Raw genomic sequence first — 144179 nt, forward strand, 5'->3', positions numbered from 1 at the left:
GCCCTCAGCCACAGACGCTGGCGGTCGACGGAGGACAGCGAGAAGCTCCGCCACGCGTGGGCGTTGGCGCCGACCCACACCATGTCGCGCCGCGCTTCGGTGGATGTCGCGCACCCCATCGCCGGATCACGTCACGACGACGCGGGCGCGCGCGCTAGCCTGCCGCCTGCGTCGTCCATGCTCGCGTGCACATGCACGCGTGGCTCGATCAACGGCACCACAAATCCACAATGCAGTTGCAACCAAAGGATCTAGAGCTCTCGAGCCTGGATAATGGCGGCTCTCTGCTTATTTGCACGCCCCAAAGCAGGCTCACGCGCGGCTCACGTACGCTTGCACCACGCTGTCCACGCCACGTCGGCCAAAACCTTGTTCCCATGAGTTATGGACCTAAGTGGCATACTTAAACAACATTAATGTGCCAGAAGTACGATTTAAGAGTTTGTAGACCTAAGTGGCACCCCAAGACAAGTTCAAGGGCCTACAATGCATATTACTCAATAAATAATATATATTCAATTATAAATATATAGGTAGAGTATATTCAGTAGCCAGCTACAAAATAAGTTATTCCGTAGCCACCTCCATTTACAATAATTTTATATACTAATTTACGATAATGTCAATACATATTTACGATAGTTGGGTTACTATAACACATGGAGATATTTACCATAACATTATAGTAAACCATGAGTTACTATAATCTCGTAAATTAATATAGTAATTATTGTAACTCAAAGTGGCTATAGAATATATATATATATATATATATATATATATATATATATATATATATATATATATATATATATATATATATATATCAGTTTAAAACATACAGTATCAAATATGGAACCTAGCTTTGTATATCTTGAGGCATGGAACACAGCTAGCAGTGCAAACTTATTTAAAAACAGACACCTGAGGAGTGAGTAATGCTCATTTATTTAGAGAAAAAAAATGTAACCATTTTCCCACTGACACCAGAAAGGACACGTGGTAGAAAACTGTTAACTGTAGACGGTTGGAGCAGGATGGGCTGTCGTCGGCGGGTCGCCCGCTCGCTTCTCGTAGGACCCATCAATCAGTGATGCCACGGCTGGCGAGGGTCGTAACTGCTACCCGACGGGCGGTTATGGCCGATAGTGTCAGAGTGGGTGTCGGAGGACCGGTTCCCGGGGGACAATCTGCGTTAACAAAAGATGGCGCAACAATCTTTTTAATTAAACTACTCATATATAATACTATACATTCCTTTTTTCTGTGGATGTGCTATAAGCAAGTTAAAAATATTCCTTTTCTAACTATATATGTAGTTTCTTATTAAATACCTCTTGCTTCCTTAATGTACGTTACAATTTATATGACTAAGTATATTTTGTTAATCCGCCACGTACTATACATGGATTAAGAGACAGTCCTTCGAGTTTAATAAAGATATATAGCAGCAGACACAGTTGTCATCGTTGAAATAAACATATAATCGTCTAGTCTAACTCATTATTAGTTTAATTTAATTCTTTAAGGTTTGCCATTGAAAGAATTATATAATTATGAAATTTCCATGGGCGCTACCTAGTAACTCCTATAGGTAGCCAAAGAATGAAGTCGATGAGGGCCGGGCTTTTGATTTACTATAATGAAAATATTTTCCTACAAAAATGCAGCAACGAACTAATGCAAATAGTTATACCGGCACCCGCACCATGTGTGCATGGGTAATGGATGTTGCCCTGATTTGGGTGGCCGTGGACACTCTGGCCGCTGCTTCCGCTGCTTCCTGATTTGCCTCCGGTAGCCGTTGGCAGCAGGAAGACGAGGCCGCCGCCTCTGCCGTCGTCGCTGCAGACCACAAGAAGCAGCAGCAAAACTACACCAAGGATAACGGGCGACCTCGTCCAAGTATGGTAGTTGCTGCTGGTCGACATGCTGTATCCCTCCAAGAGCTATATTTCGATCGAGAAAAATACTAGTAGTACTACAGATGATCGCACGATTTGCTAGCAGCATGGCTCCGCGGCCTTAAATTAGCAGACGAGAGTGGGCGACTATGACCGCACTTTTTTGTGTGCCCGATAATATGCTTATGGATGGAAATGGGTCGGGTCGATCCGACCCATAAAAATATGGACAAACTGAAGGTTTCCCTCCCACCCATATCCTGAAACCCTAGCCTCTCACCGCCACTACAACAGAAATGATTTCTAGGGACAGCTGGTGAGGCTTTGTAGAGGCGGCTCGACCAGCCGCCCCTAACATACCGTCTCTACAAATCATGCATTTGTAGGGGCGGTTCCCAGACCGCCCAAATCGATTTGTAGAGGCGGCTGGTGTTATCAGCCGCTCCTACAAATCGATTTGTAGGGGCAGCTGTAGTACCGGCCGTCCCTATAATACCTGTTTGTAGGGGCGGTTCAGTCTAGAACTGCCCCTATAGTACTTTTTTTCCCTAAAAAAATTCAAATTTATAATTCAAATTCGACCAGAAAACACACACACACACATATATATATATATATATAGATAGAGAGAGAGAGTATATTCAGTAGCCAGCTACAAAATAAGTTATTGTGTAGCCATATCCATTTACAATAATTTTATATATTAATTTACGATAATGTCAATACACATTTATGATAGTTGGGTTACTATAACACATGGGGATATTTACGATAACGTTATAGTAAACCACTTAGTAAGGAGTTACTATAATCTCGTAAATTAACATAGTAATTATCGCAACTTAAAGTGGCTATAGAATAAGTTATTTTGTAGCCAGCTACAGGGCAGTAGTTCTAATATATATATGTATATATATATATATATATATATATATATATATATATATATATATATATATATATATATATATATATATATATATATATATATATAAAGAACTGAATATACATGCTAGATGGTTGAGTTTAACAGAGATTTGTAGTATTTTGAAAGAGGGGTGCTATGTTGTAAACCAATATCATGAAAATTTGTAACATTCTGTAATGACCAATGTATTTAAAATAAGACTACAGCAAGTACATCTGAGTACATAAATCAACACAGAGCCAGAGAAAAAAAGAAGAGAAACTTGGAGGTCAATTGCAGCATCCATGTAGTACGCAAAGCCAATGTAACCATGTCAGATTAGACTAAATAGTCTTTGACTCTTTGTCGTCTAAGTTTAGAAAAAAAAATCCTTCAATTTTGATGTTGTTGCTATAATCGGCAGAAAGCTTATGGCTTGCAAGATGTGCCTCAATATTATTCTTTTTTTAATTACCAATGAAACATCAGTATACAAGATTCGTCTATCTAAATATATTGGACATTATTTTTTTAATTCTTTAACTCCAATTAAAACATTGTGCCGGCAAGTGTGTCTGCTATTGATCTAGTGCTACTGTCAACACACATGCAACTGAGTGTGCCAGCTATTGATCTAGTGCTACTGTCAACTAAACCTGGTTGACCCAATTGAGTTAGGTTTGGCTGTTCGAGCTCACCAGAGTGGATGTATGGACGCCGAGGATGGGGCTCGCCGTGGATGTAGCCGCCGGGGAGGAGCTCCCTCGCCGCCATCAGACTTCATTGCAGCATATGTGTTCAATGTGCTAGCCTTCTCAGAGCCAAACGTATATCCCTACGTGACCACAAAGTGAATGAAGTTATAGAACACGGCTGCAAGATAATTTAAATTTAGTGATGGTCAAAGTTAACTTGAAATAAAATAGGTTTAAAAAATCACATCTGTAACGAAAGAAATTAGGACATGAATGACAACAAACTGAACTCATATTCATTTTTTTCTGCCTCTAACCGGACACAAGGAACTCATACACAAGAAACACACACGAGCACAAGTGGTTTTTGGTGGCTGGAATGACTTTGCCTTTTCTGTTCTCTTCTACTTAGCCAAACGTGAGCTACAAATCAGGCTATGATAGCCTCCTAACTAATGCAGAATATTACCCAATTATATATAATCAGCCTATTCCTCCTATTACTCCATGCTGAAATTTAACTAAAGTAAATGCTATGTACCTAGACATTAGCATGCACCTAGACACACAGGATTATTTCCAACATCTTTAATCCCTAGCCCCCCTTGTCTGAATGGTACAGAAACCTTAATAGGTTCCTTGTAACGAGATAAAAACAATCAAACACTAGAACACTAGAGCAACATTGTTGCCCTCCCTCAGACAAATGCCTTGATTGTCCTCCATGGTATAATGGAATGCATTAAATCGGACTCGTCACCTGTTTGCTCATCACAGAGAACACCACATATTCTAATTCTTCACATAGTGTTAAGATTCGATGTTAAGCACCATCTGAATCTAAAGGTCATTCAATTAAGTACAACAAATTACAACAATAGTAGGAGATGATTTGATTGTATTAGCAACTCAACTTATTTGCACTGTCCTATCAATCAACAGAACTGTTCGATTGGAAACTAGGGAAACTTTAAAATAATCATTACATACATGGACAGAATGTTGGCATTCAGATTGAGAAATTTCTTATCCAGTAATTCATCCGGTGAAATATATGCAACACTACAGAAACATTGTTGTGTTCTCTCAGACAAATGCCTCAATTGTCCTCATGGTATAATGGAATGGATTAAATCGGACTCGTCATCTGTTTACTCATCACAGAGAATGAGAGAACACAACATAATCTAATTCTTCGCATCTGGATATAAGGTTGATGTTCAGCCCTCATCTAAAGGTTATTCAATCAAGTCTGTTTCCCCACACCCACGTATCGCTGGCTGGCCCAGCACAAGCAAGTGCGTGGCAACACCGCGCTTGTTTTCTAGTTTCGTCGGATTTCTGAACTTCACTCAAAAACCTAACCTGAACCCATCACGAGATCTTAGCGATTACCTTCATGATGCCGCCAGAGGAGCCGCGCCCCGCATCGATCCGGGCTCCAGGCCCCGCGCCGCCACCAGAGGAACCCCGCGTCGCTACGCCGCCGCTGAAGGGACACGCTCCACGTCCATCCGGGCTATGCGCCGCCGCCCTGCCGCCCTAGGCTACGCGCCGCCGCGCCGCTGCCAGAGGGGCGTGCCCTCACGCGCCATCAAAGGGGGCCCCGTGCTCGATATGCGCATGCGCTCGAGAGAGAGAGAGTTGTGCTGTCGACCGAGGGAGGGAGGGTGGACGTGGGTGGCTGAGAGAGGGTAGGAGGTTAGGGTTTGGAAGGGATGAAGATGTGCTTATATACTTGTGTTTTCGATCCAATGGCTCTAATTCATCAGGGGTTCATGCAACGGCTGGAATACATCGGGACGCATAGTGCCGGTTAAAAAACCGTTGAATGGGCTGAATTATACATCGGCCGTCTCTACATACCAGCCGCCCCTACAAATTGACGCATTTGTAGGGGCGGCTCGTATTACCAGCCGCCCCTACTATGCCATTTGTAGGGGCGGCTGCTGTGTTGGAGCCCGAGCACGCCACTGTAGGGGCTGCTCCAATGCCAGCCGCTCTTTAAAAAAATAGCCCCGTTGCTACAAACTATTTTTCACATAGTGGGCCGCCCTCAACTTGCCGTGAACAGACACCAACGCAAGCAGATGTTAATTGCCTCCACTACGCCAGATTTGCACATCACTATCGGCATCATCACTACTGGATTTGTGAGAACCGGCAGTGATGTACCTTCACTGCCGGTTATGAGCTTGAAAATGAAAAAATGACTGGGGCTGGGCAAAAATCGGCAGTGAAGGACCACATCACTGCCGGTTTGTGGCTTAAACGGGCAGTGTTTTGGCGGCCACACATCACTCCCGGTTTAAGCCAAGAGCCGATAGTGATTGGGCACTATCACTGTCGGTTCTAGCCAAGAACCATCGGTGTTAAGCTTACAACACAAAAAGGCTGCAGCCGTCCTCTCCTTCCTCCTCTCTTCCATCCCGAGAATAGAGGCGCGCATTTGGACCCTTCCCTCCATTGTTGCAGCTGCTCTTCACCATGAAGCTAGTGCTTGGATTTTGAAGAATGGCTTGATCTTTTTGCTTTAAGGTTAGTAACAAACATCCACTCCTTTGATTTTGTTGCTTAATTAGCTTCGTTTTGATGGCTACATTGTTTGATTCTCATTCTAGTTCTTTCTCCATTCTAGAGAGCACTTTTCCAATTGGACATTTGTGCAAGGCTCAAATTGTGGTGAATCCGTCATCCAAACGGTTGGTGTCTATGAACACATTTAAATTCCTAGCTAATTATTCCATTGTGGTCAAGATTATCATTGTTAGTATGTGATGCTATAATTAGTTCTTAGAAGTAGAGTTGAATAGATGTTCTTCATTATTGCGCAATAATTGTTTTTACTACGATTTTCAATTTACAGGGCTAGGGCTACCAATTTTAATTTTCCAATAATTAGTGTACAATAATGTTTTCCAAAAATGGTACTTTCGAGCTACAATTGTTGTTCATGAAGCTTGATTTCTTATTAATTCTTTGTAATTACTGTCTCAGTATTTTTTGTGCAGAGATGGATCGAGAGTGGATGCATCTGTCCCGAACGGACAAGCGGTACATGCATGGCGTCAACCAGTTTATCACCGATGCCAAAGCCCATGCTGGGAATAGGAAACCTTGTCTTCTGCCCATGCAAAGATTGCAAGAATCATAGGAACTTTCATCAAATTGAGTCTATACGATCGCACTTGATTACCAGGGGGTTCATGCCAAACTATACGATATGGACTATGCATGGTGAGGTTGGTGTGAATGTTCTGCAGGAAAATGATGATGATGTGGACATGCCTGACGTAGCCATCCATGATGCTGATGAGGAACCCGGTGTCAATATGAAACCTATGGCCACAGTTAATAATGTGTTTAGGAACACGCTTGCTGACGACACCGAAGATAACGATGGCATTTCTTAGCTGCTACGTAATGTAGAGACCAGATGTCTTAGTGAAAGACAGCTGAGAAAGCTAGAGAAAATGAGACAAGATGGCAAAACACCATTGTATAGGAATTGTCCAATGAGCAAACTGGAAGCCGACATCATGCTGTTAGAGTTCAAATCGACAAACGTATTGAGCGATAAAGGCTTCGATCAGTTGTTAGGTATAATAAGGAAAATGCTCCTAGAAAAAAAACGAGTTGCCAGAAAAGACATACTTGGCCAAGCAAATGATCTGCCCCATCGGCCTCGAGGTTGAAAAAATCCATGCGTGTTCCAATGATTGCATATTGTACTGTGGAGAAAAATACAAAGACTTGGACAAGTGCCCCAAGTGTGAAGCCCCACGGTACAAGGAAGGGCCATCAGATGAGGGTACCAAGGCCAGAGGAGGTCCCGTAAAGGTCGTTTGGTATTTCCCTATAGCTCCACGGGTGCATAGGCTGTTTGCATGTGCAAAATCAGCCAAGCTGTTGCACTAGCATGGCAAAGAGCGTTAGAAAGATACAATGATGAGGCACCCCGCAGATGGGCATGACTGGAGGACTATCAATACTATGTTCTATAAGGACATCGGTGGAGAGGTAAGGCACCTTTGGTTTGCTTTGAGCACAGATGGGATGAATCCTTTCAACTAGGTTAGAAGCAAGCATAGCACCTGGCCAGTGACGCTCTGTATATACAACCTACCACCTTGGGTCTGTATAAAGCGGTCGTACATCTAGATGCCACTACTGATCCAAGGGCCAAGACAACCTAGGAATGACATCGATGTGTTTCTAGAACCAGTGATCGATGAACTAGTGGAGATGTTTGAAAAGGGTGTGCCGGATGTTTGGGATGAGTACAAAAAGGAACATATCACGATCAAGGGAGTACTTATCACTACAATCACCGACCTACCAGGTCGAGGTTTGTTGTTTGGAGAGAATACAAAAGGCTATACTAGATGTGTCGAGTGCTTGGACAACACCGATGCGGTAAATCTACCAAATAACTCAAAGATAGTTTATATGGGACACTGTATGTTCCTACCTAAGGATCACCCTTACCGCAGGAACAGAAAAGATTTCAATGGTACTATTGAGAAACGCTTAGCTCCAAAATATCGAGACGGGCCTACGATACTTCGATAACTCAACAAACTAGAGGTTGTCCTTGGGAAGGGGGACAATGCAGTAGCAGCGCCTGATGGGAGCGTTTGGAAGAAAAAATCAGTTTTCTGGAAACTACCTTACTGGCCATTTCTGATTGTACGTCACTGTCTTGATCCCATGCACATCACTAAAAACGTGTGCGTTAACACTCTTAACACCTTGATGGACACCAGGGGGGACATCGAAGGATTCACTAGCCACACGCCTAGACATGCAACACTTGGGAATCAGGAAGGAGCTGCATCTCATGGAGCTAGAGAATGGTCAGTTCGAACTTCTGGTTGCGTCATGGACATTGAAGAAGGAAGAAAAGCAAGCGCTTATTTCTTTCTTCAATGAACTCAAAGTCCCGATGGGCTACTGTGCGAACCCGAAGAGGCTAGTGAACATGAGAGAACTCAAGTTCAACTATGGCCCTATGAAGGCCCATGACTGTCATGTCATTATGACTCAGCTGCTCCCTATTGCCCTGCGTGGTATCCTCCCCCCAAAGGTCCGCTCCCCAATCATAAAGCTTTGCTCATTCTTCAACGCGATCTCAAAAAAGGTCATTGATGTGTCCACGCTAGAGCAGCTATAGTGGGACATAGCCGAAACTCTCGTTAGGCTTGAGATGCATTTCCCGCTAACTTACTTTGATATCTCATTGCATCTGCTCATTCATTTTATTGACCAAATTAGAGCCCTTGGCCCAATGTACATGCATCAGATGTTCCCTTTCAAAAGATTGATGAAAGTTTTCAGGAGGTATGTTAAGAACAGATTCAGGCCAGAAGGGGGCATGGTTGAAGGATGGTCAATGGAGGAGGCCATTGAGTTCTGCACATATTATCTGGACATCAAAAGGGTCGGAGTTTTAGAATCTCATCACGAGGGAAGACTACGTAGCAAAGGAATGATTGGGGAGAAATCTGTTATAGTAGACGACCCTGTTTTTTTAGACAGGCACAGTTCGCAGTTCTCCAGCAAGCCGAGGGTGTGATGCCATACATTGACAAGCACAGGCAGTCACTGCAAACTCTATATCCGAGCAGGTCACAGGCTTGGCTGGATAAAAAACATAAGGAGGAATTTGTCAACTAGTTGTGACGTCGCTTGCTTGGAATAAAGTTGGGTAATCAACTGGATTCCTTAGCCAAGGGACCTTCGAGTACATATCTTAAGTACCAAGGGTATGAGATCAATGGATTCACATTTTACACAAAAAAGCAAGATGGAAAGAGCACATACCAAAATTGTGGTGTTCATTTTGATGCTCATGACGAAAACGGCAACGTGCAGGCGACATACTATAGTTTCATAGAGGAGATATGGGAGCTAGCCTATGGTCCGTTGAAGGCAGCTCCTTTTCGCTGCCAGTGGGTCCGGCACGAGGAAATCAACACGGACAGCGAAGGGTTCACTACTGTTGATCTCACTAAGACCGCATACAGAGATGACCCCTTTGTCCTTGCAAGAGATGTTATGCAAGTCTTCTATGCAAGGGACAACAAGACAAAAGGAAGGCTAAAAGTAGTCCTAGAAGGGAAAAGGAAGATTGTCGATGTCGATGGAGTGACGGACGAAGAAGACTACAGGGGCTATCAGGAAATGCCTCCATTCTGGGCGAACATACCCCTACCTATCCTTCCAGAGGGTGACGAACCTGCTTACGTACGGCTTGATCACAATGAGGCCCTCTTGGTTGATGCACGTAAAGATAGTTAGATTATTGTTAACTATGTAATTATTTTGCACATAATCGTGAAGGATGTTTGATCCTGATGAAACTCTCATCTTCTCTCTCCTCCTCATTAATACTCTGCCAACTCAACAAATATGCTGATGTATCATAGCAATTAATGAGAATGAAAGTTATTTAAAACTACCATTGAGATTGACCTTATTACTATTCAAACACTCGATTAGACATCGGACATAACATTTCTAAACTTTACTCTCTGAATTTAAACACTAGCTAAATATAAATATAAATATATATGTCTAGACTTTCGATAGAAGGACATTGGGGCGGCCATTCTCTTTCGAGCTACTACTAGTAGTGAGGGATCCACAGCTCCTCTGCGCCACTGGTCCCCAACCAGTTTGTAGTCCCTGCTCGTAATACTCGAAGGAGCCTAGCCCACAGTCGGCATTGAGCAAAGGTGTAGTAGCTCCATTCCTCCTCCAACCTTCATTGACCATTGATGTATGTGCTCCTGGAGATGTGAATGGGAATGCTTGTGGCTTGTGTGTTGACTGTTGAGTGATCCATTTACTTGATGCGTGTACTGTTCCAGTCTCCAGATCAGCCCGAGATGAAGAGAAACGCTAAGAAGGCCACGAAGAAAGAAGGTGCACAGAGAAAAATCATTTAATAAATTATAAAATAGAACAAAAAAATTTGGGTCGCCTGGGACTCAAACACGGGACTCAGAGCTAAGTTGAGGGGTCTTAACCGTTGCGCCAGTAGGAGGAGTTCAAAAGAAATCTAAAACTTATCCTACTTAACACCTAACTGCTACACCACATCACTGTCGGTTTGGACAATGGCCCGGTAGTGATGTACCCCATCACTATCGGCTTACAATCAAAACCGGCAGTGATGAGCTATTTCCGAAGTAAATTAATAATTTATTAAATAGAACAAAATTTTTTGCCTCCTGGGACTCGAACACGGGTCTCGGGGGCTAAGTTGAGGGGTCTTAACCGTTGCACCAGTAGGAGGAGTTCGAAACAAAACTGAAAAGTTATCCTACTTAACACCTAACTGCTACACCACATCACTGCCGGTTTGGGAAATGAACCGGCAGTGATGTACCCCATTACTATCGGTTTACAAGCAAAACCGGCAGTGATGTACCCCATTCACTATCGATTTTTAAACTAAAACCGACAGTGATGTGTAGATGGTGCCTCACATGCCAACAGTGCTCCCACTAACCACAATAGTTGGAACACTACTCCCACCTACCCCTGACAACTTTAGTTCAGAAATAAAAATGTACCACGACTGCTAGCCCATATAAAATGGCCCTCGGCCAGGAGCTAGCCTCTCCATGTTGGTTTTAGGCTAGGTCTTATCAGCCTATGATACAATGTTTTCCTCTCACAACAAACCACAGATATCGTTATGCATCGTAGTCCACCAAAATGGTGCACACAAGAGGTACTAGAAGAATGCTACTGAAGATAGAGCAACGCCGAAGATTGGAGATGCCACGAGGTTCACAGAGCCATCCACTGTGGTGCACATCTAGAAAAAGGCCATGTACAGATAAGGCGGATTCATCGATGCCACCTTATCATCTCCAACCGGTATAGCTCGTAGACCACCTCGGTGCTGCTGTTTGCCCCTAGTTGGTGCTAGAATGCTACTGAGGTGGTTACATTATAATGTGTTGATACACATTGATTGTAACATTGACCTGTACGTAAATAGGTCTTTGTTATCGTATATGGAATTTTAGTGTAAGGTCTTTGTTATCGTATATGTAATTTATTTCTAATATTTTTGTTATTTTTTGATGTATTTCATTACTATTTAAATAAATATATCGTTGTTGTTAAAACATTCCCACTGTACTATCTAAATAAATATATCCTTTACATATATGCACCTTCACTGTCGGTTCTACTTACAAACCGGCAGTGATATTAACTTTCACTGTCGGTTCTACTTAAAAACCGACAGTGATGTCCATGCCCCCCTTTATAAAACAAACCGTCGGCCACATACATCGATCCCACCCACCCACGAACTCTCACAGTCTCATTTATCACGTTTCACTCTCACTTCTCAAGAAATCCACTCTCTCTACGTGATTTGGTCATGGCTCCTGCATTTTTACAATAGTATTGATATGTTGTCTTCTCCAATATTCTATCTATATTCATTTGATCTATATTTATATTCATGTTTCTTTGCATTCCACATTTATATATATTCTTATTCCTTGCATTCGATCTATATTTAATTATGTTGCCACATTTTACTTGGAAGATTTTTTTGTGCATATATTTTATGTTCATATTTTTTGGCATTTTATCGATCAGGTGGTATGAACAACGGACCTCCCCCACCACAAGAACCAGGTTTCCACCCTGGCGATGAGCCATTCGCTCCTAATGTGGCCATTCCACGGTTCCCTGTTCCAGCTATCGTATGAAATATTTTCCAATATCTTTTGTTTTTTGATGCTAACAAATAAGTGTAATTAGTTTAATATCATTGTTGCATACATATATGTCGCAGACAATATCCCCAATAGATTGGCTGCGACAGCACTTAGCTGGTTCTTTATCTCGGACATCGTCGAGAACACGACATCTAATGCAAGTGGTCAGCTATGGACGTGTGAGCTTAGTTTTTCCATCCCTTTGAGGGGTGCAAATCGTCGAAACCATATCCACAAGACGGGAAGACAGAGCCCGGACATGATAAGCGCCCAAGTCAGTGCCGTGCGCATCTGTTTAGAGGCACTTCGACGTGTTTGCTATGATGTGCCTGATTTCTCGCACTTCAAGGGACTTGCTTTGAATGCTGGTGATATCCCCGTCCCACAAGCAAGCGAATGGTTTGCGAGCTACAACCGTGCAGATGTGGAAAAATGGTCACTTATACCTGAGTCGTGGTTATTTGTTGTTTATTATTGTACTAACATTCTCTAATTTTTTTTCTTTTTCTCTGCATGCAGATTGCGCTCCAGGACCTTACCTATGCTGCATGTGGCTTGTGGGCCGTTCTAGACCAAGCTACGGAGCAACTCGGGTACGATTGGGAATTCTGCAATGGTAACCTCGTCCAGCTCACTCTAGAAGGACGCCAGCACTGCATAAGGATTACTAACAGGGTCAGTGGTCATTCAGTAGGTTACATCTATGGCCAACCATTCTTTCGATATTGTGAGGCATGAGAGAGTGCACTCATACGGGCATTAGACTTCATCTATACAAGCGGATACATAATCCGTGACATCAATTACCATATATGGCTACAGAGGCATGTTAGTGTGCGTGGCCCGATCGAACTCGGCAGTGATTCCGATAGTAATTAATGTTTATTAGGTTGTTTTCAAGGTCGTAGTTTAATTGAGTTCTAATTTTAATTTGTGCGGCTTTGTGTGTTTAATTATTGTCATACATGTAATTCGTGTAACATTTGTTGGGCAACTAGACATATACATTCCGGTGTCATATTGGTCTCCAACTTTTTCTTAGGCTTGCACGTGCCACGTGTGAAGGAAACACCAAGTTTGGGATTTTCTGGAGATGGTTTGCTACTTTCTGATGTTTAATTGAATTTCCATGCGACGGACACCATTTAATTATAGGTTGAACTGAGTCTACCCATGAAAAGATCTCAAATGGTGCCAAACTTTTACACAGGCTCTAATGTGCCCTAGGGATAAGAATTTTGTGGAGGTGGATGACAAAATCTATTAGGTCCAAGATGAAATTCACCCTCTTTGTCTCATTCGGCCGACAGAAAAATATAATAAATAAAAAAACTGATTAGAAAAACCTAAGATCCTGTGTGGGGTCTTAATTTCGGGTGTACATGCTTGCCAAAAAAATTTCAAGCCATTTCGACATAGGCGGAGTATACATGCTTCATAGAGGTACATGTGCCCTTTCATCGAACCATGACTATACACATATGTTATCAAGGTTTCTGTGGTTCATAGGCATTCTGGTGTCGTATTGGTCTCAAACTTTTTCTTAGGCTTGCACGTGCCACGTGTGAAGGAAACACCAAGTTTGGGATTTTCCGGAGATGGTTTGCTACTTTCTGAGGTTTAATTGAATTTCCGCGCGACGAGACCGTTTAATTATAGGTTGAACTGAGTCTACCCACGAAAAGATCCAGAATGGTGCCAAACTTTTACACTAGGCTCTAATGTGCCCTAGGGATAAGAATTTTGTGGAGGTGGATGACAAAATCTATTGGGTCCAAGATGAAATTCACCCTCTTTTGTCTCATTCGGCACACAGAAAAATATAATAAATAAAAAAACTGATAAGAAAAACCTAAGATCCTGTGTGGGGTCTTAATTTGGGTGTACAAGCTTGCCAAAAAAATTTCAAGCCATTTCGACATAGGAATACATATGCTTCTATTTATTCAGTATATAAAAGAAATTTTTTAATATATATAAACATCACTGCTCGGTTTAAAAAACCGGCATTGATGAGAATAAACCGACAGTGATACTTGGTTATCACTAGTCGGTTTATTTTAAAAACCGACAGTGATATTTAAAAAATTAAAAAAAATTGTGCCAGCCCTCGGGTTTGAGCTCGGGTCTAGGGCTAGTAGAGTTCAGAGACTTAACCGCTGCGCTAGTATAGGATGTGTGCTTAGGGTTATTTACTTTTTCCTTTTGACCTTGAGGCCTGCTTAATAAATTATAAAATAGAACAAAAAAATTGGGCCACCTGGGACTCGAACACGGGTCTCGAGGGGTTAAGTTGAGGGGTGTTAACCGCTACGCCAGTAGGAGGAGTTCAAACAAAACAAAAGTTATCCTACTTAACACCTAACTTAACACCTAACTGCTACGCCACATCACTGTCGGTTTGGGGAATGACCTCGGCAGTGATGTACCCCATCACTGTCGGTTTACAATCAAAACCGGTAGTGATGAGCTATTTCCCTAAGTAAATTAATAATTTATAAAAAAACAAAAAAATTTGGGCCACCTAGGACTCGAACACGGGTCTCGGGGGCTTGGTTGAAGGGTCTTAACTGTTGAGACAGTCGGAGGAGTTCAAAACAAAACAAAAATTTATAATACTTAAGACCTAACTGCTAAACCACATCACTGCCGGTTTGGAGAATGACCCGGCAGTGATGTGCACCCATCACTGTCGGTTTGGGGAGGTACCCGGCAGTGATGTACCCCCATCACTGTTGGTTTCGACTTACAACCGGCAGAGATGAGATACTGGTATAAAAGAGGCGCGGGTTGAAATTATCCAAATTCATTTCAACCCCGCGCCAACTCCTCCCCCACGCCGTCGGAGCACCACCCCGCGCTGGAGCACCTCCCCACGCCGTCCACCACCCCATGCCGGAGCACTACCCCAGGAGCACCGCCCCACGCCGTCCACCCCCCAAGCCGGAGCACCGCGCCGTCCGTGCCCTCGTTCGTCATCCACGACACCGACCATGCCCCTCCTCCTTCCCGGTGAGTGCGTTCAGGAGCACTCCCACCGCTGAGGCCTTCAGGAGCGCGCGGACAGTTGCTTTCCCTCCCCCACGGTGAGTGCGTGGCTCACTGCCCGCTGTGTGTTTGATGAAATGCCCCATGGTGTTAGCGCCTCATTGTAGCGCTTCTCCCTCCTGGTTCCTACCTTCCACCACCTATGGCTAGTAACATTGCTGATTTTTTTGTATCACCCACATCACACGTATAATCATGGTCATCTCAACTCCATCTTCCGTGAGTATTAGTGGTCTCCTTAGACCACGTAGGCTCGGATGCCAGGTAAAGGAAAAAAGCAGAGGACCTCGGTGGCTTCGTGGATTGCTAGATAGAGCACGGGATGAGTAAAGTGACCGAGTCACAAGATGGCATAACATGGAGTGGTTGGGACAAGAAGAAAGTGACAAATATACACTGTGTTAGGAAAAATTAGTTCTAATACATCCACTCCTATGTGTATTATAGTTTTTTAAGATAGTTGATAGTGTATGCCCACATTGATGATGCTGTTAGGGTATGTTTGTTTGTTCAGGCAAGAATCCCAGGCATCCGATTTTTAAATGTCTGGAACGAAAAATAAAGAACTACCTTGTGACTTCGGAGAGCATTTGCTGGTTTTTTATGAGCTTTCTAGCATCCTTACTAAGATAGTCTTTTCTAGCAGATTTTAGATGATTACTGATGATGATGTATTGTGTGATCTTGATACAAACACTGTAGCTATGTATTTGATGTTCAAGTACAAATTTGTGTGCTCTCGCCTCTCTGTCAGTCAGGAGAAGAAATGATACATTTCAATGGCACAGACATGCACCAGCATCCCAAAAATGCATCTAGTTGATTTTTTAATTTCCTGGAAGATGTGGTTTTCTATTATTTGTTCATCAACCCTTTTACAAGCAAAAGCCCAATTGACATACTTACAAATATTGTTCATTAGAGCAGTGGTATCCATAGCCTCATGTTTCATGTAGATTTTGATATAACAGTGTGTGGATTACCAATGCATCAATGAGAGGTTTTTTAGATACTAATGGCAATGTAAAACATGACATAGATAGGTGACACCTGAATAAGTGGATTTTATTAAGATATGACTATATAAGTCAATTTCAGCTTCCTCCAAAATTCATAAACCAATCGGTATAATATGACTATTGGGAGCAATGAAGAATTTGGTTATTCATCTTGCACATGAGCAATACTGATAATGTATTGCCGAACAATGTTCTTACTCTTAAGCTTCCCTAGTTCAGTGAGTTACTATTACCACTTACCACATGCCTAATTTACTTAAATGTATAGGCAACCATGGCATGGTATGTAGTGCATGTTGGTCACATGCCTGGGATTTATCGAACCTGGGAAGATTGCTATGCTCAAGTCAATCGCTACCCTGAGTAATTTGCACAAAAAGTACAACACAGAAGCTGAAGCTTTTAGGGCCTACTATAGTCATCCGGCCTACCTTGCAAACCATGGGCAACCGGCCTACTATGGTCCAATGAATGCAAACCATGGCCATCCGCTGGCACTGAGATTGAAGAGAAGCCACCCGCCGGAGATGTGAAGATTAGGAGAATTGCTCCTTGGTCTTGGAAAGATGTCATGCTTTTATTTATGGCTATGGTCATTGCTTTTCTTATTTGGAAGTTGATGTAGGCTTAGTTTCGTAGAACAGTAGGTGGACTTTGTTGTATGTGGTCAATCAAACAATGAATTTGTTCTAGGTGAACATATGCTATTATTTGACTTTGTTGTATGTGGACTTATTATTAGACTTTGCATTAAACATATTATATATATATTATATATATATGAACATATGCTATTAGTAGTTGTCCGCATCCAAAACTAACCACGATCGTGTCACAGCCATGACTCATCGTCGCCTGTTACCCCGTCGCCGAAGAACAGATCGGCAACAAGAAGCGCTGATATCGCTGGGACGGGAGAGCCGCATGATCCGACAAACCGGTGACGGTGTCAATCAGGACGGTGAGAACGAGCAGCCATGGACCCCGTCCGGCCTGCTCGATCTGGGTCAAAATGACCAAGATGGCCAGGTAACTTTGGTATCATGTGACTATGTAGCCACACACGCTAATCAATTGAGAGGGTCATAGCTTACTTGGTGTCTCTAGCAGGAGCCTCCATCGGCCGAGGAGCCAGAGGGTTCGGGTAGCAGGAAGGCCAGATCCAAGCGAGGCAGTGTCAAAGATTCCTGTTGGTAGGAATGCACACTGGCACATTACTGAGTTCGATGAATTCGGGGATCCACTCTCACCAGCCTATAGCTTTGACCAAATACAAGACTATCCTCGGGTTACTTGTTAGGGACTTCATCCCGATTAGGTACAGGAAGTGGATTGGGAAAGATGATGACCCGTGGAGGGTTCCCGAAAAGTGAGAAGGATTACATATGGGATGTCAAGATCCTAGAGTATTTCACTTTCCCAAGGGAGTATGACAGGGAGTTAGTCAAGAAAAAAAGCAAAAGAAATCATGGGGACATGCTTCAAGAATTTCAAGGGGACATTGTACAAGAATTTTGTCCTCCAAAATAAAGAGCCAGATTTCGATGGTGGACAGTTTAGCAAGCAGAAGGACTTCTGGTAGGATTTCAAGGAATATAGGTTATCCGAGGAGTACTTAGAACTGAGCAGGAAGAATAAGGAGAACTCACAGAAAGCGACGAATCCTCATCATCTCGGCTCTCGTGGCTACGCCAAAAAGATGCCAGAATTTGAAGCAGAACTTCAAAAGATGGATCGCCTTGCTGAGGAAGGCGTTCAGGTTGAGACCGCCGATTGGGAGCCCAGATCGATAATATACTGTATGGGAGGAATGTACGGCACGCCGAGGACGGGAGCTTTAGCTCCACAAATGAACCCATGAGCGAACTCATCCAGAGGATCTCCTAGGTAACTGAGGAGGTGAGGCAAGGGACTCGCACTTCTAATAGGGAGAAAGACGTGCTCACCCAAGCACTCGGAACCATAGGAGCACCCTGGTCGCACTAGAGGAACGGTGTTGTTCCTTGGAAACTAGCATTCCCCCAAGAATCTAACACTTACCGAAGCCGCTCGAGGGGTAGAGCGGAACATGAGGCAGAGTATTTGAGGCGACTAAAAGAGATGGAAGACAGAATGGAAGCACAGGATTGAGGCGACTAGTTGAAGCACGAGTCGAGCAAATTTTGCTGTCCAAGGGCTCAGGAGTACCACAAAACCCTACTCCTACTGCCTTTAGCCCACTAGTTTACGGGGTCGCAGCAGCTGCGGATCGACCCCGCTCGACGAAGAAGAGACGAATGTGCCTCATCCGGTGGACGGCATCACTGAACCCGTCAATGTCAAGTTGTACATCCATTCAGGAATGGACAAAGGACAAGGTGGCGCTTGGCCAGGCCTGGCCTGCGGGAGACGGGAAAATTAATGGCCGCCCAATTCCACAGGGGTACGCTCGCATCACCATTGACAGAATACTTGATAAGAAGTATAACAAGATACCCATTGAGTAACCTCGTAGCGGAAGACATGCCAAAACTTGGTCAAAACAAGGGCTCTCAAGTGGCCTGGCGCAAGCGCTTCATTAAGCTTGACCATCAATTGTCCTCTAATGATGAGGACGACTGCGAGTCTTCGCCCACCCGCGATGATCACTCACCATCTCCCAACAGAGATCACTCCCCTCCTCATCCGGAGCCATCACCCTCGAGAAGACAGAGGTCTCCTTCTATTCCTCCTCGTCCGACTCCATCTTCATCAGCCCCGAGAAAAGAGACTCCTCCTCCTCCATCTTCATCAGCGCCGGGAAAACAGAATTCTCGTCGTCATCCTCCTCCTCCTCCACCTCAGCCCAAAACAAGATCAAGGACATCCTCGCTAGTCGCAGAAAAGGTCCTTGGATTCGGTCGCTAATGCTCCCAAAGTGGACCAACAAAAAAGAAAAAGGTCGTTCAGTGGCAGCATTACCACCTTGATGAAAGAAAAATTTACAGCACACATCTCGAAGGAAGATTGTATTAGTTTCTTCAATCTCTGTGCCTCACTGCCTTCATATTTGTTGAAGTCCGAATTCGAAAGGCAAACACAGAATAAATACGCTACAACAAGGGACGAAGAAATACACAATAAAGATTTAAGGAACATACAGAAGTACGTCGAAGACAACCCTAGGATTAACCATGGAAGAGGCCGCGAACATCTATTATGATGTACAAGGGATGGGAACACCGGCAATGAAGTATGAAAGGGGCAATCTTTTGGTTCCCGATGATGAGTATAAAAATTTGACAACATATATGCGCCAGTTGCATGAATATTACATGGCTCAAGCAACAGAGACGGACTGACTTTGGTTTTGAGGTTATTATCCGTTCGCCACATGTTTTCCATTATCCTGAAGAAGAGAAATTCGATGTCGAGTGGGAGTGCTTGTTCTAGCTATACCAGAAACGCTCTCTCAATGTTCAAATGTTGACGCTGTGGACTATCTAAGTACCCTACACGCACGATATTACAATTAACTACTCTCTCGAGACACAAATTGTTAACTTTTGAGCACTTCCCATAATTTTATGTAGGTGTATAGCAAAATTTTGCATTCTAAAAAGCAAATGGGATTACATAGGCTTCTTGGACCCCTTGCGAGTCAATGAGAGGACATGTCTAGGCCTCCATGGATGTGACGTGGAAGACCTGAAATAGAGATTGATTGCTGTTTTCGACTGAATTCACGATGAAGAACAAAACCCACATACTTCTAGCCTACAACTGCTGAGTATGTGTTCTTCGGCTTTTAATTTTATGCTTCTTTTTTCGTTAAGATTATTCGATAATTAGGATTCTGTGATTGCAGCAACCATTTCGTCTTCATTTGTGTCAATCTTGCTAAAAATCTGATCGAGGTGTGGGACTCGAAGAAAAAACCATTTCATCATCTGGATGCACTGGTGGCAGTGCTGAATTAGTAAGCGATCCTAATAACATATTATTTTCTAATCACACATACCACTTTCTAACTGTTTCTCCTTTTAATGTTGCTCAGTGTCCGAAGAAGACATATCGGTGGGACGCAGGTCCTATTCAAGGTTGTCGAAATGGAGGGGAAGTACCTGTCATAGCCGATGGGAAACAATGAATGCGGGTTTTATGTAATGTGGGTAAGGCTTCACTACATCGGCGGGAAATCAGAATAAGCCGATAAGTTGGTGTGTATAATCCCCATTTCATTTATGTCTGTTAATCATTCAACAAAATAATTTACTGATTCCTCTTTGGATATCATCTTTTTTAAACGACAGCGCAAGAAATATAACCATGAAAGGCTTGTTAGACATGGAGATCGTCGCGCTGCAATCGGAAGCTAGGCAAAATTCATCTTAGCCGAGGTATTGGAAAAAGATGGAGTATTTTCTATTGCACAATCCATGAAGTTAATGGACCAATATGGCCCAGAGCGGCTCGTCAGATTAGTGTAACAAGGTCCGAGAAGCATGCTTTATCTTATCGAATAATTTCTTTTTTATTTTGAGGGATCGAGATCTTGAAAAGAACATTTTAACTATAACCATAACATTTGTAATGTTTAATATTGATGGACATGTCGTCTACGTAGCGTATATAAAGTGAAACCCAATTCCATGAAAAAAATATAAATTAAAATAAATTATAAAACAATAAAATGCGAATGGGCCATCACTGTCGGTTAGCAACAAACCGACAGTGTTGTCGTAACCATCACTGCCGATTAGCAACAAACCGGCGTTGTTATCATAAACATCACTGCCGGTTAGCAACAAACCGACAGTGTTGGCTTGCTCAACACTGTCAGCTTGAGCCATGAACCGACAGTGATGGTTACGACAACACTACCGGTTTGAGCTATGAACCGACAGTGTAGGCTTGCTCAACACTGCTAGCTTGAGCCAAGAACCGACACTCTTGAAGAAACCTTCACTGTCGGTTGGGACTACAAACCAGCAGTGTTATTTAACTCGACACTGCCGGGTGGACCCAGGAACCGACACTATTGCCTGTAGATCAGTGTCGGTTTATAAGAAACAAATACAATCATCCGGGTGGTGTAGTGTGCTACTATGTCTCTTGAAAGTGAGGCAACTTTATTACTGTACACAATAATTTGACCACGAATTAGGAGACTATATTTAATTAATTTACATTATTTATATTTACATTTACAGGACAGTCGTCGTCTCGCTGTTTATTTGCTCCTACGTACGACCAGGGGCAGAGCCAGAATTTAAGCCGATAACAATCATACATGATGAAATATATATACAAAGAGAACATAGACAATAACCAAATAAATGTTTATTTTACAATACAAAAGAAGGCTAAAAAACAAAATACTAAATATTATAAAGAAAAAAGGAACAAAATTTAATTAGACCTTGGTGTCTAAGCTTCACTGGTCAATCTAAACCTAGACAAAAAAAGATTTTTTTTTATTTTTAACACTTTTTGTAAACTAATTTTAAATCTAACACTGTTTGATTTTTTTTAAAACTAACACTTTTGGCCACGCCTATTGCCATAGCGCGGCGAAAAGCCTGTGCCAAGCCATGCATGGTGGCGTGGCGAGAGGGGTGACATGGTGATGACCGGTGACGTGGCAGGGTCCACCGCGCCACCGGTCTTGGCGCGACACTGACGTGCCATAGCCCACGGCGCGACACTTATGCGCCGTAGCCCACGGCGCGGCAGGACCTGGACACAGACAGAAGACCTGCCTCAATTGCAATGAACGACGCGTCGCAGCTGAATGGCGCTTGTAGCTCCAACCCCAACGCCTTCGCCTTCCTCGACCCCTCGCCGGTGGGCTTCCACAACGCCTTCTACCATGTGCTCTACTTCGACATGAGGTCACGCAGCACGGTCGACTACTACGCGTCCAACCAGGGTGCCTTCTTCGGCGATTTCGTGGCGGCGATGACCAAGCTCAGGAGGATCGAGGTCAACATGCGCGACCACCGGTGGCAAGATACGCCGGGACTACTGGCTCCCGAACTAGTTGCTAGTTAATCTCGCCGGCAGTGCTATCATGACGCATTGAAACGAATATGAAGCAAATAAATGGAGTCCATGCGCAAGTTGACAAGTTTCGGACATAAGTTCGACATAACCAACTAAGTTTCGGACGACATAAGTTTCGGACCTAACATTTGTTCGACATAAGTTTCGGACGACAATATTTGTTCGACATAACCAACTAAGTCCCTAGGAGTGTAAGGATCCCTCGGATGCCTCTGTCTCTTCGGATTTGTAGGCAACACATTGGGAGTGTAGCCAACGTCGGTGTGGTCGCGTTGCCGGCTCGTACCCTGCAAGTATATGATATGCACGATTACTTATAATCTTTATGATCGTTAGTTCATGGAGCCTACGTATTTAAAGAAACTACCTTTGTTACTACCTTTGAGGCTCCTTGGGTACCAAGCGGGGCACCACCTAGCTGAGACATGTCGATCTCGTCCTACGGCCAATCGTCCTACTGGTGGTGCTGTCTGCGGAAGCCCAGGGGGTCAGTCGTCGTCGTCGTCGTCCTCGTCAGTCCTCGGTTGCAAGGGTCCTTCCCAGCGCTATGATGTGGTGGTGTACGCACTGTGGAAGTGGCACCTGTCACAAGATGAGAAGAGCTGGCTGGTGTCCTCAACGAGCCAGAAGACATGCCATCCCGACCGCGCCGGGGACTGCCGGTTCCTATCCAAGGAGTGTCCATGTAGCTCAGCTTCTAGTGCTAGCTTCCTGTAGCTCTCGCTTCACCTTCTGCATAAATAGACGTTAAAGTTAGTGCATTTCCCAAACGCATATACACTTAAGAAACATTTTTGGAACAGAAAAGTTTATGTTTACCTCCACAAAAGCCTCGAGAACGCCTGGCCCAAGCCCTCTAGACTCGTGAAGCCGAAACACTCCTTCATTGGATAGCCTTGACAATTGTGTTGCCCTGGGTACAGAAATGCGGTTGGTCAGTTTTAGTACACATACTTAATACCAAATGGATAACAAATTGTACCATTCGAGTATCTTACCACGTATATTTGAAGAGGGACTCTCTGTAGTTGTGTGTCATCCCTAGTGGCAACGTCGTACACATCTAAGATCACATCTTCCTCGTCATCCTCGTCAATCGCCTCCTCAGTGTACGGGGGCTTGATATGTGTCCTCGTAGACCTATGAAGCCACCGTAGGTACTCATCGAAGGTGTGCTGGTCGTGTGGGGGACCCGCATCAACCGGCTGCCGGTCCCTATTCTGCCACAACTAGATGTAAGCGTTGTGTGCCATGTGCCATTCCTTGGTCTTGTACCTCTTCCTACGGTCATACCTACAACAAAACGATTGTTAGTTGTACCATACACGCCTCTGAATTATAGCTTTGTTATTAATCGATAACGCACCCATGCAATTCTTGGTTGGTGGAGTAAAGCGGTGGTGGGTAGCCTATCATTCTTCCAAACTACCTACAAACCCTGATGGGCAAGTGAATCTCGACCACGTGGAAGAAAATAAGAGGGACGTTGCAGCGATACTCGTCTGACTCATCCCTAGTGACGGGACTCAGATAGTACTCGAGCTCTGGAGCATCCCAAGGACACCAATGCACCTGAACATTTCGTAATTGAGTTAGGTTGTGATATAGTGTACATCAAACAAGACACATGTATGATAGTAAAGAGAGTGTAACCTGGTGCTTGTGTCAGGACGTCGAGACCGTCCGTGTACTCCCTGTACTTACGCCTCGCATTCCCTCTAACTAACTCTGCTTGCGTCCAGATATACAGAGTTGTCGGGAGTGTATCCTGCCCGTTCCAATGCTGCATTGAACTCGATAATAAATTAGCCATTAATAATTTAATCATATATAACTGTCTCGAAGAATATAGTGAACCGAAGTACTTACTGGTAAACCAGTAGCAAGGGGCCTCCCAACGGTCCATCGTTCCCAACACCAAACCTGGAGTAGGTAGGAGCAATCCCAAGGTTCGCATACCCTGAGGTGCGATGGCAGACAACGCATAGCTGTCGATACATTCATGCCAGGACTGCACTGCCCTAGCTGTACGCCACTATGTTATCCCACAGCCGGCGTAGTATGTCAAGGAAGATCCAGCTGATGGTGTTACCCGAGGCGTCTAGGCAAGAGGAAAGCACCAAGGAAGTGCTAGAGCCACACTCTAGCGAACATGTCGATCTGAGCCTCATCAGCTTGTGGGTCCAAGTAATCAAAGCGCTCTGTGATCCACGACGACGAAACACCGGAACTTTTCCTAAAATTCACCAAAGAAAATGAGACCCGATGGCTGCAGGAAAGCAATGCAAGTATTAAATAGGCTTGAATTGCTCACTTATTTTTCTTTGAAACATCGTCGTTCGGTGGAAGAAAGCTAGTGAACCGAGCCACCAGTTCCCTCCAGTGATCGTTGTCAACTATACTTGTCACTGGAAGTCCTCCCAACCGAAGGCTAAAGATAGCCTTCACGTCCTGCATGGTCAAGGTCATCTCGCCGCAAGGTAGGTGGAACTTGTGGGTCTCAGGCCTCCAACTGTTATAAGAATAGAACGACTGTTAATTAGCCTCAAATTTGTTATATGAATGTTTACGTACAATGAAGGCACTCGCACATGTCTACAAGCTACAGTAAGTAGTGCTGGGTCAAGGGGCAGAAGACCGTAGTTGACAACACGGACAAGCTCGAGGAAGCCGGCACGCCATATGTACTGACGCGTAACGCTCGTCCCACTGGTGCGCCCTGGTGTGGTGTGCGGGGCCTCGAAGGAGGCAAGGGCACCTCTGCGTCGATGTCACTCAAGATGTGTGCTCGGTAGCGGCACGTCGTACTCCACCTTAAGAAGGGGGTACAACGGGTGCTGCGTGGTAGGGGCCATCGTGTTACAAATTGATAAACAAAGGGTTAGAGTATTCAAATTAACATTATGTAGTATTGCAAAATTTAAACTACTTGTTATGCAATAGGAACATAATATGAAAGCATATGTATATATTCAAAGTAACATTAACAGACATATTAAACAACTTCACTAGGAAAATAAGCAACTTCTATGTATGGACGTGCTTGTCCACCAGTGTTTCTTATTAAATTATTACAATAGCTTGTCTGCATCTTCTAGAGCAGCTCATTATAATTTTAACCTAGGGATGAGTAGCCCAGTATAAGATGAATTGATTGAGAACTATCATGTGTGTCATACTTAGTCCTATACTCTATACTAATATGTCTAAAAATACAAGCTGTCTACTTTTTTCGCACAATGCTATGATGGACTCATAGCAGTATGATATCGACGATGTTGTGCATGATTTTGGAGGTTCTAGTGCTTTCAATATATGTTTGAGTAAAATGATCATTTGGATTAATATTTCCATGTAAGAAAACAAGCATATAACAATTTAAATCATAAAAACTCAACCAACCAAATTTGTCGCTATATATATGTATGTCTAGTGCACAAAAAACACATAAATAGATTTATATTTCACTGTGTCTTTTAATTAGACATTTGTTTTCGCTATAATTTATAATACATTGTAAGAAAATTAACAATTAAAGTATATAAATAATAATACAATGTAAGATAAATTAACGGCTAAAGTATATTTTAAAAAAATCTCTCAATCTAATGGCTAACGATTAATATAAATGGGTAGTGAAGGTATGAGGGTTTTGATTATGAAGAAATAGGCACCAAATTTCACCTCAGCGAGGGTTGAACTGCAGTGAGGGCGTCCGTGTCGCGCCAGCGTGCGTCGTGCGGCAGGCACGGCGGTCAGTGTGCAGGCGCTGCGGGCGGCGCCAGGCGCGGCGGGCGGCGAGCAGGCGCGACGGCGGCGGCGCTGAGGGCGTGGCCGCGGCGGCGCTGCGGGCAGGAGGGCAGGTAGGAGGGAGGGTGGGCGGCTCGCGGGCAGGCGGGAGGGATGACAGCCCGCGGGCGTTATTTATCTGGTCCTACCGCGCCGTGGTCTATGGCGCGTCACTGCCGCGCCAAGATCGGTGGCGTGGCAGACCCTGCCACGTCACCGGTCAGCGCCCCGGTGGTCGCCACGTGACCCCTCTCGCCGCGCCCCGCGCCATGGCAATAGGCGTGGCCAAAAGTGTTAGTTTTGAAAAAAAAATTTAAACAGTGTTAGATTTAAAATTAGTTTACAAAAAGTGTTAAAAATAAACACGGTAATAATAAAAACAAAGGAGATGAGATGAGAAGATAAAAAGGAAGAATAATCCTAAATGAAATAGATGTTGTTGAGATAAATGCGGAGGGAGAATAAACAATAAAAACACTGACTATATTTATTAACTAGCTAATTATGCGTGGACCGTGAACCGTGCAGTGTTCCCTTCTTTTGCGTCGTCGCCGTGTATTGACCGGAACATCCGGGTGCGCTCGCCCCCTAGTGCTCTGCTGCTCGAGGCCTCGTCAAGTGGCGCACGCGGGCTCCGTTAGTTGTGCACCACGATCAGTGGCGCTGCCGGCTTGTCAACGTCGGCATTATTTCGTGGAGGACTTGTTTGACTCTGCTGATCCAATCAAGATGACACCACCAGTCCACCACCAGTGTCTTGTTAGCTTCCACGTCCTGGAAAATGGAGATCGCTTTCTATGAACTTTTTGGTTGTTCCAAACAGTTTTGCTTGGCGCCACACTCGCTCCTAGGCATTTTACAAAGGTGGTGCTGCCTTGGCGATCCAAGCATATCCCCTATGGGCTCCTTTGGATCAGTCATTCGCCATGGGGATTGGATGGAATTGAGGGTTCCACATGGGAAATTAAATATAATGGGTGTTTCCAAAGAAGCGCATATGTTTGGTTTTTCTGCTGTTATTGCGTATGTACATAGGTCATGCTATAAGTGGATTGCATGTTGTGGAGAGAAATTTCAGTTAAGGGTGATATATATTGCTATAGTTGCAAGGAATCTAGTCATATTGCAGTTAAATGTAGGGGGCTCTAGGCCCTAGCGCCTAACGGAGAACTAGGAGTGCTAGCGCCTGAAGGAGAAGACAGAAGCATAGGACAAGAATCCCTAGGAGAAACCATACATTTTGTATCCCCATGGCCCTTCGGGGTTTAAGGCGGGACATGGGCTCCTATAGAAAGGATCGGATCCCAACGGATCAAACCGTAAACTAGCATAGCACAAGCGCTACCCTTTACATCTCGATCTCTCTTTCTCGATTGTAATAAGTCGATTGAGCATTCTAAACATGAAGAACACCACTGTTGGACGTTGGACTTAGACACCCGAACCATGATAAACTGCTTGTGTTTTGAGTGCCTAAGCCATCGGAGGTACATGTTAGATTGATCTCTAATCCCAAACTGGGCCCAACGGCCCAATTGGGCCTTTGATCCACGCCCTGATCGGGGGCGCCCAACCCACTATGGCTAGAGGGCCCCTGTCACACTGCGCTATATATAGAAGTGGGGGCCGGCGGCTCTGTGTACGAGGTTCGCCTGAGCCGAGCTCCCCACCGAAACCTAAACCATAATCCCAATCAGAGAGGGGCGCAGCCAGTGATGGGAAACCACCAGCCGCGCTGGCCCGCTCCACCGACGTCGACGACTTCATTGACCTCTTCCCCGAACGTCGCTGCCTGTGCGCAGACTTCACCGACGAACGAGATGGCAGCTTCTGGACCATCTCCCTCTGCGGTGTTAGGCTCGACACGTTCTTCTTCTATTCCTCTCTATCCCTCTACTCTCGAAATCGCATTCACAGTATAGAGAACCCGCTAGACCTAACCCTAGATGATCTTTTTGATCTCAACAATGGTACCAGAGCGAAGTTCTTCTAGGGTGTAGATCTAGGTTGGGGTAGAAAACTGAAAAGAAATAGGAGAGAAAGAGGAACAGAGGGTTCGATCCGTTCTAGATTGAAACCCCAACCCTAATCGGGAAAGAAACCGAGATGCAAAGAGTTCAACTGAGCCCTAACCCGTCGGGGAAGAAGAACAGTAACCCTAACCCTAACCCCAACCCCAAATCGGTTCAACTCTGAAAAGGAAAGAAAGAAGATCCAAAAGAGAAGAAGGGGAAAGGGGAAGAGCTAGCAAGGCCACTTACCTAACGAAAGCCTAACCCTAACTCGCGACGAGAAAGGGGAAGAGAGTGAATGGACAAGGGTCAGGAGCTCCTACCTGGGGCCCGCCCGCTCCATCTCCACCGCCGGCCGTCGCGAGGACACTGCACGGGAAGTCAACCTCAGCCGCCGGGGCGGGAGAAGCGCCGCCGCACGATCTCCGCCTTGGGCTCGGTCCAAAGGGCATCACCGTGGTGCCGCTCGACGGTGCCAGCGCGTGGCTCCGGCCGCACGTGTGCGCCGGCAAGGGGTGCCACGGCGGAGCCACCATCCCCGCATGTCGTTCGCTTTGAGCTCTTGGCTGCGCTCTGTCGCTCGCTGGACTGATAGAGAGATAAGGGCGAAGATAAGCGAGCTATGGTTTTGGGAGCCGACGCCGCGTCGCCGTTTTTTATCCTCCGAAACGCGTGCTCGGCCGTCCGATCTGCATCGATGGTGCAGAATCCACGGGCTGGAGACCAGCCCAGGCGGGCGCGAGCAGGCGAGCCGCTTTCCCGGCCCAAAGCCAGGTTGTGGCCTGGGAGGGAGCCGCACGCACACGCGCAAGGCAGGCCGGGCCGATTTCTTGGTTGAGCCAAAGGAACATTGTTGATTTGAGTCCATTTTTCCTTTTCTTTTTCCAGTAAATCGTTATTTCCTGGAAAATGATCAATGGTTCAAAGAAAATTAGTAAAAGAGAATTTCTCTGTGGGTAAAATTCACAAATTAAGTTTAAGTTTTCTGCTGCTAAAGAAATAGTTTATTCTCTAGTTATTTTGAACCAACGTGATATTTAATTGGAGAAAAAAGAGATTTTGACACGATTATGATGTTGTTATTTTCTGAACAATGTTGTTAATAACAATATCATAATTTTAATGATTGTATGCATTGTTTTTATTTCTGCCCAACGGTGATGTAGATTTAATGTATAAACAGTTGTATGTTTTAATTTTGACCAACGTTGGAATCAAGGCATGCAATTATTGTTATTATTTATGTTCTCACTCATTGTATTTTCAGGCGGATACAACTTGATGGGTTGTATCAAAGAGATCCCCACTCTCAAAGGTGACAACTACATAGAGTGGAAGAAAAAGATCGACCTGGCCTTCATCTTGGTTGAGGTGGACTAGGGTAGTCACCTCACCGTGTCCCACTGAGCCTATGGCACCAGTGAGGGAGACAAATGAGGCTGATGCCGCTTGGGCAACTAGAGAGAGGGATTTTGAATCCCAAAAGATGTTCTATGACCTTGAGCATAGGAAGTGGGTCACTGCCAACAAGAAATGTTTGGCTGTGATAAAGAACACGATTGAGCCTGCAATTGTGGGCTCAATCCCAGAGTATGACACGGTCACTGAGTATCCTCGATAGAATAAGAGTCAGTTCACTGGCTCTTCAAAGACATATGCTACACTAGCTGCTAAAGCAGCTGGTGATAGAGAGGAACTCTAGGAAGTGGTGGCATAAGAGAGCACATACTAAGGATGAGTCAATTTGGCATCCAAGCTAAAACCAATGGATCTAGATCTCAAGGAAGAGTTCCTTATCCATCTGATTTTTTACTTCCTTGCCAAAGGAATTTGACACTTTTGTTGTCAACTACAACATACAGCTCGAGAAGTGGGACTTAGAGAGGCTCATGGCTATGTGTGTGCAAGAGGAGAGAATGAAAGCTGCCAATGGTGGCACTATCAATTATGTGAAAGACAACAAGAAAAAGAATAATAATGGTAACTCCTCCTCAAAGTCAAAGGGAAAGGGTCCCATGCTGCATCAGCCTCAGCAGAACAAGTTCATAGTAAGAAAGACCAGTGCCTCTATTGCAAGAGGATGGGACATTATAAGAAAGATTGTTCCGATTACTTAAAGATGATCATGGCAAAGAAAGGTGAGAACATTATTACGTTCATAAATGAATCCCTATATGTATAGTATTCGAAATCTACTTGGTGGATTGACTCAGGTGCAACTGTTCATGTTGCTAATTCCTTATAGGGATTCCGTTCGACGAGGACTACGCAAAGAAGAGAAAGACACGTTAAAGTTGCAAATGGAATCCGAGCAGATGTTGAAGCCGTTGGCGATCTTTCTCTAGAGCTTGCTAATGGCTTCACACTTTTACTTAGAGATGTACTTTATGTTCCCTCTTTACAGAGAAACTTGATTAGTGTTTCATGCTTGGACAATGATGGATATGATTGCCATTTTGGAAATGGCAAATGTAAGATAACATTTAATAATGCATGTGTTAGTCTTGCTGTCTTACAAAATGAGCTTTATTTGTTATCACTACATGATGATGTGAATGTTGTATGCGATGATGGGAATGTTGCGTGCGACGATGAGAATGTATCCTCGTCTGCGGATGTAAACAGAAAACGAAAGAGAGCTCACGATGCGTCGTCGAAATTATGGCACTGTCGTTTAGGCCATATTTCGAGGTGGAGAATAGAAAGACTAGTTAAGAATGATATTCTTCATCCATTACAGTTCTCAGATTTATAACAATGCAGAGAATGCATAAAAAAGTATGTAAAGAAAATTAAGAAAGATGCCAAACGAAGCGCAGGAATTTTATAGATTATTCACACACACATCTGTGGTCCATTTCCTGTAAAGAGTGTGGATGGTTATGATTTGTTCATAACATTCACAGATGATTACTCCCGTTATGGCTACATTTATCCAATCAAAGAAAGAACAGAAGCATTGGATAAATTTAAGATATTTAAGGCAAAAGTTGAAAACCAACACAATTTAAAGACTAAGATAGTCAGGTCCGACCGTGGGGGGGAGTACTACGGTCGGCATACCCCATATGACCAAGTTCCTAGACCTTTTGCAAGGTTCTTGTCGATGTTTGACCACCGATAGCCTGCCACGGGGATACCCAGGGAAGTATGTTCGGGCTTCAGCGTATGCAGAACTCGACGGTAAATGCAAGAGACAGTCGATTTATCCTGGTTCGGGCCCTCGATCGTTGATCAAGTAATAGCCCTACGTCCAGCCGGCCTTTGCCTTTGCGTTGGATTGATTGTAAAGTGTCGTACAATTGTTGTTCTGTCGAACTCTCTTCTCCACTCTCCCCGATCTAAGGAGCCCTGCCCTCCTTTATATAGTCAGGAGGCCAGAGTCCTAGTCAGTTTACAATAAGGGTTCCTAGTAGGATTATTGAATAATACTACTACTAGGATTACATGGGAGGAATCCTAATTGAACTAGACCTCCTCTCTTCCTTGCGGGGTATCCTGTAGGTCCCGTATCGACAAGCCCCCAAGCACTTCATGGTTGAGCTCTAGAAGCCTTGTTTTGTTCCATCAGGTCTTGCCGTGCAGGAACAAGCGTCTTCCGAGTGCTTTCTTGAGTGAAACCGTGTAGCGCTTCTTTGGGATCTTTGAGTGGTGTGTGCTTTTTTTGAAGAAAAAAGTACTCCCATCTGTGTGTAGCCCTCGAGCCTCTTGCTATTTGGAACAAGGAGCTGGAGGGTCTTGTTTGAAAACTGCTCTGAGGGCTTCTGAGCATATACCTGGGTTCTCTATCAAAAAGAACTCGGGTAAGGTTTGGTCTGTGTTCTTCGTGGCCTTGACGTGGTCTGTCTTAAAGAAGTCTTCTTGGTGACGTGCACTTTTTGAAGAAAAAAGTGCACTCACTGAGTGTAGCCCCCAAGCCTCTTGCTATTTGGAACAAAAAGTTGGAGGGTCTTGTATCTTATGTTGTTTGAAAAACTCTTATCTTGAATAAGCCTGTTTGGTGATGTGGGCTTTTTTGGAGAAAAAAAGTGCACTCACTGAGTGTAGCCCCCGAGCCTCTTGCTATTTGGAACAAAAAGTTGGAGGGTCTTGAATCTGAGTTGTTCTTAAGAACTGAAAACCTTTCCTGTTGTAGCCCCCCATCCGGGTTCTTTCATTCTAAAAGAACTCGGATACAGGGTCTTGGCATGTTCTCTAGTAGTCTGCTGTTGTCAGATGTAGTTGTATGGTGGTGGTTGGGTGTAAATGTTGTTTGTTTATGAGTTGTACAGTGTTGGTATATCTTTCCGAATATGCTTGTCCTTGATCACTGTTCCTTCACGCCTGAGTCCCCTTTCATTGAGTTCTGTCTTTTCACTGTCTCCTTTGTCAGATCTTTACCTTTGGTGCTCCCGGTCCATGTGCACCGCTTCTTTGGTCTATAAATACCCTCCTGGTGTGCTTGTTTTGAGTCATCGAGCATTTTGTTGCATGGCCTGAAGTCTTTGTAGTCATGAATATGATAGTTTGTGAAGTAGAGCAGCCCCTGGGCGTATTTTGTAGTTCTTGTATATCTTGTCATAGCTAGAGGAAGTCTTGTGACAGGGATTAGAGGTAGACTAATCTCGCAGCAGCATTGTACCAGGAGGTACATGGCAGTAGTTGGAAGAAGTCTTGTGATGTGGGCTTCGTTCCTTCATCCGGCAGTTCCTAGCTGGTACTCTTTGTCTGCCCTACAACTGTCTAGTGCAGATTAGCACCTGATCCTGCATCATGTTAGGCTTGGGTAGACAGATGCCTACAGGCCTCCTTTGGTCCATGCTTTCCTGCTGTGCTGCTGATTTCTGCCTTGGATGCGCTGCGTTCGTCCTTTGAAGAAAACAGTGTAGCCGAGTGCGGTTTGTTCTACCGAGTAGCAAATTGGAACACGTAGTCGTTCCAGAGCCTAGCTGTGTCTGGGTTCCTCTTTGCTACCTTGCTTGTCATAGTACCGAGTTCATTGGGTCTTGTAAGATGTGTAATCTTGTATTTCTTGACGTCATTTGTTATGAAAAAGAGTCTTGTCTTCTGAGCTATCCTTCTTTATTCTGCTGATGTCCTGTTTGTCTATGAGATTCCCGAGTTCTTTCTATAAGTTCCGAGTTGTTATGTTCCTTGTGAGGTACTCTTCTGTTGCTTTATGGCTGATGAGTTCTTTTTGCAGTGATATGGTAACTCTGCTGTTTTGCTGGATGGATAAGTCTGAAATCTGCCCGTTGAACTGTACCGTTGTGTGGATTTATGCCTTCTGTCATTTTAGCTGTGTCAGTAAATGGACCGTTGCGTTCTCACACCGTGTTTTAACGGGCCTGGTTGGCCGCGTTTTACTACTGCAAAATCTATTTAAAGGCCTCTTCGTCTTCTTCTTCTTTACTGCTTTGCTTTTTCCTCGAAACCCTAGCTTTCAGAAATCCATTGTCGCCATTGTAGCCGTCAGCTGAGCGCCGCCGCCTTAGTCTTGTCTTTCTCTAGTACCTTTTTGCCTCCTCTAGTACATGGGTAGGAAGAAAGCCGCGAGCAAGTCCTAGGCTTCCTTCGTGGACTAGGAGTCATCTCTTTCCGTGATCGAAAACTAGGAGTTCGTGGCCATGAGGGCTGCCCAAAAGGCTTAGCTGGCTCCGACGACGACTGAAGATCAGCTTCGGGAGCTTGTTAGCGATGGTTTGCTCCAGAGCAAGGACATTGCTGAATGGAGAGCTCCTAGCGAGCACTGGGTCCCCGCTCTAAGCCCTGGTGAGATTGTTCTTTTCGTCTCCTTTATCCGTGCCGAACTCTGCCTTCTGGCTTCTGCTTTTCTTCACCAATTTAGCCTGAATCATCTTGCTCCCAACGATGTCCTTCATCTTTCTGTCTTTTGTTCATCTTTGTGAAACTTTCCTTGGAATTCCCCCTTCTCTTTCTCTCTTTCGTTACTTCTTCCGACTGAAGCCCCAACCCCGCTGTGATGACACCAGTGTCCTTAGTGGCTGCGGGATTCAGTTTCGCCAGGGTCTTAAGAGCAAATTCTTCGACTATGACCTGGTTGATTCTGTGAGGGATTGGCGTGTCGACTGGTTTTACGCTGCCAATCTGATTCCTCCACTTGCTGTTCACTCTGGATCTGGTCCCTTGGTTAATGACCGATGGGATACGAGTCCTATGACGACGGTTGAGACCCAGGCGATCAAGCCGCTTCTAGAGAGGATTTGTACCCTGAAACAGCAAGGCTTGACCAGCTTCGGGATAATTTCTAGTTTTCTTCGCCGCCGTGTTCAGCCTCTGAAGGAATGGGAGCATTTTGGGTTCAAGTACTCTAGAGCAGAAGACCCTTCTCTTATGGTCCCCGCCCTTCAGTTGACTGATGAGGAGGTGCTCGAGTGTCTTCAGAAGATGCTGAAAGGAGTAACCATCGTCCCGCTTGCTGTTCCTGAGTTCTCTACCAACAACCCGCCTCCAGTTGTAAGTCATTTTCTCTTCGTGCGAGTACTTTCTGTATTTCTTTTGTTGTATCCATTTTTGCTTAATTTTCCTTGTCTTGTTGTTTTATTCTTTTTTTTAGGAATTGGGGCGCAACTTTGTTGACCCGATCCCCCTTGATGTCTTCCCCACCGTGGTGAATACTTGGGAGAAACTTGCTGGGGCTTCTGTAACCAGTAAGTTCCAAATCACCATAGCGTTTCCTAGAGTTTCTTCCGGAGTTGTTGATGTATATAAAGAATATGTTCCTCGTCCAGTCCCTCGAGGTCCTCGTAGTGTCTCGAAGAGGGGGCGAGCGGATGGTTCTTCATCCAGTTTACCTGCTTCCAAGAAGTCTCGCCAGCCGAGTACTCATCCAGGTACTCCAGTTATAGGTAGCGTGCCCCTAGGTGAGCATATTAATATGTTTGGTCTTTCTGTTATTTATTTGTGCCTTTGACCGAGTTCTTTTCTCTCTTTTTTCAGATGGCACGGTAGCTGTCTAGCTGGAGACTGAGGGAGATGAGGACGATAATGTGCCCCTTATTACGCGTTGGTGAGTTGTTTACTTGTCTTTCTTTTGTTGAGCACTTCTTCTTGTTCTAACTTCGTTCTTGACTTCTTTGTAGTAAGAGGTCGTCGGGTACCAGTTCTTCTGGGGCTCCGGCTATGAGTTCTTCGATAGCTTTGGTACTGAGTTCTTCTAGGGCTCTAGTACCTACCATGCCGCTCCTGTCGCCGAGTGGTGGCGATGTTTTTGCTGCCGTTGTTCCCCCTGCGAGGTCTTCGTTTTGTTTTACGAAGAAAAAGATAGCTGGGTGAGTGAATTCTGGTTTCGTCTCTTTGCTTCTGTTCTCCTTTTCTCTTGTTCTTATTGGCGAGTTTCTTTATCAACTTTCAGGCCTTCATCTTCTCTCGACCCTCCATCGACTTCTTGCCAGCCCTCTGGTGTGCCACCGAGTACTGAGCCTCAGGACTCGGAGCGCACGGTTGGTGAAGTGGTTGTGGGGGAGACAAGGTTTTCTGGCGATGATGCTGCTACTAACTTGGTTGCCCCGGAGGTGACCGTGGCCATGGCGGTGGATTTGTCTAGGGAGGTAGCCGGGACTTCCCAGGAGATTGTCCTGGCCGTGCCTTCTTTACATTGGCCGGCTTCTCCCTCTCCTCTTTTTGCTTCTGGTGGTCCACCCTTGGATGATGACGTGGTGCAGCAATTTGATGCCACTCATCGTTTGTCAGAGCTGACCACCTCCTGGGGGACCTTTGTGTCTTCTTTTGGTGAAAAACTCCAAGTAAGTTTTCTGAAGTTCTTTCTTTGGATGTTCGTCTTTCTCTTGTTCTTATGCCTTTTTTCTCTCTTTCTTTTTGTTCAGTCCTTCTCTCGGGACCGTACCGGCTTCTTTTTATCGTCAAAAACCGAGAAGAAGTTGTCTTCTAAGTTGAGTGCCCTGAAGACAGAGCTAGATCTCTGCCGGGCCGAGATAGAGGATGAGCGTCAAACGCATTAGAAGGAGGAACAAGCTCTTCGTGCCCGGGTTGTTGAGGCCGAGAAGCAGAGGGATGCTGCTATCCAGGAGGCTTTAAAGAATTCAGAGGCCATGAAGAACTTGTAGGCCACGAAGAAAGAGTGCAACGGTATTGCGGGTTCTTTTTGTTTCCTTCTGTATTCAAACTTTCCTTTCTGCTGACTTGTTTTTTGGTGCCTTGTCCAGCTCTCTGAGTTGAAAAGCGGAAGCTCTCGGGGGGTATTGTTGAAATGAAGACTCTTGTTCGTTCTAGTCACAACAAGGCTAAGGTGGTAATTACTCATGCTGAAGAACTCACGCTTGCTAAGTTGATTAGGCGTGGGGCTGATAGAGATCTTGTGCAGGACCAAAAAACTATTGAAGACTTGTCTGGCAAGTTGGCGACAGCTACTGAAAACTGGAAAGCTTTGTGGAAATCCTTTCATTCAGTAGCCGATGTGCTTTGAACTCCAGCGGATGATGGGCAATCTTGGGCTCAGTTAATTCCTCGAATTCCGACTTGTTTCCAAGAGTTCGTGAAGAGGTGTGCCCAACTGTGTACCAAGAATGTCCTGGCCCAGGTCCGGGTTCTTGCTCCAGAGGCGCCTTTGTCCAAGATAGCAGAGGAAGCCGATAGTCAAGAATACATTGATGCCGTTGATAGGATGGAGCCTGAGGTCGAAGACTTAGCCAGTAGAATTGTAGATAATCTTAATATTGTTATCTCTTCTCCTGATGATGACGCTTGATGTAATTGACCTTTATGCTCGCGCCTTGTAATATGACATTATACTTCTTTTTGAATGAAGATTTTTTGTTGATGTCTTCTTTGCCTAGATGCCTTGTTTATTCTTTGGATGAGTTGTCCGAGTGATCAGAGTTATTTGACTTGCCGAGTACTTTGTCTTGCTTTTGTCTTCGCCATGTAAACAACTCTTCGTGTTATCTTGACAAACTTTCTTGATTTGTCGAGTTATTTTCTGTGTTTCTTCTATGCCATGTAAACAACTCATTATATGTAGATCTTTGTGTTGACAACCTTTCTTGATCTGTCGAGTGCTTGTCTGGCCTTCGTCTGTGCCATGTAAACAACTTGGTATAGAACGTTGTCTTGACAAACTTCGAACTGTGTTCAACATCTGTCTCTTTCCTTAGTTGCAAAAACTTCTTAGGATCGGTAGGCTCCCGGGCACTTCATGGTTGAGCTCTGAAAGCCTCGTCTTGCTCCTTCAGGTCTTGCCGAGCAGGAACAAGCGTCTTCTGAGTGCTTTCTTGAGTGAAACCGTGTAGCGCTTCTTGGGGTCTTTGAGTAGTTGTGCTTTTCTGAAAAAAGTACTCCCATCTGAGTATAGCCCCCGAGCGTCTTGCTTTTTCGAACAAAGAGCTGGAGGTTCTTTTCTAAAAATTGCTCTGATTTATGCTCCAGGCTTAGTTTTAGTTGTTTTGCTTTTTTGGTTCGGGTGTTAGCTTATTAGCTACCCTCATCGGCGAGCTCAAGCATCTTTTCAGCTCTTTTGCTCTCGGCCGGTATGCTTAGGCGTATTTTTAGCCATTTTACTTTTTGTTTCGGGTGTTAGCTTGTTAGCTACCCTCATCGGCAGGCTCAAGCATCTTTTTAGCTATTTTGCTCTCGGCCGGGATGCTTAGGCATATTTTCAGCCATTTTGCTTTTTGTTTTGGGTGTTAGCTTGTTAGCTACCCTCATCGTCGGGCTCAAGCATCTTTTTAGCTATTTTGCTCTCGGCTGGGATGCTTAGGCGTATTTTCAGCCATTTTGCTTTTTGTTTCGGGTGTTAGCTTGTTAGCTACCCTCATCGGCGGGCTCAAGCATCTTTTCAGCTATTTTGCTCTCGGACGGGATGCTCAGGCGTATTTTTAGCCATTTTGCTTTTTGTTTCGGGTGTTAGCTTGTTAGCTACCCTTATCGGCGGGCTCAAGCATCTTTTCAGCTATTTTGCTCTCGGCCGGGATGCTCAGGCGTATTTTCAGCCATTTTGCTTTTTGTTTCGGGTGTTAGCTTGTTAGCTACCCTCATCGGCGGGCTCAAGCATCTTTTCAGCTCTTTTGCTCTCGGCCGGGATGCTCAGGCATACTTTCAGCCATTTTGCTTTTTGTTTCGGGTGTTAGCTTGTTAGTTACCCTCATCGGCGGGCTCAAGCATCTTTTCAGCTATTTTGCTCTCGGCTGGGATGCTAAGGCGTATTTTCAGCCATTTTGCTTTTTAAGAAACAACTCGGGGAAAGCCAGACATGTGTTGTCGAGAAACCATCTTTATTGATCATGATCGTTTGACAAGCCATAATACATATGTTGTCGAGGAACACCATCTTTATTGGCCGTGAACGTTGATCTCTTGTGGTTTGTACATGTATTCTTCCTTGAACTGTTTTCATGCGTAGAATCTTCTTAGTTGGCTGATGTGCCATGTATTGCTGACTTCTTTCCCATCTTCAGTTATTAACTTGTACGTGCCTGGTCCAGTGACTTTTGAGACAATAAAAGGACCTTCCCATGGACTGAGTAATTTATGGCGTTCGTCAGTTTTTTGTATTCTTCTTAGCACTAGGTCTTCGACTTGTAGTGATCAAGGTTTGGTATTCTTGTTGTAGTGGCGTCTTAATCCTTGGAGGTATCTTGCTGATTGAAGGGTAGCGTTTACTCTGACTTCTTCTGTACTGTTGAGTTCTAATCTTTGGGGGTGTTCTGCTTCCCCTTCGTCCTATTGTTCTATCCTTGGTGATGTCCAGATCAAGTCGGCAGGTAGTACGACCTCTGATCCGTAGACTAGGAAGAAAGGTGAGTATCCGGTGGCTCTGCTTATTTGAGTTCGTAGCCCCCATACTACTTTGGGTAATTCTTCAATCCATTTGGATCCATAGTCCACTAGTTCTTCATACAACCTTGGTTTTAATCCGGCTAGTATGAGTCCATTAGCCCTTTCTACCTGTCCGTTGGCTTCTGGATGTGCGACTGATGCGTAATCTATGCTGAAGCCACAATCCTGTGCCTAACTTTTGAACTCTGTAGCTGTGAAGGGAGAACCCAAATCTGTGATGATTCGATTGGGCATGCCGAAGCGGTGCATAATGTCTTGGATGAACTCGACTGCTTTGGCTGTGCTGTATTTTGCAAGTGGTTTGTATTCGATCCACTTGGTGAACTTGTCAATTGCTACAAAGATGTACTCGAAACCGCCCTTTGCTTTCTTGAGAGGTCCTACTTGATCTAGCCCCCAGCAGGAGAAAGGCCAAGTGGGTGGGATGCAGATGAGATTGTGAGCTGGCACATGAGCTTGTCTTGCGAACATTTGACAACCTTTGCATTTTCTGACAAGTTCTTCTGCATCTTTCAAAGCGGTTGGCCAGTAGAATCCGGTGCGAAATGCCTTGCCTACTAGTGTTCTTGAAGCAGCATGATTTCCACAGCAACCGGAGTGTATTTCCTCTAGGATCTCTTTGCCTTCTTCAAATGAGACACATTTTAGGAGTACTCCTGATGATGCGGCTCTTCTGTAAAGCTTGTCCCCCACTAGGACGCAGTTTTTGCTTCTATGAACAACTCGGGTAGCCTCTGCTTTATCTGCTGGCAATTTATTCTCTTTGATATAGTCGATGAAAGCTTGGCCCCATCAAGTGTTGATTACCAAGATCTGAGCGCCTTTAGCCGGGATTTCAGGGGTTATCTCACCGGGTTGTTTGATAGAGGGAGCTGATAACTCTTCTATGAATACGCCGGGTGGGACCTTCGCCCTGTCTGATCCGAGCTTGGCGAGGACATCTGCTGCAATATTTGAATCACGCAGGACATGTAGAATTTCTAGTCCTTGAAAATGTTTTTCAAGTTTCCGTATTTCAGCGCAGTAAGAACCCATGTTTTCTTTGGTGCAATCCTAATCTTTTGTTTACATGGTTGATGACCACTGTTGAATCACCGTATACGAGTAATCTCTTGATTCCGAGGGTAATTGCCACTCGTAGCCCGTGGATGAGGGCTTCATATTCTGCTTCATTATTTGTAGCTTGCCATAATATCTGAAGGACATACTTGAGTTGTTTTCCATCTGGAGAAATGAGGAGAACGCTTGCACCGGCTCCGCCTAGTTTGAGTGATCCATCAAAGTACATCTTCCAGTGGTCAAAGATGGTGTTTGACATAGGTTGTTGAATCTCTGTCCACTCGGCAACAAAATCGGCAAGGGCTTGAGATTTGATTGCCTTGCGTGGGGTGAAATCGACATTGAGAGCACCAAGCTCAACTGCCCACTTAGATATGCGCCCCATTGCGTCTTTATTGTGTAGGATGTCTCCGAGTGGGAAATCTATCACCACGGTAATCTTGTGGCTTTCAAAATAGTGGCGAAGCTTGCGCGAAGTGATCAGTAGGGCGTAGAGTAGTTTTTGTACATACGGGTACCGGATCTTTGATTCTGACAGTACTTCGCTGATGTAGTATACGGGGCGTTGTACTTTATACACGCGCCCTTCTTCTTCTCTTTCTACGACTATCACCGTGCTGATCACGATAGAAGTTGCCGCAATATACAACATCATGTCTTCATCTTTCTTTGGAGGTGTGAGGACAGGCGAGGAGGTAAGGTATTCCTCAAGTCTTTTGAAAGCTTCGTCGGCTTCTTTTGTCCATTCGAACTTGTCTGTCTTCTTTAGTAGTTTAAAGAAAGGTAACCCCTTTTCGCCGAGTCTTGATATGAAACGATTGAGGGCCGCCATGCAGCCTGTTAGTTTCTGCACATCTTTAATGCTTCGAGGAGGGCCCATCTCTGTTATGGCTCGAATTTGCTTGGCGCTTGCTTCGACTCCGCGATGACTGACCAAGAATCCGAGTAATTGTCCTGAAGGAACTCCGAATACGCACTTGTTTGGGTTCAATTTCCACCTCCACCTTTTTAGGTTTTCGAAGGTTTTCTTTAAGTCTTCAATCAGTGTATCCAGGTTCTTTGTTTTTACTACTACGTCATCCACGTATGCTTCTACGTTTTTGCCGATCTGATCACCAAGGCACGTTTGGATAGCTCTTTGGTAAGTTACACCAGCATTCTTTAGTCCAAACAACATGGTCTTGTAACAATAGGCTCCGAACAGAGTGATGAAAGATGTCTTGCTCTGGTCTTGTTCTTTTAGTGCGATCTGGTGATACCCTGAATAGCAATCAAGAAAAGATAATAGGGCAGATCCTACTGTTGAATCAACTATCTGATCAATGCGTGGTAGCCCAAAAGGATCTTTTGGGCAGTGTTTGTTGAGATCTGTGTAGTCGACGCACATGCGCCACTCATCCGTGTTCTTCTTCTGCACTAGAACCGGGTTTGCAAGCCAATCTGGATGAAGGATTTCTCTGATGAATCCAGCTTCCATCAGTTTTGTGATTTCCTTTTTAATTGTTGCCTTCTTGTCGGGTGAGAATCGTCGTAGCCGTTGCTTTACAGGCTTGGAGCCTTTGTTGACATCGATTCCATGCTCAGCCAACTCCCTTGGGACACCTGGCATGTCGGTCGGCTTCCAAGCGAAGATATCTTTGTTGTCCCAAAGAAAGTTGGTGAGCGCGAGTTCCTATTTTGCCGAGAGGTGGGCGCTGATGGTTGCCGTTTTGGAGGTCTCGCCAGTGCCCAGGTCGATTTGCTTGATGTCGGCTTCTTTTGGTGGTGTGAGGATGTTGGGCTTTTTAGCCGGTATCTCTAGCTCTTCTAGGCTCATTTCTACGGCAATAGTGGCTATTTCTTTTCTGCCATTGGCGTCTTGTGCTTTGGCTGCAATTTGGATCGCTTGAACGCCACAGTCAAAAGCGCGCTTCAAGTCACTTCGAAGGGAAAGGACTCCATTGGGTCCTGGCATTTTAAGTAGTACGTACGGGTAATGCGGTATCACCATGAATTTTGCTAGTGCTGGTCGTCCGAGGATTGCGTGATATGATGATTCAAAGTCTACAACCTCAAACTTGATGAACTCTGTACGGTAATTCGAGGGAGTCCCAAAAGTAACTGGTAGAGTAATTTATCCAAGTGGCATGGCTGCCTTGCCGGGTACTATGCCGTAAAACGGTGTACTTGTTGGTGTGATCATCCCGGTGAGTTGTAGTCCCATCTTCCTTAGTGTTTCTGAAAAGATGATGTTGAGTCCAGCTCCCCCGTCGATTAGTACTTTGGTGACAGTCATACCAGCATTAGTTGGGTCTAGAACCAGTGGGTAATGGCCTACATTTCCTACGCTAGTCCATTGGTCTTCTCTTGAAAACTGGATTGGATATTGTGACCAATTGAGATATCTTGGAGTAGCCGGCTCTGCTGCCATGATGGTTTGCAGAGCTAACTTTTCTTGATGCTTGCTTCTGGAATCTAGGACCCCGGCGAAGATCACTGCTACCATTCCCCTGGATTTTTGGAATCCCTTGTCTTCATGGTTGTCTTCTTCTTTTTTCTGACTATCTTCTTTAGTGTTTCCCTTGCTATCTTTCCTTGTGTATCGTTCATTGAAGGTGTAGCAATTTCCGATGGTGTGCTTTCCATTGGGGTGTAAGATGCAATGGATGTTTTCAATGCCATCATACCTTCTGGGTTTTGAAAACTTCTTTGATTTGTCAGCCACTGCTACTGTGTTGTCTGGTCCACGTTTTCTTTCCTGATGTCTGTTGTTTCGATGATTTTGCTTGTCCGGGTTGTCTCGGTTGTTTCTATCCGGGAATCTTTCTCGTGTCTTCTCTTCTGCAGTAATCATCTTTTCTACTATCCGTCTGAATTCTTCATTGCTTCTCGGGTTTTCCTTGCAGAAGTCCTGAAATTGCCACCTAGCCATGATTCCATGAGAGAAAGCTTCGATTACTTCTCATTCGGTGATGTCATGTACTTGAGCACGTAGTTCGCCAAATCATCGATAGTAATCTCTGAGACTTTCACCTCCTTTCTGCTTGAGTCCTTTTAATTCTGCATGGGTGATTGGGTGTGTAATGATACCCACGAAATTTTCACAGAAAGCTCTTTGCAAGTCCTCCCAATTTCTGATTGATCCTGGATTCAATTTGTTGAACCATTGGAGGGGCAAGGTTTCGAGGGCCATTGGAAAGAACAAGGTCTTGATATCGTCGTCTCCCCCGGCTAGTTCAATCGATTGTGAGTATATCCTGAGCCACTGCCTTGGTTTAGTCTTGCCATCATACTTAGAGTGGTTGGACGGTTTGAACTTGTGAGGTAGTCGTATTGAAGCTAGTCTGTTTGCGAAACATGGGAATCTATCGTGCGTTCCGGGTTCTTGGTATTCTGATACTGCACCTCCTTCCTGCCAACTGTCGTTTTGGTGAGAAAAGTTCTGCGAGGCTGTCTGGGCAGGCGCCCTGCTTCTGGTCTTTCTTGGTTGTTCAACTCGGTAATTTTGACTATGGTCCCTTCTACGTTCCCTATTGTGACTTCCACTTGGTCCAAGTCTCATAAAAGCGGACTTCCTTTGACTTTGACCTTCCTGCTCGTGAGACACTAACTTGGCAGGTGGTCCTGAGTGGGTTCTTCCGTCGTGCGTCTTTTGAACTGCTGGCCGGAAAAAATCCCGGAGTTGTTCCTGTCTTTCTCTGGGATGTGTAGTCGCTCTGAGTTCTTCTAGTGCTTCTCGGATTATATCGTAGGGTGTATTCACCGCACGTCTCTCTTCGACTTCTTGTTCTGATTTTCTTCTATTGTACTCAGCCAGATCTGACTCATATCTGACCCAAGCCTCCTTTCGTTGCTTGGCATGGTGTTGGCGTCCTTGTTTTAATTTGTTTCTTCTTTCTGTGGCTTGTTTCTGACTTTCGGTCTCACCATCATACCCCTGGATAAAGGGTAATATGTTGGACTCAGATTAGTCTGATGACCTGACGTCGGGTGCTTCTGGGGGGACCAATGGTGATCGGGGACGGCGAACCATGAACACTTCTTGTGCATGAATTGCTCTGTGATTGGTGTTGTTTTCCTTGCTATCGCAGTCGTTGATAACTTCAGTAGAGGTTTCAACATCGCAGATCGAATCTCCTTCTTGGTAGGGAAGAATTGTTGTTGCCGTTGTGCCAACTAGTCGGGTACCGCTATCCTCAGGAACGGAACCTGGCCAGTGGACGATACAGTCTTGAGACGTTATAGTTAGCACGAGACCTTCCTGAGCTCCTGTCAGTGGTATTCCAAGCATTGGATTGAAGGATCTTTCGAATTGTGCCTGATAAATCGTTGCCATGTTCTGGAGTCTGAACAGAAAAGGTCCCATCTTCTTTTGAGTACTCTGAGTGTGCTCCGAGTTGTATTGTTGATAGGTTGATGTCATGTTCTGGAGCCTTGTCAGAAAAGAACTCGGTTTTCCGAAAGAACTCGGACAAGACTTCATCTCAGAAGCGGAACTCGAATTTGAGTCGGGTTCGTAAAGCCGCGAAATCTGATTTGAATCGGATATTATGAACTGCGTGAATCTTCTGGCGAGCTGATCTGTTGTAGTCGTCGAAATAGAAAATTCTTCATGATGATCCGAATCTTTGAGGAGACGGCCTTGAAGCTTGCCGTTGTCATCTGCCTCGCAGATCCATGAACCGAAGATGAAGGTTGATCCCGTTGAGAAGATCATGTTGTCGAGGTCCATCGTGCTCTCGGATGTAATGTCGCCGAAAGCCCCTACCTGGCGCGCTAGCTGTCGATGTCAGGAGGCTAGAGTCCTAGTCGGTTTACAATGAGGGTTCCTAGTAGGATTACTGAATAATACTACTACTAGGATTACAAGGGAGGAATCCTAATTGAACTAGACCTCCTCTCTTCCTTGTGGGGTATCATGTAGGTCCCGTATCGATAGTTCTTACAGGAGAATGGCATAGTAACCCAGTATTCTACACCGAGCGAACCTCAGCAGAATGGAGTAGCTGAAAGACACAATCATACCCTGATGGATATGGTGCGTAGTATGATAAGTTACTTCACCTTACCGTTGAGCCTGTGGATGGAGGCGTTAAAAATGGCCATTCATATTCTTAATAGAGTACCAAGTAAGTCGGTGCCCAAAACATCGTATGAGTTGTGGACAGGAAGAGTACCCTCACTAAACCACTTATGTGTGTGGGGGAGTCCTGCTGAGGCTAAAGTATTTAACCCAAACATTGGGAAGCTAGATCCCAAAACAGTAAGTTGCCATTTCATTGGCTACCCAGAAAAGTCAAAAGGTTTTCGTTTCTACTGTCCAGACAGACATACAAAGTTTGTGGAAATGAGACACGCTGTCTTCCTAGAGGATGAAATGATGAGGGGGAGCATGGTAGCTCGAGAAATTGACCTTGAAGAGAAGCGGGTGTATGCGCCCACTCCAATGATTCATGAGCCATTTTTCTCACTACCTGCTGTCGCTGCACCGACAGTGCAAGATTCTGTGGTGCCAGCACCTGTTGTTATTCCGCCTGTGGCAACAATGAATGACGATGAGGAACCTGTTCTTTAGGATCCTGTAGAACCTATTGCCACACATGAGGGGGGGCAACAACAGCCTCAAACAGAAGATGTGCCAAATGTGGAGGCCCCTAGAAGGTCTCAAAGAGTTAGAAAATCAGCTATTCCTGCTGACTATGAAGTATACAACACTGAGGAATTTCAAATAGAGGATGATCCCACCTCATTTGAAGAAGCCATGAGAAGTGATCATTCATCAAAGTGGCTTGAGGCCATGGAAGATGAAATGAAATCTATGAATGCAAATAAAGTTTGGGACTTGGAAATAATTTCTAAAGGAGCCAAAATAGTAGGCTGTAGATGGGTCTACAAAACAAAACTTGTCTCTCAAGGGAATATAGAGAGATATAAAAGCGCGACTTGTGGCAAAAGGCTTTACACAAAGAGAAGGCATTGATTACAATGAGACCTTTTCTCCAGCCTCATATAAGGATTCCTTTAGAATCATAATGGTATTAGTGGCACATTACGATTTAGAATTACATCAGATGGATGTAAAGACATCATTTCTCAACGGGGACATGGAGGAAAATGTTTACATGGCACAACCGAAAGGTTTTGTCATGGAAAGAAAAGAACGAATGGGATGCCACCTAAAGAAATCCTTTTATGGATTAAAACAAGGTTCAAGACAGTGGTACTTGAAGTTTGATCAGATAATAAGGAATTTGGGTTTAAAGAAAATGTAGAGGACAATTGTGTCTATGCAAAGTTTAAGAATAGAAAGTTTATCTTCCTTGTCCTGTATGTGGATGATATCTTACTTGCTAGTAGTGATGTCAGTCTACTACTGGAGACAAAGAAGTTTTTGTCCTTAAAATTTGATATGAAAGATCTTGGTGAAGCTTCGTTCATTCTAGGGATCGAGATTCACCGAGATAGAAGTAAAGGGGTATTAGGACTGTCACAAAAAGCATACATAGAAAAGATCTTAAAGAAATTCAATATGCACAAATGTAGTCCCTCACCTGCTCCTATAGTCAAGGGCGATAGATATGGGGATTTTCAATGCCCCATGAATCAGTATGAGATCGATCAAATGAAAACGGTTCCATATGCTTCAGCTGTCGAAAGCTTGCAATATGCTTAAGTATGTACGCGTCCTGACTTGGCATTTGTTACCGGGTTACTTAGCATATTCCAGAGCAATCCTGGAACAGATGACTGGAAATTAGTAAAGAAAGTCTTGCGTTATTTGCAAGGAATGAAAAGCCTCATGACGACGTATAGAAGATCAGATTCACTCCATATAGTGGGATATTCAGATTCTGATTATGCGGGAGATGATAGAAAATCCACGTCTGGATATGTATTCACTCTCACAGGGGGAGATATTTCATGGAAAAGCTCAAAGAAAACCATCACTACATCGTCCACAATGTATGCCGAGTTTGTAGCGTGTTATGAGGCAACGGGGCAGGTGAACTGGCTAAAGAAGTTCATACCCGGTTTGAAGGTGGTTGACGACATCTATAGACCACTTAAGTTATACTGCGATAATAATCCTACAGTACAGTATGCTCACAACAATAAGTCAAGTGGTGCTGCCAAACACATTGACATAAAGTATTATATTGTGAAAGATAAAGTCCGGGATCATGTCATAAGTCTTGAGCATATAAGTACCGAAAAGATGCTCGCGGATCCGCTTACAAAAGGCTTACCACCCAACGTGTTCAGAGAACATGTAGCCGGCATGGGTTTAAGGGAAAGCCTATAATTCCTAGACAAAAGAAGGCCCAAAGTTAAGTATCTATTTCAGAACAGAGTGGTGTGTTGTAGTTGTTAAATCTATCGGCAATTGACCGTGACAATGAAACATGCTCTATGCGCTAATCTGTAATGGAATGAACAAAAGTAAATGATATGAAATTGAAAGATGGTAGTAGATCAAGGGGGAGATTGTTAGATTGATCTCCAATCCCAAACTGGGCCGGCCCAGTTGGGCCTTTGATCCGCGCCCTGATCGGGGGCGCCCAGCCCACTATGGCTGGAGGGCCCCTGTCACATTGCGCTATATATAGAGGTGGGGGCCGGTGGCTCTGTGTACAAGGTTCGCCTGAGCCGAGCTCCCCACCGAAACCTAAACCCTAATCCCGATCAGAGAGGGGCGCAACCAGTGACGGGAAGCCACCAGCCGAGCTGCCCCGCTCCACCGACGTCGATGACTTCATTGACCTCTTCCCCGAACATCGCTGCCCGTGCGCAGACTTCACCGACGAACGAGATGGCGGCTTCTGGACCATCTCCCTCTGCGGTGTCAGGTTCGACACGTTCTTCTTCTATTCCTCTCTGTCCCTCTACTCTCGATATCGCATTCACAGTATAGAGAACCCGCTAGACCTAACCCTAAATGATCTTTTTGATCTCAACAGTACACACATCGACCCACATCGAACAACCCGATTACTGTGGTGTGTACATATAGACGTGGTGGGGAGCTGGGACGCTAGGCCCATGAGTTAGGAGTGCCGTAGCACGTTTACATTCTAACAACATTCATACTGACATTATTGTGATAATATTTTCCCGTGCAACGCACGTGTATTTATTTATTAAATAATAAAAATGATAAAGACGATTTCTGGTACATCTGTCTGCAGGACGACCTAGACGTGTCCTGGCCGGGGGCCTCGATGGATCATGGGCGCCCACGATTCTCTTTCATAGCAGCGTACGAGATACTCCTATGACTTTCCGGCATGTTCTTAGGGTGGGGTGTCGAAGGACCGGATCCAGTGGCATCATCTGCATATTTGACAAATGAAAGATGGTGGAACAAACATAAGTGTATGTGTTGAAAGTTGTAAAGATTATTTTTTCTACAGTTATTAGATATAACTATGGTTTTCCTAAAGATCTCTTTTTATTAATGTAATAACTACTATAGTACGCAACAATATTTACATGACGCCGCATGTAGATTAAGATACAATCTATTTTAATAAACATACTCCTTCCGTACTCGTAAAGGAAGACGTTCTGGGCTCTTGGCCCGTTTTCTCAAAGGATGTCGTCGCACGCTCAGAGGGGAGGAGTTGGATGCGATTGCCCCTGTGTTTTGGCTTCCGTCTGCAGTAATCATGCGCTCGCAATCCACCGCATTGATCTCTCCTCTTCGTTTCACTCGCCACCGCATGGTCGCTTCAATTTCCTTTCTCGCGCCGCATGCTCGCTTTCCTTCTTCGCCGTGCGCCATCCTTCCTCACCGCTCGCCGCACGTCTTCGTTGCCCTCGAGCCGTGCCTTCCTTCCTCGCCGCTTGCCACATGTCTTCCTCGCCACTCGCCGGTCTACTCCCTGCCTTCCTCGCGCCATGGAGTCCGGCGCCATGGAGGTCACTCATGCCATGGAGGAGGCGCTGGACTCAAAGATGATGCCATACTCGGAGATGACGCTGGCCTCGGAGATGGCACCGGACTCGGTCGAGATGGTGCTGGACTCAGTCGAGATGGCGTTGGACTCGGTCGAGATGGCGCCGGACTCTGTCGACGTGGTGCCGGACTCCGTCGAGGTGATGCCGGAGTCTCAGTGTGCTCGTTGCGGCACGTTCCACGCCGACAATGACGACGAAGGCTGCTACCAAGCTCACCGCGAAGCTAGCAGGTGTGCACGTTGCAGTATTGTACACAGAGACTACGATCTCACAACATGGATACATGATGGCATAGAAAAATTTGATTGTGAGCTCTACATTCCTAATGTGGAGAAGCTTCAAATGGATGGTGACACAATACTTCTTCCTGAGCACGTTATCAAGAAGTTGGACGAGATCTACAATACGAAGAAGTTGGAAGATGCAAAGAAAGAACAGTAAGGTACATGTCTCATTCAGTCGACCTAACAGGCATGCAAAAACGAATTTGCTAGTAATATTCTTGCTTCGGCTAGCAATTGCTTCGGCTAGCATGCTGCAAAGACTAACATGCTTGCATCTTCTAATATTCTTCTTCTAATTTGCTGCAGGAAGGCTAGGAATTGCTTCGGCTAGCAAGGAAGATTCACAAGAGATTTGCAATGGCAGCCGATCTTCTTTCTCTAGTTTTTCTTTTTTCATGTGAGGAATATTGAACTTGTTGCACCCTTTAACTTTCATGGCTTCCCTCAAAACACTCTGAAGTGTTACAAAAATCATGTTTGCTTTCCATGGAGAGTACTCTAAGAATGCCTACAAAACATGTGTTCAAGAATTCAATCAATGAGTATATTAGTTGTTCAAGAAACAATGGAACAAGTGAACAATTGATCAATTTACCTGTTGGACTGCTGGAACTAGATCTTTTATTGTTTTTGCATCCTTCTTGTATTGAATAGCTTGAATAGCTCAAAAAAACCCCAAGTCTAAAATGTTAAAATTTGGAGAATTGGGTGGTTGACAAATGAGGCGAATGTCAAACCCTTCTTGCTTAGCAGCCTCACAAAAAATAGGATCAACCACTTTTAAATGGGAAGGTGTATTATCTTGTTGTATGAAAATTGTCTTGTTCACATCTTCTCTTGGCCATTTGGCTCGAATGGCAGGCAGCACATTGTTTACCATGAAATCTCTAATCACCTCTCTTGTGATTGAAGTAATTGGCTTGATTACTTTTTCTCCACGAAGACGATTGTGACTTCTTCTAACAGCATGTTCATAAGTGACAAGTGGAAAACAACCTATTTTTCCATGAAAAACACATTCTCCATTCCTAAACCTTGGCCGAGCACAAACACACAAGAACATGAGCCTAGGGATGTAATTCTTGTTTTTACAAGTGCGATGTGGTTCATCTTCCTCGGGTAGCAAGTAATATTTTTCAGATTTTTGAGAGAGGTAGAACCATTTTTCATCAATGAACACAAAATCAAAAAAAATCCTTAAATCTTTGATCACCAAGCAAACCCTGCTCAATCATGTCAACACACCACTTCAACCTAGTCTTCTTGTTAGCATCTGTGAGGTATGGTTTGATGCTACTAGAGTGATGCCTAAGCAAACCTTTTTTCAAATACCTTTGTATCCTAGCTTTGCTCATACCAAGTTTACTAGACACATCTTCTATGGTCATTCTTTGTTTGAGAGGAATGTTGCGCAATTGTTCGTAATCAAGAGGGACTGCCTTGCGGCCACATCTACCCTTCTTTTTACTTGCAACCACAACAGGAATGTTATGAGCAAGTTGGTGTTTACCTCGCTTCCATAGGCGCTGAACTGACGGAATGTGCACTCAAAATTGATCAACAACAATTCTTGTATCCTTCTTGCCTAGTGTCCCATTCTTGCTTCTAGCCAACAATGCTCGGTACACTTGTCTTGTGACTTCTTCTATCATGTCCTTTCTCCTATGGTGTACTTCAACGGGAACCTCAACATCTTGTTCTATTAAAAGAAAAAAAAAGAACATTCTTCTAGTTAGCCACGCATTACATAAAAAATAATCAAAAAAGGAAAGAACAAACTGAAAAAAAATTACCAGCGAGGTTTTGTATGTAATCAAAGTCAACCGCACCATATTCATCTAATGACAAGTTCAAATCAAATACTGTCCAAAAATGAAACAAAAAATCAGAAAAGATGGCGCTTGAGGGAAACAACAAACTCAAACAAGAGAGGTGATTACCATTGTCGTTGCCGGACTCCAATATTTGCTCGTTGAGATCGAAGGCAAGATTGCCGTTGTCAACTTCTTCTAAGCAAACGTTCAGATCAAAGGCAACAACTCTAGGATCAGCCATTGCATGCGGTAGTGAAGAGAAGAGAGGGAAAGTGAGGAGATGAAGCACGGTAATGGAAAGAGAAGAGGCCGGGGGAAAGACTCCGTTAAAATAGGCACGGCGGAACACAGACGTCGGAGCTATCGAGCGCAAAAATTAGAATCCCCTGGCGCCACCGCAAAAACGTTTGCATGTGAAAAACCAACAAAAACATGGCGCCCAACACGCCCAGAAACGCGCCCAAACGCGAGCACAAACGCGCTCAAGTGGCTCAGCGCGCGCACCACGCCCAGCAGAATCAAATCCGCGCGCCATGCAGCCACAGCGCACGTGACACGCAGGGCCAAACAGTGCCATGCAAAATCAAGCCAGTAACAAAAAAAATGGCGCCCACCAGGTATCGAACCCGGGTCCTCAGGGCCAACGCCTCGTTGCACTAGCCGTCTGAACTATGATTGTTTCTCATATGGAATGCACCCGCAACCATTTTTTAATAGGGGCAAACAGGAAAAATATTCCCTAATTAATCACTCCTTGGTAAGCACAATCATGTCTTAAACGACTTCCTTTACGAGTATGGAGGGAGTACATAGCAACAGGTCGGTCCCAAGCATTAGTGATTAAGTCAAAGTGAAGTTGATTGCAGAGAAGACCCAACGACACGAGAGACAATTGTACTGTTGTCATCGAAACATGTACTATCTACGGGCCAATAATAGATAAGGAGTCTTCCACTATATATGTCTTCCATTTATCTTGCAATAGGGTTTCCTAGCTACCTCCATTGCGGGCCAATAATGATTGTTCAATCTACATAGTGGAAGACCCTGATGTCTTGCGACGTTAGTTATCTGTAGTGCACTTACATAATAGCATCTGATAGCACGATTTGCTAGCAGCAAGCTTGACTCCGATGCGGCCGCGTGCTTAAATTAGCAAGCTTGAGTGCTTGACTCATGCATTCGAGAGCGGACGACTTGGACCGTGCCTTTTTCGTACCGGATACATATATGTGGCTTCCCAGTGGTTCAACGTACCGCCAGGTCATCTACCACTACTGGAAACCCATCCTTTGCCAAGGGCTTCTGGGTTTGCCGAGGGCTAGATCTCGGGCACTCGACAAAGGCTCTATTTGCCGAGGGCCAGCCCCAGGAGCCCTCGGCAAAGAAACGGCCCTCGGCAAAATAAATCTTTGCCGAGGGCCTAGCCCTCGGCAAATATGGCTGGATGGGTCACGGCGGCCACTGGCGTCAGTCTTTGCCGAGTGCCCGCCGTCAGGCACTCGGCAAAGATTTTTTATTTTTTATTTTTAAATTTTCTTTGCCGAGTGATCACATATGGAGATGTCTGGGTTTTAGGCATCCGACGTCACAACTTGCTCGAAACCTTCTTAATTTTTTACCACAGCCTACACATGCGATAACATGACACCTCGACAAGTTTCGTGATTTTCGGACTTCGTATGGATTTTATATAATTTAAAAACACTTTTCCGACAAGTTCCTCGTCATGTTACGTGAAGAAGATGCCCGAAATTTGATGCGAGTTCGTGGATAAGGACTCAACATACACCAAATACCATGAATAACATTTTTCGAATCACAAATTGCATTATTCCATCCAACTGCAGTTCAGATTTGAAATATTCGAAAAAAATCAACGAAAAGAAATAAATTAGGGAAATATATCAAAAAAAGTCAAAATTGGCCCAAATTTTAAAATTGAGTTTTCAATAATGTATTATAGCACCACAAAAAAACTAGGTTCAAAAAACAAAAAAAAAATCTTTGTCGAGGGCCTAGCCTGGCCCTCGGCAAAGGGGATCTTTACCGAGGGCCTGGCCAATGGCCCTCGGCAAAGAAAATTTAAAAAAAATAAAAAATCTTTCCCGAGGGCCCTAGATCTGGGCCCTCGGCAAAGGGCCCAACCCTAAATTGGCCAGCGGCCTAGCCCAAAATCCCCGCCCACATTTCATACGCCGCTGCTGCGCGCCGCCGCCCCTGCTCGCCCCGCCGCCGCCTCGCGCCCCGCCGCCCCACCACCGCGCCGCCCGACCTCCGCGCTGCTCCTGCGCGCCGCTCCAGCGCCGCCCCAGCGCCGCCCCACCGACGCCGCCCCCACCGCCCCAGAGCCACCCCTGGGGCGCGCCCTGCCTCCCCTCCCCGTCTCGGTCGAGCAAGGGGAGCTCGGCCGCCCCGACCGGCCCTCCGGTGGCCCCCTGGGCCGGCCTTCCCGCCCCCCCCCCCCCCCCCCGCCGGCCTTCCCGCCGCCCTAGCCGGCCCTCTGGAGACCCCCCGCGCCGGCCTCCCCTTGCCAGCCTTCCCGCCGCCCTGGCCGGCCCTCCAGCGACCCCCCGCGCCGGCCTTCCCGCCCCCCCGCGTCGGCCTTCCCGCCGCCCCGGCCGGCCCTCCGGTGGCCCCCCGCGCCAGCCTTCCCGCCCCCCCCCCCCATGTCGGCCTCCCCGCCCCGACACCAGCCCCCTGGCCGCCCCGTCGCCGGCTGCTGGTGGAGGGGAGGAGGTAGAGGGTGAAGTAGGAGGAAGAAGAGAAGGAGAAGAGGAGAAGGAGGAAGGGGAAGAGAAGGAGAAGAAGAGGAGAAGGAGGAAGGGGAAGAGAAGGAGAAGAAGAGGAAAGGAGAGAAGAAGGAGAAGAAGGGGAAGAAGGAGAGGAGGAGGAGGAGAAAGAGAATAAGGGAAGAGGAGAAGCGGAGAGAAGAGAGAAGGAAGAGGGGGAGAGGAGTACTCGGACGCCGCTCGACCTCGCCGGAGAAGAAAGTGACCCCCGCACCGTGACGCCCGACTCCACCGCAACCCTAGGTAAAACTCTCGTTGTCGGCCTTCGTGCCGTATGTGGTTGTGTGGGCCTTCGTGCTGTAAATTGATATGAGGGCCTTCGTGCCGTTGTGGTTGTCGGCCTTCGTGCCGTTGTGAATGTCGGCCATCCTATCGTTTTTTTGCAGGTTTTGGAAACCTCCCCGTGCAGGGGAGGTGCTGCCGAAATTTTCAATTGAGTCTAATCTTTTTGTATTCCTAGATTACTAGATGCAATCTCTAAGTTCCAAAACTGTTTTCCCGGATTACTCACACATGCAATCTCTGCTTCTTTGTGCAGCCTCCGTCCGCAGGTTCCAATCATCCCGGTAGTGCGTCACCGGGTGATCCCGCCTTTCCTTCACCACCGTCTCATAGGCTACCTTGATGAGGACTAGTGCTAGGTGATGTGGTTGGACTTTATTGTAATATTTGTGGTTTATGGTTCTGACTTGTGCTTGGATTTCATGAACTTGTCGTAATAAACATGTGAATGATGATGAACATGTGACTTGTCGTTGTAATATATTGTGATTTGTGGTTCACAATTATGGTTGTGATATATTGTGAGAAAATGGGTTCTGTGTGATATATATATGTGATGGTTGATATATATATGTATATATATGAAATGTTTGTGTCGATGGAATGCAAAAAACAAAAAAAAAATTAAATTTCTGCCTCTTTGCCGAGGGCAATGACCAAGGCCCTCGGCAAAGAAGGGTCCTTTGCCGAGGGCCGTCCCATTGCCCTCGGCAAAGATTCATTGGAAAAATTCTGGAACATTTCTTTGCTGAGGGCCATGGTTGGAGGCCCTCGGCAAAGACTTTTTTTAAAAAAATTAAAATTTCGTTGCCGAGGGCCTGCGGGGAAGCCCTCGGCAAAGGTTTTTCAAAAAAAAAGAATAATTCTTTGCCGAGGGCCGTCCCATTGCCCTCGGCAAAGATTTTTCAAAAAAAAAGAATAATTCTTTGCCGAGGGCCTCCGGAGACGGCCCTCGGCAAAGACTCCGTCCCAGGCGTCGGCGCCGTGATGGCTGCTTTTCTTTGCCGAGTGCCGGTCCAGCCCTCGGCAAAGGCTTTGCTGAGTGCCCGATAAAGGGCCCTCGGCAAAGACCCTCTTCGCCGACTCAAAATTCCCCGAGAGCTCTTTGCCGAGGGCCGCCCTCGGCAAAGCCTTTGCCGAGGGTTAATGGGCCTTTGCCATGGGCCTCAGGCCCTCGGCAAAGAGGCCGTCTCCAGTAGTGTACGACGGGTCATCGTCGGCCAGGTCACGGATCGGTTGGCCGAATGGCACTTGAGCAAGCACTGATAGCGCTTGCGCGCAACATCGTCCAAACCTTTTCGTTCTAGCTCTTATATATAACAAAGTTAATCATTCAATTTCAAGTTACAACTTCAGCTGCCTTTCTTCATGGAGGTTCTGATCACAATGTGTTGGTCTATTTGGACCATGCGAAATGATATTATCTTCAAGAATATCCCCCACTCCGTGCAAAGATGCAGACAAGTATTCAAGAAAGAGTTTGCCCTGATTATACTCAGAGCAAAAGCAAAGCTTCATTTGCAGATAAATTTATGACTAGAAGCTTTTGTATAATTTTTTTTATTTTCTTTTTGACCTTCTTTGTGTCATGATTGTAATTCTACGCTTTTTTGCTCGTTTTTTAAATAAAATTTGAGTAGGGGTTCAATCCCCTCCTGTTCCCAAAAAAAGTTAATCAATCAATCAATCTTGATCAGCACAGAAAGTTATGAATTTTAATGTGTTATACCTATTTTTTTAGAGACGGCTCTAGATCCAACCACCTCTAAAGGTAAGAGCATTTTTAGAGGCAGCTGTAAATCCCAGCCTCCTCTCAAAACCATTTTCTAGAGGTGGACCGACTTGGTAACCATATTTAGAGGTGCATTTTGATTGAGCCGTCTCTACTAGGAAAGTCCTTTGTTGCTAATAATCATTTGTGTAGTAGTGACATTTATTTTTGAAAATTGCTAAGTATGTTTTCACGTTTCCACTAGAGCAGGCCAGGGATTTGCACTAACAAGTACGGAGTCTTCCACTATATATGTCTTCCATTTATCTTCCTAGGGTTTCCTAACTACCTCCATTGCGGGCCAATAATGATTATTTAATCTACATAGTGGAAGACACTGGTGTCTTGCGACGTTAGTTATCCGTAGTGCAGTTACATAATGGCAGCTGCAACTCTAGAGTGTACGTAAAGTAGAGTCAAGGTCAACAAAACAAAAGGAATGATGTTGTTTTGATCTGGGTCATCGAGACATTGATACATCTTCATTAGGTTGACTGATATGCTTAGGCTACTCCTAATGCATTTTGTTATTATTGTAAGAGTGCCCGGTTAGATTCAGATCTGAACGGATCTACTAACCGAAGAATGCGGAAACATAACTACCATAGAAGGAAATACGCAAACGAGAATAACACCGAGAATCCAAGACACGATGTTTTTAAGGAGTTTCAGCGATGTGCCTACATCCTCAGGGCATAACTACGGGTGCTCCTCCTCATAAAACAACAGCTACACCGGCATCCGGACACTCCCTCGGCCTTGCCGACACCCAAACCAGCCGCAAAGTCGTCTCACGGTTACGACAGGGCCGGGTTGCCTAATATTTATAGAGTTGGACTCCAACTCTATCCTAGCCCCTAATACAACTCAAGTCGCAGCGTAACCAAACTATACACATATTTGACACATGTCTAACAATTATTATGCATGTTAAGGCCATGTTTTTTTTTTGCTCTGGTCTTATTAATGTCATTAGTTTGTTAACTGTAATGCTTTATAAATCTCATTAGTCACTACCGTAGAGCAGTTTTTCTGAGACGGCCATAACAAATTTCCAAAGATCAGCTGCACACCAGCCTCTGCTTAAGGGCATGTATTAATCAGTAATTACAGAGGCGGTGGTCATGCCGGCCTCTATAAATCAAAGAAAAAAACAAACAAAAAATCAGCCTGTGAGCTGAGCCGGCTGTTCAAGTCCAGAGATCCGTCGTTGCCAAAACCACCCACAGTCCACAGAGAGATCCTCTGCTGCCAAGCCTGTTGGTCGTCCATGGAGATTCGTCGCTAGCCCACTGGCCATCCTAGGGGATCCACAGTTGCAGAGGTCACACACCATCCTCAGATATCCGCCACTCGAGCCCGCTTGTCTTGTCTCCCAAGATCGAGAGCCCATGCTTTGCAAATCCGGTGGCTGTCGAGCCTGCTCATCCTCCCACCATTACGTCTCCCCACTGTCGAGCCCACTGCATAGTAGAGAGGAAGAGAGTGAGGGATGAAAGGATCAAGATGCCTAAGAGGAGGTGAATTGGGCTTCTCTAAAAATTCTTGCAATAATTGAGTCCTATACTTAGCCCACTTCACCCCTAGTGCCTAATTGTGCATTCAATTGTTCTATCACACAAAGAGTTTAGCAACCTAGGTTCCAATCCTACTCTAGCATGGCAATTCTAGGAATGTAAAGACAAGTATTGAATTGCTCAAAGTAAATGCTCGAAGTAAAGAGAGAGAAGGAACATGGCGACGTTTTGCCGAGGTATCAGAGAGTCGGCACTCCCCACTAGTCCTCGTTGGAGCACCAACGCAAGGGTATCGCTCCCCCTTGATCCGCGCAAGGATCAAGTGCTCTTTATGGACTGATTATTCACCACTTCGGCACGGTGAATCACCCACAACCACTCACAAGATGAGTTGGGTCGTCCACAAGCTCCGTCGGATGGTCACCAAGCTCCCAATCACCACCAAGTTATCTAGGTGATGACGATCACCAAGAGTAACAAGCACAAACTCTCACCTGACCCAAACAAGGCTAATGAGGAAGGTGGATGCACACTTGCTACTCCCTAGAAACTAATGAGGTCCTTAATCTTGGATTATCAAATCTCAATTACCCCACTAGGCACTTGCTCTCACTTGAACTCCAAATGGTTGCCTCACCTGAACAAATGTGCAAGAGAGGTATGTTGGACGAGTAGGAGATATATATATAGTCCCCACTTTCAAACATACTCGTTGAGGTTCAACTCAGCAACTTCAGTGATGACCGGACACGCCTGTCGGGGTGACCAGACACGTCCGATCAGTAGCCAACGGCTACGTGACGTTAGCTCTGACAGGCAACGGCTAGTGTGACCGGACTCTGCCAAGGTCCGGTCCACACTGACCGGATGTGTCCGGTCAAGAAAACCCTTCTCTGAAACCTCTCTACATTGGATCGGATGCACTGGCCTCCAGCGTCCGGTGCAACGGGCACATCGTCCGGTCCTCACGGGAGACAAAACCCTAGGCACAGTCGCGTCCGGTGATGACACTATGTCAGCGTCCGGTCGACTGTAGGGTTCTCTTTGCGCTGTCTTACACTGACCGGACGCGTCCGGTCCCTCTGCCACACCTCCAAACACTCCAAATTCAAGGCACTTTGTGAATGGGGTTGACTTCAAATGATCTTTGCGCTAACTCTGAGCTACCTAGTGTTAAGTTTGACAAGTGTGCACCACACCTAACACATTAGACTCACCTAGGTCAAGCTACTAGTTCATACCCTCCTTAATAGTACGGCCAAAGGAAAAACAAAACCCTAAACTAATCTAAGTGTCTCTCCAACATCAACCGACACTTAGAACTAGCCGTCCTTAGCCTTGTTGTCCATCCTTTGAAAACCGAAACGATTTCCATCAACAGGGGCATGAATACCATTGATTGCCCAAACAATCACCATTATCGTGACCTAACTCAAATTGTTTCTGCAAAACACTCGTTAGTCACAATAATCTTACGTTGTCATTAATCATCGAAACCCACTAGGGACCTAGATGCTTTCAATCTCCCCCTTTTTAGTGATTGATCACAACAACCTCGAGTATGTGTATAAGAGATGAGTGAGGTTTTCAACATACTTGGTTTATATAAACATGAGATAATAAGAACAAGGGGTTAGACATGCTTATACAAACCAAGCCAACATAAGTACTCAAAGAATATGAAATAAGCTCGAGTACAAAACATTATTCTCATATTAATCAGAGTAAAACGCGGAAGCAAAGCAAATGAGCATAAGCGGTGACATGACATATATAAATAATAGAGAGAGAACACATGTCACATTATCCATCACACATGCATGAAAGTAAATATGATATGCATGAAGAGCACTCAAAAGAACAAATCCACGAATCCATCTCACGACGCCCCCCCTAAGTCTAACATACTCTCTCTCCCCCTTTGGCGTCAAGCACCAAAAACTAAGGATCCTGCGGTGGGGCTGGAGCAGACGAGTCGGGCTGTGAGGTCCGTGGGGTGTACTCAAACTGAGAAGCAAGAGTGTCGATGTCGGAGTCTAAGGACTAAGGACACGTGGTAGAAAACTTTTAACTGTAGACGGTTGGAGCATGATGGGCTGTCGTCGGCGGGTCGCCCGCTCGCTTCTCGTAGGACCCATCAATCAGTGATGCCAGCTCACAGTGGGGTGTCGGAGGACCCACTGGCGGTACCAGTTACGGGCGATAGCGTCAGAGTGGCGGTTCCCGAGGACGATCTGCGTTAACAAAAGATGGCGCAACAATCTTCTTAATTAAACTACTCATATATAATACTGTACATTCCTTTTTCTGTGGATGTGCTATAAGCAAGTTAAAAATATTCCTTTTCTAACTTTATATATAGTTTCTTATTAAATGCCTCTTGTTTCCTTAATGTACGTTACAATTTATATGACTTAGTATATTTTGTTAACCTGCCACGTACTTACATGGATTAAGAGACAGTCCTTCGAGTTTAATAAAGATATATAGCAGCAGACACAGTTGTCATCGTTGAAATAAACATATAATCGTCTAGTCTAACTCATTATTAGTTTAATTTAATTCTTTAAGGTTTGCCATTGAAAGAATTATGTAATTATGAAATTTCCATGGGCGCTACCTAGTAACTCCTATAGGTAGCCAAAGAATGAAGTGGATGAGGGCCGGGCTTTTGATTTACTATAATGAAAATATTTTCCTACAAAAAAGCAGCAACGAACTAATGCAAATAGTTATACCCGCACCCGCACCATGTGTGCATGGGTAATGGATGTTGCCCTGATTTGGGTGGCCGTGGACGTACACTTACTATGGCCGCTGCTTCCACTGCTTCCTGATTCGCCTTCGGTAGCCGTTGCCAGCAGGAAGACGAGGCCGCCGCCGCTGCCGTCGTCGCTGCAGACCACAAGAAGCAGCAGCAAAACTACACCAAGGACAACGGGCGACCTCGTCCAAGCATGGTAGTTGCTGCTGGTCGACATGCTGTATGCCTCCAAGAGATATATTTCGATCGAGAAAAATACTAGTAGTACTACAGATGAGCGCACGATTTGCTAGCAGCATGGCTCCGCGCCCATAAATTAGCAATGCCTCCACTCATGCAGACGAGAGTGGACGACTTTGACCGCGTTTTTTTGTGTGCCCGATAATATGCTTATGGATGGAAATGGGTCGGGTCGATCTGACCCATAAAAATAAGGCCAAACTGAAGGTTTCCCTCCCACCCATATCCTGAAACCCTAGCCTCTCACCGCCGCCCTCAACTTGCCGTGAAAAGACACCGACGCACGCCGACGTTAATTGCCTCGTCCAACCATACGTACGTTGACGCATGTTCGTGTACATGTTTGGAACTCGACAGTAACACATGCGCGCGTGCCGTATAAAGATTGTGTGTGATATGTTGGTCCCTTCGCCAGCCATCAATAGCATCGTATGCATGGTTTCACCGGGTCATCTACGGGTCAACAGCTCGTCGGCCGGATATCACCGGAAAAGTGGAACAAGTCGAGAACGGTTGGGAGAATGGCACTTGAGCACTGATAGCGCTTGTGCAACATGCACCTCTTTCGTTCTAGCTCTTGCATCATCAAATCAGATTCAGATATGACCAAAATAATCAATATCGATATAGAAAATACAGCCAACAATTAAAGATTCAGGAAAATAAATCCATGTGGCAAGTACATAGGAGTAATCTACAAGCCATCGCACGAAACAAATACAATCATCCGGGTGGTGTAGTGTGCTACTATGTCTCTTGAAAGTGAGGCAACTTTATTACTGTACGCAATAATTTGACCACGAATGAGGAGACTATATTTAATTAATTTACATTATTTATATTTACATTTACAGGACAGTCGTCGTCTCGCTGTTTATTTGCTCCTATGTACGACCAGGGGCGGAGCCAGAATTTGAGCACAGGGGGGGCGCTATTTAAGCCGATAACAATCATACATGATGAAATATATATACAAAGAGAACGTTGACAATAACCAAATAAATGTTTATTTTACAATACAAAAGAAGGCTAAAAAACAAAATACTAAATATTATAAAGAAAATAGGAACAAAATTTAATTAGACCTTGGTGTCTAAGCTTCACCGGTCAATCTAAACCTAGACAAAAAAGAATCACGGTAATAATAAAAACAAAGGAGATGAGATGAGAAGATAAAAAGGAAGAATAATCCTAGATGAAATAGATGTGGTTGAGATAAATGCGGAGGGAGAATAAACAAGAAAAACACTGACTATATTTATTAGCTAGCTAATTATGCGTGGACCGTGAAGCGTGCAGTGTTCCCATCTTTTGCGTCGTCGCCGTGTATTGACCGAAACATCCGGGTGCGCTCGCCCGCTAGTGCTCTGCTGCTCGAGGCCTCGTCAAGTGGAGCACGCGGGCTCCGTTAGTTGTGCACCACGATCAGTGGCGCTGCCGGCTTGTCAACGTCGGCATTATTTCGTGGAGGACTTGTTTGACTCTGCTGATCCAATCAAGATGACACCACCAGTCCACCACCAGTGTCTTGTTAGTTTCCACGTCCTGGAAAATGGAGATCGCTTTCTATGAACTTTTTGGTTGTTCCAAACAGTTTTGCTTGGCGCCACACTCGCTCCCAGGCGTTTGACAAAGGTGGTGCTGCCTTGGCGATCCAAACATCCCCTATGGGCTCCTTTGGATCAGTCATTCCCCATGGGGATTGGATGGAATTGAGGGTTTCACAAGGGTAATTAAATATAATGGGTGTTTCCAAAGAAGTGCATATGTTTGGTTTTTCTGCTGTTATTGCGTATGTACATAGGTCATGCTATAAGTGGATTGCATGTTGTGGAGAGAAATTTCAGTTAAGGGTGATATATATTGCTATAGTTGCAAGGAATCTACTCATGTTGCAGTTAAATGTAGGGGGCTCTAGGCGCTAGCGCTTAAAGGAGAACCAGGAGTGCTAGCGCTTGAAGGAGAAGACTGAAGCATATGGCGAGAATCCCTAGGAGAAACCATACATTTTGTATCCCCATGGCCCTCCGGGGTTTAAGGCGGGACATGGGCTCCTATAGAAAGGATCGGATCCCAACGGATCAAACCGTAGACTAGCATAGCACAACGCTACCCTTTACATCTCGATCTCTCTTTCTCCATTGTAATAAGTCGATTGAGCATTCTAAACATGAGAACACAACTGTTGGACGTTGGACTTAGACACCCGAACCATGATAAACTGCTTGTGTTTTGAGTGCCTAAGCCATCGGAGGTACACACATCGACCCACGTCGAATAACCTGATTACTGTGGTGTGTACATATAGACGTGGTGGGGAGCCAGCACTAGTACAGAAAAAAAGCTGTACTCCCGGTTGGGAAACCCCTTCAGTCCCGGTTTCCCAACCGGGAGCACGAATCCGGGACTAAAGGGCCCCTCCTTTAGTCCCGGTTTCTCACTCGGGACTAAAGGTCCACCTTTAGTCCCGGTTGGTAATACCAACCCGGGCTAAAGAGGCCTCCCGGCCTGGCCACGTGGGCCGACCCTTTAGTCCCGGTTGGTTTTCTTTTTTTTTGTTTCTATTTTCAATTGATGATTCGTTTTGGTTTTCGAATAGGTTTTCAAATACGCATTCTACGCTGCTAATAATATACGTATTCTACACGCTTATAATGTTTGAACATTTTGTACAAACTAAAGTACGAAACTAACGTATATATTACATGCATATACATATATTGTACGTTATTTTATGTACATATAATATGTATATATATATATATATATTACAATATATTCTATCATATCTTTGGGATAACAAATTCACTCCATCTGGTTTGGCTTCAATGTTTCGTTCATGTCATTGTAGAACTCGCCGGCGGGTTTTAAGACCTGGTCATTAAGAAATCCTGCTATGGTCTCTTGAATTGCTTTCAGTTGGTCACGTCGTATGACTTTTTCCTTCAACCATAGAGTCTTCAATAAAAGTTAAAGGAAAAGTATTAATATATATATATATATGTGTTGGTCACGTGATTACTTATATATATGAGCAATAAAAGAAATTGTGAATATATGAATATATTTATATAACGTACTTTGAGGATCTCTTCAGGTGTTCTTTTTTAGTATGCCATGATGAACTCGCAAACATAGTATCCGCAGTAGTTAGTCCCCTGTTCTTGCCTCAGAACCCACTTTTACGAGAAAAAAGATCCAGTGAATTGAAAGCATGCATGGTATTAATTGAATTATATATATATAAATGTAGCTAGTACTTACTTTGTGTGCGATTACATCCAGTGGCGCTTTACAATGTTTCATGTGGTGTTCCTCAATAAAATTTTTCCAAACACTGCGCCCAATAAAATAAAAAATTAATTTGGCCTTTAATAATTGTTGCAGTTAAGAGATCGGGGTATATATAGTTGCTAGAGAGACCAAATTACCTTTGGATAATATCTATCATGTCTTGGTACTCTGTTTGCTCTTTTCTTAACGAGTCTAAGATGCTCAACCGACTATTGGCCAAATCGATGACCATCAATATCCAGTGATTGCTGCATATGTTTTTATACACAAATATGATCGACATTAACTAGAGTCAACATATATATATATATATATGGGAGATAGCTTAGCTAGTAAGCAAATAATTGAACAAATGTCCATATGATCGACATTAATTATTTGAAGTTGTAGGGGAAGAGTATGTCCTTGTTTTGTTGGTTCACTAAGAACCTCATGAGATTTTTCTCGAGTTCAGCTTTCCATTCAGGCGGGGGATTAGGGTGTTTGAATAAGACATTTGGATCAACGAAACCAACATCATTATCCTTTCTCTTTCTGAGTTCTGTCATCTCATATCTGCATATATAAAAATATAGTGTGAGGATATATAATTTATATATATACATGTAGCTTTATATATATACACTTTAACAGTAGAAAATAATCACACTTACAGACAATAGCAGCTAATGAGACTTTTGTCGAGAGAGTCCATGTGGCATAGTTGGTGTAATTCTAAAAACTCGACATATATAACGTCATCGCCACGGAAGTAATGTTGGTTTCTAACTCTAACAGAAACAAAGGTCTCTCCCCATTCACACGCCGCCATGTACCACTTGTTTAGCAGGTACATTTGCATACCCAGTTCACCTAAGGCCTCAGGGTTGTATAGACTCTTTCCATGTTCAAATTTCTTCCAAGGATCCACTTTCGGAGCAGATGGTCCTTCAGCGAGCAATTGGGCAAGGTCCAAACTAGTATCCTCGTAAAACCGAACCATATATCTATAAAATGGATTGAGTCATGTTCTTAAAATTAATTAAATAACTACTCTCGAAATTCAAGTCTCCAAAGCATAACTTTGATTTCTTATTTTCTAGAAATATTTATTGGCAAGTGATATATATAACAATATAAATTTAAAACTCTCTAATATGTATAACAAATATATATATAACAATACAAATTTATAACTCTCTAATATGTATGTATAACAAATTTATATATATAATAATATAAATTTATAACTCAAATATATATGTATAACAAATTTAGCTATATAACAATATAAATTTATAACTCTCTAATATAGATGTATAACAAATTTATATATATAACAATACAAATTTATAACTCTCTATTATATATATCAATACACAGTACGTTGGGGCCAGCGGCGTTGGTGGCGCGCGGGGCGGCCGGCGTTGGGGTTCCAGTCGAGGTCGTGCACCTCCCGCGCGTGCTCGCGGAGGAGGCGCACGGAGCCATCCCCGGAGGCGGCGGCGCAGAGGGAGTCATGGGACTCGGACCAGGCGCAGTCGAAGAGCGCGTCGGAGGTCGGGAAGGAGAAGATCGGCGCCGGGTCCGACGGTGGCGAGGTCAAGGACGATGAGGTGGCCACGGGCGACGGTGACGAGGGTGGCGGCGGCGGCAGTGGCAATGGGCGACGAAGACGAAGAGTGAGGAGGAAGAAGAAACGGCCGCCTTATATAGGGGAGGGACCTTTAGTCCCAGCTCCTGTAAACGCCCGGGACGAAAAGACCTTTAGTCGACTGGTATTACGAGCTGGGACTAAAGGTGTATTTTGGCGAGTCGCAAAAAAATGCAGCCCACCTTTAGTCCCGGGTGGTAGATCTATCCGGGACTAAAGTTGGGCTGCAGTTTCACTTCCCGCCTGTTTCAAGCTCCATTTGTTTTTTATTTATTTCTTTCTATAAAATGTTAAAGTCTTGTTAATTGCACAGTAAATTAAATACAAGGCATAAAATTATTTTAAAAGAATATGGATTTACTTTTGCTTTATTGCACACACGAAAATTGTGTAACCTAAAGTTTTTTGTTTTTTCTTATAAATATTGAAACATAATGTCATTAATAATTACTATTTCATTAATGCAAAAATGTAGTGTTTAATTTAAATCATTAAAAGTTTTGTTTTCGATTGGAAATTTGTTTTCACATCATTTTAACGTAAATCTTTTCATTTTTTCATCACTCATTGTCCAAAAACGACATGGAAATCCCACCATCAAACACAAATTTAATCTGAACATAGAAAAAAAAGGAAACACCTAAACATCTCTGAATTCACAATTATTACATAATACCTCTAGTACACACAATTAAACATCACTATATATATCAAGCGGGCACAGTAGTGAACTTCTTCTTAACGTATATCCCTTGGTTATGATCGCACCGTAACCATGGAGTGTCCTCATCATTTAGCTGGATGCTTGGGTCTTTGTTCACTGTGAAGGGTGGAATTCGGTCATCCTTTTCATAATCTTCTGATATGTCTAACTTGTCTTCAATTCCGATGATGTTTCTTTTCCCTAAAAGAACTATGTGGCGCTTTGGCTCATTGATTGGGTCGTTGTTGTTTTTCCCTCTCTTAGATTTTGTAGACATGTCCTTGACATAGAACACCAGATTCACATCCTTGGCATGGACGAACGATTCGTCTTTGTACCCAATATTATTGAGGTCCACGGTTGTCATTCCATACTGGTTATCGACTGCTACCCGCCTCCAGTCACCTTTACCCATTGGCACTTGAACAAAGGTACCTTAAAAGTAGGTGCATAGTTTAGTTCCCATATCTCCTCTATGCAGCCATAATATGTTTGTTTATTTCTATTAGGGTCGGTGGCATCTATGCAGACACCACTGTTTTGGTTGGTGCTCCTTTTATCTTGGGCTACTGTGTAAAATGTATTTCCATTTATCTCGTACCCTTTGTATGTGAGGATATGCCACGATGGCTGCCTACCAACAAATACAGTTGCTCATCAATACTCTCATCACCCTGACATTCTTTTCGCAACCAGTCACTGAAAGTTTCCATGTGCTGACGTGTAATCCAAGCTTCAGACTTCCCTGAAAACTTAGATCGGAGCAACTCTTTATGTGTCTCGATATACGGATCCACCAAGGAGGAGTTTTGCAGAACTGTGTAGTGTGCTTTATTAAAATAATTGTCCTGCGTACCAATATATGGTTTCTTCCCTAGTGTCCCCTTTCCACTTAGTCTCCCCTCGTGTCGCGATTCAGGAACACCAATCGGGTCAAGGTCGGGAATAAAGTCAACACAAAACTCAATGACCCCCTCTGTTCCATAGCCCTTGGCAATGCTTCCTTCTGGCCGAGCACGGATGTGAACATATTTCTTTAGGACTCCCATGAACCTCTCAAAGGGGAACATGTTGTGCAGGAACACAGGACCGAGAATGCTAATCTCCTTGACCAGGTGAACTAGGAGGTGTGTCATGATATTAAAGAAGGAAGGAGGGAACACCAACTCAAAGCTGACAAGACATTGAACCACATCATTTTGTAGTTGAGCTAGATCCATTGGATCGATTGCCTTCTGAGAAATTGCATTGAGGAATGCACATAGCTTCACGGTGGCTAGACGTACATTTGGAGGTAGAATTCCTCTTAATGCAACTGGAAGCAATTGCGTCATGAGCACATGGCAGTCATGGGACTTTAAGTTTAGGAATTTCTTCTCTGACACATTTATTATATCCTTTATATTCGAGGAGAATCCAGATGGTACCTTGATGCTTGCTAGGCATTCAAACATGCTTTCCTTCTCTTCTTTGCTAAGAGTGTAGCTGGCAGGACTTAAGTAATGGCGTCAATCATCTGTCTTCTCTGGATGTAGGTTGTCTCGTTCTTTCAAACACTACAGGTCCTGTCGTGCTTCAAGTGTGTCATTAGGCTTCCCATACACACCCATGAAGCCTAGCTGGTTCACACAAAGATTCTTCGTCAGGTGCATCACATCGATCGCACCACGGACCTCTAGGACTTGCCAATAGGGTAGCTCCCAAAATATGGACTTCTTCTTCCACATGGGTGCGTGACCATCGGTGTCGTTCAGAATAGGTTCGCTGCCATGTGCCTTTCCAAATACTACTTTCACATCCTTGACCATATTGAGTAGATCCTCACCAGTTCGGTTGCCCGGCTTGGTCTAGTGGTCTGCCTTACCTTTAAAATGCTTGCCTTTCTTTCTTAGGGGGTGATTCGCAGAAGAAATCAACGATGGCCAAGGTACACGACCTTTCAACATTTTTTCAAGAATATACCTTTAATGTCATCGAAACAGTGCGTGCATGCATTATATCCCTTGTTTGATTGTCCTGAAAGATTACTTAGAGCAGGCCAATCATTGATTGTTACGAACAACAATGCTTGTAGGTCAAAGTGCTCCTGTTTGTGCTCATCCCACACACATACACCTGGTCTGTTCCACAAAAGTAGAAGTTCTTCAACTAGTGGCCTTAGGTACACATCGATGTCGTTACCAGGTTGCCTTGGGCCTTGGATGAGCACTAGCATCATAATAAACTTACACTTCATGCATAACTAGGGAGGAAGGCTGTAGATACATAGAGTAATAGGCCAAGTGCTATGACTACTGCTCTGCTCCCCAAAAGGATTCATACCATCCGTACTTAAAGCAAACCTTAAGTTTCTTGTGTCATTTGCAAACTTCGGGAATTCTCTATCGATTGCTCTCCACTGGGACCCATCAGCAGGGTGTCTCAACATATTGTCTACCTTACGGTCTTGTTTGTGCCATCGCAACAACTTTGCATGGTCTTTGTTTCTGAATAGACGTTTCAAGCGTGGTATTATAGGAGCATACCACATAATCTTGGCAGGGATTTTCTTCGTGGGACGTTCGCCCTCAACATCACCAGGGTCATCTCGTCTGATCTTATACTGCGATGCATGACATACCGGGCATGCATCTAACTTTTCGTACTCCTCGCCATGGTAGAGGATGCAGTCATTAGGACATGCATGTATCTTCTGGATTTCTAATCCCAAAGGGCAGACTACCTGTTTTGCTTCGTATGTAGTGGCGGGCAATTCGTTATCATTCGGAAGCATCTTCTTTTGGATTTTCAGTAACTCCCCAAATCCCTTGTCAGATACACCATTCTTTGCCTTCCATTGCAGCAATTCTAGTGTGGTACCCAACTTTTTCTGCCCTGCATCACAAGTTGGGTATAGCAATTTCTTGATATCCTCTAGCATGCACTCGAACTTGATCTTCTCCTTTTCACTTTCGCATTCTCTTTGTGCGTCACGAATGGCCTGACCAAGATCATCAGCGGGCTCATCTTCTGCCCCTACCTCTTCTTCAGCTTCCCCCATTGCAGTATCATTGAAGGCACCATATTCAGCAATAATGTCATCATCGTCCCATTATTCTTCTTCACCTTCTTCCATTACAACCCCAGTTTCTCCGTGCTTCGTCCAATAAATATAGTTTGGCATGAAACCCGACTTCAATAAGTGTGAATAAAGATTCCTTGAGCTAGCATACTCCTTCAAATTCTTACATATGGCACATGGGCAACACATGAAACCATCGCGTTTGTTTGCCTCGGCCACACGTAAGAAAGAATGCACGCCCTCAATGAACTCTTGGGAGCGGCGATCAGCATTGTACATCCAATGCCGGCTCATCTGCATTACATGACATACATACCATATTAAAACCTAGAACATAATTAGTTAATTATACGACATGCATGCCACCACACAAGGTATTAATTTATGAAAGTCTCGCTACAATGTAGACGATCCCAACTACCACTAAAAAAAACTAAAGTTAAAATGCACTTCAGCAGCATAAGGATTTCGCGACCAATCCCAACTAAAACAGACAGATCATGCATTTGTTCAACATCTATGGGCTTATTCCTCAGGATCACAGCCTCATCAGCTGCCATAGCCGCCTATGCAAGAGAGTTTTGCACGTGTTCAACATACTCTTCCTCCCAGTACCAGCCTGGACATCCAGTGCCATCCCACTGAAATTAAAACAAAAAATTAGAACTTTAATCACAATCATCATGAAAATAAGTATAAATTAACCATAATCATCAAATGCGACAAAATAACTCACATTGCGATCCGGACACTTGTAGAAGATACGGCCCTTGTCGGGACACTCCTTCCCCACCCGGTACTCCATCACAATCTTCTCCTCACACTTGCCGCATGCAATGAGAGGGAGATCAGGCCTCAGTCGCTTTGGAACCCGATGAGAGGCCGACGAACCGGAAGCAGTTGCCATCTACTCTCTATACTCATTTTTAATATAATATAAATTTCTCATTTTATAAACAAATAAAATTAAAAAAACTCTAAAATTCTCTATATCTCTAAACCATGAAGTGTGCTATGAATGCTAGAAATGAAAGCTGAATACTAGTTTTGAATAACTACTTTAACCTTCCTTCATCCAAATATGCAAACTTTAAAGTGATTTTGAGCTTAAATGGCTTACAAATAAAAAAAATCCACCATAAAAAACCACATATTTCTAGTCCATAAAATGAGATATGCTACAGATGAAACATGAGAGTATAAAGTTGGTAACCTTTAGAACCGAAGAATCGATGGAGGAATCGAAGAAATCTTGTGATTACCGGCGATGATGAAGAAGAGAGGCCGGCAATGAAGCAAGAACACTGAGCTCAAAGTGGCTCGGGCTCGAGGAGGAAGAAGGGGTATATATGAGGGGACATTTAGTCCCGGTTGGAGACAGCAACCAGGACTAAAGGTCCCTTTATAGTCCCGGACGGAGCCTCCAGCCGGGAGTAGACTTTTAATCCCGGTTGGAGTGACCAACCGGGAGTAAAAATTAACCTTTAGTCCCGGTTGGTAGCTCCAACCGGGACTAGGGTAGGGACCTTTAGTCTCGGTTGGAGCTACCAACCGGGACTAAAGGTTTCTCTAGTCCCGGGCGCAAAAAATACCGGGACTAAAGCCAAATTTCGAAGTGGATCAAAAGTCGTTTCTCTACTAGTGCGGGACGCTAGGCCCATGAGCCAGAGTGCCATAGCTCGTTTACATTCTAACAACATTCATACTAACATTATTGTGATAATATTTTTTCGTGCAATGCACGGATAATTATTTATTAAATAATAAAAATGATAAAGACGATTTCTGGTACATCTATCTACAGGACGACCTAGACGTGTCCTGGCCGGGGGCCTCGATGAATTCCCTTTCATAGCAGCGTACGAGATACTCCTATGACTTTCCGGCACGCTCTTAGGGTGGGGTGTCGGAGGACCGGATCCAGTGGCATCATCTGCATATTTGACAAATAAAAGATGGTGGAACAAACATAAGTGTATGTGTTAAAAGTTGTAAAGATTCTTTTTTCTACAGTTATTAGATATAACTATGGTTTTCCTAAAGATCTCTTTTCGTTAATGTAATAACTACTATAGTACGCAACAATATTTACATGACGCCGCATGTACATTAAGATACAATCTATTTTAATAAACATACTCCCTCCATACTCGTAAAGGAAGACGTTCTGGGCTCTTGGCCCGTTTTCTCAAAGGATGCCAGAGCACGCTCCGAAGGGAGGAGTTGGACACGATTGCCCCTGCGTTTCGGCTTCCATCCACAGTAATCACGCGCTCGCAATCCACCGCATTGATCTCGCCTCTTCGTTTCACTCGCCACCGCACGGTCGCTTCAATTTCCTTCCTCGCGCCGCACGCTCGCTTTCCTTCTTCGCCGCGCGCCTTCCTTCCTCGCCGCTCGCCGCACGTCTTCGTCGCCCTCGCGCCGCGCCTTCCTTCCTCGCCACTCATCACACGTCTTCCTCGCCACTCGCCGGTATACTCCCTTCCTTCCTCGCGCCATGGAGTCTGGCACCATGGAGGTCGCTCGTCCCATGGAGGAGGCGCTGGACTCAGGGATGATGCCAGACTCGGAGATGACGCTGGCCTCAGAGATGGCGCTGGACTCAGTCGAGATGGCACCGGACTCGGTCGAGATGGCACCGGACTCCGTCGATGTGGTGCCGGACTCCGTCGAGGTGATGTCGGAGTCTGTGTGCTCGCTGCGGCACGTTCCACGCCGACAACGATGACGAAGGCTGCTACCAAGCTTGCCGTGAAGCTAGCAGGTGTGCATGTTGTGGTATTGTACATAGAGACTACGATCTAACAACATGGATACTTGATGGCATAGAAAAATTTGATTGTGAGCTCTACATTCCTGATGTGGAGAAGCTTCAAATGGATGGTGACACAATACTTCTTCCTGAGCACGTTATCAAGAAGTTGGACGAGATCTACAATATGAAGAAGTTGGAAGATGCAAAGATGAAGCAAGATGCAAAGAAAGAACAGTAAGGTACATGTCTCATTCAGTCGACCTAACAGGCATGCAAAAACTAATTTGCTAGTAATATTCTTGCTTCGGCTAGCATGCTGCAAAGACTAACATGCTTGCATCTTCTAATATTCTTCTTCTAATTTGCTGCAGGAAGGCTAGAAATTGCTTCGGCTAGCAAGGAAGATTCACAAGAGATTTGCAATGGCAGCCGATCTTCATTCTCTAGTTTTTCTTTTTGCATGTGAGGAATCTTGAACTTGTTGCACCCTTTAACTTTCATGGCTTCCCTCAAAACACTCTGAAGTGTTACAAAAATCTTGTTTGCTTTCCATGGAGAGTACTCTATGAATACCTACAAAACATGTGTTCAAAAATTCAATCAATGAGTATATTAGTTGTTCAAGAAACAATGGAACAAGTGAACAATTGATCAATTTACCTGTTGGACTGCTGGAACTAGATCTTTTATTGTTTTTGCATCCTTCTTGTATTGAATAGCTTGAATAGCTCGAAAAAACCCCAAGTCTAAAATGTTAAAATCTGGAGAATCGGGTGGTTGACAAATGAGGCGAATGTCAAACCCTTCTTTCTTAGCGGCCTCAAAAAAATAGGATCATCCACTTTTAAATGGGAAGGTGCATTATCTTGTTGTATGAAAATTGTCTTGTTCACATCTTTTCTTGGCCATTTGGCTCGAATGGCAGGCAGCACATTGTTTACCATGAAATCTCTAATCACCTCTGTTGTGATTAAAGTAATTGGCTTGATTACTTGTTCTCCACGAAGACGATTGTGACTTCTTCTAACAACATGTTCATAAGTGACAAGTGGAAAACAACCTATTTTTCCATGAAAAACACATTCTCCATTCCTAAACCTTGGCCGAGCACAAACACACAAGAACATGAGCCTAGGGATGTAATTCTTGTTTTTACAAGTGCGATGTGGTTCATCTTCCTCGGGTAGCAAGTAATATTTTTCAGATTTTTGAGAGAGGTAGAACCATTTTTCATCAATGAACACAAAATCAAAAAAATCCTTAAATCTTTGATCACCAAGCAAACCCTGCTCAATCATGTCAACACACCACTTCAACCTAGTCTTCTTGTTAGCATCTGTGAGGTATGGTTTGATGCTACTAGAGTGACGCCTAAGCAAACCTTTTTTCAAATACCTTTGTATCCTAGCTTTGCTCATACCAAGTTTACTACACTACGTCAGAATACCCCATCACTGCCGGTTCAAAATACCCCATCACTGCCGGATTTTGAACCGGCACAACCATACCGGCAGTGATGAGGGTAAGCTATCACTGTCGGTTCCTACAAACCGGCAGTGTTCTTCAACTTCACTGCCAGTTCTTTACACAACCGGCAGTATTCATTTCCACCAACACTGCCGGTTCATAGGACCACCCGATAGTGCTCAGTTCCCACAACAATGTCGGTTTGTGTTTCAACCGGCAGTGTTGTAGTAAGAATCACTACCGGTTTGTGGCTCGAGCCGGCAGTGCCATCACTGCCGGTTTTGTTGCTAACTGACAGTCATGTTTACGACAACACTGCCGGTTTTCTGATAACTGGCAGTGATGTCACGTTCGCAATTTATTGTTTTATAATTGATTTTAATTTATATTTTTCATGGAATCGGGTTTCGCTTTAGATACGCTACGTAGACGACAGGTACATCAATATTAAACATTACAAATGTTACGGTTACAATTCAAATGTTCTTATCCACATCTCGATCCCTCAAAATAAAAAAGAAATGTTCTTGGACTTCACACATGCTTCTCGGACTTCTTACAAGAATCTGGCGAGCCGCTCTGGGCCATACTGGTCCTTGTACTTCACGGATTGTGCAATGGAAAATACTCCATCTTTTTCCAATACCTCGGCTAAGATGAATTTTGCCAGCTCCAATTGCAGTGCGATGATCTCCATGTCTAATAGCCTTTCATGGTTATATTTCTTGCACTGTCGTTCAAAAAAGATGATATCCAAAGAGGAACAGTAAATCATTTTGTTGAATTATTAACAGACATAAATGAAATGGGGATTATACACACCAACTTATCGGCTTCTTCCGATTTTCCAGCCGATGTAGCGAAGCATTGCCCACATTACATAAAACCTCACATTCATTGTTTCCCGCCGGCTGTGATAGGTACTTCCCCTCCATTTCGACAACCTTGAATGGGACCGGCTTCCCACCGATATGTCTTCTTCGGACACTGAGCAACATTAAAAGGAGAAACATTAGAAAGCGATATGTGTGATTAGAAAATAATATGTTATTAGGACCGCTTACTAATTCAGCACTGCCACCGGTGCATCCAGATGATGAAATGGTTTTTTCTTCGAGTCCCACACCTCGATGAGATTTTTGGCAAGATTAACACAAATGAAGATGAAATGGTTGCTGCAATCATAGAATCCTGAATTATCGAATAATCTTAACGAAAAAAGAAGAATAAAATTAAAAGCTGAGAACACATACTCGCAGTTGTAGGCTAGAAGTATGTGGGTTTTGTTCTTCATCGTGAATTCGTCGAAAACAACAAATAAATCTCTATTTTAGGTCTTCCACGTCACATCCATGGAGGCCTAACATGTCCTCTCATTGACTCGCAAGGGGTCCAAGAATGCCTATGTAATCCCATTTACTTTTTAGAATGCAAAATTTTGCTATACACCTACATAAAAATCATGGGAAGTGCTCAAAAGTTACCAATTTGTGTCTCGAGAGAGTAGTTAATTGTAATATCGTGTGTGTAGGGTACTTACATAGTCCACAGCGTCAACATTTGAACATCGAGAGAGCAGTTTCTGGTATAGCTGGAACAATCACTCCCACTCGACATCGAACTTCTCTTCTTAGGATAATGGAAAACATGTGGCGAACGGATAATAACCTCAAAACCAAAGTCGTTCGTCTCTATTGCTTGAGCCATGTAATATTCATGTAACTGGCGCATATATGTTGTCATATTTTTATACTCATGATAGGGAACCAAAAGATTGCCCCTTTCATACTTCATTGCCGGTGTTGCCGTCCCTTGTACATCATAATAGATGGTCGCGGCCTCTTCCATGGTTAATCCTAGGTTGTCTTTGACATACTTCTGTATGTTCCTTAAATCATTATTGTGTATTTCTTCAGTCTCTTGTTGTAGCATATTTATTCTGTGTTTGCCTTTCGAATTCGGACTTCAACAAAAACGAAGGCAGTGAGGCACAGAGATTGAAGAAACTAACACAATCTTCCTTCGAGATGTGTGCTGTAAATTTTTCTTTAGCAAGGTGGTAACGCTGCCACTGAACGGCCTTTTTCTTTTCTGTTGGTCCACTTTGAGAGCATTAGCGACCAAATCCAAGGACCTTTTCTGCGACTGCAAGGATGTCCTTGATCTTGTTTTGGGCTGAGGTGGAGGAGGAGGAGGAGGATGACGACGAGAATTCTGTTTTCCCGACGCTGATGAAGATGGAGGAGGAGGAGTCTCTTTTCTCGAGGCTGATGAAGATGGAGTCGGGCGAGGAGGAATAGAAGGTGACCTCTGTCTTCTCGGGGGTGATGGCTCCGGATGAGGAGGGGAGTGATCTCTGTTGGGAGATGGTGAGTGATCATCGTGGGTGGGCGAAATCTTGCAGTCATCCTCATCATCAGAGGACAATTGATGGTCAAGCTTAATGAAGCGCTTGCGCCAGGCCATTTGAGAGCCCTTGTTTTGACCAAGTTTCGGCCTGTCTTCCGCTATGGGGTACTCAATGGGTATCTTGTTAAACTTCTTATTAAGTATTCTATCAATGGTGACGCGAGCGTACCCCTGTGGAATTGGGCGGCCATTAATTGTCCCGTCTCCTATAGGCCAGGCCTGGCCAAGCGCCACCTTGTCCTTTGTCCATTCCTGACGGATGTACAACTTGACATTGACGGGTTCAGTGATGCCGTCCACCGAATGAGGCACATTTGCCTCTTCTTTGTCTAGCGGGGTCGATCCACAGCTACTGCGACCCCTAAACTGTGGGCTAAAGGCAGTAGGAGTAGGGTTTTGTGGTACTCCTGACCCCTTGGATAGCAAAATTTGCTCTACTCATGCTTCAACAGTCGCCTCAATCCGTGCTTCCATTCTGTCTTCCATCTCTTTTAGTCACCTCAAATACTCTGCCTCCTGTTCCGCTCTACCCCTCGAGCGGCTCCGAAAAGTGTTAGATTCTTGGGGGAATGCTAGTTTCCAAGGAACAACACCGGTTCCTCTAATGCGACCAGGGTGCCCCTTGGTTCCGAGTGCTTGGGTGAGCACGTCTTTCTCCCTATTAGAAGTGTGAGTCCCTTGCCTCACCTGCTCAGTTACCTGAGAGATCCTCTGGATGAGTTCACTCATGGGTTCATTTGTGGAGCTAAAGCTCCCGCCCTCGGCATGCCGTACATTCCTCCCCATATAGTATAATACCGATCTGGTCTCCCAATCGGCTGTCTCAACCTGAACGCCTTCCTCAGCAAGGCGGTCCATCTTTTGAAGTTCTGCTTCAAATTCTGGCATCTTTTTGGCGTAGCCACGAGAGCCGAGATGATGAGGATTCGTCGCTTTCTGCGAGTTCTCTTTATTCTTCCTGCTCAGTGCTAAGTACTCCTCAGATAACCTGTATTCCTTGAAATCCTGCCAGAAGTCCTTCTGCTTGCTAAACTATCCACCATCGAAATCTGGCTCTTTATTTTGGAGGACAAAATTCTTGTACAATGTCCCCTTGAAATTCATGAAGCATGTCCCCATGATTTCTTTTGCTTTTTTCTTGACTAACTCCCTGTCATACTCAGGTTGGGAAAGTGAAATACTCTAGGATCTTGACATCCCATATGTAATCCTTCTCACTTTCGGGAACCCTTCACGGGTCATCATCTTTCCCAATCCACTTCATGTACCTAATCGGGATGAAGTCCCTAACAAGTAACCCGAGGATAGTCTTGTATTTGGTCAAAGCTATAGGCGGTGAGAGTGGATCCCCGAATTCATCGAACTCAGTAATGTGCCAGTGTGCATTCCTACCAACAGGAATCTTTGACAAGCCTCGCTTGGATCTAGCCTTCCTACTACCCGAACCCTCTGGCTCCTCGACCGACGGAGGCTCCTGCTAGAGACACCAAGTAAGCTATGACCCTCTCAATTGATTAGCATGTGTGGCTACATAGTCACATGATACCAAAGTTACCCGGCCATCTTGGTCATTTTGACCTAGATTGAGCAGGCCAGACGAGGTCCATGGCTACTCGTTCTCACTGACCTGATTGACACTGTCACCGTTTGTTGGATCATGTGGCTCTCCTGTCCCAGCGATATCACCCGCTTCTTGTTGCCGATCTGTTCTTCAGCGACGGGTAACAGGCGATGATGAGTCATGGCTATGACACGATCGTGGTTAGTTTTGGCCGCGGACAACTACTAATAGCATATGTTCATATATATATAATATGTTTAATGAAAAGTCTAATAATAAGTCCACATACAACAAAGTCAAATAATAGCATATGTTCACCTAGAACAAATTCATTGTTTGATTGACCACATACAACAAAGTCCATCTACTGTTCTACGAAACTAAGCCTACATCAACTTCCAAATAAGAAAAGCGATGACCATAGCCATAAATAAAAGCATGACATCTTTCCAAGACCACGAAGCATTTTTCCTAGTCTTCACATCTCCAGCGGGTGGCTTTTCTTCGATCTCCAGTGCCAGCGGATGGCCATGGTTTGCATTCATTGGACCATAGTAGGCCGGTTGCCCATGGTTTGCAAGGTAGGCCGGATGACTATAGTAGGCCCTCAAAGCTTCAGCTTCTGTGTTGTATTTTTTGTGCAAATTACCAGGGTAGCGATTGACTTGAGCATAGCAATCTTCCCAGGTTTGATAAATCCTAGGCATGTGACCAACATGCACTACATACCATGCCATGGTTGCCTATACATTTAAGTAAATTAGGTTGTCATTCAAACATGATGTATTCTTATAAAATTTAATATATTTATGAATAACACACAACCATTGCATAGATAGGAGTGTTTGGAAAACAGCTATTCACGTGCCTTAGTAATAGTTGTTAGATGTAGGAAAGATATAAAGAATATTTTTTATTCATTAAAAACCAAATGATGATTTAGAGAGCCAGTTTAAGACTTTTGGATATACTCCTAGAGATGTCTCAGAGTCTTCAGTCTCACTATAAATCCCCCAACCATCGGCGCGAGGTTCTTTCACAAGTATCAGTGCAGGTAAGCATCTTTCCAAATTAGTGATACTTTGATCTAAAACTTACATGGTTGGTAGGGGCAAATATGCATCTCATACTATCCTAGGAAAGTGACATGCAAAAACTCATAATAAGATAGGATTGTTGGAAAATATTCCCAGTTTAATGCACAAGGCTACATAACTATGTATTACTTGTAATATTGCATAAGTTAATAATTATGCATCTTTATGCTGATAGCATGGAGAATTCCATGACAAGTTTGGACATATATTAGTTCTATAGGTCTAAAGTATATATACTCCATCCTCACATCCAAAAACATTGAGCATCGGTGGCACAGTTCCAAAAACATTGAGTATCCGCCTGATGGGAGCGCAGTTGCAATTGCAAGCTACGAGGTGAGGCTAGCCATTGGTTTCACATATGTATCCGGCCAAGCTCCAATGATGCACAAGATGGTTTCATAGAGAAAACGTAAGTTTGTTTCACAGAGAAAATGGAAGTACTCCGAAAACAAACTACCATTAACGTTCAGAGAGCAATTTCTGTCAAGTATTACGAGTCCCTGCTATGTTTATCCTGGTAACCAAAAATAAAATTACGCTTTTGTTCTTATCAGTATACTGATGAATAGAGCTGAGCAATGTGCTACTAAGTAACAATGTACTACTTACTAGCAATGCGTCCAGAAACACAAAGAAACAGACAGCACACACTGTGTGGCAAACCTAGGTTCTAGCATTCACAGCTGCATGATCAAACTGTATGACAGCACACACTGCATGATCAAACTGATTCAAGTAAGCAGTTGTGGGACATTTCATCGGACACGTAGCGGGCAGTGAGCCACACACTCACCATGGGGGTGGGAAAGCAGCTGTCTGCGCGCTCCTGAAGGCCTCGGCGGTGGGACGGACGGCATGGTGCTCCAGATGGTGCGATGCTCTGGCTTGGCATGGATGACGTGGTGCTCCGGCTTGGGGCGGTGGACGGCGTGGGGCGGTGCTCCGACGTGGGGCGGTGGACGGCGTGGGGCGGTGCTCCGGCGTGGGGTGGTGCTCCGGCGGTGTGGGGGGAGGGGTTGGTGCGGGGTTGAAATGAATTGGGATAATTTCAACCCGCGCCACTTTTATAGCAGTAGCTTATCACTACCGGTTCTGCTTGTAAACCGACAGTGATGGGGCACATCACTGTCGGGTCACTTCCCAAACCGGCAGTGATGTGCTGTAGCAGTTAGGTGTTAAGTTAGGTGTTAAGTAGGATAAGTTTTCGTTTTCTTTCGAACTCCTCCTACTGGCGCAACCGTTAAGACCCCTCAACTTAGCCCCCGAGACCCGTGTTCGAGTCCTAGGCGGCCCAATTTTTTTTGTTCTATTTTATAAATTATTAATTTATTTCGGGAAATAGCTCATCACTGCCGGTTTTGCTTGCAAACCGATAGTGATGGGGTACATCACTGCCGGGTCATTTCCCAAACCGGCAGTGATGTTGTGTAACAGTTAGGTGTTAACTTAGGTGTTAAGTAGGATAAGTTTTCGTTTTCTTTCGAACTCCTCCTACTGGCGCAACGGTTAAGACCCCTCAACTTAGCCCCCGAGACCCGTGTTCGAGTCCCCGGCGGCCCAAATTTTTTTGTTCTATCTTATAATTTTTTAAGCGACCTAAAGGTCAAAAAGAAAAAGTAAATAACCCTTGGCACACATCATATACTAGCGCAGCGGTTAAGTCTCTGAACTCTGCAGCCCAAGACCCGCGCTCGAACCCGAGGGCTAGCATAATTTTTTAATTTTTTATATATCACTGCCGGTTTTCAAAATAAACCGACAGTGATAACCAGTATCACTGTCGGTTTATTCTCATCAATGTCGGTTTTTTGAAACCGACAGTGATGTATATATATATTAAAAAATTTCTTTTATATACTGAATAAATAGAAGCATATGTATTCTTATGTTGAAATGGCTTGAAATTTTTTTGGCAAGCTTGTACACCCAAATTAAGGCCCCACACAGGATCTTAGGTTTTTCTGATTAGTTTTTTTATTTATTATATTTTTTTGTGCTGAATGAGACAAAAGAGGGTGAATTTCATCTTGGACCCAATAGATTTTTTTATCCACCTCCACAAAATTCTTATCCCTAGGGTACATTAGATCCTGTGTAAAAGTTTGGCACCATTCCGGATCTTTTCGTGGGTAGACTCAGTTCAACCTATAATTAATCGGTGTCGTCGCGCGGAAATTCAATTAAACCTTAGAAAGTAGCAAATCATCTTCAGAAAATCCCAAACTAGGTGTTTCCTTCACACGTGGCATGTGCAAGCCTAAGAAAAAATTTGAGACAAATACGACACCGGAATGTGTATGAACCACAGAAACATTGATAACCTATGTGTATAGTCATGGTTCGATGAAAGGGCGCATGTACCTCTGTGAAGCATGTATACTCCGCCTATGTCGAAATGGATTGAAATTTTTTTGGCAAGCATGTACACCCGAATTAAGACCCCACACAGGATCTTAGGTTTTTCTGATTAGTTATTTTATTTATTATATTTTTCTATGTGCTAATGAGACAAAAGAGGGTGAATTTCATCTTGGACCCAATAGATTTTTTTCATCCACCTCCACAAAATTCTTATCCCTAGGGCACATTAGAGACTGTGTAAAAGTTTGGTACCATTCTGGATCTTTTCGTGGGTAGACTCAGTTCAACCTATAATTAATCGGTGTCATCGCGCGGAAATTCAATTAAACCTTAGAAAGTAGCAAACCATCTTCGAAAAATCCCAAACTTGGTGTTTCCTTCACACGTGGCACTGTGCAAGCCTAAGAAAAAGTTTGACACGAATACGACGCCGGAATGCCTATGAACCACAGAAACCTTGATAACCTATGTGTATAGTCAGTGGTTCGATGAAAGGGCACGTGTACCTCTGTGAAGCATGTATACTCCGCCTATGTCGAAATGGCTTGAATTTTTTTTACAAGCATGTACACCCAAATTAAGACCCCACACAGGATCTGAGGTTTTTCTGATCTTTTTTTATTTATTATATTTTTCTCTGTGCCGAATGAGACAAACGAGGGTGAATTTCATCTTGGACCCAATAGATTTTTTCATCTACCTCCACAAAATTCTTATCCCTACGGCACATTAGAGCCATGTGTAAAAGTTTGGCACCATTCGGATCTTTTCGTGGGTAGACTCTGTTCAACCTATAATTAAACGGTGTCGTCGCGCGGAAATTCAATTAAACCTCAGAAAGTAGCAAACCATCTCCGAAAAATCCCAAACTTGGTGTTTCCTTCACACGTGGCATGTGCAAGCCTAAGAATAATTTTGCGACCAATACGACACCGGAATGTATATTTCTAGTTGGCCCAACAAATGTTACATGAATTACATGCATGACAATAATTAAACACACAAAGCCGTACATATTAAAATTAGAACCTAATTAAACTACGACCTTGAAAACCTAGCTAAATAAACATTAATTACTATCGGAATCACTGTCGGGATCGATCGGGCCATGCACACTAACATGCCTCTGTAGCCATATATGGTAATTGATGTCATGGATTATGTATCCGCTTGTATCGATGAAGTCCTAATGCCCGTATGAGTGCACTCTCTCGTGCCTCATAATACCGAAAGAATGGTCTGCCATAGATGTAACCTACTGAACGACCACTGCCCCTGTTAGTAATCCTTATGCTAGTACTGGCATCCTTCTATAGTGAGCTGGCCGAGGTTTCCATTACAGAAGTCCCAATCGTACCCGAGTTGCTCTGTAGCTTGGTCTAGAACTGCCCACAAGCCACATGCAGCATAGGTAAGGTCCTGGAGCGCAATCTGCATGCTGAGAAAAAGAAAAAAAATAGAGAATGTTATTACAATAATAAACAACAAATAACCACGACTCAGGTATAAGTGACCATTTTACCACATCCGCATGGTTGTAGCTCGCAAACCATTCGCTTGCTTGCGGGACGGGGATATCACCAGCATTCAAAGCAAGTGCCTTGAAGTGCGAGAAATCAGGCACATCATAGCAAATACGTCGAAGTGCCTCTAAACAGATGCGCACGACACTTAATTGGGCGCTTATCACGTCCGGGCTCTGTATTCCCGTCGTGTGGATATGGTTCCGATGATTTGAACCCCTCACAGGGATGGAAAAACTGAGTTCACACGTCCATAGCCGACCACTTGCATTAGATGTCGTGTTCTCGACTGATGTCCGAGATAAAGAACCAGCTAAGTGCTGTTCGCAGCCAATCTATTAGGGGATATAGTCCGCGACATATATGCATGCAACAATGATATTAAACTAATTACACTTATTTGTTAGCATGAAAAAACAAAAGATGTTGGAAAATATTTCATACAATAGCTGGAACAGGGAACCGTGGAATGGCCACATTAGGAGCGAATGGCTCATCGCCAGGGTGGAAACCTGGTTCTTAGTGGTGGGGGAGGTCCTGTTGTTCATACCACCTGATCGATAAAATGCAAAAAAGATATGAACATAAAATATATGCACAAAAAATTCTTCCAAGTAAAATATGGCAACATAATTAAATATAGATCGAATGCAAGGAATAAGAATATATATAAATGTAGAATGCAAAGAAACATGAATATAAATATAGATCAAATGAATATAGATAGAATATTGGAGAAGACAACATATCAATACCATTGAAAAATGCAAGAGCCATGACCAAATCACATAGAGAGAGAGAGTGGATGTCATGAGAAGTGAGACAGAGAGAGTTCGTGGATGGGTGGGATAGATGTATGTGGCCTGCAGTTTGTTTTATATAGGGGGGCATGGACATCACTGCTAGGTTTTTAAATAGAACCGACAGTGAAAGTTACTATCACTGCTGGTTTCTAAATAGAACCGACAGTGAAGGTGCATATATGTAAAGGATATATTTATTTAGATACTACAGTGGGAAAGTTTTAGCAAAAAACGATATATTTATTTAGATAGTAATGAAATACATAAAAAAATTACAAAAAAATTAGAAATAAGTTACATATACGATAACAAAGACCTTACACTAAAATTCCATATACGATAATAAAGACCTATTTGCGTACTGGTCAATGTTACCATCAATGTGTATCAACACATTATAATTTAACCACCTCAGTAGCATAATTCTAGCACCAACTAGGGTCAAACAACAGCACCGAGGTGGTCTACGAGCTATACCGGTTGGAGATGATAAGGTGGCATCGATGAATCCATGCCTCTGCTGTACATGGCCTTTTTCTCAGTACAGTCCAGAGCACATCAGATTCAGCTCGGCACCGCACCGATGAACCAATGCTGCTCCGAGGACAGGAAATTGCCGAGAGCACACCAGGTCTCTCTGGACATACAGTCCAGAGCTGCACCACAGCGGATGGCTCTGTGAACCTCAGTGGCATCTCTAATCTTAGGCGTTGCTCTATCTTCAGTAGCATTCTTCTAGTACCTCATGTGTGCACCATTTTGGTGGACTACGATGCATAACGATATATGTGGTTTGTTGTGAGAGGAAAAACTATTGTATCATGGTTGATAAGGCCTGGCTGAAACCAACATGCATGGAGAGGCTAGCTCCTGGCCGAGGGCCATTTTATAGAGGCTAGCAGTCAGTGATACATTTTTATTTCTGAACTAAAGTTGTCAGGGTAGGTAGGAGCAGTGTTCCAACTGTTGTGGTCATAGGAGCACTGTTGGCATGTGAGGAGCATCTACACATCACTGTCGGTTTTAGTTTAAAAACCGACAGTGAATTGGGCCTTCTGTGTCGGTTTGAGCAACCGACTATGATAGAAGCTATCACTGCCGGTTTTCAAACCAAAACCGGCAGTGAAGGGCCCTGCCGCCATCTTTTACTAAAAAAATATAAAAAAACACTGTCGGTTTGGAGCCTGCCATTGTAGCCGTTTTGTAAAAAATATAAAAAAGTTTGGCCCGCCTGAGATTCGAGCGCGAGTCGCGGGGTCAAGAGTACACGGCCTTAACCATTGAGTTAGGATAGGGAGTTCGGTTAGAATGGTTTTATTTTTTTCTTTTATCCCATCGTAATGCACTACTAAATAATAAATGCAAAATCAAAAAAGTTTGACCCGCCTAGGATTCGAGCGTGGGTCTCAGAGTACAGAGTGCGCGGCCTTAACCGTTGAGCTAGGATAGGGAGTTTAGTTAGTTTGCTTTTATTTATTTATTTATTAATAGAAATAATGCAGTTAGTTTATATTCTAAAATAACACAAAAAATTAGTGTCTTGATTATTTAATTCTATGATAATTAATTAATGGTCTATAATTATCAAATAATAGTGTTTGTGAACATCATCTTAATATTTGATTACATAGTCAATAATTAAATTGTAGAGATGCGCACAAAATATAAATTAAATATTCAGTGCGAATTACTGATACAACGTCTGCATAATGATTACATAGTTAACAATAATCTAACTATCTTTAGGTACATCAACAATGAGGGCCTCATTGTGATCAATTCGTAAGTAAGCAGGTTCGTCACCCTCTTGAAGGATAGGTAGGGGTACGTTCGCCCCGAATGGATGCATTTCCTGATAGCCCCTGTAGTCTTCTTCGTCCGTCACTCCATCGACACCGACAATCTTCCTTTTCCCTTCTAGGACTACTTTTAGCCTTCCTTTTGTCTTGTTGTCCCTTGCATAGAAGACTTGCATAACATCTCTTGCAAGGACGAAGGGGTCGTCTCTGTATGCGGTCTTAGTGAGATCAACGGTAGTGAACCCTTCGCTATCAGTGTTGATTTCCTCGAGCCAGACCCACTGGCAGCGAAAAAGAGCTGCCTTCAATGGACCGTAGGCTAGCTCCCATATCTCCTCTATGAAACCATAGTATGTCGCCTGCACGTTGCCGTTTTCGTCGTGAGCATCAAAACGAACACCACAATTTTGGTATGTGCTCTTTCTATCTTGCTTTTTTGTGTAAAATGTGAATCCATTGATCTCATACCCTTGGTACTTAAGATATGTACTCGAAGGCCCCTTGGCTAAGGCATCCAGTTGATTACCCAACTTTATTCCAAGCAAGCGACGTCGTAACCAGCTGACAAATTCCTCCTTATGTTTTTTATCCAGCCAAGCCTGTGACCTGCTCGGATACAGAGTTTGCAGCGATTGCCTGTGCTCGTCAATGTATGGCATCACACCCTCAGCTTGCTGGAGAACAGCGAACTGTGCCTGTCTGAAATAAACAGGGTCAGTCTACTGTAACAGATTTCTCCCCGATCGTTCCTTTGCCACGTAGTCTTCCCTCGTGATGAGATTCTGGAACTCCGACCCTTTTGATGTCCAGATAATATGTGCAGAACTCAATGGCCTCCTCCGTTGACCATCCTTCAACCATGCCCCTTCTGGCCTGAATCTGTTCCTAACATACCTCCTAAAACTTTCATCAATCTTTCAAAAGGGAACATCTGATGCAGGTACATTGGGCCAAGGGCTCTAATTTGGTCAACAAGATGAATGAGCAGATGCAATGAGATATCAAAGTAAGTCAGGCGGGAAATGCATCTCAAGCCTAACGATAGTTTTCGGCTATGTCCCGCTAGCAGCTGCTCTAGCGTGGACACATCAATGACCTTTTTTGAGATCGCGTTGAAGAACGAGCAAAGCTTTATGATTGGGGCGCGGACCTTTGGGGGGAGGATACCACACAGGGCAATAGGGAGCAGCTGAGTCATAATGACATGATAGTCATGGGCCTTCATAGGGCCATAGTTGAACTTGAGTTCTCTCATATTCACTAGCCTCTTTGGGTTCGCACAGTAGCCCATCGGGACTTTGAGTTCATTGAAGAAAGAAATAAGCGCACGCTTTTCTTCCTTCTTCAATGTCCATGACGCAACCAGAAGTTCGAACTGGCCATTCTCTAGCTCCACGGGATGCAGCTCCTTCCTGATTCCCAAGTGTTGCATGTCCAGGTGTGTGGCTAGTGAATCCTTCGATGTCCCCCCGGTGTCCATCAAGGTGTTAAGAGTGTTAGCGCACACATTTTTAGTGATGTGCATGGGATCAAGATAGTGGCGTACACTCAGAAATGGCCTAGTAAGGTAGTTTCTAGAAAACCAATTTTTTCTTCCAAATGCTCCCATCAGGCGCTGCTACTGCATTGTCCCCCTTCCCAAGGACAACCTCCAGTTTGTTGAGTTCTCGAAGTATCGCAGGCCCGTCTCGATATTTTGGAGCTAAGCGTTTCTCAATAGTACCAGTTGAAATCTTTTCTGTTCCTGCGGTAAGGGTGATCCTTAGGGAGGAACCTACTGGTGTCCCATATAAACTATCTTTGAGTTATTTGGCAGATTTACCGCATCGGTGTCGTCCAAGCACTCGACACATCCAGTATAGCCTTTTGTCTTCTCTCCGGACAACGAACCTCGACCTGGCAGGTCGGTGATTGTAGCGATAAGTACTCCCTTGATCGTGACATGTTCCTTTTTGTACTCGTCCCAAACATCCGGCACACCCTTTTCAAACATCTCCACTAGTTCATCGATCACTAGTTCTAGAAACACATCGATGTCATTCCTAGGTTGTCTTGAGCCCTTGGATCAGTAGTGGCATCTGGATGTATGACCGCTTCATACTAGACCCAAGGTGGAAGGTTGTATATACAGAGCGTCACTGGCGAGGTGCTATGATTGCTTCTAACCTGGTCGAAAGGATTCATCCCATCTAGTGCTCAAAGCAAACCAAAGGTGCCTTACCTCTCCACCGATGTCCTTATAGAACATAGTATTGACAGTCCTCTAGTCATGCCCATCGGCGGGGTGCCTCATCATTGTATCTTTCTTACGCTCTTCGCCATGCCAGCGCAATAGCTTGGCTGACTTTGCACATGCAAACAGCCTATGCACCCGGGGAGCTATAGGGAAATACCAAACGACCTTTACGGGACCTCCTCTGGTCTTGGTACCCTCATCTGACGGCCCTTCCTTGTACCGTGGAGCTTCACACTTGGGGCACTTGTCTAAGTCTTTGTATTTTTCTCCACGGTACAATATGCAATCATTGGAACACGCGTGGATTTTTTCAACCTCGAGGCCGATGGGGCAGATCATTTGCTTGGCCAAGTATGTCTTTTCTGGCAACTCATTTTTTTCTAGGGAGCATTTTCCTTATTATACCTAACAACTGATCGAAGCCTTTATCGCTCAATCCGTTTGTCGATTTGAACTCTAACAGCATGATGTCGGCTTCTAGTTTGCTCATTGGACAATTCCTATACAATCGTGTTTTGCCATCTTGTCTCATTTTCTCTAGCTTTCTCAGCTGTCTTTCACTAAGACATCCGGTCTCTACATTACGTAGCAGCTGAGAAATGCCATCGTTATCCTCGGTGTCGTCAGCTAGCGTGTTCCTAAACACATTATTAACTGTGGCCATAGGTTCCGTGTTGACACCGGGTTCCTCGTCAGCATCGTGGATGGCTACGTCAGGCATGTCCACATCATCATCGTTTTCCTGCAGAACATTCACACCAACCTCGCCATGCATAGTCCATATCGTATAGTTTGGCATGAACCCCCTGGTAATCAAGTGCGATCGTATAGACTCAATTTGACGAAAGTTCCTATGATTCTTGCAATCTTTGCATGGGCAGAAGACAGGGTTTGCATTCCCAGCATGGGCTTTGGCATCGGTGATAAACTGGCTGACGCCATGCATGTACCGCTTGTCCGTTCGGGACAGATGCATCCACTCTCGATCCATCTCTGCACAAAAAAATACTGAGACAGTAATTACAAAGAATTAATAAGAAATCGAGCTTCATGAACAACAATTGTAGCTCGAAAGTACCATTTTTGGAAAACATTATTGTACACTAATTATTGGAAAATTGAAATTGGTAGCCCCGGCCCTGTAAATTGAAAATCGTAGTAAAAAACAATTATTGCACAATATTGAAGAACAACTATTCTACTCTACTTCTAAGAACTAATTATAGCATCACATACTAACAATGATGATCTTGACCACCATGGAATAATTAGCTAGGAATTTAAATGTGTTCATAGACACCAACCTTTTGGATGATGGATTCACCACAATTTGAGCCTTGCACAAATGTCCAATTGGAAAAGTGCTCTCTAGAATGGAGAAAGAACTAGAATGAGAATCAAGCAATGTAGCCATCAAAACGAAGCTAATTAAGCAACAAAATCAAAGGAGTGGATGTTTGTTACTAACCTTAAAGCAAAAAGATCAAGCCATTCTTCAAAATCCAAGCACTAGCTTCATGGTGAAGAGCAGCCGCAACAATGGAGGGAAGGGTCCAAACGCGCGCCTCTGTTCTCGGGATGGAAGAGAGGAGGAAGGAGAGGACGGCTATAGCCTTTTTGTGTTGTAGGCTTATCACCGTCGGTTCTTGGCTAGAACCGACAGTGATAGAGCCCAATCACTGTCGGCTCTTGGCTTAAACCGGCAGTGATGAGTGCCCGCCAAAACACTAGCCGATTCAAGCCACAAACCGACAGTGATGTGGTCCTTCACTGCCGGTTTTAGCCCAGCCCCAATCATTTTTTCATTTTCAAGCTCATAACCGGCAGTGAAGGTACATCACTGTCCGGTTCTCACAAATCCGGCAGTGATGATGCCGGCAGTGATGTGCAAATCTGGCGTAGTGCTAGACACATCTTCTATGTCAATTCTTTGTTTGAGAGGAAATGTTGCGCAATTGTTCTGAAATCAAGAGGGACTGCCTTGTGGCCACATCTACCCTTCTTTTTACTTGCAACCACAACAGGAATGTTATGAGCAAGTTGGTGTTCACCTCGCTTCCATAAGCGCTGAACTGACCTGAATGTGCACTCCAAATTGATTCAGCAACAATTCTTGTATCCTTCTTGCCTAGTGTCCCATTCTTGCTTCTAGCCAACAATGCTTGGTACACTTGTCTTGTGACTTCTTCTATCATGTCCTTCCTTCTATGGTGTACTTCAAGGGGAACCTCAACATCTTGTTCTATTAAAAGAAAAAAGAGAACATTATTCTTGTTAGCCATGGATTACATAAAAAATAATCAAAAAAGGAAAGAACAAACTGAAAAAAATTACCTACGAGGTTTTGTATGTAATCAAAGTCAACCTGCACCATATTCATCTAACGGCAAGTTCAAATCAAATCCTGTACAAAAATGAAACAAAAAATCAGAAAAGATGGCGCTTGAGGGAAACAACAAACTCAAACAAGAGAGGTGATTACCATTGTCGTTGCCGGACTCCAATATTGGCTAGTTGAGATCGAAGGCAAGATTGTCGTTGTCATCTTCTTCTAAGCGAACGTTCAGATCAAAGGCAGCAACTCTAGGATCAGCCATTGCATGCGGTAGTGAAGAGAAGAGAGGGAAAGTGAGGAGATGAACCACAGAATGGAAAGAGAAGAGGCCGGGGGAAAGACTCCGTTAAAATAGGCACAATGGAACACAAACATCCGAGCTATCGAGCGCAAAAATTAGAATCCTGTGGCGCCACCGCAAAAAACGTTTGCATGTGAAAAACCAACGAAAACATGGCGCCCAACACGCCCAGAAACATGCCCAAACGCGAGCACAAACGCGCTCAAGCGGCTCAGCGCGCGCACCACGCCCAGCAGAATCAAATCCACGCGCCATGCAGCCACAGCGCACGCGACACGCAGGGCCAAACAGTGCCATGAAAAATCAAGCCAGTAACAAAAAAATGGCGCCCACCAGGTATGAACCTGGGTCCTCAGGGCCAACGCCTCGCTGCCCTAGTCGTCTGAACTATGGTTGTTTCGTATGGAATGCACCCGCAACCGTTTTTTAATAGAGGCAAACAGGGAAAAATACCTCCTAATTAATCACTCCTTGGTAAGCACAATCATGTCCTAAACGACTTCCTTTACGAGTACGGAGGGAGTACATAGCAACAGGTCGGTCCCAAGCATTAGTGACTAAGTCAAAGTGAAGTTGATTGCAGAGAAGACCCAACGACACGAGAGACAATTGTACTGTTGTCATTGAAACATGTACTCTCTAACTAACTCTTTATTAATATAATGCATGCGTAAGCCCAGTCACATATACTATAGTACTCTGCATTAGTTTCTAACCATGTCAGTATATTTAATGCTCATAAAACTCTCATGAAACATCATTGAGATTGGCCTGAGAGCAAGTCCAATAATAGAGCCAAGTGTTAGGCTATTAGTCAAGCTATATAATAGTGGTATCTTATTTGTCTATAAGAAACTTTTTTATTATTAATTCTATCCATATCCCACCTTCTCTTTTTTAATCCTCCTCACATTCACTTAATGTATGACCCACCATCTGTATATGCTTTCGTGCCACCTTGGTACTTGCATGAGAGCTAAACTCTCTTCTCTCTCTCCTCTCTTTCCTCGTCCACATCAATATTTGCTTGGCTATAAGACAATTATTATTATACTTGCTTTAAGGAACATGGAACCAATTCGATGGCTAAGTGGAAATAAATAAATGAAAAAAATTGCCGCCCCACAACATAGGCGGGAATAGGCGGTCACCAAGCCAGAGATAGTAAATTCACCGGGAAACGTGTGAGCTGAACTCGTCGCCAGCAACACTTTTTACTGTCCTCTCTCCTTCACGTTATTAAATACTCCATTTGTCCACAAAAAATATAATTAATAGATTCGTGCAAGTCAAAGTAACTCAAGTTTGACCAAATTTATAGTAAATAGTATTAGCATTTATGTCTCCAATTAAATTTATTATAAAAATATATTCTATAACTAATCTCATGGTACTTATTTTGTATCATCAATGTTAGTACATTTTTATATAAATTTAGTCAAAGTTCAAACTGTTTAACTCCTCGAAAAATAAGAATTACATTTCTTGTGGACGCTCTAGGGCGTGATTAGTTTGCTGTGTCTGGGCTACCCAGGTTGATGGGATACAGAGCACCAATGTGACAATATATTTTTAGATAAATATTTCTTTATAGGCCCTTGCTGAAAGCCAATGGCTCAAAGTACTGTTCGCTGATTTGTTGTGAGAAAAAACACTGTTCATTTGCTGAAATAGTACGGCTTATAAGACAAGCGAACAGGGCCATAGTGAGAATGGCTCGGACTTTTTTTTTTGGCTGTGTTGCTGGCCGGAAAGAACGTTCAGATAGGAAGAGATTAATAAAGGGATGGACCTATGTTGTCTCAAACATGAGCCGATATTTGGTTGGGTGGGAATTTTCCTTGCCCTAGGAGCGCCAAAATGCAAAAGGATCTTAATTCCCATTTGCGAAAATAAAATCTGGGGACCCAAGCTAAGTTAAGGCCATGTTTGTTTCAGCTTTCCTTCACTACTGGAAACTGGCACTTTGCTGAGTGCCTGCGGCACTCGGCAAAGCCCGAAATACACTCGGCAAAGGCTTTGCCGAGTGCCGCACTCGGCAAAGGGCACTCGGCAAAAAATTAATCGGCAAAAAAGCCTTTGCCGAGTGCTTTTTGTCGGGCACTCGGCAAAGCCTTTGCCGAGTGCCGGAAAAGCACTCGGCAAAGATTTACACTCGGCAAAATGAAAATGCGAAAAAAACCCAAAAATAATAGCAAATTTTTTTTTTCGGGAGAGGCCGCCATCGGCCAGCGCCTGTCCGTCCAGCGCCACCGGCCATCGAAGTCGCTGCATTTTTTGCGCAAAATTCACGGCTAACGCGGCCCGCGGGATTCGAACTCACGACCTCTCCCTCGTGTGTCTGGTGCTCTACCACTGCACTATACTGTCACTTGTGTCTAGATTCCGTTATCTGTCCTCATATATTATACTAAACCGAGAGTAAATTGCTTGTTTGAGGCCCTAAACGAATTCAAATTAAAAAGTGGTCAAATACAAAGTTTCATAACTTTTCGAGATCTACAATTTTCATTTAGGAAGTTTTTCCATCCGAGGTGGTTTGAAAAATTTGAATTTCAAATTTGAGAGAATCAAACATAGTTTTGCATGATAAGATGATGTCAAATCAAAAAGTTGTCAACTACATAGTTTCATAACTTTTGGAGATCTACAATTTTCATTTAGGAAGTTTTTCCATCCGAGATCGTTTGAAAAATTCAAATTTTAAAATTTTCAAATTCAAACGTCGTTTTTGCATAACAAGATGATTTCAAATCAAAATGTTGCCAGCTACAAAATTTCATAACTTCTCAAGATCTACAAAGTTTATTTTGGTCATTTGTTCATCCGGCATAGTGGTAGTAACATTATTCACAAATCTTATATATCTCTCTTCTACTTTCATGAAACTAATATGAGAGATATGAGAGAGATGTAGATTTTATGAACAACGTTATTGTCGCTTTGTCAAATGAAGAAATGACCAAAATAAACTTTGTAGATCTTGAGAAGTTATACAACTTTGTAGTTGAAAAGTTTTTCATTTGAATTCATTTAGGGCCCCAAAAATTGCTTTGAAAAATGATTTGCCGAGGGCAAAAAAAATGCACACGGCAAAATGCCTCTTTGCCGAGTGCCAAAAAAAGGCACTCGGCAAAGACGCATTTTGCCGAGTGCCAAAAAATGGCACTCGGCAAAGACGCATTTTGCCGAGTGCCGAAAAATGGCACTCGGCAAAATACATCTTTGCCGAGTGCCGAAAAAAAACACTCGGCAGAGACGTCTTTGCCGAGTGCCCGATAAAATACACTCGGCAAAGCTTCTAGCACTCGGCAAAGTGCCGGTTTCCAGTAGTGCTTGTATGGTTAGCCATGGTGTGATTTGCCATATTTCTTTGTGTATTTCACTGCATATGAACATTGAAATTCACTTGAACCTTGTTTCCTAAAAAAAATCACCTGAACCTTCATAGACCATAATCAGGAGTTAGCTAAAAATTTATTATATTGGTCATATGTATATCAGTACTGTGTCTAGTTGCGCATGTATGTGATCAGTTGGAACTAATGGGGTAATTTTCCTACTTCGTTTTAGAATGCAGCCCAGTATGAGAAATGGACAGAAAATTTTGCCATAGAGATCATGTTCATATTTTGTTTATTGATGTGTATAGTGGTCATTCATATATATATATTGATATATATATGTATGTGATAGATATGTACCTGTAGCTACCGTCAATGAATCTGGTGTGTCCAAATTTGCATGTGTAATATATTTGTTTACTACTAATATTTGGTTTCCTAGCCTTGGCACTGAGGTTATTCTTCTTTTGTTTTGTTTTTGTAATTCCTCATCAGAGTCGCGGATAGCTAAAATGCGTCCCTGGTAAGACCCTCCTGAGACATGTTTTAGCTATCCGCGCGCGTCTCTAATGACCCTTCTTCAAAGGCACATTTTGTTTAAGACGTGTCTCTGATGGGAGTCATCAGAGACGCGTAGTACACGTCTGTGAGATCTTGATGTCACAGACGCCAATTCTCTAGGGCATTTTTACACGTGTATTGTGACATTAGGGGCGCCAGAAAAAGTTATTGAAGTAGGAACTGTCATATCAATGTCCATACATGATAATTAATGTTATATGAAGCACACATCACAATTTGTTAATTATCTATAAAAGGCTACATAAGCTGCTACATATACAGCTTGTACGTAAGTGACAAATAAATAATATATATTCAATATATATATATATATATATATATATATATATATATATATATATATATATATATATATATATATATATCAGTTTAAAACATACAGTATCAAATATGGAACCTAGTTTTGTAGATCTTGAGGCAAGGAACCCAGCTAGCAGTACAAACTTATTTAAAAACGGACACCTGAGGAGTGAGTAATGGTCATTTATTTAGAGAAAAAATTTAACCATTTTCCCACTGACACCAGAAAGGACACGTGGTAGAAAACTGTTAACTGTAGACGGTTGGAGCATGATGGGCTGTCGTCGGCGGGTTGCCCGCTCGCTTCTCGTAGGACCCATCAATCAGTGATGCCAGCTCGCGTAACTGCCCTCCGACGGGCCTCGGCTCCCTGAGTGGCCGATAGCGTCAGAGTGGGGTGTCGGGGGACTAGTTCCCGGGGGACGATCTGCGTTAACAAAAGATGGCGCAACAATCTTCTTAAGGCCTCGATCGGTTGGGTGGGGAACAGTTCCAGTCTCTGGCTTCCTTCTATAATTTAGGAAGCATGGGAAACGTTCCGGCCCGGAACAGCCGGGAACAGTGCTAACCGAACGGGGCCTAATTAAACTACTCATATATAATACTATACATTCCTTTTTTCTGTGGATGTGCTATAAGCAAGTTAAAAATATTCCTTTTCTAACTATATATATAGTTTCTTATTAAATACCTCTTGTTTCCTTAATGTATGTTACAATTTATATGACTTAGTATATTTTGTTAATCCGCCACGTACTATACATGGATTAAGAGACAGTCCTTCGAGTTTAATAAAGATATATAGCAGCAGACAGTTGTCATCGTTGAAATAAACATATAATCATCTAGTCTAACTCATTATTAGTTTAATTTAATGCTTTAAGGTTTGCCATTGAAAGAATAATATAATTATGAAATTTCAATGGGGGCTACCTAGTAACTCCTATAGGTAGCCAAAGAATGAAGTCGATGAGGGCCGGGCTTTTGATTTACTATAATGAATATATTTTCCTAAAAAATGCAGCAACGAACTAATGCAAATAGTTATACCCGCACCCGCACCATGTGTGCATGGGTAATGGATGTTGCCCTGATTTGGGTGGCCGGGGACACTTACTCTGGCCGCTGCTTCCGCTGCTTCCTGCGTCAGAGTGGGGTGTCGGAGGATCGGTTCCCCGGGGACGATTTGCGTTAACAAAAGAACTATGGCCGCTGCTTCCGCTCCTTCCGGTGCTTCCTGATTCGCCTTCGGTAGCCGTTGCCAGCAGGAAGACGAGGCCGCCGCCGCTGCCGTCGTCGCTGCAGACCACAAGAAGCAGCAGCAAAACTACACCAAGGACAACGGGCGACCTCGTCCAAGCTTGGTAGTTGCTGCTGGTCGACATGCTGTATGCCTCCAAGAGCTATATTTAGATCGAGAAAAATACTAGTAGTACTACAGATGAGTTCACGATTTGCTAGCAGCATGGCTTCGCGCCCTTAAATTAGCAATGCCTCCACTCATGCAGACGAGAGTGGACGACTTTGACCGCGCTTTTTGTGTGCCCAATAATATGCTTATGGATGGAAATGGGTCGGGTCGATCCGACCCATAAAAAAATGGACAAACTGAAGGTTTCTGTCGACAGAATATCGTCGGTAGTCCTCCGAGGAGTATCCCACGAAGGTAGATTGATCGGCAGAGAGGCGTGTAATCAAGAAAATGAAGGCAACAAAGACACACGAGTTAGACAGGTTCAGACCGTCAGTATGACGTAATACCCTACTCATGTGTTATGTTGGATTGTATTGGCTATCGTATGATATTGTGTGAGTTTGGAGGGGGTCACTGCCCGACTTATTTAGTTCGGGGGGCAGGGTTACAAGTCGGTTAGATCTGGGAGATAACGGAAAAGTAATAACAGATTAGAGGAATTATGGGATCATACGTATCCTAACAGATCTCGTAGTATCTTCAGGATATCTTCTCGGTATCTTGCGGGAAACGCCGAGCAGCGTCGTGCCCCGTAAGGCTTCGTCTTGTGGGCTGGGCCGCCCCTGGGGGCGCAGCCCATGTGGTCTGTCGTCGGTATCCGGGGTCGTACCCCCCACGGCTAGTCCCCGAGCACCTTGTACCCATTGTGCAACGCTGTCTTGAGCTTGTCCAAGCAGGTGCGAACAAAACCGAGCAGTCAAACTCATGGTCCGACCACCGTGATGAGTTGCCGAGTAGTTGTGAGCAGTTGCCAAGCAGCATGAACCATCGCCGAGCAGCGCGAACCGTCGCCGAGCAGTGTGGACCGTTGCTGAGCCGCGTCAGCCGTCACCGAGCAGTGTAAACCGTCGCTGAGCAATGCAACCCAAGTACGGCTTGCCATAAGGGTGTAAGGAGCTCAAGTTCAGAATCAAAAATATCTTCGCAGTGGACCAAGTGTGCCCACTTAGAGTCCGACCATGAGAAAGGGAGATAGTCTTCTTTAGCTTCAAGAAGCGCAGAGTTTTCCAGAATAAAGCAAATACATTCACCACAAGGTGAAGTGTGCCCACTTAGTCCCCGAGCCTGACAGTAGATGATGTAGTCATGTGGTGCCAGGGTCCAAAGTAGAAGAATCGTAAAAGACCAGCCGGGCAGGCTGCCAGTCCCCGGGCGTAGCCCCGAGATGAGAAAAAGCACATTCACCGCAAGGTGAAGTGTGCCCACTTAGTCCCCGAGCCTAATAGTAGGTGACGTGGTCACGCGGTGCTAGGGTCAGAAACAGCAGTCAACAGAAGAAAATCCCCAATGCGGTGAGGAACCAAGACATAATGCTGACGCAGTCCCCGAGCCACAAGAGAAAATCTTGGAGAAAACAAATCGCGGAGAAAATACCAGAGTAATGGTTGTACAGTAGTAATTACTGAGCCGTAACAGTTGGCGGAGAAGTCGGCGAATATTCGGCAAGCCATAACAAATTACGAAGATAAATCGACGATATGGGCCGCGGTTGCGCGAAAGCCCAGGTAATGGCCCACCTTGCTGTTGCGAAGAATTCGGAGAGGCGCCAATCGTGGGAGCGGTTTCCCAAAAACCCTCGAATGTGAAAGGGTGGGGGGAGTGCTTTATAACTACGCCGCCGCACCCCGCGCTCCCACCTTTGCCACTTTGCCATTTTGTCTTCCTCCTCAGCCCTCGTGCTTCCAGATTCGTAGTCACACGCGCTTCCGCCGCCAGCCCCAATCCGGATCTGAGAGATGGCGCCGAAGAGGGGAGCTATGAACCCAAAGAAGGTTAGCCCAAAGAACGCAAGTGCCGAAGCTAAGCATGACGAAGAGTGGGTGCCGTCACGTATGGGGGAGGCGGAGCACAACAGATTGGTGGAGGCAGGCATTCTTCCTGACCGCGTCACCGCCGGATGGCGGCTGGCCCTCGGTGAGCCCTTCCCAATGCCTCATACCGACGAAGTTGTAGTGTTTGAGGACTACTTTTGGCACGGATTAGGTTTTCCTGTTCATCCGTTCTTGAGGGATTTATTAGAGTTCTGGAGAGTCAGTCTGTGCAACCTCCACCCAAACACCATATTGAACATATCTATCTTCATCCATTTCTATGAGGCATATCTCAGAATCCTTCCCCACTTCAACCTCTTTCGTCACCTGTTCTGGCTGAAGAAGAAGGGCGGCGGTGGTTTCAAGGTTGTCGGCGGCGTGTATCTTCAGCTGCGCGATGGAATAGTGGGCGAGTACCTTACTGTGCCACTGAACACATCGTTGAAGGGGTGGAACGCTAGGTGGTTCTACATGAAGCAGAGCCATCCCGCCATCCACTACGACGCCGACCACATCCCGGAGAGCTAGAAAAGCTGGTCGCAGAAGCCAAGCAGTGCTGATATGGAGTAGGTAAGGGAGCTCCTTGGCTTAATAAAGGGCATGAAGACCAACGGTGGACTGGTGGTGGCGAGCTTCATAGCACGCCACGTCCAGCCCTGCAAGGAGAGGGCCCACACAACCTTTGAGTTCAAGGGGGAGACCGATGGCATCCAGGAGAGGACGGAGATGCTGTCGAGGGACGTTGTGCAGGAGCGGGCCGCAGAGCTATTCGCTCCACTTGCCTCATTCAACTTGCCAGGGCAGACAAGACCCTTTCACTGCAAGAATCTGCCTCCTTAGGTAAATATCTCAATTGTGTGTTCCTGATGGTTTTTATCTTTTGTCGTTGTCGAGCAGTGGACTGATTCACTTATGCGAAGATCCATTCGCAGGAAAGAGCGGTGTACTTCTCGGGCATGCTGAGGGGCGATTGGCCACAGGCAGTAGATGCACGGCCACCAACACACCCTGAGGAGGGAGTCGTCAATGTCTCGTCGAAGTCCGAAGGCACGGATGCTGGTCAAATGGAGAGTCCATCCCCGGCGTCGGAGAACGTCTGGGGAAAGAGGGCACCGGCAGACGAGCCGGCCCGAAAGAAGAGAAAGACGGCGGGTGCCGCTCCCCTCAAGCCGGGCGGCATCTCGCTTGGCGTTGACCGGACCACTCGGACACGGAGCGCCGCGGTGTTCGAGTGGTCGGATGACGATGAAGTGCTAGTGGCTCCTCCACCGAGCACTAAGTCACCTCCGCGCAACACGTGCGCGGAGGAGCAATCGAAGGAAAGGGAGGGAGTCCCCGAGCAGTAGGCAATGGGAGTCCCCACGCAGCAGGTGAAGGGAGTCTCGGAGCAGCGGGCGGAGGAGAGGCCGATGGCGGAAACCACGAGACCTCCACCCCAAGGCATAGGAATCGACCCCAAGGCCGCGGCTGGGGGCTCAGGTAGGCAGCGCCGGTTCAAAAAAGTTTACCGGCAGGCCGATACGTAAGTATCCTTGACTTGGAGTTATCTTGGTGTCGTATCCTCATCTCTTTTGGCGACTGACAAGCTGATCTGATGTAGTGCGAGGCGTACGAAGGATCTGACCCCGCTCGTCCAAACTGATGAGCAACCAGGTGCTGGTCCTAGGGCGGAGGCAATGCCGGCGGCTCTCGTCTCGGAGTCCCCATGTGCTCAGTAGCTTGTGGAGGAATCAACCGCTGATGTTGATGGACTTGGTGGCGATGAGAGGCTGGCGTCGAAGCTAGACGGGTCGGTGACGGTGCCCGGGGCAATGGCGGAAGCCGCCGGGTCTTTGGGAGCAGAGGCTAGAGTCACCGATGCCGCGCCGGAGGCCGGAGCAGAGAAACCTACAGTGCCCAAGGAGCAGACGGCGCTCCCTAAGTCGTCGAATGGCGTGATAGGACACGTTGTCCAGCCACGGAGCCCCACGGTGGTGCCTCCAGCTGCAGCGGAGGAGGACGAGGTGGAAGAGATCGAACGTGAGGAATCTCAACCTCAAGCTGTCCGAATCCTCTACAAACGTGGCCACGAGGTGGTGGTTGTTGAGGAGGAGGACACCACCAGGGAGCTCAGGAGGCTAGAGTTCACCCTTTTCTGGAGTGATGAAGCAGATCAAGGTCAGTACTGCATCTATAATGTTCATCTTTGACATTGGAGATTGTTCTTCTTCATAATCTTGGCATTTTTGCAGGGGATAACTCGGACTGCCGAGCAGCGGTGCCAGCTGATAAAGAGGATGGAGCCCCTCGCCGAGGAGAATGAAAAACTCAAAGAGGCGATGAAGCTGATGGAGAGAAACATCCAGAGGGCCCAGCACGAGCAAGACCTTGCTGAGTCCAATGTGCGGGACCTGGAATACCAGAAGGGCATCCTATCCAAGCAGCTGGCGACCATGTTCGAGCAGCTGCAGGGCAAGTCCGAGCAGCTCGCCACTATCTCTGAGCAGCTGACGAGTGCTTCCAATCAACTGGAGCAGAAGTTCGAGCAGCTCAGAAAGCGTCTCCGAGTAGAAAGCAGGTATGGCGTATCAGCGAATGCGTTTTGCATTATTGAAAAACCATATTGTGGCTGATGGTCATTGTGCTTGCAGAGCAAGATACGGAGCTTGGCCAGCTGCACCAAAACGTCGAGCAACTCCGAGAGGAGAAGGCGAAGGAGTCAGGGCGAGCGGACAAACTGGCCGAGGAGCTGAAGGTGAGTACTTCCTGGTCGAAGTTACTGTTGAAGTAGTTTCTTTGCTTGATAGAACCTTATAATGCTTGTAGACTAACGTTGGAGGGTCAAGGCACAGTTTGATGTGCTGGATCAGGAGGTCAGGACCCAAAGGAACAAGTTCGACGCCATAGTCGCCGAAGTAAAATCGGTGCTCGACTGCATTGACCTAGAGGCGGCTCCTCAGCCCGACGACAGGCCGCTGTGTCTAGACACCATCATCGAGAGGTGCAATGTGTCGTGGGAGAACTTCAAGAGCTTCAACCGTGACGCCATTGTTACCCGCCGTTACTCACGCCCTTGCGGTGGTCCGGTCCCACTACCGAGCCATTGACCTTCAGGCGATAGGGGCCGGATTCGCCGGAGGGATGGGCAAGGCGGAGCACCAGCAGCTAGAAGATGAGGTGGAAGACGCAGCGAAGCCCAATAATCTGCTCGGAGAATATGCTGTAATAACTGAATAGAGTAGTTAAAACGCGCAAGGGCGCAGACAGACATTTTTGTATATGTATAAACGTTGACATGTGCATGTTTATGCAGTTTGCTGGTATTGCGGTGAAAAAATCGTTGTAGTATTAACCCTAATGCAATTATACACAGTATAAGTAGCGTCCGTGCAGTTATTTCGTTACTAAAATCTTTGGCCTTAGCTAGCCCATAGTCCATAACGTCGAGCGCGGAGCCCGTGCACGTGTAGGAGGAACAGGCGTGACCAAGGAACCATAGCCAACCACCCATAACGTAGAGTGCGGAGCCCATAGCACATGTAGGGAGAGATCAGAGACTGGGTCTTCTCCATTGAGATCAGAGCGGAACGTGTGCTGCTCGGTGATTGGCGAATTGACTTGGAGATATACGTAGTATAACTGACATCCGAGCAGTTAGTTCTTTCACCGAGCTCTCGGCTTTGGCTAGCCCATAGCCCATAACGTCGAGCGCGGAGCCCGTGCACGTGTAGGAGGAACACGCGTGACCAAGGAACCGCAACCAACCACCCATAATGCAGCATGCCCCCTCCATCATGAAGAATTTTGTTAGCGGTTCTCAAATGTGTCGCGATGGCTTTAAAATTGTGCTTGAGTCCAATAAGTGTGTTGTGTCGAGACATGGGACATTTGTTGGAAAATGTTATGATTGCGGAGGCTTGTTCCGCTCATCATTGCTTGATGATGTGTGTAATAAAGTAGTGAACAATGTTAATGTTTCAGATGAGTCGAATATATGGCATTCACGACTTTGTCACATTAATTTTGGCTGTCTAACGTGGCTTGCAAATCTGAATTTAATTCCGAAATTTAACTTAGTCAAAGATTCTAAGTGCCAGGTGTGTGTGCAATCGAAGCAACCACGCAAGCCTCACAAGGCTGCTGAGACGAGGAACCTGGCACCATTAGAACTCGTCCATTTTGATTTATGCGAAATGAATGGCGAATTGACTAGAGACCCTATATTTTTTGAGAATGAATTTCCCATGAAAAATGCACCTAGCATGACTGGTCATGAATTTATAATTCCCCATGAGCATGAAAATTTTACTCCAATAGAACAAATTGAGGAACCCTATATACAAAATCCTGAGGAGGATGACACCATAGTCACTAGAAAAAGTATGAGACAGAGGACCGCAAAGTCTTTTGGTGATGACTATATTGTGTACCTTGTGGATGACACACCGATGACCATTGAAGAGGCATATTCCTCTCCTGATGCTGACTTATGGAAGGAAGCAGTACGGAGTGAGATGAATTCTATTATGTCTAATGGAACTTGAGAAATAGTTGATCATCCTTATGGGTGTAAGCCTATAGGGTGCAAATGGGTGTTCAAGAAAAAGCTTAGGCCTGATGGTACTATTGAGAGGTACAAGGCAAGACATGTGGCCAAGGGTTATACTCAAAAGGAAGGTGCTGATTTCTTTGATACTTATTCACCGGATGCCCGATTGACTACAATTCGAGTTTTGCTTTCCCTGGCAGCCTATAATGGTCTTATCGTTCATCAAATGGATGTTAAGACAGCTTTCCTAAACGGAGAGTTAGAGGAGAAGATCTATATAGATCAGCCGGATGGGTTTATAGGAAATGGTCAAGAAGGAAAGGTGTGTAAATTATTAAAGTCATTATATGGCCTAAAACAAGCTCCTAAGCAGTGGCATGAGAAGTTCGACAGAACCCTAACATCTGCTGGCTTTGTTGTGAATGAAGCTGACAAATGTGTGTACTATCGGTATGGTGGGGGTGAAGGAGTTATTTTGTGTTTATATGTTGATGACATACTGATCTTTGGATCCAATCTCAAAGTGATTGAGGAGGTGAAGGAATTTTTATCTAATAATTTTGAAATGAAAGATTTGGGAGAGGCTGATGTTATTCTTAATATCAAGCTTCTGAGAGAAGGTAATGGTAGGGTAACTCTGTTACAATCCCACTATGTGGAAAAGGTGCTGAGTTGCTTTGGGTTTAGTGACTGTGAACCTGCTCCTACACCTTATGATCCTAGTGTGCTATTGAGGAAAAATCAGAGAATAGTAAGGGACCAATTGAGATATTCCTAGATCAATGGTTCACTCATGTATCTTGCTAGTGCAACAAGGCCTGACATCTCATTTGCTGTGTGCAAGCTAAGCCGGTTTGTGTCAAACCTAGGAGATGATCACTGGCGTGCTCTTGAGTGAGTGATGCGCTATCTCAAATGCACTATGAGCTATGGTATTCGTTATACCGGACACCCGAAGGTGCTGGAAGGCTATTGTGATGCCAACTAGATCTTTGATGCTGATGAGCTTTATGCCACAAGTGGATATGTGTTTTCGCTTGGAGGTGGTGCTGTTTCTTGGAAGTCTTGCAAGCAGAGTATCTTAACGAAGTCTACAATGGAAGCAGAACTCACAGCATTAGACACCGCTGGCTCTGAGGCCGAGTTGCTTTATGATCTCCTTATGGACTTACCGGTTGTTGAAAAACCCATACCGTCTATTTCAATGAATAGCGATAACCAGACTGTGATTACGAAGGTTAACAGATCTAAGGATAACATGAAGTCCACAAGGCATGTTAAGAGACGACTAAAATCTGTCAGAAAATTGAGAAACTCTAGAGTAATAGCGTTGGACTATGTTCACACGTCTAACGATCTGGCAGATCAATTCACTAAGAGTCTGTCACGCAATGTGATAGAAAGTGCAGTGAGAGATATGGGTTTGAGACCCACATGAAATTTACTATAGTGGTAACCAGTTCTATGTGATCGGAGATCCCGTGAAGTAGCATGGTGAAACAAGCCAGTAGTAAATTGTGAGAAAATATCCTTAGTAAGACTCATTTCTGATGCATATCTTTCCTTTCTGTAAGGCAGGTTGGTTTTTACCTTAATGTGTTCCAAGTGGCTTGCTAAACCAAAGATGTCCTATAGAACATCTTTTGAGGAACACACCTAAATGAGTCAGATTACTGGTCAAAGTCTATGAGATTTGGGTGATCTCTAAATACTCATGAAAGGCACCGGAGTATGACATATATGCTTCAAATAGAGGGGATGCCTTTTGCAGCCTAGTGTCAGCTAAGGACTTTAGTGACATTCACCTCACACAAAACTGTCAATTCAAGCCTTAGTCCATTGTTCAGTTGTGACTGAGTGAAACTATTGCTCTAGATGGATGTTCAACTTAACAGTCTCCATCAAAACACTAGTATATAAAAGAAATATGGTTCTGAGACTACTTTGTTACAAACCCTAGAGTTTGGTGGGGATTGTTGGATATATTATTTGCTTGGCCCATATAATATTTAATAAATCAAATAAAACTCTATGGTCCGTAACATTAAGCGTTGTATGGTTTAATACCATACGGGATTTTGACTAAACGTTGACTCGGCTTATTTGGTTGGAAATTATCCATCTTAATTGAGAAGCTAAGAAAAGGACACAGGAGTGCCACACACGCGCGCATGCCGCCGCCGCCACCACCGGCTGGGCTGGGCCGTGGCCATGGGCGTGGGCGTGGGCGTGGGCCGGGCCGGGCCGAGGCTGTGGCTGTGGGCGTGGGCCAGGCCGGGCTGAGGCCGTTGCCACTTAATCCACATAATTACGGGAGTTTCTCTATCTTTATGGTGGAGGCAAGTTGATTGCTCCAGTTACCGTCTCTTCGTGTCTCTGTCTCCTGAGTTCCTCCGCTGGCTTTCTCCCTACCGTCCGCTGGGTATAAATTAGAAGTCCTCCGTCAGCCCAATTCTCCTTTTTTGGTTCCGAGAAACCACATCTCAGCCGCCCTTTGGCTTTCCCCTTCCCGTACGTCTGCACGCATGGAGCAACGGGAGAGCAGGTGCCTATGAGCCTTGCACGGGGTGTGCGGCGATTAGGTTTTTGGGGAGCGATTCCGTGACTGCTCGTCCAAGACGTCTTAACTCTCTTATTACCGTATTTTGTGTACTTACTGTATCGATCAGTATGTCATACTTGCATGCTGTAACATTTGTTAGTGATATACACATACACATATATGTTGTCACGAACCTTCATGAAAATGCCTAATTATCTAACACTCTGCGCCCTTAAATTAGCAATGCCTCCACGAAACAAATACAATCATCCGGGTGGTGTAGTGTGCTACTATGTCTCTTGAAAGTGAGGCAACTTTATTACTGTACGCAATAATTTGACCACGAATGAGGAGACTATATTTAATTAATTTACATTATTTATATTTACAATTACAGGACAGTCGTCGTCTCGCTGTTTATTTGCTCCTACGTACGACCAGGGGCGGAGCTAGAAGTTGAGCAAAGGGGGGCGCTATTTAAGCCGATAACAATCATACATGATGAAATATATATACAAAGAGAACGTAGACAATAACCAAATAAATGTTTATTTTACAATACAAAAGAAGGCTAAAAAACAAAATACTAAATATTATAAAGAAAATAGGAACAACATTTAATTAGACCTTGGTGTCTAAGCTTCACCGGTCAATCTAAACCTAGACAAAAAAGAATCACGGTAATAATAAAAACAAAGGAGATGAGATGAGAAGATAAAAAGGAAGAATAATCCAAAATGAAATAGATGTCGTTGAGATAAATGCGGAGGGAGAATAAACAAGAAAAACACTGACTATATTTATTAACTAGCTAATTATGCGTGGACCGTGAAGCGTGCAGTGTTCCCATCTTTTGTGTCGTCGCCGTGTATTGACCGGAACATCCTGGTGCGCTCGCCCCCTAGTGCTCTGCTGCTCGAGGCCTCGTCAAGTAGCGCACGCGGGCTCCGTTAGTTATGCACCCCGGTCAGTGGCGCTGCCGGCTTGTCAACGTCGGCATTCCGTGGAGGACTTGTTTGACTCCGCTGATCCAACCAAGATGACACCACCAGTCCACCACCAGTGTCTTGTTAGCTTCCACGTCCTGGAAAATGGAGATCGCTTTCTATGAACTTTTTGGTTGTTCCAAACAGTTTTGCTTGGTGCCACACTCGCTCGCTCCCAGGCGTTTGACAAAGGTGGTGCTGCCTTGGCGATCCAAACATCCCCTATGGGCTCCTTTGGATCAGTCATTCGCCATGGGGATTGGATGGAATTGAGGGTTCTACATGGGAAATTAAATATAATGGGTGTTTCCAAAGAAGCAAATATGTTTGGTTTTTCTGCTGTTATTGCGTATGTAGATAGGTCATGCTATAAGTGGATTGCATGTTGTGGAGAGAAATTTCAGTTAAGGGTGATATATATTGCTATAGTTGCAAGGAATCTAGTCACATTGCAGTAAAATGTAGGGGCCTCTAGGCGCTAGCGCCTAAAGGAGAACCAGGAGCGCTAGCGCCTAAAGTAGAAGACTGAAGCATAGGGTGAGAATCCCCAGGAGAAACCATACATTTTGTATCCCCATGGCCCTCCGGGGTTTAAGGCGGGACATGGGCTCCTATAGAAAGGATCGGATCCCAACGGATCAAACCGTAGACTAGCATAGCACAGCGCTACCCTTTACATCTCGATCTCTCTTTCTCCATTGTAATAAATCGATGGAGCATTCAAAACATGAAGAACACCACTGTTGGACGTTGGACTACACCCGAACCATGATAAACTGCTTGTGTTTTGAGTGCCCAAGCCATCGGAGGTACACACATCGACCCACATCGAACAACCCGATTACTGTGGTGTGTACATATAGGCCCTGTTCGCTTGTCTTATAATCTGTACTTTTCAGCTTGTTTTTTCAGCCGGAACAGTGTTTTTCTCTCACAACAAATCAACCGGAACAGTGTTTTTGGCTTGTTTTTTCAGCGAAGTGAATGGGGATAGACGTGGTGGGGAGCCGGGACGCTAGGCCCATGAGCCAGGAGTGCCGTAGCACGTTTACATTCTAACAACATTCATACTAACATTATTGTGACAATATTTTTCCATGCAACGCACAGGTATTTATTTATTAAATAATAAAAATGATAAAGACGATTTTCTGGTACATCTGTCTACAGGACGATGACCTAGACGTGTCCTGGCCGGGGGCCTCGATGGATCATGGGCGCCCGCGATTCCCTTTCATAGCAGCGTACGAGATACTCCTGTGACTTTCCGGCACGTTCTTAGGGTGGGGTGTCGGAGGACCGGATCCAATGGCATCATCTGCATAGTTGACAAATAAAAGATGGTGGAACAAACATAAGTGTATGTGTTAAAAGTTGTAAAGATTTTTTTTTCTACAGTTATTAGATATAACTATGGTTTTCCTAAAGATCTCTTTTTATTAATGTAATAACTACTATAGTACGCAACAATATTTACATGACGCCGCATGTAGATTAAGATACAATCTATTTTAATAAACATACATAGCAACAGGTCGGTCCCAAGAATTAGTGATTAAGTCAAAGTGAAGTTGATTGCAGAGAAGACCCAACGACACGAGAGACAATTGTACTGTTGTCATTGAAACATGTACTCTCTAACTAACTCTTTATTAATATAATGCATGCGTAAGCCCAGTCACATATACTATAGTACTCGCATTAGTTTCTAACCATGTCAGTATATTTAGTGCCAATAAAACTCTCATGAAACTGTTAACTGTAGATAGTTGGAGCTTGATGGGCTGTCGTTGGGGGGGTCGCCCGCTCGCTTCTCGTAGGACCCATCAATCAGTGATGCCAGAGTGGGGTCTTACGTATACGGCGAAAGCCACTACCCCAGATCTGTACATCACTGCTGGTTCAAAAACCCCCTTCACTGCCGGATTTTGAACCGACAGTGGCATACCGGCAGTGATGTGAGGTTGACATCATTGTCGGTTCTTAAAAACCGACACTGATCTACAGACAATATGTCGGTTCGTGGTTCCACCCGACAGTGTCTAGTTGAATAACACTGCCGGTTTGTAGTCCCCACCGACAGTGACGTTTGCTTCAAGGGTGTCGGTTCTTGCCCAAACCGGTAGTGTAGATCAAGCCAACACTGTCGGATTATGGCTCAAGCCGGCAGTGTTGAGCAAACCAACACTGTCGGTTGATGGCTGAAGTAGGCAGTGTTGATCAAGACAACACTGTCGGTTCATGGCTCAAACCGGTAGTGCGGATCAAGAGAACACTGTCGGTTCATGGCTCAAGCCGGCAGTGTTGAGCAGTCCAACACTGTTGGTTCATGGCTCAAACCGGCAGTGTCGAGCAAGAGAACACTGTCGGTTCATGGCTCAAGCCGGTAGTGTTGAGTAGTCCAACACTGTTGATTCATGGCTCTAACCGGCAGTGATGGTTACGACAACACTGCCGGTTTGTTGCTAACCGGTAGGGATGAAAACGGATCGGATATGGACGGATATCACCGATATTACATTTGTTTTCATATTTCTGTTCGGATTTGGATTCGAATACGGATCGTGTCAACTATGTCGGATAGGATACGATTGGATATCGACATCATAAATATGCGATTTGAGTATTCGGATACGGATACGCTATCGGATGTTGGATATCCGGACTCGGATACGGACAGATCTCAACCCCTCTAAACGGATTCGGTTTCGAATACGGTCGGAAAATATCCGTACCGTTTTTGGCCCATTCGCATTTTATTGTTTTATAATTTATTTTAATTTATATTTTTTCGTGGGATCGGGTTTCGCTTTATATACGCTACATAGACGATAGGTCCATAAATATTAAACATTACAAATATTACAGTTACAGTTCAAATGTTATATCTAGATCTCGATCCCTCAAAACAAAAAAGAAATGTTCTCAGACTTCTTACAATAATCTGGAGAGCCGCTCTGGGCCATACTGGTCCTTGTACTTCACGGATTGTGCAATGGAAAATAGTCCATCTTTTTCCAATACCTCGGCTAAGATGAATTTTGACAGCTCCGATTGTAGTGCGACGATCTCCATCTCTAGCAGCCTTTCGTGCTTAAATTTCTTACGCTGTCGTTCAAAAAAGATGATATCCAAAGAGGAACAGTAAATCATTTTGTTGAATTATTAACAGACATAAATGAAATGGGGATTATACACACCAACTTATCGGCTTCTTCCGATTTCCCGCCGATGTAGCGAAGCATTGCCCACATTACATAAAATCCGCATTCATTGTTTCCCGCCGGCTGTGATAGGTACTTCCCCTCCATTTCGACAACCTTGAATGGGACCGGCTTCCCACCGATATGGCTTCTTCGGACACTGAGCAACATTAAAAGGAGAAACATTAGAAAGCGGGTATGTGTGATTAGAAAATAATATGTTATTAGGATCGCTTACTAATTCAGCACTGACACAAGTGCATCCAGATGATGAAATGGGTTTTTCTTCGAGTCCCACACCTCGAGCAGATTTTTGGCAAGATTAACACAAATGAAGACGAAATGGTTGCTGCAATCACAGAATCCTAATTATCGAATAATCTTAACGAAAAAAGAAGCATAAAATTAAAAGCCGAGAACACATACTCGCAGTTGTAGGCTAGAAGTATGTGGGTTTTCTTCTTCATCGTGAATTCGTCGAAAACAGCAATCAATCTCTGTTTTAGGTCTTCCACATCACATCCATAGAGGCCTAGACATGTCCTCTCATTGACTCGCATGGGGTCCAAGAAGCCTATGTAATCCCATTTGCTTTTTAGAATGCAAAATTTTGCTATGCACCTACATAAAATCGTGGGAAGTGCTCAAAAGTTAACAATTTGTGTATCGAGAGAGTAGTTAATTGTAATATCGTGCGTGTAGGGTACTTACATAGTCCACAGCGTCAACAGTTGAACATAGTTCTATAGGTCTAAAATATATATACTACATCCTCACATCCAAAAACATTGAGCATTGGTGGCACTACAGACTAGACATTCATGATCAAACTGTATGCTAGCATTGCAATAAAGTAGCAGTAACATAAATTATGGCAAGTAAATTATCATATCAAACAATAAGTTGTAGTACTTGGTAAATGAAAAGCCTCTACTGATTCAAGTAAGCAGTTGTGGGACAAATCAGCCAGAAATTCTTATCTAACTCTTACACAAACAGAACACTTAGCGGGCATTTCATCTAACACTTAGCGGGCAGTGAGCCACGCACTCACCGTGTGGGTGGTAAAGCAGCTGTCCGCGGGCGCTCCTGAAGGCCTCGGCGGTGCTCTGGCGTCGGGCGGTGGACGGCGTGGGGAGTGCTCCGGCGTGGAGCGGTGCATGGGCGTCGGCATCGAAGAAGAGGAGCGTGGGGCTGGGAATGGCGGCGCGGGGGCGGTGGACGGGTGCTCCGGCGTGGGGCGGTGCACGGGCCTCGGCGTCGAAAGAAGAGGAGCGCGGGGAACGGTTGGCGTGAGGTTGAAATTTGGATAATTTCAACCCACGACGACCTTTTATACCAAATCTCATCACTGCCGGTTCTAACTAGAACCGGCAGTGATGTACCCCATCTCTGCTGGTTCTAACTAGGAACCGACAGTGTTATGGGTACATCACTGCCGGGCCATTCTTTAAACCGGCAGTGATGCAGGAATATAAATTGAAAGAAAATGCAAAAAAATTGTGTTGCATCCCTGATTCGAACCGAAGCCTACAAGTTCCAGAGCAGCAGACAAACCATTGAGCTATTACCTGATTTCGGAGAGTTTGAAGGAATTTATTCCTTTGAGTGATTATCTGTCCTTGCTTTGCGCGTAGGCCCTTCAACTCCCCGGCCACGCTGGTCGTGCGGTTCCCATGAAGATTGAAGAGCCATTGTATACCGAGGAGTCCCCACGAAGAGACGTCGTCCTTAGACTGGTCGCGGCCCTTCAGTTCCCCACGAAGAGACGTCGCGTTTACTCCCCGGCCACGCTGCTCGCGTCGGTTCCCAAACGCAGGCGCGCGCGCTCCGTCTTCCCAACACATGCGCAATAGCGGTTCAATGGTGTTCCCAACGCAGGCGCGCTCCATCTTCCGAGGGGTGGGAGTTATTGCACACCGTGATCAGTTCCACCCGCAGACACGCCTATATAAGCAAGGCCACCATGCACGCAGTCGGCCGCCATTGCACCACCGTGCGTCAAGAAAGCAAAGCACACCCTTCCCACGCACACCTCACTCCGGCCCTCGATGACCACCCGCCGCCACAATGCCTCGCTGCTTGAAGACAACATGGGCGATGTTGAACCCGTCGTCCTCACGTCGCCCCCGACGCCTCCACCGACGTCGTCGTCTGAATCGGACCTCGAGGCGAACCTCGAGGACGATCCGGACCGTGAGACCGCATCGGAGGAGGAACCGGAACCTCTTCCGGTGGAGGAGGTTGTCTTCAACTCGTTGGAGACGGCTCGGAAGGAGGAGAAGGACCGGCACCTCCACGCCATCACACAGAAGGAGACCGACGACTACATCCTGAAGCGCGTCGTCGAGATCTCCAAGGAGGAGGAGCGCCATCACGAGGAAGAGGAGCGCCGCCGCCAGGAGGAGGAGGAGCGCCGCCGCCGCCAGGAGCAGGAGACCGAGCGGCGTCTCGCGATGGATGCGGAACGGCGCCGGCGCAGGGCTGAGCGAAAGAAGCGCGAAGAGGAGCACCGGCAGCAGGGGGACGACAACACAGGCAGCACCGGCAATAATTAGTAGCACTAGTGATTAATCTATGTCTTAGGTCAATGTAATAATTTACTGGTGCTCAAAAATTTACTAGTTATTAATCTATGTCGTCGAATCCTTTATTTGATCATCTTCACCTTGGTGCTGAGAAATACCGTGTTGCAGCGTGTCTGTGTTCTGGCAGTGATGGGGGTAAATCACTGCCGGACCATTCTTTAAACCGGCAGTGATTTCAGTGTAGCGATTACAGCATAAGTAAATTATCTTTTCATCTCCTTTCGAATACCTCCTACTGGCACAACGATTAAGACCCCGCAACTTAGCCCCCCATACCCGTGTTCGAATCCTGGGCACCCCAATTTTTTTGGTATAATTTTATTATTTATTAAGCGGTGTAAAGGTCAAAAAGACAAAATAAATAAACAAGACACATATCCTATACTATCGCAGCGGTTAAGTGTCTGAACTCTAGTCCGAGACCCGAGCTCAAACCCGAGGGCTGGCACAATTATTTTTTCATTTTTTATATATCACTGCCGGTTTTCAAAATCAACCGACAGTGATAACAAGCATCACTGTCGGTTTTTTCTCATCACTGCCGGTTTATTGAAACCGACAGTGATGTTTATATATATTAAAAAAATTATTTTACATACTGAATAAATAGAAGCATATGTATCCTATGTCAAAATGGCTTGAATTTTTTTTGGCAAACTTGTACACCCAAATTAAGACCCCACACAGGATCTTAGGTTTTTCTAATCATTTTTTTATTTATTATATTTTTCTCTGTGCCCAATGAGACAAAAGAGGGTGAATTTCATCTTGGACCCAATAGATTTTTTAGACACCTCCACAAAATTCTTATCCCTAGGGCACATTAGAGCCTGTGTAAAAGTTTGGCACTATTCCGAATCTTTTCGTGGGTAGACTCAGTTCAACCTATAATTAAACGGTCTTATCGCGCGGAAATTCAATTAAACCTCAGAAAGTAGCAAACCATCTCCGGAAAATCCAAAACCTGGTGTTTCCTTCACACGTGGCATGTGCAAGCCTGAGAAAAAGTTTGAGACTAATACGACACCGGAATGCATATGATCCATAGAAACCTTGATATCCTATGTGTATAGTCATGGTTCGATGAAAGAGCACATGTACCTCCGTGAAGCATGTATACACCGCCTATGTCGAAATGGCTTGAAATTTTTTTTGGCAAGCTTGTACACCCAAATTAAGACCCCACACAGGATCTTAGGTTTTTATGATCATTTTTTTATTTATTATATTTTTCTCTGTGCCCAATGAGACAAAAGAGGGTGAATTTCATCTTGGACCCAATAGATTTTTTCATCCACCCCCACAAAATTCTTATCCCTAGGGCACATTAGAGCCTGTGTAAAAGTTTGGCACCATTCCGGATCTTTTCGTGGGTAGACTCAGTTCAACCTATAATTAAACGGTCTCGTCGCGCGAAAATTCAATTAAACCTCAGAAAGTAGCAAACCATCTCCGGAAAATCCAAAACTTGGTGTTTCCTTCACACGTGGCACGTGCAAGCCTGAGAAAAATTTTTAGACCAATACGACATCAGAATGCATATGAACCACAAAAACCTTGATAACCCATGTGTATAGTCATGGTTCGATGAAAGGGCACATGTACCTCCATGAAGCATGTATACACCACCTATGTCGAAATGGCTTGAAATTTTTTGGCAAGCTTGTACACCCAAATTAAGACCCCACACAGGATCTTAAGTTTTTCTGATCATTTTTTTATTTATTATATTTTTCTCTGTGCCCAATGAGACAAAAGAGGGTGAATTTCATCTTGGACCCAATAGATTTTTTTATCCACCTCCACAAAATTCTTATCCCTAGGGCACATTAGAGCCTGTGTAAAAGTTTGGCACCATTCTGGATCTTTTCGTGGGTAGACTCAGTTCAACCTATAATTAAACGGTCTCGTCGCGCGGAAATTCAATTAAACCTCAGAAAGTAGCAAACCATCTCCGGAAAATCCAAAACTTGGTGTTTCCTTCACATGTGGCACGTGCAAGCCTAAGAAAAATTTTGAGACAAATACGACACCGGAATGTATATTTCTAGTTGCCCAACAAATGTTACACGAATTACATGCATGACAATAATTAAACACACAAAGCCGTACATATTAAAATTGGAATCCAATTAAACTACGACCTTGAAAACCTACTAAATAAACATTAATTACCATCAGAATCACTGCCGGGATCGATCGAGCCACGCACACTAACAATGCCTCTGTAGCCATATATGGTAATTGATGTCACGGATTATGTATCCGCTTGTATCGATGAAGTCCAATGCCCGTATGAGTGCACTCTCTCGTGCCTCACAATACCGAAAGAATGGTCGGCCATAGATGTAACCTACTGAACGACCACTGCCCCTGTTAGTAATCCTTATGCAGTACTGGCGTCCTTCTGTAGTGAGCTGGCCAAGGTTTCCTTTGCAGAACTCCCAATCGTATCCGAGTTGCTCCGTAGCTTGGTCTAGAATGGCCCACAAGCCACATGCAGCATAGGTAAGGTCCTGTAGCGCAATCTGCATATGGAGAAAAAGAAAAAAATTAGAAAATGGTATTACAATATTAAACAACAAATAACCACGACTCAGGTATAAGTGACCATTTTACCACATCCGTATGGTTGTAGCTCGCAAACCATTCGCTTGCTTGCGGGACGGGGATATCACCAGCATTCAAAGCAAGTGCCTTGAAGTGCGAGAAATCAGGCACATCATAGCAAATACGTCGAAGTGCCTCTAAACAAATGCGCACGGCAGTTAATTGGGTGCTTATCATGTCCGAGCTCGGTATTCCGGTCCCGTGGATATGGTTCCGATGATTTGAACCCCTCACAGGGATGAAAAAACTGAGTTCACACGTCCATAGCCGACCACTTGCATTAGATATCGTGTTCTCGACGATGTCCGAGATAAAGAACCAGCTAAGTGCTATTCGCAGCCAATCTATTGGGGATATAGTCTGCGACATATATATGCATGCAACAATGATATTAAACTAATTACAGTTATTTGTTAGCATCAAAAAACAAAAGATGTTGGAAAATATTTCATACAATAGCTGGAACAGGGAACCGTGGAATGACCACGTTAGGAGCGAATGGCTCATCGCCAGGGTGGAAACCTGGTTCTTGTGGTGGGGGAAGTCCGTTGTTCATACCACCTGATTGATAAAATGCAAAAAAAATATGAACTTAAAATATATGCACAAAAAATTCTTCCAAGTAAACTGTGGCAACATAATTAAATATAGGTCGAATGCAAGGAATAAGAATATATATAAATGTAGAATGCAAAGAAACATGAATATAAATATAGATCAAATGAATATAGATAGAATATTGAAGAAGACAACATATCAATACCATTGAAAAATGCAGGAGCCATGACCAAATCACGTAGAGAGAGAGAGTGGATGTCTTGAGAAGTGAGAGTGAAACGTGAGAAATGAGACTGAGAGAGTTAGTGGGTGGGTGGGATCGATGTATGTGGCTGGCAGTTTGTTTTATATAGGGGGCATGGACATCACTGCCGGTTTTTAAATAGAACCGACAGTGAAGGTGTATATCACTACCGGTTTTTAAATAGAACCGACAGTGAAGGTGACTACCACTGCCGGTTTCTAAATAGAACCGACAGTAAATGTGCATATAAGTAACGGATATATTTATTTAGATACTACAGTGGGAAAGTTTTAACAACAACGATATATTTATTTAGATAGTAATGAAATACATAAAAAATTACAAAAAAAGTTACATATACGATAACAAAGACCTTACACTAAAATTCCATATACGATAACAAAGACCTATTTGCGTGCAGGTCAATGTTACCATCAATGTGTATCAACACATTATAATTTAACCAGCTCAGTAGCATTCTTCTAGCACCAACTAGGGTCGAACAATAGCACCGAGGTGGTCTACGAGCTATACCGGTTGAAGATGACAAGGTGGCATCGATGAATCCATACCTCTGCTATACATGACCTTTTTCTCGGTACAGTCCAGAGCACATCGGATTCAGCTTGGCACCGCACCGATAAACCAATGCCGCTCCGGGACGGGAAATTGCCCAGAGCACACCAGGTCTCTCTGGACATACAGTCCAGAGCGCACCACAGCGGATGGCTCTGTGAACCTCGTGGCATCTCCAATCTTCGGTGTTCCTCTATCTTCAGTAGCATTCTTCTAGTACCTCATGTGTGCACCATTTTGGTGGACTATGATGCATAATGATATCTGTGGTTTGTTGTGAGAGGAAAACATTGTATCATGGCTGATAAGGCCCGGCTAAAACCAACATGCATGGAGAGGCTAGCTCCTGACCGAGGGCCATTTTATAGGGGCTAGCAGTCGTGGTACATTTTTATTTCTGAACTAAAGTTGTTGGGGTAGGTGGCAGCAGTGTTCCAACGGTTGTGGTCATGGGAGCACTGTTGGCATGCGAGGAGCATCTACACATCACTGTCGGTTTTAGTTAAAAAAACCGACAGTGAATTGGGCCTTCTATGTCGGTTTGAGCAACCGACTGTGATAGAAGATATCACTGCCCGTTTTGAACCCAAAACCAGCAGTGAAGGGCCCTGCGGCCAACTTTAGGTAAAAAAATATAAAAAAAACAGTGTCGGTTTGGAGCCTGCCATCACAGCCTTTTGTAAAAAATATAAAAAAAGTTTGGCCCGCCTGGGATTCGAGCGCGGGTCTCAGAGTACAGAGTGCGCGGCCTTAACCGCTGAGATAGAATAGGGAGTTCACTTAGTTTACTTTTCTTTGTTTATTTATTAATAGAAATAACGCAGTTAGTTTATATTCTAAAATAACACAAAAATTTGTGTCTTGATTATTTAACTCTATGATAATGAATTAATGGTCTATAATTATCAAATAATAGTGTTTGTGAACATCATCTTAATATTTGATTACATAGTCAATAATTAAATTGTAGAGATGCGCACAAAATATAAATTAAATATTCAGTGCGAATTACTGATACAACGTCTGCATAATGATTACATAGTTAACAATAATCTAACTATCTTTAGGTGCATCAATAATGAGGGCCTCATTGTGATCAATTCGTACGTAAGCAGGTTTATCACCCTCTTGAAGGATAGGTAGGGGTACGTTCGCCCCGAACGCAGGCATTTCCTGATAGCCCCTGTAGTCTTCTTCGTCCGTCACTCCATCGACACCGACAATCTTCCTTTTCCCTACTAGGACTACTTTTAGCCTTCCTTTTGTCTTGTTGTCCCTTGCATAGAAGATTTGCATAACATCTCTTGCAAGGACGAACGGGTCATCTCTGTATGCGGTCTTAGTGAGATCAACGGTAGTAAATCCTTCGCTGTCAGTGTTGATTTCCTCGAGCCGGACCCACTGGCAGCGAAAAAGAGCTGCCTTCAACGGACCGTAGGCTAGCTCCCATATCTCCTCTATGAAACCATAGTATGTCGTCTGCACGTTGCCGTTTTCGTCGTGAGCATCAAAATGAACACCACAATTTTGGTATGTGCTCTTTCCATCTTGTTTTTTGTGTAAAATGTGAATCCATTGATCTCATACCCTTGGTACTTAAGATATGTACTCGAAGGTCCCTTGGCTAAGGCATCTAGTTGATTACCCAACTTTATTCCAAGCAAGCGACGTCGCAACCAGCTGACAAATTCCTCCTTATGTTTTTTATCCAGCCAAGCCTGTGACTTGCTCGGATACAGAGTTTGCAGCGATTGCATGTGCTCATCAATGTATGGCATCACACCCTCGGCTTGCTGGAGAACAGCGAACTGTGCCAGTCTGAAAGAAACAAAGTTGTCTACTGTAATAGATTTCTCTGCGACCGTTCCTTTGCCACGTAGTCTTCCCTCGTGATGAGATTTTGGAACTCCGACCCTTTTGATGTCCAGATAATATGTGCAAAACTCAATGGCCTCCTCCGTTGACCATCCTTCAACCATGCCCCCTTCTGGCCTAAATCTGTTCCTAACATACCTCCTGAGAACTTTCATCAATCTTTCGAAAGGGAACATCTGATGTAGGTACATTGGGCCAACGGCTCTAATTTGGTCAACAAGATGAATGAGCAGATGCAATGAGACATCAAAGTAAGTCAGCGGGAAATGCATCTCAAGCCTAACGAGAGTTTCGGCTATGTCCCGCTGCAGCTGCTCTAGCGTGGACACATCAATGACCATTTTTGAGATCACGTTGAAGAACGAGCAAAGCTTTATGATTGGGGCGCGTACCTTTGGGGGGAGGATACCACACAGGGCAACAGGGAGCAGCTGAGTCATAATGACATGACAGTCATGGGCCTTCATAGGGCCATAGTTGAACTTGAGTTCTCTCATGTTCACTAGCCTCTTCGGGTTCGCACAGTAGCCCGTTGGGACTTTGAGTTCATTGAAGAAAGAAATAAGCGCACACTTTTCTTCCTTCTTCAATGTCCATGACGCAACCGGAAGTTCGAACTGGCCATTCTCTAGCTCCACGGGATGCAGCTCCTTCCTGATTCCCAAGTGTTGCATGTCCAGACGTGTGGCTAGTGAATCCTTCGATGTCCCCCCGGTGTCCATCAAGGTGTTAAGAGTGTTAGCGCACATGTTTTTAGTGATGTGTATGGGATCAAGACAGTGGCGTACACTCAGAAATGCCCAGTAAGGTAGTTTCCAGAAAACCGATTTTTTCTTCCAAACGCTCCCATCAGGCGCTGCTACTGCATTGTCCCCCTTCCCAAGGACAACCTCCAGTTTGTTGAGTTCTCGAAGTATCGCAGGCCCGTCTCGATATTTTGGAGCTAAGCGTTTCTCAATAGTACCATTGAAATCTTTTCTGTTCCTGCGGTAAGGGTGATCCTTAGGTCGGAACCTACGGTGTCCCATATAAACTATCTTTGAGTTATTTGGCAGATTTACCGCATCGGTGTCGTCCAAGCACTTGACACATCCAGTATAGCCTTTTGTCTTCTCTCCGAACAACGAACCTCGACTTGGTAGGTTGGTGATTGTAGCGATAAGTACTCCCTTGATCGTGACATGTTCCTTTTTGTACTCGTCCCAAACATCCGGCACACCCTTTTCAAACATCTCCACTAGTTCATCGATCACTAGTTCCAGAAACACATCGATGTCATTCCCAGGCTGTCTTGGCCCTTGGATCAGTAGTGGCATCTGGATGTATGACCGCTTCATACAGACCCAAGGTGGAAGGTTGTATATACAGAGCGTCACTGGCTAGGTGCTATGATTGCTTCTAACCTGATCGAAAGGATTCATCCCATCTGTGCTCAAAGCAAACCAAAGGTGCCTTACCTCTCCACCGATGTCCTTATAGAACATAGTATTGATAGTCCTCCAGTCATGCCCATCGGCAGGGTGCCTCATCATTGTATCTTTCTTACGCTCTTCGCCATGCCATCGCAACAACTTGGCTGACTTTGCACATGCAAACAGCCTATGCACCCAGGGAGCTATAGGGAAATACCAAACGACCTTTACAGGACCTCCTCTGGTCTTGGTACCCTCATCTGACGGCCCTTCCTTATACCGTGGAGTTTCACACTTGGGGCACTTGTCCAAGTCTTTGTATTTTTCTCCACGGTACAATATGCAATCATTGGAACACGCGTGGATTTTTTCAACCACGAGGCCGATGGGGCAGATCATTTGCTTGGCCAAGTATGTCTTTTCTGGCAACTCGTTTTTTTTCTGGGAGCATATTCCTTATTATAGCTAACAACTGATCGAAGCCTTTATCGCTCAATCCGTTTGTCGATTTGAACTCTAACAGCATGATGTCGGCTTCCAGTTTGCTTATTGGACAATTCCTATACAATGGTGTTTTGCCATCTTGTCTCATTTTCTCTAGCTTTCTCAGCTGTCTTTCACTAAGACATCCGGTCTCTACATTACGTAGCAGCTGAGAAATGCCATCGTTATCCTCGGTGTCGTCAGCTAGCGTGTTCCTAAACACATTATTAACTGTGGCCATAGGTTCCGTGTTGACACCGGGTTCATCGTTAGCATCGTGGATGGCTACGTCAGGCATGTCCACATCATCATCGTTTTCTCGCAGAACATTCACACCAACCTCGCCATGCATAGTCCATATCGTATAGTTTGGCATGAACCCCCTGGTAATCAAGTTGATCGTATAGACTCAATTTGACGAAAGTTCCTATGATTCTTGCAATCTTTGCATGGGCAGAAGACAGGGTTTCCATTCCCAGGATGGGCTTTGGCATCGGTGATAAACTGGCTGACGCCATGCATGTACCGCTTGTCCGTTCGGGACATATGCATCCACTCTCGATCCATCTCTGCACAAAAAAATACTGAGACAGTAATTACAAAGAATTAATAAGAAATCGAGCTTCATGAACAACAATTGTAGCTCGAAAGTACCATTTTTGAAAAAAATTATTGTATACTAATTATTGAAAAATTGAAATTGGTAGCCCCCGCCCTTTAAATTGAAAATCGTAGTAAAAAACAATTATTGCACAATATTGAAGAACAACTATTCTACTCTACTTCTAAGAACTAAATATAGCATCACATACTAACAATGATGATCTTGACCACCATGGAATAATTAGCTAGGAATTTAAATGTGTTCATAGACACCAACCTTTTGGATGATGGATTCACCACAATTTGAGCCTTGCACAAATGTCCAATTGGAAAAGTGCTCTCTAGAATGGAGAAAGAACTAGAATGAGAATCAAGCAATGTAGCCATCAAAACGAAGCTAATTAAGCAACAAAATCAAAGGAGTGGATGTTTGTTACTAACCTTAAAGCAAAAAGATCAAGCCATTTTTCAAAATCCAAGCACTAGCTTCATGGTGAAGAGCAGCCGCAACAATGGAGGGAAGGGCCCAAAAGCGCGCCTCTGTTCCCGGGATGCAAGAGGGGAGGAAGAAGAGGACGGCTGCAGCCTTTTTGTGTTGTAGGCTTATCACCATCGGCTCTTGGCTAGAACCGACAGTGATAGTGCCCAATCACTGTCGGCTCTTGGTTTAAACCGGCAGTAATGAGTGCCCACCAAAACACTGCCGGTTCAAGCCACAAACCGGCAGTGATGTGATCCTTCACTGCCGGTTTTAGCCCAGCCCCACTCATTTTTTCATTTCCAGGCTCATAACCGGCAGTGAAAGTACGTCACTGTCGGTTCTCACAAATTCGGCAGTGATGAGGCTGGCAGTGATGTGCAAATCTGGCGTAGTGAGCGTCAGAGTGGGGTGTCGGAGGACCGGTTCGCGGGGGACGATCTGCGTTAACAAAAGATGGCGCAACAATCTTCTTAATTAAACTACTCATATATAATACTATACATTCCTTTTTCTGTGGATGTGCTATAAGCAAGTTAAAAATATTCCTTTTCTAACTATATATATAGTTTCTTATTAAATACCTCTTGTTTCCTTAATGTACGTTACAATTTATATGACTTAGTATATCTTGTTAATCCGCCACGTACTATACATGGATTAAGAGACAGTCCTTCGGAGTTTAATAAAGATATATAGCAGCAGACACAGTTGTCATCGTTGAAATAAACATATAATCGTCTAGTCTAACTCATTATTAGTTTAATTTAATGCTTTAAGGTTTGCCATTGAAAGAATTATATAATTATGAAATTTCCATGGGGGCTACCTAGTAACTCCTATAGGTAGCCAAAGAATGAAGTGGATGAGGGCCGGGCTTTTGATTTACTATAATGAAAATATTTTCCTTCAAAAAAGCAGCAACGAACTAATGCAAATAGTTATACCCGCACCCGCACATTGTGTGCATGGGTAATGGATGTTGCCCTGATTTGGGTGGCCGTGGACACTTACTATGGCCGCTGCTTCCGCTGCTTCCGGTGCTTCCTGATTCGCCTTCGGTAGCCGTTGCCAGCAGGAAGACGAGGCCGCCGCCGCTGCCGTCGTAGCTAGTTGTCCTGGTAAAAGTACAGGGTTTTCAGGTGATCATCAGAAGAACATGCTGTATGTAGCTAGTTGTCCTGGTAAAAGTACAGGGTTTTTATTCCTGGTTGTCACGCCCACGGCTATGTGGACAAGTGCATGTGCATTTTATTTCGCTGCCGTAACCTTTACTACACTATTTCCTCAATGTAGTAGCGACATGCATGATGGTTCAATGCATCTTTAATTTAGTTTTCCTTCTTGATACTCCTATATTAGTTTGGCTCTCTCCAGTCATATATCGACAACTTACTTATGCATGCTTATTAGGCCGTCTAAGTTTTGCACATTAAGAGAAGTGGGAAACTATATTAATCTCATGCATGGCCAACCATGCACATTGATGTGATGATCCGACTGGTGGTTAGGCACATATAGATAGTATATATGTAGCTTGTTGGAGCGCCGACTAATAGGTCACGATCGATACAAATATCACACTGCGTCATATATATATATATATATATATATATATATATATATATATATATATATATATATATATGAACATATATTACCATATACGTGTCTCGTCTCTGCGTATATGTTCGTTTATATATGACACAAGCGCTGCCGTACACGCATCACTCAATGCCATGCCATTTGTTTTTTATGAAAAAAATAGATTTTGCCTACATACATAATTCTGTAATTGACAGGAGCAAAAACCAAAAAATTCCAGAGCATTAAGTTGTGATGATAATAATTGACTCATCCACTGCCGCCTACCTTTCCCATGCCTTAAGTCACAACAACAACAAAAAAAACTTTCCCATGCCTTGCCGTGTGTGTGTAAACCTAAACCCGGATATGTCTTACGAGAAAAGTGAAAAGGAATTAAAGGATGCAGTACAAAAAGATGTGAAAAGTTTCTTCGAAAACGTAAGAAAGCAACGAGAAGTGAGGGAGAACCCAGAGAAACCGTACTTCTACCTAGCTCCAGATCTTCTAAGAAAGAAGGTGGACCAGAAAAAGCGGGAATCTCAAAAGTCTCGGCCAAAATCGGACTACGACCGCTCTCTCACCAAGTCATTTGAGGCGGCGCAGAAAAAGACTAGAGCAGGGAAAGGTGTTGCACAACTCGGACAACAATCAGTCCCCCCTCTAGTCATTCGTAATGAATATGGTTCAAACTTAGACTTACCGGACGTCGATTTTGAGGAACTGGTTCAGTTTTACGAGGATACTGGTTTGGACCTTGCCCAAGTGCTCGCTGAAGGACCATCTGCTCCGAAAGTGGATCCTTGGAAGAAATTTGAACATGGAAAGAGTCTATACAACCCTGAGGCCTTAGGTGAACTGGGTACGCAAATATATCTGCTAAACAAGTGGTACATGACGGCGTATAAACGGGGAGAGAACTTTGTTTCTATCAGAATTAGAAACCAACATTACTTCCATGGCGATGACGTTATATATGTCGAGTTTGGAGAATTACACCAACTATGCCACCTGGACTCTCTCAACAAAAGTCTCATTAGCTGCTATTATCTGTAAGTGTGATTATTTTCTACTATTAAAGTGTATATATATAAAGGTACATGTATATATATAAATTATATATCCTCACACTATATTTTTATATATGCAGATATGAGATGACAGAACTCAGAAAGAGACAGGATAATGATGTTGGTTTCGTTGATCCAAATGTCGTATTCAAACACCCTGATCCCCCGCCTGGATGGAAAGTTGAACTCGAGAAAAATCTCATAAGGTTCTTAGTGAACCAACAAAACAAGGACATACTCTTCCCCTACAACTTCAAGTGAGTGTTAAATAATTAATGTCGATCATATGGACATTTGTTCAATTATTTGCTTACTAGCTAAGCTATCTCCCATATATACATATGTTGACTCTAGTTAATGTCGATCATATTTGTGTATAAAAACATATGCAGCAATCACTGGATATTGATGGTCATCGATATGGCCAATAGTCGGTTGAGGATCTTAGACTCGTTAAGAAAAGAGCAAACAGAGTACCAAAACATGATAGATATTATCCAAGGGTAATTTGGTCTCTCTAGCAACTATATATACCCCGATCTCTTAACTGCAACAATTATTAAAGGCCAAAATATTTTTTTATTGGGCGCAGTGTTTGGAAAAGTTTCATTGAGGAACACCACATGAAACATTGCAAAGCGCCACTGGATGTAATCGCACACAAAGTAAGTACTAGCTAAATTTATATATATATAATTCAATTAACACCATGCATGCTTTCAATTCACCGAATCTTTTTTCTCGTAAAAGTGGGTTCTGAGGCAAGAACAGGGGAACAACTACTGCGGATACTATGTTTGCGAGTTCATCATGGCATACTCAAAAAGAACTCCTGAAGAGAACCTCAAAGTACGTTATATAAATATATTCATATATTCACAATTTCTTTTATTGCTCATATATATATAAGTAATCACGTGACCAATATATATATATATATATATATATATTAATACTTTTCCTTTAACTTTTATGAAGACTCTATGGTCGAAGGAAAAAGTCATATGACGTGACCAACTGAAAGCAATTCAAGAGACCATAGCAGGATTTCTTAATGACCAGGTCTTAAACCCCGCCGGCGAGTTCTACAATGACGTGAACGAAATATGGAAGCCAAACCAGATGGAGTGAATTTGTTATCCCAAGGATATGATAGAATATACAATGCAAGCTTTATTTGTAATATATATATATATATATACATATTATATGTACATAAAATAACGATATATGTATATGCATGTAATATATACATTAGTTTCATACTTTAGTTTGTACAAAATGTTCGAACATTATAAACGTGTAGAATACGTATATTATTAGCAGCGTAGAATGCGTATTCGAAAACCTATTCGAAAACCAAAACGAATCATCAATTGAAAATAGAAACAAAAAAAAATAAAACCTTTAGTCCCGGTTGGTTATAACAACCGGGACTAAAGGTCCACCTTTAGTCCCGATTGATAATAATACCAACTGGGGCTAAAGCGTCGGCCCACGTGGCCAGGCCGGAGGCCTCTTTAGCCACGGTTGGTATTACCATCCGGGACGCAAAACCGGGACTAAAGGAGGGGCCCTTTAGTCCCAGATTCGTGCTCCCGGTTCCAAAACCGGCACTGAAGGGGGTTGAGAACCGGGAGTACAATCCGTTTCTCTACTAGTGCTACTAATATTTGGTTTCCGATCCTAGCCTTGGCACTAAGGTTATTCTTCTTTTGTTTTGTTTTTGTAATTCCCCATCAGAGACGCGGGTAGCTAAAATGCGTCCCTGGTAAGACCCTCCTGAGACATGTTTTAGCTATCCGCGCGCGTCTCTGATGACCCTTCTTCAAAGGCACATTTTGTTTAAGACGTGTCTCTGATGGGAGTCATCAGAGATGCGTAATACACGTCTGTGAGATCTTGATGTCACAGACGCCAATTCTCTAGGGCATTTTTACACGTGTATTGTGACATTAGGGGCGCCAGCAAAAGTTATTGAAGTAGGAACTGTCATATCAATGTCCATACATGATAATTAATGTTATATGAAGCACACATCACAATTTGTTAATTATCTATAAAAGGCTACATAAGCTGCTACATATACAGCTTGTACGTAAGTGACAAATAAATAATATATATTCAATTCTATATATATATATATATATATATATATATATATATATATATATATATATATATATATATATATATATATATATATATATATATATATATATATATCAGTTTAAAACATGCAGTATCAAATATGGAACCTAGCTTTGTAGATCTTGAGGCAAGGAACTCAGCTAGCAGTGCAAACTTATTTAAAAACGGACACCTGAGGAGTGAGTAATGGTCATTTATTTAGAGAAAAAAAATGTAACCATTTTCCCACTGACACCAGAAAGGACACGTGGTAGAAAACTATTAACTGCCGACGGTTGGAGCATGATGGGCTGTCGTCGGCGGGTCGCCCGCTCGCTTCTCGTAGGACCCATCAATCAGGGATGCAAGCCCGCCGGCGGCTTCTTAAGAGTGGGGTATGGTAGGGCTGTACGTCGAGCGGCGGGTATAGCTCCCCCCGGGGTACCGGTTAGGGCCGATAAAGTAAGAGCGGGGTGTCGGAGGACCGGTTCCCGGGGGACGATCTGCGTTAACAAAAGATGGCGCAACAATCTTCTTAATTAAACTACTCATATATAATACTATACATTCCTTTTTCTGTGGATGTGCTATAAGCAAGTTAAAAATATTCCTTTTCTAACTATATATGTAGTTTCTTATTAAATACCTCTTGTTTCCTTAATGTACGTTACAATTTATATGACTTAGTATATTTTGTTAATCCGCCACGTACTATACATGGATTAAGAGATAGCCCTTCGAGTTTAATAAAGATATATAGCAGCAGACACAGTTGTCATCGTTGAAATAAACATATAATCGTCTAGTCTAACTCATTATTAGTTTAATTTAATGCTTTAAGGTTTGCCATTGAAAGAATTATATAATTATGAAATTTCCATGGGGGCTACCTAGTAACTCCTATAGGTGCCAAAGAATGAAGTCGATGAGGGCCGGGCTTTTGATTTACTATAATGAAAATATTTTCCTACAAAAATGCAGCAACGAACTAATGCAAATAGTTATACCCGCACCCACACCATGTGCGCATGGGTAATGGATGTTGCCCTGATTTGGGTGGCCGTGGACACTTACTATGGCCGCTGCTTCCGCTGCTTCCTGATTCGCCTTCGGTAGCCGTTGCCAGCAGGAAGACGAGGCCGCCGCCGCTGCCGTCGTCGCTGCAGACCACAAGAAGCAGCAGCAAAACTACACCAAGGACAACGGGCGACCTCGTCCAAGCATGGTAATTGCTGCTGGTCGACATGCTGTATGCCTCCAAGAGCTATATTTCGATCGAGAAAAATACTAGTAGTACTACAGATGAGCGCACGATTTGCTAGCAGCATGGCTCCGTGTTGATATATTATGGGCTTGGCCCATATAATATTTAATAAATTAAACAAAACTCTATGGTCCGTAATATTAAGCGTTGTATGGTTTAATACCGTAAGGCATTTTGACTCAACGTTGACTCAGCTTATTTGGTTGGAAATTATCGATCTCATTTGAAAAGCTGAGAAAAGGACACAGGAGTGCCACACGCGCGCGCCACCGCCGGCTCGAGGCCGTGAGCTGTGGGCATGGCAGGCATGCAGGCGGCGAGCGAGTGGACGGGCGGGCGTGGCCAGTCCAATTCTCCTTTTTCGCTTCCGAGAAGCCACATCTCAGCTGCCCTTTGGCTTTCCCAGTCCCATACCTCTGCGCGCACGGAGCAACGGAAGAGTAGGTGCCTCCGGAACCCTCGTCCGCCTGCGAGCCTTGCACGGGGTGTGCGGCGATTAGGTTTTCGGGGAGCGATTCCGCGACTGCTCGTCCAAGGCGTCTTCTTCTTGGTGATCGCTCGCAGAACAACAAGGTGTCTTCTTTCCGGTGACCGTTCGTGGGACTGCACTACAAACACCTTCCTGCATCGACTGTGGTCCACGACTTCAAGCAACGCACTATGTCTAGTGCGAATAGAGCCTCCGATGCCCTCGGCATGGGACCCTCCGCTGGGTACACTCTTAACTATCTGATTACCGTATTTTGCGTACTTACTGTATCGATCGGTATGTCATACTTGCATGCTGTAACATTTGTTAGTGATATACACATGCACATATATGTTGTCACGAACCTGCTGATATTTTATTTCTGGATTAAAATGACCATTAAAATGTCTAATTATCTAACAATCCAAAAACCTAAAGTTGGTCAATTTTCTGTTAGTGGTTTTGCTGCTGCTTTGAAGCCAAATAACTTTGATGGCAAGAATTTCATGATATGGCGTGCCAAGATGGTGTTGTGGTTGACTGCTATGAACTGCTATCATGCCGCGCAGGGGAAGCCTGAACAATTTACTCCTGAGGAGGAGCAAAAGTTTTTGGCTACCGATAACCTGTTTCGAGGCGCCGTGATTAGTGCACTTCATAGTAAGTATGAGAAAAACTACATATCTTGCACATCAGGCAAAGAATTATGGGATGCTTTTGAGGCAAAGTTTGGAGTTTCTGATGCTGGTAGTGAGCTGTACCTTATGGAGCAGCTGTATGACTACAAAATGGTTGAAAACGGTTCTATAGTGGAACAGGCTCATGAGATACAGGCGCTAGCAAAGGAACTAGAATATTTTCCATGTTTGTTGCCCGACAAGTTTGTGGCCGGCGGTATAATCGCTAAGCTGCCACCTTCTTGGAGGAATTTTGCTACTTCTCTAAAAGATAAGAGACAAGAGTTTAGCGTGGCAGAGCTTATTAGATCTCTTGATGTTGAGGAGAGAGCGAGTGCAAAAGACAACCGTGGAAAAGGAGTTGAGTCTTCCACTGCCAATATGGTGTAGAAGAACAACGCATTTGCATATCGTAATAAAAAAAAGAAGAACATGCAAGAGAACAATAATACAAAGCCTAAGCAAACTGCTCAGTTTAAGAAGAAAAACAACAAGAAAGGTGGAGGTTGCTTTGTTTACGGGAGTGATGAGCATTAGGCAAGTGCGTGCCCAAACCGTAAATATAAGCAAGAAAAGAAATCAGCAAACGTGGTGATTAGCGAGACTGGAGGAGGAACATCTGGGTATGGTAATTCTTTACATTTTGTTCTTTCAGTTTGTCTTTCACCTGAGTGGTGGACGGATAGCGGTGCTAATATTCATGTGTGTGCTGATGTTTCTTTGTTTACTTCCTATTAGGCCGGCGGGACTGGAGCCTTGCTGATGGGAAACGGTTCGCATGCGCGTGTTCTTGGTGCTGGTACGGTCGTTCTGAAGTTTACTTCGGGAAAGACGGTGCTATTAAAGAACGTGCAGCATGTCCCCTCCATCAAGAAGAATTTTGTTAGCGGTTCTCAAATGTGTCGTGATGGCTTTAAAATTGTGCTTGAGTCCAATAAGTGTGTTGTGTTGAGGCATGGGACATTTGTTGGAAAAGGTTATGATTGCGGAGGCTTGTTCCGCTTATCTTTGCTTGACGATGTGTGTAATAAAGTAGTGAACAATGTTAATGTTTCGGATGAGTCGAATATATGGCATTCACGACTTTGTCACATTAATTTTGGCTGTCTCACGCGGCTTGCAAATCTGAATTTAATCCCAAAATTTAACTTAGTCAAAGATTCTAAGTGCTAGGTGTGTGTGCAATCGAAGTAACCGCGCAAGCCTCACAAGGCTGTTGAGGCGAGGAACCTAGCACCATTAGAACTCGTCCATTCTGATTTATTCGAAATGAATGGCGAATTGACTAAAGGCGGTAAACGATACTTCATGACATTTATAGATGATTGTACTAGATTTTGCTACGTGTATTTATTGAAAACTAAAGATGAAGCGTTGTATTATTTTAAAGTCTATAAAGTTGAGGTAGAAAATCAACTTGAGAAGAAAATCAAACGTTTGTGGTCCGATCACGGGGGAGAATATTTCTCAAATGAATTTTCTAAGTTTTACGTGGTGCATGGAATTATTCATGGGAGGATGCCACTATACTCACGACAGTCCAATGGGATTGCAGAGAGAAAGAACCGCACTCTAACTGATTTGGTGAATACCATGTTAGAGACTGCGGGACTATCTAAGGAATGGTGGGGTGAGGCTATATTGACAGCATGTCATGTCCTGAATAGGGTGCCCACAAAGAACAAAAAAATTACACCATTCGAGGAATGGGAGAAGAAGAGATTAAATCTCTCTTACTCGCGAACTTGGGGTTGTTTGGCAAAGGTGAATATGCCAATAAACAAAAAAACAAAAGCTTGGACCAAAGACTGTTGATTGTGTTTTTCTTGGTTATGCTATTCACAGCGTGGGTTATAGATTTTTAATTATAAATTCTAGTGTTCCTGAGATGGTTGTTGATACAGCCATGGAATCTAGAGACCCTACATTTTTTAGAATGAATTTCCCATGAAAATGCACCTAGCACGACTGGTCATGAATTTATAATTCCCCATGAGCATGAAAGTTTTACTCCGATAGAACAAATTGAGGAACCCTATATACAAAATCCTGAGGAGGATGACACTATAGTCACTAGAAAAGTAAGAGACAGAGGACTGCAAAGTCTTTTGGTGATGACTATATTATGTACCTTGTGGATGACACACCAACGACCAATGAAGAGGCATATTCCTCTCCTGATGCTGACTTAGGGAAGGAAGCAGTACGCAGTGAGATGGATTCTATTATGTCTAATGGAACCTGGGAAATAGTTGATCATCCTTATGTGTGTAAGCCTATAGGGTGCAAATGGGTGTTCAAGAAAAAGCTTAGGCCTGATGGTACTATCGAGAGGTACAAGGCAAGACATGTGGCCAAGGGTTATACTCAAAAGGAAGGTGCTGATTTCTTTGATACTTATTCACTAGCTGCCCGATTGACTACAATTCGAGTTTTGCTTTCTCTGGGAGCCTCTTATGGTCTTATCGTTCATCAAATGGACGTTAAGACAGCTTTCCTAAACGGAGAGTTAGAGGAGGAGATCTATATGGATCAGCTAGATGGGTTTATAGCAAATGGTCAAGAAGGAAAGGTGTGTAAATTATTAAAGTCATTATATGGCCTAAAACAAGCTCCTAAGCAGTGGCATGAAAAGTTCGACAGAACTCTAACATCTGCTGGCTTTGTTGTGAATGAAGCTGACAAATGTGTGTACTATCTGTATGGTGGGGGTGAAGTTTGTGTTTATATATTGATGACATACTGATCTTTGGATCTAGTCTCAAAGTGATTGAGGAGGTGAAGGAATTTTTATCTAATAATTTTGAAATGAAAGATTTGGGAGAGGCTGATGTTATTCTTAATATCAAGCTTCTGAGAGAAGGTGATGGTGGGGTAACTCTATTACAATCCCACTATGTGGAAAAGGTGCTGAGTCGCTTTGGGTTTAGTGATTGTGAACCTGCTCCTACACCTTATGACCCTAGTGTGCTATTGAGGAAAAATCAGATAATAGCAAGGGATCAATTGAGATATTCCCAGATCATTGGTTCACTCATGTATCTTGCTAGTGCAACAAGGCCTGACATCTCATTTGCTGTGTGCAAGCTAAGCCAGTTTGTGTCAAATCCAGGAGATGATCACTGGCGTGCTCTTGAGAGAGTGATGCGCTATCTAAAAGGCACTATGAGCTATGGTATTCGTTATACTGGACACCCGAAGGTGCTAGAAGGCTATTATGATGCCAACTGGATCTCTGATGCTGATGAGCTTTATGCCACAAGTGGATATGTGTTTTCGCTTGGAGGTGGTGCTGTTTCTTGGAAGTCTTGCAAGCAGACTATCTTAACGAAGTCTACAATGGAAGTAGAACTCATAGCATTAGACACCGCTGGCTCTGAGGCCGAGTGGCTTCGTGATCTCCTTATGGATTTACCGGTTGTTGAAAAACCCATACCGGCTATTTCTATGAAGTATGATAACCGGACTGTGATTACGAAGGTTAACAGTTCTAAGGATAACATGAAGTCCACAAGGCATATTAAGAGACGACTAAAATCTGTCAGAAAATTGAGAAACTCCGGAGCAATAGCGTTGGACTATGTTCACATGTCTAACGATCTGGTAGATCAATTCACTAAGAGTCTGTCACGCAATGTGATAGAAAGTGCATCGAGGGAAATGGGTTTGAGACCCACATGAAATTTACTATAGTGGTAACCTGTTCTATGTGATCGAAGATCCCGTGAAGTAGGATGGTGAAACAAGCTAGTAGTAAATTGTGAGGAAAGATCCATAGTAAGACTCATTTCTGATGCATATCTTTCCTTTCTGTAAGGCAGGTTGGTTTTTACCTTAATGTGTTCCAAGTGGCCTGTTAAAGCAAAGATGTCCTATAGAACATCTTTTGAGAAACACACCTATATGAGTCAGACTGCTAGTCACAGTCTATGAGATTTGGGTGATCTCTAAATACTCATGAAAGGCACAGGAGTATGACTTATATGCTTCAAATAGACGGGATGTCTTTTGTAGCCTAGTATCAGCTAAGGACTTTAGTGACATTCACCTCACACAAAACTATCAATTCAAGCCTTAGTCCATTGTTTAGTTGTGACTGAGTGAAACTATTGCTCTAAATGGATGTTCAACTTAACAGTCTCCATCGAAACACTGGTATATAAAAGAAATGTGGTTTTGAGACTACTTTGTTACAAACCCTAGAGTTTGGTGGGGATTGTTGGATATATTATAGGCTTGGCCCATATAATATTTAATAAATCAAATAAAACTCTATGGTCCGTAACATTAAGCGTTGTATGGTTTAATACCGTACGGGATTTTCACTGAACGTTGATTTAGCTTATTTGGTTGGAAATTATCCATCTTAATTGAGAAGCTGAGAAAAGGACACAGGAGTGCCACACACGCGCGTGCGCCGCCGGCCGGGCTAGGCCGGGCCGTGGCCGTGGACGTGGCCATGGGCGTGGGCCGGGCCAGGCTGAGGCTATGGGCGTGGGCGTGGGCCAGGCCGGGCTGAGGCCGTTGCCACTTAATCCACATAATTACGTGAGTTTCTCTCTCTTTATGGTGGAGGCGAGTTGATTGCTCTAGTTACCATCTCTTCGTATCTCTGTCTCTTGAGTTCCTCCGCTGGCTTTCTCCCTACCCTCCACTGGGCATAAATTAGAAGTCCTCCGTCAGTCCAATTCTCCCTTTTCGGTTCCGAGAAACCACATCTCAGCCGCCCTTTGGCTTTCCCCTTCCTGTACCTCTACGCGCACGGAGCAACGGGAGAGCAGGTGCCTCCGGAACCCTCGTCCACCTATGAGCCTTGCATGGGGTGTGCAGCGATTGTCACACCAAATTTTAAGGATAAAATGGAGTGCAAAATCTTATGTGCGCCCAGAGATCAGTCACACACATAAGCCGACAAATTATGGATAGTATCATCACAAATGTTTATTACATCACGAATAAGACAGAGTTATCACATAAATATAGCGGGAATAATAAAAAGATCTCTCGCGGAAGCTCCATTTCATAGGGACGTCAACTGGTTGACCACAAGTCTAGTAGTCCTCAGGAAAATCATCATACCCAAAGCCATCTATTACCCATCCGGGATTTTTATCCAAGTAATGAAAATGAACAAGCGTAAGTACATGTCGTACTCAACAAGTGTAACATGGGGTTCATGAGGCTCAAAAGGCTTGACACAGGTTTAACAGCGTTCAGCTTTTAATTGTCACAATTTTAGCTTAAGAGTAGCAACAAGTTGTTTCAATTCCCAATGCAAAACACATGATCAAATGTAAACATGATTAATGAATAGCATAAACAGATATTACTTAGTGATCATCTATTCCATAAGGGTTCCAAGGCCGCTCGTGACCGTGAGCACGGCTGTTATAACAGTTTTACACTCTACAGAGGTTGTACACTTTCACTGTGAGTCGTGATACCCATATGCCCGGGTTAATTACTCCCAAAACACTTCCAAGGTGAGCAGGCAGGGGTCACTATGAAGCCTTTCAAAGGTTCGTCTAACAAGTTAGGGCCATTAGATTCACTCGGCAAACAGATGTAGAGCCCCCCTTCCCCATGGCACATTGACATGCAGCCTATATACATAGAGATAGAGGCCGCTCAATACCCGATTCGTCAAGCCATTCTTACGCCAATGAAGCTAACCACTAACAAGCTAGGAAAGGTCCTCATACTGAGCTAAAGCCAGAGCCATGTAGCCCTCACAGTTGTACTGTAAGTCCTGGATGATCACTTACAGATAAGTCCTTAGAGAGAGGAATCTGAAGCATTTAGAAAGTAGCTAAACACTCCAGCCCCCTGTTTCCATGTTGCTAAAATCATATTTTAATGTTTATTGCATATATCATTAGCCAAGTTACAAGATCATGGTTTAATTGAGCTCTAGCATAGCTACCCAAATGCATAACCCATAGGTGACAAGGTAATAGTTCAATTCTAGGAATTCCCTATCGAGGTGACACATGCACATGAATTTAATGAATTAAAGTGAATAGGAAACAAGGATGATCCCATGCTATACTTGCCTTGAGCAAAGTACTCCTGCTGGTCGTGCTCATCAAAGTTGTACCCTTGATCTCCCACGAACTGCTCACCGTCTATACTCGATAACCACAGCAACATACAAGCATCCAGGAGCAATCATGCAAAGCAAACAAGGCTATAGATTAGAATAGTACACCAACAGCATAAAATCAAGATGAAAAGTTTGGAAAACAAATCTACGTCTCGCTACGAACACATAGACGCGAAGATCACAAAAATCGGATCTAAAACGGAAAAGTTATGAATTAAACAAGTTTTCCTACCGCAAAATAATAGATTAAATCTAATCTCGAATTTTAAAAGTTGGAAATCTACTTTACAGTAATATAAACATGTAGATTACTTAATTACAAACCTAACGCAACTTGAACGGATCAAATCGGAGTTAAAACGGAGATTTTATGGCTAAAGCAAGTTGAATGGTAAAACTGTGAATAACTGAAAACGTATTTCAATATAACCGAATAAAAATACGCTTTTAAAAGGAGAAAACAAAATCTATAAACGTGCTTTGGACTGCGGGTTGAATCTGAAATAGTTATAAGGACTCATGCAAAATTCCGACCGAAGGGGTATCCTTCAATTTGAACCGCCAGATTAGATCTGAACGGTTTGGATTCAATCTGGCGGAAGAAAGAGAGAAGGTGCGCCGGAACAGTGCCGGCAGCGGCTTTACCATGGCGGCGCCATGAATGGCTCGCCGGAGTTTTGGCTTTTCGGCCCACAGTACACGGTTCAGCGAAAAAGGAACACCGGGTGAGAGAGGAGGGGATGGGGATCTCACCCGAACCGAAACGGAGGACCGGGAACCAACAACGGCGGCGCGGTGCTCGACGAACGGCGGCGGTACTCCAAGCTTGCGGCGGTGCTAGGTTAGGTGGCTGCAGCTTGCGGGGCGAAGAACCGAGCAGCAGATGAGATAGAAGAAGGTGGCGCAGGCGCTATTTATGGGGACGGAATTACTTGGGTGCGACGGCATCAAGGAGATCGTGGCCGAGGCAGACACGAGCGACGGCACGAGATGGAGTCCGAGCCGGCCACGACGGGAGGAGGGAGGAGGGTCTGACGCCTGGGCCCAGGCGGTCAGCAGCCGGAGGGAGCTTGCGCGGGTCACGGCTGGGCGTCCGGCTGGGCCGGCGAAGCTAGGCTTCGGCCCAAGCGGAGAGGAGAGGGAGAGCAGCGGCCTAGGAAGGAAAAAGAAAGGGCTGCGCTGGTGGGCCTTGCGGAGCTGGCGCGGGAACAGCCGCGAGTGAGGCAGGCCGACTTGCTGGGTTTGGCCCGAGCGGGGGAAAAACCAAATGACAAGCAAGGCCGAAAGGGGAGAGGAGGATGGACAATCCAGTTTCCAATTTTTGCAAAACAAATTTCAAAATCACTTTCGAATGCAAATTCAATTCAACTTGCAATCTGATTTCAAATCAAGCAATACAAAAACATGCAATAGGATGAATGCACACTCATTGTTGTTGACCTATATTTGATTTTATTTTGATAAACTTTATTATTTTTCCTAAATTTAAATGCTCACAAAAATACACAATAAATTAATTTCCCCTATTTTAAAATGTTGTAAATTTTAGGGTGTTACAATTCTACCTCTCTTAAAATGAATCTCGTCCTCGAGATTCGTACGATGCTTACTCAAATAACTGTGGGTATGTTTTCCTTAGATCCTCTTCTCTTTACCAAGTAGCCTCATCTTCTGTATACCGATCCCACTGAACTTTACACATCTTTATAACTCGGCTCCTTATAACTCTTTCTGCCGTCTCCAAAATCCTTATCGGAAACTCCTCATATGTGAGATCTTCCTTAACTGTAAGCTCCTCTAATGGTATCTGGTCCTCAGGCACACGCAAATACTTCTTTAGCTGAGACACATGGAACACATCGTGCACACCTGACAAACTCTCGGGCAATTCCAACTGATAAGCCACTTCACCACGTCTCTCTAAAATCTTGAAAGGTCCAATATACCTTGGTGCCAACTTTCCCTTCATGTTAAACCTTCTCACACTTCTCATAGGCGACACCTTCAAGTACACATAATCACCTACTTCAAAAACCAATTCTCTTCTTCTAGTGTCGACATAGCTCTTTTGTTGAGACTGAGCCACTCTCAAGTTATCTCTGATCATCCTTACTTGCTCTTCCGCGTCTCTCAAAATATCTGGTCCGAACACCTGAGTTTCTCCCGTTTGATTCCAAAACAACGGGGTTCTACACTTTCGTCCATACAAAGCTTCGAAAGGTGCCATATTGAGACTTTTCTGATAACTGTTGTTGTACGAGAACTCTGCATAAGGCAAACTCTTGTCCTAACTTGTACCATACTGCAACGCACAAGCTCTCAACATATCCTCTAATATTTGATTAATTCTCTCAGTTTGCCCATCTGTCTGAGGATGATATGCTGTACTAAAATTCAACTTGGTTCCCAATGAACTATGTACTTGCTGCCAAAAATGAGATGTAAATTGAGTACCTCGATCAGACACAATTTTCTTGGGAACTCCATGTAGACAAACTATCCTCTCCATATATAACTGAGCTAACCTCGGTCCATTATAAGTAGTCTTGACCGGTATAAAGTGAGCAACTTTAGTTAACCGATCCACTATTACCCAGATTGAATCATAACCTCTCTGAGTACGTGGTAACCCAACTATAAAATCCATACCAACTTCTTCCCACTTCCACTCAGGTATCTTCATTGGTTGTAGCAATCCTGCAGGTCTTTGATGTTCCGCTTTGACTCTCTGACATGTATCACATAGAGCAACATATTCTGCCACATCTCTTTTGAGTCCGTACCACCAATACTTCTCTTTCAGATCCAAATACATCTTAGTACTTCCAGGATGAATAGAGTAAGTAGACTCATGTGCCTCACAAAGAATTACCTCTCGTATAGCCTTATCCTCAGGCACACATAGTCTTTTCCCAAACCACAGAGTTCCATTGTCATCCATACGGAAACCTAGTGCCTTACCAATCACTATGTTTTCCGCTATCTCTTTCAACTTCGCATCCTATAACTGTCCTTTACGTATTTCTTGCTCCAATTTAGGCTCCAACACCAATTCCACTGCATTAGTGACAAAGCCTAAATTCAGCCGCTCAAACTCAGCACACAACTCACTTGACATCGATGTCACTTGCACCTCATTGGCATAACTCTTCCTGCTAAGAGCATCGGCAACAACATTCGCCTTTCCAGGATGATAGTGTACCTCTAGATCATAATCTTTGATCAACTCTAACCATCGACGCTGTCTCATATTCAGATCCGTCTGAGTGAAAATGTACTTTAGACTCTTGTGATCAGTATAGATGTCACTCTTATGTCCAATGAGATAGTGCCTCCATATCTTCAAAGCATGAACCACTGCTGCTAACTCCAAGTCATGAGTAGGATAGTTCAACTCATGCTTTCTCAACTGTCGGGATGCATAAGCCACTACTCTGCCTTCTTGCATAAGAACACCTCCAAGTCCTTGATGAGATGCATCACAATAGATCGAAAAGCTCTTGTTTAGATATGGCAAAATCAACACTGGGGCTGTAGTCAACGTCTTCTTCAACTCTTCAAAATTAGCCTGGCACTTCTCGGACCACACAAACTTGGCATTTTTCTCCAACAAAGTGGTCATAGGCTTGGCGAGTTTAGAGAAACGTTCTATGAACCTTCTGTAGTATCTAGTTAATCCCAAGAAACTACGGATCTCTCCCACATCTGTTGGTGGTTTCCAATTCAATACATCTTTCACCTTGCTTGGGTCTACTGCGATTCCACCATTAGAGACAACATGTCCAAGGAAAGAAACTTCCTTCAACCAGAATTCACACTTGCTTCGCTTAGCATACAACTTGTGTTCTCTGAGCTTCTGCAAGACCAACCTCAGATGTTCAGCATGCTCTTCTTCTGTTTTGGAGAATACCAATATATCATCAATGAATACCACCACAAACTTATCCAAAAACTCCATGAACACCTTGTTCATCAAGCACATAAAGTAGGCAGGTGCATTGGTCAAACTAAATGACATAACAGTGTACTCATACAAACCATACCTCGTAGTAAAAGCTGTCTTGGGTATGTCAGTTGCACGAATTTTCAACTGATGATAGCCAGAACAAAGATCAATCTTAGAGAAAACACAGGCACCTCTCAACTGATCAAACAAGTCATCAATTCTAGACAACGGATACTTATTCTTGATAGTAACCTCATTGAGTGACCGGTAGTATACACACATCCTCTGAGTACCATCCTTCTTGTCAACAAATATAACTGGTGCTCCCCAAGGTGACGAACTAGGACGAATAAAACCTTTCTCCTGTAACTCCTTTATTTGTTTCTTAAGTTCTTCTAATTCATTAACCCCCATTCTATATGGACGCTTAGCTATAGGTGCAGTTCCAGGTAATAATTCAATAATAAACTCAATGTCACGGTCAGGTGGCATACCTGGCAAATCATCGGGAAACACATCAAGAAATTCATCCACCACTGGGTCCTCCTTGTTGCTGCTATCATCGAGCTGGTTCACTGTGGCTATCGGCTGTGCTTGTATTACAACATCAACATTGATTCTTTCTCCATTTGGTGCGGTCACAACGACTACCTTCTCCTTACACTGAATCACTGCTTGTTGTTGCATCATCCAGTCCATACCCAGAATCACATCTATACCAGATGCTCTCAACACAATCGGGCTCACTTTGAACTCTACCCCCCTTAATGTTAAACTAGTCGGCAGACAACGATATGAAGCTTGCATACTTCCACCCGGTGAGTTTACTAACATGGGATTTTGCATGGCACATAATGGTATGCTATGGTTTCTAACAAATGCTTGTGATATGAATGAATGCGAAGCTCTAGAATCAAAAAGAACAGTGGCAGGGGTTGAGTTGACATTGAACGTACCGAGCATGACTTCTGGTTCCGCAAGCGCCGTCTCTGTAGACACATGGTTCACTTTTCCTGTGTTGGGTGCTGGCTTCTCATAGCTGTTCTACCTTTGAGGGGTTTGCTGATTGGGCTTCTTAGGGCAATTATAAGACAGGTGACCTTCTTTACCACAACGGAAGCACTTGCTGGGAGTGCTAGGGGCACCAGTCTTCATGGGAGTGTTGTTAGGCGCTCCTTGTCGTGGTGTCTGCTGACCACTCTGTTGCTAAGGACGTTGATTGGCATTCTACTGCTGGTTCTGGTTGCGCTGAGGATACTGACCACGATTCCACTGACTGGGTGGTCCCTGGAACCTCTGTTGAAAGCCTTGCTGAGGGTTGGTACATGGACGAGTATTGCTCCCAGAGACCTGTCCCTGAAGCCTCCTCTTCTTGGCCTCCATCTCCTTGCGCTTGTTGTCAATAACAATAGCGCGACTCACCAGCGTCTAAAAATTGGGGTAGGTATTGGACATGAGCTGGAGCTGCAGACTATCATACAGACCTTTGAGAAAGCGGCGTTGCTTGTCAGCATCATTAGCCACTTCATTTGGAGCATACCGTGACAACTGAGCAAACTTGTCACGGTACTCAGCGACAGACATGGATCCCTGCTTCAGAGCTCTGAACTCCTCTTGCTTGAGCTCTATCAGTCCCTCTGGTATGTGATAAGATCTGAAATTCTCTTCGAACTCCTGCCAGGTAACAGGAGGAGCGTTGGCGGGACGTCCATACTCAAATGACTCCCACCAGTCTTGAGCTTCTCCCTGGAGCTGTCCTGAAGCATACAACACCTTCTGTTGATTATCACATTGTGCTATGTTGAGCTGCCTCTCCACTGCACGAAGTCAATCATCTGCTTCCAGTGGATTAGTGGCATGAGAGAACACCGGGGGACTGCCCTTCAAGAATTCACCACGCTTATCACGTGGTGCTCCACCACCCTGTTGGTTCTGCTGATTCTGCACCAACGCTTGCATGATCTGTGTCTGTACTGCCAAGAGTTGCTCAATAGACGGTGGCGGTGGTGGTGGTGGCGGATGTGGGGGAACACCTCCATGACCTCGGCCTCTTCCTCTTCCAGACATCTGCTATCAAATATTCAAAATTTGAAATCTCCAAGTTAGAATACATTCTGAAAATTTTCTGGACGAGTCTCAACATTAGCAGCTCTGTAAAACAGTCATATCTCGAGTTCCAGAATTCCAAATAAGGAGTACTTTATATGGTTGGAAAGCTTAAGAAATCATCTACAACTTTTATTCAGACCACATTCCCAGATTCTGTCGTTAGCTTACTGAAAAACAGGATACAACCGAAACTGTTTCCATATTCCAGACTGCACAGAAACTTTAACTTGAAACAGAGATATCTCACGAACCAAATCAGATATTGGGGGTGATTCTAGAGGCATTGGAAAGATACTTAAGTCTAGTTGTTCCCATAAAAATTTCATAATTTTTGGTCATGTAGATTTTAATTGGAATTAAGATAAAGGAAGACTGCTCCAAAAAACAGATTCCGAGAGAACAAGATGTAACAAACCCAACTATTTATTTATTGACCCAATCTTTAATATTCTTGACTATGGAATTTGCGGACATGCCCACAAAGTTCCAGCACTCATTACAAAGATCCAACTCACACATAAACATAATAACAAATCAACTAAACACACCAATGTCCACACCGCACTAATAGACTCGACTAGACTCAACTTAACTCGTTCTACTACCGTGTTATTACATAAAGAGAGACTCCAATATCTATGGGCGATACTCATGGGGAAGCTTCCTGTACATCTTTGGCAAGTTAAGGCACACCCTTTGTTCATCAATCACCTGTCGGTGTCTTTTTATAGTTTTCTGCTGTGCCTTCAATTGATCCTCTAGTCGGCGAATCTTAGCCACGGACTCATAGCCAAAGTGTACCATCGCCTGGGTTGTTGGATCCGTGCCCTGCGGGTCCATCACCGCCCATTCCAATTCTGGGTGTTGGTGAGGGAGGAATCGATATTGGTCATTCTTCATGTCCTCGAATCGGCGTCCACGGAGGCCTATGCAAGCTTCAACGGCTGCATCTTCTATGTCGTCCTCCATGGTAGCACGGTGACCATGGTGCGCATAGTTTGAATCCAGCTGATATGCGCCTTTCTGTTCATCCTTGATGGTGATGCACACCCTGGTCTTCCAATAGGTGTCTTCAAGAGGGTGTGTATGTTCTTCGCAGACGTATTCTACAGCTGCATCCCAGTCGTTGTAGTAGGTCTGAAGCATGCTCATGAGTCGGTGATGTGAAATGGAGAATTCACATCATGGCTTATACCACACCTTTGTTGTCCACCCCAAGGGTGGGATCAGCTCATCTTCTTCAATAACGTCTTCCTCGTCATCATCGGACAAGTGGATGACCTCGACTTCTTGGGGTTCCTCCTGGACTGGCTCAGGTGTAGGTGTTGGCAGATCAAATTCTTGTTCTTGGGGTTCTTCCTCCTCAGGCTCCATGGACAAACCATGAGGCGGGTAGTACCCTCCAGTGCTCATGCGGGTAGTCTTGTGGGCACGAGGCATCTACAGGATTAGATTTAGTTAGATTAGGTTAGAAGCAATAATTTTCATAATAAAATAAGGCAAAAGAAGCATAAAACTTTAGCAATTAACAAGGGTGAGATAGAAAGGATGAAATGAGTGAAGTAAAAGAAGCTAAAACGACCATTGCTAACTAGGCTTGCGTCCTACAGTCAACACAACTTTGATACCAATCTGTCACACCCAATTTTAAGGATAAAATGCAGTGCAAAATTTTATGTGCGCCCAGAGATCAGTCACACACATAAGCCGACAAATTATGGATAGTATCATCACAAATGTTTATTACATCACGAATAAGACAGAGTTATCACATAAATATAGCGGGAATAATAAAAAGATCTCTTACAGAAGCTCCATTTCACAGGGACGTCGATTGGTTGACCACAAGTCTAGTAGTCCTTAGGAAAATCATCATACCCAAAGCCATCTGTTACCCATCCGGGATTTTTATCCAAGTAATGAAAATGAACAAGCGTAAGTACATGTCGTACTCAACAAGTGTAACACGGGGTTCATGAGGCTCAAAAGGCTTGACACAGGTTTAACAGCGTTCAGCTTTTAATTGTCACAATTTTAGCTTAAGAGTAGCAACAAGTTGTTTCAATTCCCAATGCAAAACACATGATCAAATGTAAACATGATTAATGAATAGCATAAACATATATTACTTAGTGATCATCTATTCCATAAGGGTTCCAAGGCCGCTCGTGACCATGAGCACCGCTGTTATAACAGTTTTACACTCTGCAGAGGTTGTACACTTTCACTGTGAGTCGTGATACCCATATGCCCGGGTTAATTACTCCCAAAACACTTCCAAGATGAGCATGCAGGGGTCAGTATGAAGCCTTTCAAAGGTTCGTCTAACAAGTTAGGGCCATTAGATTCACTCGGCAAACAGATGTAGAGCCCCCCTTCCCGATGGCATATTGGCACACAACCTATACACATAGAGATAGAGGCCGCTCTATACCCGATTCATCAAGCCATTCTTACGCCAATGAAGGTAACCACTAACAAGCTAGAAAAGGTCCTCATACTGAGCTAAAGCCAGAGCCATGTAGCCCTCACAGCTGTACTGTAAGTCCCGAATGATCACTTATAGATAAGTCCTTAGGGAGAGGAATCTGAAGCATTTAGAAAGTAGCTAAACACTCCAGCCCCCTGTTTCCATGTTGCTAAAAATCATATTTTAATGTTTATTGCATATACCATTAGTCAAGTTACAAGATCATGGTTTAATTGAGCTCTAGCATAGCTACCCAAATGCATAACCATAGGCGACAATGTAATAGTTCAATTCTAGGAATTCCCTATCAAGGTGACACATGCACATGAATTTAATGAATTAAAGTGAATAGGAAACAAGGATGATCCCATGCTATACTTGCCTTGAGCAAAGTACTCCTGCTCGTCGTGCTCGTCAAAGTTGTACCCTTGATCTCCCACGAACTACTCACCGTCTATACTCGATAACCACAGCAACATACAAGCATCCAGGAGCAAACATGCAAAGCAAACAAGGCTATAGATTAGAACAGTACACCAACAGCATAAAATCAAGATGAAAAGTTTGGAAAACAGCTACGAACACACAGACGCGAAGATCACAAAAATCGGATCTAAAACAGAAAGTTATGAATTAAACAAGTTTTCCTATAGCAAAATAATAGATTAAATCTAATCTCGAATTTTAAAAGTTGGAAATCTACTTTACAGTAACATAAACATGTAGATTACTTAATTACAAACCTAACACAACTTGAACGGATCAAATCAGAGTTAAAACGGAGATTTTATGGCTAAAACAAGTTGAATGGCAAAACTATGAATAACTGAAAACGTATTTCAATATAACCGAATAAAAATACGCTTTTAAAAGGAGAAAACGAAATCTGTAAACGTGCTTTGGACTACGGGTTGAATCTGAAATAGTTATAAGGGCTCATATGCAAAATTCCGACCGAAGGGGTATCCTTCAATTTGAACCGCCGGATTAGATCTGAACGGTTTGGATTCAATCTGGCGGAAGAGAGAGAGAAGGTGCGCCGGAACAGTGCCGGCGGCGGCTTGACCATGGCGGCGCCATGAATGGCTCGCCGGAGTTTTGGCTTTTCGGCCCACAGTACACGGTTCAGTGAAAAAGGAACACCGGGTGAGAGGAGGGGATGGGGATCTCACCCGAACCGAAACGTAGGATCGGGAACCAACAACGGCGGCGTGGTTCTCGACGAACGGCGGCAGTACTCCAAGCTTGCGGCGACGCTAGGTTAGGTGGCTGCAGCTTGCGGGGCGAAGAACCGAGCAGCAGATGAGATAGAAGGAGGAGGTGCAGGCGCTATTTATGGGGACGGAATTACTTGGGCGCGACGGCATCAAGGAGATCGTGGCCGAGGCGGACACGAGCGACGGCACGGGATGGAGTCCGAGCCGGCCACGACGGGAGGAGGGAGGAGGGAGGAGGGTCTGACGCCTGGGCCCGGGTGGTCAGCGGCCGGAGGGAGCTTGCGCGGGTCACGGCTGGGAGTTCGGCTGGGCCGGCGAAGCTGGGCTTCGGCCCAAGCGGAGAGGAGAGGGAGAGCAGCGGCCCGGGAAGGAAAAAGAAAGGGCTGCGCTGGTGGGCCTTGCGGAGCTGGCGCAGGAACAGCCGCGAGCGAGGCAGGCCGACTTGCTGGGTTCGGCCCGAGCGGGGGAAAAACCAGATGACAAGCTGGGCCGAAAGGAGAGACGAGGACGGACAATCCAGTTTCCAATTTTTGCAAAACAAATTTCAAAATCACTTTCGAATGCAAATTCAATTCAACTTGCAATCAGATTTCAAATCAAGCAATACAAAAACATGCAACAACATGAATGCACACTCATTGTTGTTGACCTATATTTGATTTTATTTTGATAAACTTTATTATTTTTCCTAAATTTAAATGCTCACAAAAATACATAATAAATTAATTTCCCCTATTTTAAAATGTTGTAAATTTTAGGGTGTTACAGCGATTAGGTTTTTTTGGGAGCGATTCCGCGACTGCTCGTCCAAGACGTCTTCTTCCTAGTGATCGCTCGCAGAACAGCAAGGTGTCTTCTTCCCGGTGACCGTTCGTGGGACTGCACTACGAACACATTCCTGCATCGACTGTGGTCCACAACTTCGAGCAACGCACTATGTCTGGTGCGAATGGAGCCTTCGATGCCCTCGGCATGGGACCCTCCGCTGGGTATACTCTTAACTCTCTGATTACCGTATTTTGCGTACTTACTATATGGATCGGTATGTCATACTTGCATGCTGTAACATTTGTTAGTGATATACACATGCACATATATGTTGTCACGAACCTGATATTTTATTTCTGGATTAAATTGACCATGAAAATATCTAATTATCTAACACTCCGCGCCCTTAAATTAGCAATGCCTCCACTC

The 144179-nt window shown here is 44.2% G+C and overlaps 3 protein-coding genes, 3 long non-coding RNA genes, 2 other non-coding genes and 1 pseudogene across 10 annotated transcripts in view; 2 read left to right on the forward strand and 7 right to left on the reverse strand.

Annotated features, from left to right (window-relative positions):
* LOC136507127 (uncharacterized protein At3g28850-like) overlaps positions 1 to 273 on the reverse strand; it is a 1025-nt gene extending 752 nt beyond the window's left edge. Inside the window, exon 1 of the mRNA XM_066501950.1 lies at positions 1 to 273. This exon is cut by the window's left edge and continues 487 nt beyond it. Within this exon, the coding sequence (XP_066358047.1) occupies positions 1 to 119 (119 nt within the window). The 5' untranslated portion in view covers positions 120 to 273.
* Positions 274 to 4199: 3926 nt separating this feature from the next.
* Positions 4200 to 4286, reverse strand: LOC136509770 (small nucleolar RNA SNOR75). The gene has a single exon (XR_010772509.1). It is a non-coding gene; the product is annotated as a small nucleolar RNA SNOR75 (small nucleolar RNA).
* Positions 4287 to 4587: 301 nt separating this feature from the next.
* LOC136509764 (small nucleolar RNA SNOR75) lies at positions 4588 to 4673 on the reverse strand. Its single transcript, XR_010772502.1, has one exon. It is a non-coding gene; the product is annotated as a small nucleolar RNA SNOR75 (small nucleolar RNA).
* Positions 4674 to 49808: 45135 nt separating this feature from the next.
* On the reverse strand, positions 49809 to 51277 carry LOC136507128 (uncharacterized; annotated as a pseudogene).
* Positions 51278 to 56932: 5655 nt separating this feature from the next.
* On the reverse strand, positions 56933 to 60536 carry LOC136508775 (uncharacterized). 3 transcript variants are annotated; one of them, XR_010772115.1, is made up of 2 exons: positions 60208 to 60536; positions 56933 to 59632 (listed from the first exon to the last, which is right to left on the reverse strand). It is a non-coding gene; the product is annotated as an uncharacterized lncRNA (long non-coding RNA). The 3 variants fall into 3 exon arrangements; XR_010772114.1 differs by having other exon boundaries at positions 60202 to 60536; XR_010772116.1 differs by having other exon boundaries at positions 60137 to 60536.
* A 26730-nt stretch (positions 60537 to 87266) lies between these two features.
* Positions 87267 to 88902, reverse strand: LOC136509642 (uncharacterized). The gene is made up of 3 exons (XR_010772406.1): positions 88579 to 88902; positions 88415 to 88478; positions 87267 to 88103 (listed from the first exon to the last, which is right to left on the reverse strand). It is a non-coding gene; the product is annotated as an uncharacterized lncRNA (long non-coding RNA).
* A 314-nt stretch (positions 88903 to 89216) lies between these two features.
* On the reverse strand, positions 89217 to 95417 carry LOC136508591 (uncharacterized). Its single transcript, XR_010772038.1, has 4 exons — positions 95090 to 95417; positions 89593 to 89693; positions 89445 to 89514; positions 89217 to 89352 (listed from the first exon to the last, which is right to left on the reverse strand). It is a non-coding gene; the product is annotated as an uncharacterized lncRNA (long non-coding RNA).
* Positions 95418 to 99068: 3651 nt separating this feature from the next.
* On the forward strand, positions 99069 to 100582 carry LOC136507129 (uncharacterized). Its single transcript, XM_066501952.1, has 6 exons — positions 99069 to 99414; positions 99489 to 99514; positions 99603 to 99795; positions 99888 to 99991; positions 100089 to 100286; positions 100550 to 100582. The coding sequence occupies exons 1-6, from the start codon at positions 99069 to 99071 to the stop codon at positions 100580 to 100582; spliced, it is 900 nt and encodes a 299-aa protein (XP_066358049.1).
* A 9985-nt stretch (positions 100583 to 110567) lies between these two features.
* On the forward strand, positions 110568 to 111074 carry LOC136507130 (vicilin-like seed storage protein At2g18540). The gene has a single exon (XM_066501953.1). The coding sequence runs from the start codon at positions 110568 to 110570 to the stop codon at positions 111072 to 111074; it is 507 nt and encodes a 168-aa protein (XP_066358050.1).
* The last annotated feature ends 33105 nt before the right edge of the window (positions 111075 to 144179 follow it).

Source organism: Miscanthus floridulus, chromosome 15 (genome assembly GCF_019320115.1).
Source record: "Miscanthus floridulus cultivar M001 chromosome 15, ASM1932011v1, whole genome shotgun sequence".
Classification (NCBI taxonomy): domain Eukaryota; kingdom Viridiplantae; phylum Streptophyta; class Magnoliopsida; order Poales; family Poaceae; genus Miscanthus; species Miscanthus floridulus.

Excerpts from the sequence above, each read along its gene's own strand:
- LOC136507129 (XM_066501952.1), top strand. The coding sequence starts at position 99,069 with ATGGCGGAAGCCGCCGGGTCTTTGGGAGCAGAGGCTAGAGTCACCGAT. Across the intron at positions 99,415-99,488 it reads GAGTGATGAAGCAGATCAAG|GGGATAACTCGGACTGCCGA; the intron begins GTCAGTACTGCA and ends GCATTTTTGCAG. Across the intron at positions 99,515-99,602 it reads ACTCGGACTGCCGAGCAGCG|AGGGCCCAGCACGAGCAAGA; the intron begins GTGCCAGCTGAT and ends AGAAACATCCAG.
- LOC136507130 (XM_066501953.1), top strand. The coding sequence starts at position 110,568 with ATGACCACCCGCCGCCACAATGCCTCGCTGCTTGAAGACAACATGGGC.